The sequence below is a fragment of the Oncorhynchus masou genome, chromosome 11, assembly GCF_036934945.1.
Source record: "Oncorhynchus masou masou isolate Uvic2021 chromosome 11, UVic_Omas_1.1, whole genome shotgun sequence".
NCBI lineage: Eukaryota > Metazoa > Chordata > Actinopteri > Salmoniformes > Salmonidae > Oncorhynchus > Oncorhynchus masou.
Window position 1 is genome coordinate 59,395,825 of NC_088222.1, and position 144,179 is coordinate 59,540,003.

The 144,179-nt window shown below is 42.1% G+C and overlaps 4 protein-coding genes and 1 long non-coding RNA gene across 9 annotated transcripts in view; 4 read left to right on the forward strand and 1 right to left on the reverse strand.

Annotated features, from left to right (window-relative positions):
- Positions 1-4,219: 4,219 nt before the first annotated feature.
- Positions 4,220-10,231, reverse strand: LOC135548897 (homeobox protein otx5-like). Of its 2 annotated transcripts, none has more exons than XM_064978969.1 (3): positions 10,150-10,231; positions 7,519-7,670; positions 4,220-4,864 (listed from the first exon to the last, which is right to left on the reverse strand). In XM_064978969.1, the coding sequence occupies exons 1-3, from the start codon at positions 10,229-10,231 to the stop codon at positions 4,220-4,222; spliced, it is 879 nt and encodes a 292-aa protein (XP_064835041.1). The 2 variants fall into 2 exon arrangements, with proteins under 2 accessions (XP_064835041.1, XP_064835039.1); XM_064978967.1 differs by having other exon boundaries at positions 7,519-7,694.
- A 12,346-nt stretch (positions 10,232-22,577) lies between these two features.
- LOC135548906 (uncharacterized) lies at positions 22,578-26,352 on the forward strand. Of its 3 annotated transcripts, none has more exons than XR_010456902.1 (5): positions 22,578-23,066; positions 23,282-23,397; positions 23,672-23,728; positions 24,097-24,361; positions 25,333-26,352. It is a non-coding gene; the product is annotated as an uncharacterized LOC135548906 (long non-coding RNA). The 3 variants fall into 3 exon arrangements; XR_010456903.1 differs by having other exon boundaries at positions 23,282-23,391; XR_010456904.1 differs by having other exon boundaries at positions 22,578-22,896.
- A 16,925-nt stretch (positions 26,353-43,277) lies between these two features.
- Positions 43,278-112,261, forward strand: LOC135548896 (RNA-binding protein Nova-1-like). Of its 2 annotated transcripts, none has more exons than XM_064978965.1 (4): positions 43,278-43,776; positions 78,872-79,015; positions 98,078-98,244; positions 103,136-112,261. In XM_064978965.1, the coding sequence occupies exons 1-4, from the start codon at positions 43,629-43,631 to the stop codon at positions 104,153-104,155; spliced, it is 1,479 nt and encodes a 492-aa protein (XP_064835037.1). In that variant the 5' UTR covers positions 43,278-43,628; the 3' UTR covers positions 104,156-112,261. The 2 variants fall into 2 exon arrangements, with proteins under 2 accessions (XP_064835037.1, XP_064835038.1); XM_064978966.1 differs by lacking the exon at positions 43,278-43,776 and adding an exon at positions 75,468-75,917.
- An 8,861-nt stretch (positions 112,262-121,122) lies between these two features.
- Positions 121,123-132,531, forward strand: alkbh6 (alkB homolog 6). The gene is made up of 6 exons (XM_064978975.1): positions 121,123-121,424; positions 122,797-122,865; positions 122,972-123,032; positions 123,127-123,278; positions 126,594-126,692; positions 131,691-132,531. Exons 1-6 carry the CDS (start codon positions 121,371-121,373, stop codon positions 131,961-131,963), a joined length of 708 nt encoding a protein of 235 aa, XP_064835047.1. The 5' UTR covers positions 121,123-121,370; the 3' UTR covers positions 131,964-132,531.
- A 5,977-nt stretch (positions 132,532-138,508) lies between these two features.
- capns1a (calpain, small subunit 1 a) overlaps positions 138,509-144,179 on the forward strand; it is a 9,001-nt gene continuing 3,330 nt past the window's right edge. The window contains exons 1-5 of the mRNA XM_064978976.1: positions 138,509-138,613; positions 139,307-139,378; positions 143,596-143,632; positions 143,746-143,838; positions 144,101-144,158. Of these exons, the coding sequence (XP_064835048.1) occupies positions 139,332-139,378; positions 143,596-143,632; positions 143,746-143,838; positions 144,101-144,158 (235 nt within the window). The 5' untranslated portion in view covers positions 138,509-138,613; positions 139,307-139,331. The remainder of the gene's footprint in view (positions 138,614-139,306; positions 139,379-143,595; positions 143,633-143,745; positions 143,839-144,100; positions 144,159-144,179) is intronic.

A 144,179-nucleotide genomic window follows, 5' to 3' on the forward strand; every position in this document is an offset into this window, starting at 1 on the left:
TCTGAATCAGGGTTAGTTTGGCAGCTGGGGAAGGTAGTAGGACATGGGTAGGATGGTCATCTGAATCAGGGTTAGTTTGGCAGCTGGGGAAGGTAGTAGGACATATGGGTAGGATGGTCATCTGAATCAGGGTTAGTTTGGCAGCTGGGGAAGGTAGTAGGACATGGGTAGTATGGTCATCTGAATCAGGGTTAGTTTGGCAGCTGGGGAAGGTAGTAGGAAGGTAGTAGGACATATGGGTAGGATGGTCATCTGAATCAGGGTTAGTTTGGCAGCTGGGGAAGGTAGTAGGACATATGGGTTGGATGGTCATCTGAATCAGGGTTAGTTTGGCAGCTGAGGAAGGTAGTAGGACATGGGTAGGATGGTCATCTGAATCAGGGTTAGTTTGGCAGCTGGGGAAGGTAGTAGGACATATGGGTAGGATGGTCATCTGAATCAGGGTTAGTTTGGCAGCTGGGGAAGGTAGTAGGACTTGCCCTAGCTGTGTGTGAAATGTGGTGCCTCTATCACAAAAGGCACAAATTCTCTCAAATTTGATACTAATGAATATCAACCTGGTCCTGCAGAAGTACGGTGGTGTGCAGGGCTTTTCTCCGGCCAACACAGCACCAAAACACCTGGGGTGTATTCATGACGGAAACCATTTACAGTTTAAGAACCAAACGGAGGCAAACAGAGCAAAATTAGAGTTGATTTTGAACACATTCAGGTATGTCCCTCCCCGTTTCATTCCATTTGCTCCCGTTTAAGAAATGTTTTGCAACAGAATCGGTGGAATGTATGCCATCCTGATACAGCTAATCAACTCAAGGTCTCGATAAACTCAGATGAATGAAGTAGTTTTGTGCTGGGCTGGAGGTAAAACCTCCACGTCCAGTAGCTCTCCAATGATCACCAGGGTTGGTGACTATTGCTTTACAATTGTTTGTTTTTTTAAACCGGTTTATACAGGTTTATGTTGTATACATATACCACTTGACCCACTCTTTATTTTGTGAATAGCGTTTATTGTGTGAATAAGTGTTTCTTTGCGTTAGGGTATGCACATCTCGTCTGAACTAAGTTCTCCATCATTGATTTAGAGTAGTCATTGGACACAAAAGTTTAAACTGATGTGGTTGAGTGTTTGTGTTCCTTATTCCCTAAAGAGAAAGGAAATGCTATATTTTAAGGGGTCATGATTTGGTGATTTAGGTCTTATGTGTTAAGGGTTTACAGTTTGTGAGTATACTTCAGAGAGAAGGGCACACAATGGGCAACATTTTAAAACTCTTTGCAATGGAAAACAAGAAATCAGGGTTAGTTTTGTAGCTGAGGTATGTAGTAGGATGTTGTTGTTTGTGATGTTGTTTGTGATTGGACAACTCCAGCTAGTCCCTCCCTGTGTGTCTGTTTGGTGGTTAATGAACACGACCCACATTGGGAATGCTGTGTCTCTATATTCACCTTCCCCAAGGTCTGCTGAGTGCTGCTGTCCTTGCTCCATCCCCCACCACATCTGCTCCTTTCAGAGATTACCGGCAACATGTCTGTCTGTCTAAAACTCTCTGTGCTGATGACGGGCAGATTACAACCGCACTGCACCCTCTGAGAGAGATTAACCAATCAGGACCCAGACAGAGAGGGTAGGGATTAACCAATCAGATCACAGAGAGGGAGGGCAGAGGGATTAAAGTGGTGCAGAGTGGGATTAACCCAGCGAGTTGAGTGCGTATGTGGTGTGCGTATTGAGTGCACTATTGAAAACTCTCCAGTTTCCCTTTTACGTCTCAATGCTATACTCTATTATGTTTGTGTTCAAATGAACTCTTCATCAATTCATCACCCTCATATGTTATTCACTCGCAACATTGTTAGATAAATATACCTTTGTTCCACTCTGAAAAACAACTGTTCTACAAATTAATAGGTTTTTCATTTTTAGAGTTCATATTTGTCCAAGTTTAAAGTAACAAATTGTTACTCTGTCACCTAATGAGGAATCTAGTCATCTTCAGATACTGTAAAATATGTTATGGAATCCATCATTTGCAATGTTTAGATTCCAACACACATTTGTAATGAAGATGCCGTATTGACAAAGATAGGAACATTGCTGCAGAGTAACTCAGTGCCCATCTATTTTATAACACACACACACACACATCGCATACACATTGAATACACATATTGTACTCACAAACAAGTATACACCCGCACACAAATGTCCACTTGTGGTCAAATTGCATGGCATGTAACCAGGTCAACTAGGGATTACTGAGTTGTCAGAAGAGGGGGTGAGGTGGAGTAGTGGGGGTGGGGAGGGAGGCAAAGGGGATAAGAAGCTGGCAGAGATGAAGGAGATGGGTTTGAGGGGAGGGGTGGTATACGGTAGGAAGTAAATGTTCTTTGTGTTACCCTGAGGGACGATAGACAATACTTTATGTCACAGATGACAGCCTTGATTGTTCTTTGGACATTGAACAATTTTTGGAAGGAAATAAATAAAGAGGAAGTGATGACATCTCTGAGTCACTCATTTTCCTCTATAGCAGAGTTTGAGTTGATCTGAAATATGTTTGAACCATGGCCTGTGTGTTTAAATCAGTTTCTAGTTAAGTCTTTCCCATATAGTATTATCATCAAGGGTGTCCTTCGTTCTTTTTATAGGGCATACTTAGCTTTTTTCAAGGAGAAAGGGAACAGAGGAGATTGAGAGACATGTAGATGACCGACAAACAGGGAAAGAGACCGCGAGAGAGAAGGAAGAGGAAAAGAGGGGGAGAGATAGAGGTAGAGAGAAAAGAGAGAGAGATGGGGAGGGAATGAAGGAGGGAGAGAGATAGAGGTAGAGAGAAAAGAGAGAGAGATGGGGAGGGAATGAAGGAGGGAGAGAGATAGAGGTAGAGAGAAAAGAGAGAGATGGGGAGGGAATGAAGGAGGGAGAGAGATAGAGGTAGAGAGAAAAGAGAGAGAGATGGGGAGGGAATGAAGGAGGGAGAGAGATAGAGGTAGAGAGAAAAGAGAGAGAGATGGGGAGGGAATGAAGGAGGGAGAGAGATAGAGGTAGAGAGAAAAGAGAGAGAGATGGGGAGGGAATGAAGGAGGGAGAGAGATAGAGGTAGAGAGAAAAGAGAGAGATGGGGAGGGAATGAAGGAGGGAGAGAGATAGAGGAGTAATCCTGACTAATTCACTTAGGACATTGGGGGGGTAAGAGGATTGGGCCACTCCAGAATCAGATCAGCAAAAATACCTGACAGCAAGACGCACTCGTGGGCCAAGGGGGCAACACAACAGAAACTACACGCACATAATATAACCCATAACAACATGGCCACTTGTTAAGTTCTGGGTCAGTTTTGTACTTCAACCAATTTAAAATCCAAATAGGGAATACCAATACATGATGTACAGTACATTTGAATGCAAACAAAACTGAACCCCTTCATATAAATTGTGGAATGAAAATGTCACTCAAACTTGTAATCACAATGACATTCATTGGGCATAAATGTAGATTCAAAGTTAGCTTTAATATTTCACACAAAAAAACATAGAAGCCATTTTATTTTCTCCCATCAAAATGTAATAGCAACGATGCTAGCCTAACACCATAGTAACATGTTAGCTCCAATAGCCTAAAAGTAACCAAATTAAGATTTAAATTGTAGCATATATAACAACAACTAAACTCAAATTAACACTGATAGTCTTTCAGAACAAAAAAGAGAGAGACTAAGAGAATATTAAAGCCCTGTGAATATGATCTATTGATATGTTTCTTGAAAACAGCAGAAAAAAGAACAGAGGAATGATTGAGTATTGCGTGGTTGTATCAATAGAATTCTCTTGAGGATGTCTTTCCATGACAGACCAATCAATGTGTGTTTAAGTCAGTTTCTAGTTGAGTGTCTTTCCATATAGTATGATCCTCAGGGGCATCCTTCCCTTCTACTGTATGAGAAAGTAACTGGACCTGATCTCCTGCATTCACAGTCAGGAGGTATCAATTATATCCCTGCGTCTATCTTCTCCTCTCTCGCCTGAATGGAAAACACATTCTACAGGGGTTGTAAAAACCAAGATTACAAACGAGAAACAAAACTTACAAACAAGAAATAACCAAAACAAAGTAATCTGTCAGTATAATTTGATCGTATTTGATCGTGTATCTGGTGAGGGCCTCATTCATTCACAACTCCTCCCACTTGTTCTTGTTCTTGTTCTTGTTCTTCTCTACAGCACCTGGAACTTCCACGAATTCTGGTCTTTGTGGTCCAGGCAGTCCATGGTGCTGAAGCCCAGCTTCCACGCCTGCTGGTCTTTGTAGTCCAGGCAGTCGACGGAGGTGAAGCCCAGCGAAGCGGCCGTGCCGTAACCCTGGGAGGAGAGCGAGGCGGGTGACTGGCTCAGCGAGCCCCCCATGGAGGGCACGGTGATGGGGCTGAGGGCGCCGTTTGCCGACAGCTGTGAGTGCATGGGCGAAAGGTAGGCGCCACAGTCCAAGCCTGTGAAATAGGAGGAGGTGCCGGCGTAGCCCTGGGCGTAGGCCTGAGGTTGGCCGTAGCTCATGGGGTAGGCAGAGGGCCGCTGCATGCAGGGCGCCGAGGAGGCCAGAGGGTCAGGGAGTGGCGAGATGGCTGGGCTCCAGATGGAGATGGGTGCATTGCCAGGGTTGTTGCCGCTCGTGGGCAGGGAGGGGCCTGATGGGTCGGGGGAGGGGCTGTAGGAGCCAGAGGGGTTGTTGGATGAGGGGTCGGGGCCATTGCTGGGCTGGTCCTGGGCAGGTGACGCCTTCTTCTTGGGTGGGCGGGGCTTGGACTGGCCGCTGCTCTGCTGCTGCTGCTGGCGACACTTGGCCCGTCGATTTTTGAACCACACCTGCAGAGACCGAGACAGACAAAACACTTAGAATAGAGAAAGACAATATGTAGAAATTCTGTGATTGTGAAAGTAAGTTGTTTGGTGGAGGGAAAAGGACACCATGTTACTACATAATTGTTGATATATCTGTCACTATGCCAATGTGCACCTACAGATGTAGGATCTTAATTTGATCACCCTGTTGCAAGATAACTTTCTTGAAATGAAAAAAACGTGTAGTGTATTTGAGGTTTAAAGAAGGCTTTACAACTTTAAAACTTGTTGTATATTTGAGGTATAAAAATGGTTCTGAAGTTGATTTTCCCTTATGAAAATGTATCAATCCCTACAAAAATGTACATTAATTACCATCGAGAGTTCTAAAGGTACTCGCACTCAAATCATGAAAAGGAAGAATCAAAGGAGGCTGATATGCTAAAATAATATACTTTATTTAATCCATGCTTAAATGAAATAAATCAGCCTCCTTGGGTTATTCCTTTGTATGGTTTGAGTGCGAGTACCTTTTTGAACTCTCGATTGTAACGAATGGACATTTTTCTCAGGGTTGATTCATTTTTTGTAAGGGAAAAACCTTTTGAACTTGATTTTTTTCTCCTACGCACAACCCACCTTTCTTACTAGCTTGAGAGCAAACCCTCATGCTGGCTGTCTACATTAATTATAATCCACATAATAAAACTGGCTCTACTTAAGATCCCACATCTGTATACTCTGTGATAGTATTTGTGTGTCAAAACCGTACCAGACAGAACTGTGAGCTAAACTGTCACGAGTGTGGGATGTGTATGTACAGAGCATTTAGTAGGCTACATGTCCTTCTACAGTCTTTACCACAATACTGGTGAATTGTACTCTGAGAGCATATGCCACTATCTCTTCTTTATATTTTCATATTATAAATATACTTTATCTACAGGCCTTCAGAAAGTATTCATACTCTGACTTATTCCACATGTTGTTGTGCTACAGCTTGAATTCAAAATGGATTAAATATATTTTCTGCACACAATAACACATGATGATGAAGTGAAAACTTGTCAATTTTAATGTGAATTAAATTCAGACATATCTAATTTACATAAGTATTCATGCCCCTGAGTCAATACATGTTAGAATAATCTTTGGCAGCGATTACAGCTGTGAGTCTTTCTGTGTATGTCTTTAAGAGCTTGGCACACCTGGATTGTCTAATATTTGCACATTATTCTTAAAAAAATTATTCGGTTAAGGGTGCTGTACTGCAGCACCAGCTACGCCACCAGAGACTCTGGATTCGCGCCCAGGCTCTGTCGTAACCGGCCGCGACCGGGAGGTCCGTGGGGCGACACACAATTGGCCTAGCCTCGTCCGGGTTAGGGAGGGTTTGGCCGGTAGGGATATCCTTGTCTCATCGCGCACCAGCGACTCCTGTGGCGGGCCGGGCGCAGTGCGCGTTAACCAAGGTTGCCAGGTGCACAGTGTTTCCTCCGACACATTGGTGCGGCTGGCTTTCGGGTTGGATGGCGCTGTGTTAAGAAGCAGTGCGGCTTGGTTGGGCTTTGTATCGGAGGACGCATGACTTTCAACCTTCGTCTCTCCCGAGCCTATATAGGAGTTGTAGCGATGAGACAAGATAGTAGCTACTAAACAATTGGATACCACGAAATTGGGGAGAAAAAGGGGTCAAATAAAAAATATAAAAAATAAAAAAATCTTCAAGCTCTGTCAATTTGGTTGTTGATCATTGATAGACAGACAATTGCAAGTCTTCCCATAGATTTTCAAGCTGATTTAAGTATAAATTGTAACTAGGCCACTCGGGAACACTCAATTTGTCGTGGTAAGCAACTCCAGTGTATATTTGGCCTTGTGTTTTAGGTTATTGTCATGCTGAAAGGTGATTTTGTCTCTTGAAAAGCAAACTGAACCAGGTTTTCGTCTAGGATTTTGCCTGTGTTTAGCTCTAGTCTGTTTCATTTTAACCTATCGAACTCCCTAGTCCTTGCCGACGACAAGCACACTGATAACATGATGTGTTCACAAAAATGCTTGAAAATATGAAGAGTGGTACTCAATGTTGTGTTGTATTTGCCTCAAACATAACACTTAGTATTCAGGACATAAAGTTAATTTCTTTGCCACATGTTTTGCAGTTTTACTTTAGTGCCTTATTGCAAACAGGATGCATGTGATGAAATAGTCTCATTCTGTACAGGCTTCCTTCTTTCACTCTGTCATTTAGGTTAGTATTGTGGAGTAACTAACTCTGTTTTTTCCTATCACAGCCATGTAACTTTTTTTACAGTCACCATTGGCCTCAAGGTAAAATCCCTGAGCAGTTTCTTTCCTCTCGGGCAGCTGAGTTAGGATGGATGCCTGTATCTATATAGTGACTGGGTGTATTGATACACCATCCAAAGTGTAATAAATAACTTCACCATGCTCAAAGGGATATTCAATGTCTGCTTATTTTATTTGTATCCATCTACCAATAGGTGCCCTTCTTTGCGATGCATTGGAAAACCTCCCTGGTCTTTGTGGTTGAATCTGTGTTTGTAATTCACTGCTCGACTGAGGGACCTTACAGATAATCGTATGTGTGGGGTACAGAGATGAGGTAGTCATGAAAAAATCACGTTAAACATAATTCCATCATCATTAGACCGTACCTGTACGCGCGACTCGGGGAGGTTGATCTTGAGGGCCACCTCCTCCCTCATGAAGATGTCGGGGTAGCGGGTCTTGGAGAACATGGCCTCCAGGATATCCAGCTGGTTGCGTGTGAAGGTGGTGCGCTCCCGACGCTGCTTCCGCGGGGTGGCTGAGAAATCCAGAGACACAGAGACTGTGTGACAATAATGGTATGATGGAATGGCATTAATGGACAGTAGCACTCCTCAGTGCTCAAAGTGATTGACATTCACATTGCATTTCATTAGGCTGGCAAGTCATACAGTTCATTGGTAAAGGGATCTAGCTATATCTGTTGATAACAGTGGTATTGGTTTCAATATCAATCATGACCACTCTCTATGGTAAAACAAGTCATTGGGCAATGTCATAGCCTATATCTATTATCTTTATGGTATTTTGAGATATTCAAATGAATCATAGCAGGTATTAGCCTAGTAATAAAAAAAAGAAAGACACCTATGCTAATGTTGGCTATGTTAAAACTATTAGTTTCCTGACTAGTCTTTCCCCGTATATGGGAAGATATGGGTTAGTCTAAATGGTGATTGTGTGCTAGTTGAACTGGTGATGATGGTAATGGCAGAAACAAAAATAGAAATTTTGACACAGAAATGTCGAATGTAAAGGACTACTCTGACATTTATCCAACCTGGACTATCGACATTGTTTTTGTTTTATTCTCTATTCTTTTCAATTCTCACAATGATTTTTAATAGGATTGATATTCTTATTGATATTATCATTGATGTTCTTATTCTTATTGTTGTTGTAGATATTATTATTATTATGTTATGTTGTTATACATTATTAAAATCTCTACAGGATCGGTGAACCCCTGTGGGACGGTTGAGCTAACGTGCGCTAACGTGATTAATATGAGATTGCAAGTAACAAAGAAAATGTCCCAGGACATAGACATATCTGATATGGGCAGAAAGCTTAAATTCTTGTTAATCTAACTGCACTGTCCAATTTACAGTAGCCATTACTGTGAAATAATGCCATGCAATCGTTTAAGGAGAGTGCACTGTTATGAACTTGAAAATGTATTAATAAACCAATTAGGCAAATTTGGGCAGTCTTGATATCAAATGTTGAACAGAAATGCAACTGTTCATTGGATCAGTCTAAAACTTTGCACATACACTGCCATCTAGTGGCCAAAATCTAAATTGTGCCTAAACTGGAATAATACATTGTGGCCTTTCTCTTGCTTTTCAAAGATGATGGGGAGACCAGAGCTAATGTGTTATATTCTCCTACATTAATTTCACATTTCCACAAACTTCAAAGTGTTTCCTTTCAAATGGTATCAAGAATATGCATATCCTTGATTCAGGTCGTGAGCAACAGGCAGTTAGATTTGGGCATGTCATTTATGGTGAAAATTGAAAAAAAAGGGTCCAATCCTTAGGGGTGAAAGATCCATGGTGCATGTACATAATGCATACACACTGTTTTACGCAAGAGCAGCGTCAAGCTTTGGCCAATGTATCCTGAGAAAAAATATAAACGTAACATGTAAAGTGTTGGTCCCATATATCATCAGCTGAAATAAAATATCCCAGAAATGTTCCATACGCACATTTTTTTTTATTTCCCTCAAAATGTTTGCACAAATTTGTTTACATGCCTGTTAATGAGCATTTGCCAATATAATATAATCTATCCACCTGACAGGTGTGGAATATCAAGAAGCTGATTAAACAGCATGATCATTACACAGGTGCACCTTGTGCTGGGCACAATAAAAGGCCACTTTAAAATGTGCAGTTTTGTCACACAACACAATGCCACAGAAGTCTCAAGTTTTGAGGGAGCGTGCGATTGGCATGCTGACTGCAGGAATGTCCACCAGAGCTGTTGCTAAAGAATTGAATGTTCATTTCTCTACCATAAGCCGCCTCCAACACCATTTTTTGGCAGTACAGGCCTCACAACCTCAGACCACATGTAACCACGCCAGCCCAGGACCCCACATCCGGCTTCCTCACCTGCGGGATCGTCTGAGACCAGCCACCCTGAGGAGTATTTCTGTCTGTAATAAAGCCCTTTTGTGGGGAAAAACTCCTTCTGATTGGCTGGGCCTGGATCCCCAGTGGGCGGGCCTGGCTCCCAAGTGGGTGGGCCTATGACCTCCCAGGTCCACCTGTGGCTGCGCCCCTGCCCAGTCATGTGAAATCCATAGATTAGGGCCTAATGAATTTATTTGATTAACTGATTTCCTTATATGAATAGTAACTCAATAAAATCGTTTAAATTGTTGCATGTTGCATTTATATTTTTGTTTTAGTGTATATATATATATATATATATGAAAAAATTAAAAAAACATTGGTAAATTGAAAAAAATGTGGTAAATGCATTATTATCTAAATGTTGAAAATGCGTGGGCAATGGAAACACAATGGTACAGTTTGAGGCCATGTGGCGGAGAATGATATGTGCGCTGGAGATGGGGGTATGAGCAGGTGGGTCTGGGCAGGGGTGATGTTATCGTCGTTTTATGTGTATGTTTTGTGTTGTATTTTAAAAAAATCAATTCTGACAAAATACATTACAAAGGGAGGGAAGACAATAAAAAAAGGTAATATTATTTGACTCACATGGGTATCCAGCGGTGGTGTGTAGCAGGTCCATCCCAGACATGTTCATGGCGTAATGGGGTTGCTTAATGTAGGACATCATCCTCGCACCGGGTTTTTATGCCTTCTCCCTCACTTGGTCGTCTCTCTGAACAGGCACACACGACGGACTTACTTGGCGATTTCCCACTAGTCCCTCTCCGTCGGTAATGTATTGAAGTTTAGGTCCCGCTCCAAATCGACCTCGCCAAGTGACAAAGGTATCTTGAGATATCTCAAAGTTATTTGCCTTTCTTTATTTTCCCTCTTACTCTTTCTCACTTGACTTGTCGAAAACACAAATAAATGTAAAGTGCAACCCTCGTGACAATTGCGCACCGCAGTTTAGGACATAGAAGAGTGCGCGGACACTTATATTTTGGCGCGCCAGGAGCAGGTAAAGAGGTGCGTGCTGCCGGTGAGCGGGGTGAAGCCACGACACTGACTTATTTTACAGACACGGTGAGCTAATTAAAGGTACCAAGTGGACGCACAGAACCCCCCCCCCCTCTCTCTCTCTTTCTCGCTCTCTTTTGTCTCTGCCCATCCCACTACACTTCATCGCATCATCTATTAAACTTTTATTCCCAGAAACATTTACAAACAATTTTGCAGATAGGTCTACTTTTTCGTAGTAGAAAACGAAATGTGTCATATTAAGATTTTCGCATTCATCACATTTCCATGGAACAAAATAAGCATTTGCTGATGTATACGCCCTGGGCTGATTTATCTTTGCTTAGTAATGGGTAACGTTTTTTGTTTTTGTTGAACATATGTATATTTCAAACTATACATACAGGGCTGTAGCAAAAAATAATATTTAGTAGTCTACTTTTTCAAATGCGAGGATTTATTAACGACAACTGTTAAACACTCGTCCTCTAAACATTTGAAATCAATACATAATATTATAAATTATACAGCCGAGGACATATTTGGCCTAGACCTATATTAATATAGTAATTAAAATGACTGAATTGAGTCCATGGTTAATATATTGCATGACTCAAAAAGTATATTCCCATTAAATTCTCAAATAAGCCTATAATTTTACGTTTCAATTTGTAATTATAATTTGAAAATCAATGAGAAATTAGTTAATGTTGGTCCAGAGTCATTTCGATTAGCCTACTTGGAATCCAATTAAAACGTTGATGTAATCAACTATCCTCTGAACCAACATTTTATTCATAATTTCTTTTGACTTTCAATTTTTTGTGATACACCGAAAAATATTTCATATTCGTTTAATTTGATCATTAAAAACATGTGTTTTTGCGAGGTTTTCACGGGATTTGTTTTGTAGAGTTATGTTGGCCCAACTAAACTTCATTTTTATTTTGAATATGGTGGACAATAAACATGTTGCCAATAATTTGACAAATGAAGCAAATTAATCCCTGATTTGCAGTTTTTTTTCAGTTGCTTTGGTGCAATTTTCACAAGTATGTGGTAAATGTTCACAACTCGTACTACAAAAAATAAAAACAGATCATCTAAAAGGCAGTTGTTTCAACAGCACATGTTAAATTGACTAAGTACAACACACAAAATCATACGGTGACTTTTCACTAAACTGAATCAGTGCTTCATCTCGAAATAGGCCTACATGTTTCACATTGCAATACATGTTCATATAAAATAATTAAATTAAATATTTTACAGTATTGTATTGTACTTATGTATTGTAGTGCTCCTGTACGGGACTCAGTTCGTAAGAGCATGGCACTAGCAACAGCAGAGTTGTCGGGTTTGATTCCCACTGGGGTCACATATGAACATTTGTGGACTCTGTTGTCACTTTGGGTAAAAGTGGCTCGTACGTAAATGGCAAATTTTACGGTGTAACAGTATTGCATTGGCCAATGCAAATTTAGTAACGCAGTGTTACCTAACTCCCCATCAAAAAAACTTTATTTTGGATAGGGGATGCATTTGTTACATACAGTACAGTACATATCTGATCTTGTCAATATCAGATTTACATTTTGTAAGTGATTATCAATTAAGAGCAGTCATATTAAGCAATAGTAAAATGTATTTTAACAAATGAGTCATATCAAAAGTAATGTAAGCATTGCGTTGTGAAAGGCAATTACTTTATATTAACATGTACTGCAATGTGAAACGTGTATTTCTAGACGAAACACTAATGACATTTGATGAAAAAGTGTCTGCATGGTTTTGTGTGTTGTACTTAGTCAATTGAAAATGTGCTTATAGTTTTGAAACAACAGCTTTTTTGATGAAATGTTTTGAATGTTGTACTAAGATTTGGGAAAATGTACCACATACTTGTGGAAATTGCACCAAAGTGATTGAAAAAAAACCTGGGAATATGAAACTTGCTCTGTTATAAGTGTTACCAGTTTGGAGTTTTGTAGTAAGAGTTTTGAATATGAAACTTCTCTGTTATAAGTGTTACCAGTTTGGAGTTTTGTAGTAAGAGTTTTGAATATGAAACTTGCTCTGTTATAAGTGTTACCAGTTTGGTGTTTTGTAGTAAGAGTTTTGAAAATTCCCCAGAATCTTGTAAAAATAGCACCAAAACGATTGAACACAACTGTAAACAGCATGGTGATTGTTGCACAATCTTCAATATTTTCTTCTGTTTAATGGTAATTTCAATCATATAACCATTCTCTAAGAATATAACTTATGGTTAATTAGCATATTACAACTTGTAGCCTAAATGTCCTAAATGTATATTTTGGTTTTTAGCCTGGCTGAAACTCAGGAATGTGGCTTCAACTTTGATTCTAAATTGCAACTCAAGGTTTTCAATCAGTTATTGAACAGGTGCATCACACATTAAATTGCTTTTCGTCAAATCAAGCCTTTCACACATTCATTGACACATCATCAAAAGATTACAGCGAGCTGTAATAAACCAATGTAAAAACAAACACACGCTCACAGATTCACAAACATCCACAAAGCTCATTCGATTTAGCTATAATAATATACTTTATCTGAAAAGTAAGTATCTTATCTCCAAATAAAGTCAGGCAAGAGAGAGCAATCCATTCAGTGGCAGAGGGAGAGAACAAGGATAGAGAGAATGAGCTATCAGCTGGTAGAATAAAGAGATGTACAGACAACTTGGACAGACAGACAAGAAGACAGAATGGCATGTAGGTATAAAGACAAACAGACAGAGAGGTGTTGAGATGTACAGACAGCTGGCAGACAGACAAGAAGACAGAATGGCATGTAGGTATAAAGACAAACAGACAGAGAGGTGTTGAGATGTACAGACAGCTGGCAGACAGACAAGAAGACAGAATGGCATGTAGGAGGTGTTGAGATGTACAGACAGCTGGCAGACAGACAAGAAGACAGAATGGCATGTAGGTATAAAGACAAACAGACAGAGAGGTGTTGAGATGTACAGACAGCTGGCAGACAGATAGAAATGAAGAAAATATAGATATCTTCTACACATGCAACTCAAAACAATAAAAGTTACAACAACAAAAATACTTTACATAGACAGAAAAGACAAGTCACTAAACTCATGAAACGAGCAAGATGCAACAGTTCAAGCTAAGAGAAAATTAACTACGTGGTTGTGGCTTTCGTTAGCTGTCTTTTTGGAGATCAATGTTGACTAATATTTGGACAAAACAATAATTTTCAGGCTGGATATTTTCCTCAGGTTTTTTGTTGTTGTTGTCAAATAAATATTTGGTAAAATCAAATAGTTAACCACTTTTGTTCTAAACTTTTTTGATATTTCATTTTTATTGACAGTCAGCAACTATTCAGTGTCTACATACTGTCGCAATACAGATGATTCAGACAGGCAGCCAGGCTAGATTGTGGAACAGCTGCAGGAGCAATTAGGGAAGTAGAGGAAGAGGACTGAGCCGTAATCCTCGGCCACATGCTGCCACGTGCCGCACCCTACATGCACGCACGCACGCACACACACACACACCAAATTATGCTACGGGAGAGCTTTGGGACCGAATTGTTGAAGATGGTGCAGTTAGAGAGAGGGAGATGGAAACAGATTGAGGACAGAGTGAATCAGGTGAGAGAGAAACTGAGAGAGAGAGAGGGAGGGAGAGAGGAGAGAGAGAGAGGGAGGGGGACAGGTAGACAGAAGTGATTACAGAGAATCGGCTAAGGCGGTCAAGGAGGAGGATAGGAAAGAGGAGGGGAGGAAAAACACAGGTAAACTCCGAGAGATTGAGAGGAGGGAGAGTTGGAGGGAGGAGGAACAAGGTGGCAGAGGCAAGATGGGGGTGGGGTGGATGGAGGGAGGGAGGGATGGAGAGGGGGAAGCAGGTGAAGGAATAAAGAGGGTGAAGGAGGGTGCGGGCCGTGTCCCCACTGACACACTGCAGTTGTTAATCCAGATTAGAGTGTCTAAAATGGGTCGGCTAAATCTGCTGGCCAGCCAGTAATACAGACTGCTGTCAGTCCCAATCACACACACACACACACACACACACACACACACACACACACACACACACACACACACACACACACACACACACACACACACACACACACACACACACACACACACACACACACACACACACACACACACACACACACACACACACACACATCCCCAACCCAGTTGCAATTATATTGCATAGATTTTTTGGTAGAGATGGAGACGTTAATCCAACATGTCAATTTCTAATTTGTAGACAAACTGAAATTAAAACCAGACTAAGTCATTGGCAGAGATGGAACTATTCAAGCAGAAGATTCATCTCCTTCAAATGTTTATATTTGGTTGTGTTGACAATTGAATATACAGTTTGTCTACAAATGAGTCATTGATATTGTCAGATTCATGTCTCCATTTTAACCAAAAATCTAAATGAAAGAATAGGCCTAATTCTAATCTAATCAAACTTTAAATCCACTTTAAATGAAGTTTGATTTTATTTAGCCCTATTCTTTAACTTCGAGTTTTGGTTGAGATGGAGACTTGAATCCAACATAAAAAATCCTTAATTAACAGAATACAAAAAAGTCCCCATCAAAATCCATCAGTTTAATGATTAACTTGAAGATATATATGAAATCAACCAAAGCTTGAAGTCCTAGGCTTATATCTATTGTCTATTTATTTAATTTTAATCCTGGGTTGAATTGAAACAATAGCTGTTGATGACTTTGCAAATGATAGGCCTAAATAGTATTATTGATGATACATTACTTATAAAGTATGGTTACATTTCATTTGCTCTTTTTAACCTACCCTGATTTCAATAGCAACAGTGATTATATTTAGTTATTAAGTGATCTCTTAATAATCATTCTCATGATAGCACATTGGTAGTGGTCAGTGATCAAAGCGAAGCAGGCTGGGCTTGGTTAAAACCCTGGTAGTGTTGGTATTTGTTATTTATTAGGATCCCCATTAGCCGACACCAATGGCAACAGGTAGTCTTATTTGGATCCGACATATAACGAAAAATACATTACAGACAAAAGACTCAATTTACGTACATTTAAAAACATTATCATGTAGTGTGTGTGTGTGTGTGTGTGAGTGTGCATCTATCAGTTACACATACACGTCAGTATATACACACAACAAGTAGGTCACATGGGGGAGAGGCGTTGTGCCATGAGGTGTTGCTTTATTTGTTTTTTATAAACCAGGTTTGCTGTTCTCTTGCACTATATAACGTGCATTCGGAAAGTATTCAGACCGCTTTACTTTTTCCACATTTTGTTACGTTACAGCCTTATTCTAAAATTGATTAAATTGTTTTTCCCCCAATCAATCTACACACAATACCCATAATGGCAAATCAAAAACAGGTTTTTACATGAGTATTAACAGCATTGTACGAGATCTCCAATTTCTCGCATGGAATGGCCTTCATTTCTCAGAACAAAAATAGACTGACGAGTTTCAGAAGAAAGTACTTTGTTTTCTGGCCATTTTGAGCCTGTAATCATACCCACAAATGCTGATGCTCCAGATACTCAACTAGTCTACAGAAGGCCAGTTTCATTACTTATTTAATCAGAACAACAGTTCTCAGCTGTACTAACATAATTGCAAAAGGGTTTTCTAATGATCAATTCGCCTTTTAAAATTATAAACTTGGATTAGCTAACACAACGTGCCATTGAAACACAGGAGTGATGGTTGCTTATAATGGGCCTCTGTACGCCTATGTAGATGTTCCATTAAAAAACTGCCGTTTCCAGCTACAATAGTAATTTACAACATTACCAATGTCTACACTGTATTTCTGATCAATTTAATGTTATTTTAATGGACAAAAAAATTTGCATTTCTTTCAAAAACAAGGACATTTCTAAGTGACCCCAAACTTTTGAACGTTAGTGTATATTTCATTTTTTGCAATACGTTGACAAATTACATTCAAACAACATTGATTCAACCAGCTTGTGCCCAGTGGCTCTGTCCCTGCATTTGAACCTCAGTTCCCCTTGAATGGTAATGTGTGTAATCAATCATTCAATTGTGCACTGTCCCTGTAAAAATAAAAATAAACTCAACTCAATTAATACACTTGAACTACTTTTTATCATTTGATACAGAATAATTAAAGGCACAATCCAGACATTCTCCTTGCCTCAACAAGACGAAGAACAAACACAATCGACTTGAGACAAAGTAAAGGAAAACAAAACATGGTGTGTGTTTCTGTGACAGAGTGAGATGAGTAAGATAGTAATGTGCATACATGTGTGTGTGCATGCCTGCGTGCATTTGTGTGTAAGGTGCATGTGTGTGCATGCTTGTGTGTGTGTGTGTCTCTGCAGAGCACACCCTAGCCACTCAACTTACTTTTGAGAGTTAGAATAGTAGAACACATAAGGTGCAATTCTGGAATTTGGTTGTGCATCAGCAGTTTTTCTCTTTTTATGTCAGTCACTGACAATCACTCAATTAGCCCATGTCAGCTAATTTTTTTAGATTGGTATGTTAGCTGACTGGACTATCTAAACTTGTACTAATCATGGTCGAATTTGCCCAGAGGCCCTGACCTCCAGGGGGCCCCCATTGATTTTATTCGTCACTCTCACTCAAATATCATATTAACATGACATAACTCAGGGCAAGATTATTAGAATATCAGTCAATTAGCTTCAAAACCTGCAAATACTGTCTCTTCACCCCATGGAAAAGGTGCAGAATTACAAGAAATTAGCTGTAAAACTGCACATTTGTCTCTCCACCCCATCGCAAAATGAGTAATGAATTGCATGAAAATAAGTTATACAACTGAAACATCTTCTCTCTGCTAACATGGGAAAATGTGTTGAATTGCAGTAAACTTGCTTAAAAACTGCATCACTTTCTGTACGCCCCATGCCAAAATGTGTAGAATTGCAGGAAATTTACTTTTTTCTGTTTTGCTTAGGCCCCCAAAAGGCTAGGGCCGTCTCTCTCTCTCTCTCTGTGTGTTTAGTCAGAGGATGCTATCTTAGGTGACAATGTGGTTGATTGATTACAGTGGACAGTAATCCTGCCTGGAGATTATCCAGGTGGTATTAGGGCAACTGGGAGTGTGGCACAAGCTATTCCTGAACTGGAGAACATAGTCCAGCAGGAGATCTCACTGTCTCTACATACAACACACTGTTGTATGGAAACACTTAAACAGGGACATTCAAAGTCAATCTTAAATGAATCATTGTTTATTGTCAGCGCGTTGGAGAGGTTCCAACCAACTTGATGCACCATAGTGAACATCTGTCAGGAGCACTAACGGGGCAGTCCCGTTAGTTTTCTTATGTACTGACAAGTCGTATTTACATGACTTAGCTTATTCATCATTCATGTTAGCTTCATTCCTGTGAAAAACCAATAATGGGTCATGCATGTGACAGACCAATACCTCACAAGGCTTCTTCTCTCTAAGTTGATACCTTGAAACTGTGATATGGTTCTCAAAACAAGGGTCTGGGCGTACTGCCAAATGACCAAAACCCGGAACAACCCTGGCCAAAACCTGACAGATACCTTGAAACTGTGATATGGTTCTCAAAACAAGGGTCTGGGCGTACTGCCAAATTGCAGATACTGATAGTGAGGATTCGTTCAATAAGTCACTTACATTAACACGGAAATTGGTTTATAGAAAAGCGCAAACATTGAACATAGAAATGTATAATATAGAAATGCACCAACATAAAATTTTGCATCACATTCCGTCCTCTTATCACTTGTGTGATAATAGACATTACATTTTAATGTAGGCATTTAGATTTTCGCTTCTATATCAAAATATTCTATACTCCTATTAAAGTAAGGGAAATCAACACAGAAAATAAACAGACACTTCATAATTCCAAACCCTTCATTCTCAGTTCTCCAAGTCAATTAGTATAGTAATTGTCACGCCCTGACCATAGATTGCTTTGTATGTTTCTATTTTTGTTTGGTCAGGGTGTGATTTGGGTGGGCATTCTATGTTTGTATATCTAGGTTTTTGTATTTCTATGTTTTGGCCGGGTATGGTTCTCAATCAGGGACAGCTGTCTTTCGTTGTCTCTGATTGGGAATCATACTTAGCTAGCCTGTGTTGCCAGCTTAGTTTGTGGGTAGTTCATTTCTGTTTAGTGTTTTTCACCTTGCAGGACTGTTTCGGTTTTCCTTTTGTTGTTTTGTTTATTCAGTGTAATTATTAAAGATGAACGTGTACCCTGCAGCATTGTGGTCCGATGATTCCTCTTCTTCCGATGAAAGCCGTTACACTCCAACATAAGTGTATGTAAACTTCCGAGTTCAACTATTTGTAAATTATAAATTACACCAGTATTTTTATATCAGATAAAGATACCCCAAAACGTATAGTCATATTGAAGTTGATAGACAACTGGTTCAAAGCAAATAAGTTGTCAAAAATGCGCATATGTGATTTCTTACCTAAAATAAAACATTTCCATGAGGATATCTGCATGTCCAATATGCCATATACAATCTTCCAAGTTCCTAGTTCCACAACTGGAAAGATCACATGTCATTTGTCTCTAATAAAATTGTGAAGGGTATTGGTGTGATCAGAATAATTCAGCATCTCATCTCCAGAAAAAAACATTTTGAATCTGTATTACACCATGACACAGTATATCCATTCATTTCCTAGTGCAATTTAAGTAGCCTAACCTCAACAATACATACAAAAATGTATCTGCTCCTAGTTTCTCTCCATATTCTTCTTCAATTCAATACTCAAGTTCATTATTACTCCGCAAGAACTGCCAATGATCTCACTGACTAATACAGGACAAGACAAAGTCAGTTTTTCATTAAAAACAGACTTCCTTTTTTCTGTAACTGTCTCCCTGCTTGAACGACCCTCGAGCACCTATTGGTTCCTGCTTGAACGGCCCCCCTCGAGCACCTATTGGTTCCTGCATGAACGGCCCCCCTCGAGCACCTATTGGTTCCTGCTTGAACGGCCCCCTCGAGCACCTATTGGTTCCTGCATGAACGGCCCCCCTCGAGCACCTATTGGTTCCTGCTTGAACGGCCCCCTCGAGCACCTATTGGTTCCTGCTTGAACGAGCACCTATTGGTTCCTCGAGCCCCCTCCCGAGCACCTATTGGTTCCTGCATGAACGGCCCCCCTCGAGCACCTATTGGTTCCTGCTTGAACGGCCCCCTCGAGCACCTATTGGTTCCTGCATGAACGGCCCCCCTCGAGCACCTATTGGTTCCTGCTTGAACGGCCCCCCTCGAGCACCTATTGGTTCCTGCTTGAACGGCCCCCTCGAGCACCTATTGGTTCCTGCTTGAACGGCCCTCTCGAGCACCTATTGGTTCCTGCTTGAAATGACTTAAATGAGCACCTATTGGTTCCTGCTTGAACGGCCCCCCTCGAGCACCTATTGGTTCCTGCTTGAACGGCCCCTCGAGCACCTATTGGTTCCTGCATGAACGGCCCCCCTCGAGCACCTATTGGTTCCTGCATGAACGCCTCACCGTCGTTAACAGAACTGTTGGAAAATAGTACCCGTCTGGCAGGGGCAAAGGGCACTGTCGACCAGTCGCCCTGCCACACGCTAGCACAGAAGGCGAGAGGCTGAAGGCGAGAGGCTAGTTAGCTAGCACACAGTGTGGCCCCCGCCTCCTGCCTTCTGTCTACCGGTCGCTAGCTCAGCAGGCGGGAGGCTGGGGCACACTGTGTGTTGCCTCACTATCTAGCTTGCTAGTTAGGGACACGATGTGCTTGCTATCACACAGTGTTGCCCCCGCCTGCTTTGTACCAGACTAGCTGGCTAAGCTAGCACACAGTGTTGTTTGCTAGCTAGCTATCATTGTCGCCCCCTCCCCTTCTTCGGTGAAGTTTATAGGCGGCTGGCATCCAACGTCATTGTGCATTAACGCAACCTACTGTAATGGTGCTCCCCCACCTGTTCTAGCTTATAAACTGACCAATAGAAGTATAAAGAGGGGTTCCAGCAGATGCAGGAATGCCTAAATGTAGGAATGCCCCAAATTGCAGGCAGCAATTACACCCTTTTCATTTTTTTTCACCCAATTTTAACCTAAGCCAAGGTCATGGTGAATTTTTTTGTTGATTTCACGTTAATTCATTATGGATGAGGCGACAGTCATCAGGTCTCAGAGCACAAAGTGATTCCACCCTATCGTTTCAGTCAGACCTGGATTCAACCTAGAAACCCTCCTGTTCCTTAGGGCCTTACAACATGGGCGCCAACTACAGGCCAATTGCCAAATGCTTTTGGGAATTTGGGCAGAAAATGTTAACATTGATCAACTGAGGAAAAAAGGACTATGTCCGAGTTTAATTCAATAAGAGAAAATCTGCAAAATGGAGAGTAGAAAATAAAGAGTAGGGAGGGCCAGAACAGTACCCTAATGTTTGGGAAATATGTTATGTGTGATGATTGTGAGGCACAATACAAATTCGACAGTCATTAGACGGGGACTTCAAATATGGCATGTCAAGGGAACTAGGCTAGGCTATTGTTCAGATGGGTTAAATGGAACAGTAAATAAAATCTGGACACTGACTCTAGGTCTATAACCTCTCACATAGCCTCATAAAATATGAACAAAATGAAGCAGTTCTTCGAAAAATTCTACATCATATGTACATTTTGGGAACAGGGGTGGAGAAATGTGCTAGGGCCTATCTTTATCAACATCATAACAGCTAGTAGGCTATTTCATCCAAATAAAATATGCATCGTTTTCACAGCTTTTAGTTCCCTTAAAACTGGTCAAAATGATCTCATTTGGAAATTTGGAATGGAATATATTTCCTGTTTTTGTTGTTGTTGAGCTATTGCATGTTCTCCCTGGGCTGTAAATGTCTTTGCTGCTCAAGAGAAGCAGATATGAAAGATAACTTTACCAATATCACTTAGATTAAAGCATTCTATCGATGTATGACACATTTTCTGGTGAGCAAGGGTTTAGGCTCTTTATCAATCCATCCATCAATCAAATGTATTTATAAAGCCCTTTTTTTTTTTACATCAGCCGATGTCACAAAGTGCTGTACAGAAACTCAGCCTATTTAGTATTCTCGGGAAACAAGTAAAGACAGAAGAGCTGAATGTATAGACAAGTTGTCTAACATAGCCTACCAAATTGTCAGAAATATTAAGCAGGAACATAGGTCTATCTAAATAAGGCTTTAAAAAAGATCCTGCACCCCCTGGCAAAAAATGTATGAATGTAAAGCGCATTTTATATTTTTGTGGGTTAGGGTCGGGTCAGGTCTCAGATTTTCACTTAATCACATATAGTCGGGCCCGTTGTGGATGGGTTATGAACAACTGACCCGCACATCACTAACACACACATTGATAACCATATTCTAAATGGTTTAAGCCTGCTGTCTGATATGGGGTCTTCAAAAAACTCATCATTCATCTCACCTCCACAATATAACAATTGTTTTAATTAGAGATGCTTGACTCACAGAGATATATGTAGAAATGTGTCAGGGACTGACTGGTGAACTTGGTTGTGACAGTGAGGTGTGCTCTCTGTAAGAAAGACAGTGATTTATTTTATTTTTTATAAACGCCTGCTCTAGAGGAGAGCCCACATCCGATCAGAAGTAATAGGTACTAAACCTGTCTTAAAGCCACAAATGAAAACCGTTTGAGGACACTGAGTCAAATAAGTCAATATATAAACTGAATAAAGCAACAGATGACTTCTATTTATATACAACGCCAAGAAATTTGTATGCTTTTTCTTTCGGTGCTTTGGAACATCCACAGACAGATCATATACTTTTTTATTGAGATTTTGCTGACAGCTAGTGGTTGATTTAACAAATTGCTTTGCAGTGACTGAACTGTGAAGTGAAGTGATTGGTTGAAGAACTCCACGCTGATTTGCTAGAAGTCGTTGACCATTTTACTCGTGGTTCCTCCCACACCCGGATGTTGTGCTTTTCGATTGCTCCTATGCCGGTTTTGGGAAGTTGTGATTATTTACATGAGATGGTGTTTTGCACTAGTTTTGGCAAATAAATATGAAATAAATGGTATTTACTAGGTTAAGAGCATGCTGCGTGAGGGGAAAGAAGTGTGTCCCTTCGCAGAGGATAGTTTCGCTCTTTCTGTCCCAGAATAACACATGTACGGACTCTGCTGGCTGGAGAGCAAGAGCTGACGTTACTCACCGCTACTCTGAAAGGAAAGGCAAAGCTGTCTCAGGTACCAATACCTCCAACAGAAAATCAGACCTGTTGCTAAAGAAGTACATCTACATACCAGGTGAAGATGAGATCGCTCCGTAATGTATCCTGCTACTGTTACATTATTGCGACACTGGTGAACTTGGTTGTGACAGTGAGGTGTGCTCTCTGTAAGAAAGACAGTGATTTATTTTATTTTTTATAAACGCCTGCCCAAGAGGAGAGCCCACATCCGATCAGAAGTAATAGGTACTAAACCTGTCTTAAAGCCATAAAAGTTAATCGACTCATACAAGTTCAAAATGTGCGTGCGTGTGTACAAAATGTGTAACGTCAGTCAACATGCTAATTAATGTATGTCTGTCAACATCTACTGTGACTACAAGCCATGCTAATTAACGTATGTCTGTCAACATCTACTGTGACTACAAGCCATGCTAATTAATGTATGTCTGTCTCTTCAGTTGATGCAGAGATTGTATCAACTGATGCTATCAACAAATCCCCACCAAACGGGGCTGGTCGTAGGCATAACGTCCATCAAGACATTCTTAAATGCCCTACCCTTCTCCTAGTGAGTGTGAGTGGATTTGTACCCATATCCAACCCATACACATATCCTCCATGGGTCATGTTCATTTGGCAACACTGTAGGATAACTGGGAAAAAGCTTTTCTAATGGGCAAGTTCAGACAGTGCCTCCATGTTTCTATCTGTTTTGGGACATTTTCTTATATTTCTTGACTACTGAACATAATATGACCCTGATCACTTCTCTCTCTCTCTTTGGTAGATGAAAGTGTATTCATCCAGCACTGTATCCATAACACTTGTCTTCACTTGTTTCCCCCCAGGACTCTGGTGACAAAGCCACTCTGTTTTCTCAACATCTACTGTGACTACAAGCCATGGTCAGAGTTTAACCTGGAGTTCATTGCACATAAGTTCTGTCACCCGCTGCAGTTGAATCACATAGAAGTTAACACACAATTCCCTTCTGGATTTTGCGTAGTTCTGCAGGGTTGTGTTAATTAAGAACACCATAGTAAAGTGTTTCAAAATGTTATATGATGGAAAACAAGAGTTTCTTATTGGACAGTTCAGATAGTACCTTTCACTTTGTTATGAATAATTTTCTTCTGTTTAGTGTCTAGTGAACATGATTATAGCCTATTGCTTTGTCCTCTTAGAGAGCTTTCCCTTTCACTTTGTTATGAATAATTTTCTTCTGTTTAGTGTCTAGTGAACATGATTATAGCCTATTGCTTTGTCTTCTTAGAGAGCTGTCTGAACCTGGAGCTGCCGTTCACCCCCTTCCAGCTTTACCACAAAGAGTAGTATTGTACACACTACCGTGACGCAATCTCAATCGCACTCCACACTGCCCTTTTCCACTATGTGAGAATGCTGTTCATTGACTACAGCTCAGCGTTCAACACCATAGTACCCTCAAAGATCATCACTAAGCTAAGGACCCTGGGACTAAACACCTCCTTCTGCAACTGGATCCTGGACTTCCTGACAGGCCGCCCCAGGTGGTAAAGGTAGGCAACAACATGTCTGCCACGCTGATCCCCAACACTGGGGCCCCTCAGGGGTGTGTACTTAGTACCCTCCTGTACACCCTGTTCACCCATGATTTCAAGGTTTTACTGCTAACCTACAAAGCATTACATGGGCTTGCTCCTCCCTATCTCTCTGATTTGGTCCTGCCGTACATACCTACACCTACGCCTCGGTCACAAGACGTAGGCCTCCTAATTGTCCCTAGAATTTCTAAGCAAACAGCTGGAGGCAGGGCTTTCTCCCATAGAGCTCCATTTTTATGGAACGGTCTGCCTACCCATGTCAGAGACGCAAACTCGGTCTCAACCTTTAAGTCTTTACTGAAGACTCATCTCTTCAGTGGGTCATATGATTGAGTGTAGTCTGGCCCAGGAGTCGGAAGGTGAATGGAAAGGCTCTGGAGCAACGAACCGCCCTTGCTGTCTCTGCCTGGCCGGTTCCCCTCTTTCCACTGGGATTCTCTGCCTCTAACCCTATTACAGGGGCTGAGTCACTGGCTTACTGGGGCTCTCTCATGCCGTCCCTGGAAGGGGTGCGTCACCTGAGTGGGTTGATTCACTGATGTGGTCATCCTGTCTGGGTTGGCGCCCCCCTTGGGTTGTGCCGTGGCGGAGATCTTTGTGGGCTATACTCAGCCTTGTCTCAGGATGGTAAGTTGGTGGTTGAAGATATCCCTCTAGTGGTGTGGGGGCTGTGCTTTGGCAAAGTGGGTGGGGTTATATCCTTCCTGTTTGGCCCTGTCCGGGGGTGTCATCGGATGGTGCCACAGTGTCTCCTGACCCCTCCTGTCTCAGCCTCCAGTATTTATGCTGCAGTAGTTTATGTGTCGGGGGGCTGGGGTCAGTTTGTTATATCTGGAGTACTTCTCCTGTCCTATTCGGTGTCCTGTGTGAATCTAAGTGTGCGTTCTCTAATTCTCTCCTTCTCTCTTTCTTTCTCTCTCTTGGAGGACCTGAGCCCAAGGACCATGCCCCAGGACTACCTGACATGATGACTCCTTGCTGTCCCCAGTCCACCTGGCCGTGCTGCTGCTCCAGTTTCAACTGTTCTGCCTTATTATTACTCCACCATGCTGAACATCTTGGCCATGTTCTGTTATAATCTCCACCCGGCACAGCCAGAAGAGGACTGGCCACCCCACAGAGCCCGGTTCCTCTATAGGTTTCTTCCTAGGTTTTGGCCTTTCTAGGGAGTTTTTCCTAGCCACCGTGCTTCTACACCTGCATTGCTTGCTGTTTGGGGTTTTAGGCTGGGTTACTGTACAGCACTTTGAGATATCAGCTGATGTACGAAGGGCTATATAAATAAATTTGATTTGATTTGGTGCCAGGACAAGAACCTCTCCCTCAATGTGAGCAAGACAAAGGAGCTGATCGTGGACTACAGGAAAAGGCGGGCCGAACAGGCCCCCGTTAACATCGACGGGGCTGAAGTGGAGCTGTTCCTTGCTGTTTCAAGTTCCTTGGTGTCCACATCACTAACAAACTTTCATGGTCTATACACACCAAGACAGTCGTGAAGAGGGCATGACAAAACCTTTTCCACCACAGGAGACTAAAAAGATTTGGCATGGATCCCCAGATCCTCAAAAGGTTCTACAGCTGCACCGTCGAGAGCATCCTGACCGATTGCATTACCGCCTGGTATGGCATCTGACCATAAGGCGCTACAGAGGGTAGTGCGTACGGCCCAGTACATCACCGGGGCCAAGCTTCCTGCCATCCAGGACCTACATAATAGGCGGTGTCAGAGGAAAGCCCGTAAAATTGTCAGACCCAAGTCATAGACTATTTTCTCTGCTACTGCACGGCAAGCGATACCGGAGTGCCAAGTCTCGGACCAAAAGACTCCTTAACGGCTTCTACCCCCAAGCCATAAGCCACAAGACTGCTGAACAGCTTCTACCCCCAAGCCATCAGACTGCTGAACAGCTTCTACCCCCAAGCCATCAGACTGCTGAACAGCTTCTACCCCCCCATAAGCCATCAGACTGCTGAACAGCTTCTACCCCCAAGCCATCAGACTGCTGAACAGCTTCTACCCCCAAGCCATCAGACTGCTGAACAGCTTCTACCCCTCCAAGCCATCAGACTGCTGAACAGCTTCTACCCCCAAGCCATCAGACTGCTGAACAGCTTCTACCCCCAAGCCATAAGCCATAAGACTGCTGAACGGCTTCTACCTCCAAGCCATCAGACTGCTGAACAGCTTCTACCCCAAGCCATCAGACTGCTGAACAGCTTCTACCCCCAAGCCATAAGCCATAAGACTGCTGAACAGCTTCTACCCCCAAGCCATAAGCCATAAGACTGCTGAACGGCTTCTACCCCCAAGCCATCAGACTGCTGAACAGCTTCTACCTCCAAGCCATCAGACTGCTGAACAGCTTCTACCCCAAGCCATCAGACTGCTGAACAGCTTCTACCCCCAAGCCATAAGCCATAAGACTGCTGAACAGCTTCTACCCCCAAGCCATAAGCCATAAGACTGCTGAACGGCTTCTACCCCCAAGCCATCAGACTGCTGAACAGCTTCTACCCCCAAGCCATAAGCCATAAGACTGCTGAACGGCTTCTACCCCCAAGCCATCAGACTGCTGAACAGCTTCTACCTCCAAGCCATCAGACTGCTGAACAGCTTCTACCCCCAAGCCATCAGACTGCTGAACAGCTTCTACCCCCAAGCCATCAGACTGCTGAACAGCTTCTACCTCCAAGCCATCAGACTGCTGAACAGCTTCTACCTCCAAGCCATCAGACTGCTGAACAGCTTCTACCCCCAAGCCATAAGCCATCAGACTGCTGAACAGCTTCTACCTCCAAGCCATCAGACTGCTGAACAGCTTCTACCTCCAAGCCATCAGACTGCTGAACAGCTTCTACCCCCAAGCCATCAGACTGCTGAACAGCTTCTACCCCCAAACCATCAGACTGCTGAACAGCTTCTACCCCCAAGCCATAAGCCATAAGACTGCTGAACAGCTTCTATCCCCAAGCCATAAGCCATAAGACTGCTGAACAGCTTCTACCCCCAAACCATAAGACTGCTGAACAGCTTCTACCCCCAAGCCATAAGCCATAAGACTGCTGAACAGCTTCTATCCCCAAGCCATAAGCCATAAGACTGCTGAACAGCTTCTACCCCCAAGCCATCAGACTGCTGAACAGCTTCTACCCCCAAGCCATAAGCCATAAGACTGCTGAACAGCTTCTACCCCCAAGCCATCAGACTGCTGAACAGCTTCTACCCCCAAGCCATCAGACTGCTGAACAGCTTCTACCCCCAAGCCATCAGACTGCTGAACAGCTTCTACCCCCAAGCCATAAGACTGCTGAACAGCTTCTACCCCCAAGCCATAAGCCATTAGACTGCTGAACAGCTTCTATCCCCAAGCCATCAGACTGCTGAACAGCTTCTACCCCCAAGCCATCAGACTGCTGAACAGCTTCTACCCCCAAGCCATAAGCCATAAGACTGCTGAACAGCTTCTACCCCCAAGCCATAAGCCATAAGACTGCTGAACGGCTTCTACCCCAAGCCATCAGACTGCTGAACAGCTTCTACCCCAAGCCATAAGCCATAAGACTGCTGAACGGCTTCTACCCCCAAGCCATCAGACTGCTGAACAGCTTCTACCTCCAAGCCATCAGACTGCTGAACAGCTTCTACCCCCAAGCCATCAGACTGCTGAACAGCTTCTACCCCCAAGCCATCAGACTGCTGAACAGCTTCTACCACCAAGCCATCAGACTGCTGAACAGCTTCTACCTCCAAGCCATCAGACTGCTGAACAGCTTCTACCCCCAAGCCATAAGCCATCAGACTGCTGAACAGCTTCTACCTCCAAGCCATCAGACTGCTGAACAGCTTCTACCTCCAAGCCATCAGACTGCTGAACAGCTTCTACCCCCAAGCCATCAGACTGCTGAACAGCTTCTACCCCCAAACCATCAGACTGCTGAACAGCTTCTACCCCCAAGCCATAAGCCATAAGACTGCTGAACAGCTTCTACCCCCAAGCCATCAGACTGCTGAACAGCTTCTACCCCCAAGCCATCAGACTGCTGAACAGCTTCTACCCCCAAGCCATCAGACTGCTGAACAGCTTCTACCCCCAAGCCATAAGACTGCTGAACAGCTTCTACCCCCAAGCCATAAGCCATAAGACTGCTGAACAGCTTCTATCCCCAAGCCATAAGCCATAAGACTGCTGAACAGCTTCTACCCCAAGCCATCAGACTGCTGAACAGCTTCTACCCCCAAGCCATAAGCCATAAGACTGCTGAACAGCTTCTACCCCCAAGCCATCAGACTGCTGAACAGCTTCTACCCCCAAGCCATCAGACTGCTGAACAGCTTCTACCCCCAAGCCATCAGACTGCTGAACAGCTTCTACCCCCAAGCCATAAGACTGCTGAACAGCTTCTACCCCAAGCCATAAGCCATTAGACTGCTGAACAGCTTCTATCCCCAAGCCATCAGACTGCTGAACAGCTTCTACCCCCAAGCCATCAGACTGCTGAACAGCTTCTACCCCCAAGCCATAAGCCATAAGACTGCTGAACAGCTTCTACCCCCAAGCCATCAGACTGCTGAACAGCTTCTACCCCCAGGCCATCAGACTGCTGAACAGCTTCTACCCCCAAGCCATAAGCCATCAGACTGCTGAACAGCTTCTACCTCCAAGCCATCAGACTGCTGAACAGCTTCTACCTCCAAGCCATCAGACTGTTGAACAGCTTCTATCCCCAAGCCATCAGACTGCTGAACAGCTTCTACCCCCAAGTCATTAGACTGCTGAACAGCTTCTACCCCCAAGCCATCAGACTGCTGAACAGCTTCTACCTCCAAGCCATCAGACTGCTGAACAGCTTCTACCTCCAAGCCATCAGACTGCTGAACAGCTTCTACCTCCAAGCCATCAGACTGCTGAACAGCTTCTACCTCCAAGCCATCAGACTGCTGAACAGCTTCTACCTCCAAGCCATCAGACTGCTGAACAGCTTCTACCTCCAAGCCATCAGACTGCTGAACAGCTTCTACCCCCAAGCCATCAGACTGCTGAACAGCTTCTACCTCCAAGCCATCAGACTGCTGAACAGCTTCTACCCCCAAGCCATCAGACTGCTGAACAGCTTCTATCCCCAAGCCATCAGACTCCATCAGACTGCTGAACAATTAATCAAATGGCCACTGAACTATTTACATAAAATGTATAAAAAAGCCTGGCATGATGATACCATGTTTATCACTTCCTTACATTGTTTATTGACATGAATAACAACTCTGCCAGAGTGCAGTGTGGAGATGGATGCAGTGAGACAGTGTTTCTGCTCAGTGGTCATGACCAGTGGATTCATCTTTACAAGGAGGTAAGCCTATGTGCCTGTGTGTGTGTACAGTGAGTTTTGTAATGTTTGGTGTGGGAGACGAGTAAACATATTTTCTCTCCAATAGAACTATTCCTTTCACCAGTGGAGACTCATCCCTGAGCTGCCGAGCAAGTTAGTTTGTGTTCCCTCTGTCTGCTGTGGCCTCTCAGTTGTGTGTATTCACTGTTCCCTCATTCTGCAGTGTGTTGTGGCTGGATGTGCTGAGTATCCCCGGAGGTCGTCGTCTCTCGGCCAGCTGTCAGAACAGCTGCGTGGGCCTGGCTCTGGTGGACCAGACTGTACCTGGTGAGGATGGCCTATACACAACCTACAAACTACCCCATCAAAAATTACGCCCCAATTGGTACTTTATTCCTTATTTAGTGCTCTACTTTTGACCAGCGTCCATAGGGCTTTGGTTAAAAGTAGTGCACTGTATAGGGTTAAGGGTGCCATTTGAGATCTAACCTAACAGTGGCCACCTTGCTCACTCTCTCTTACTATGACTATACATAGCTAGCAAGGTAACAAAGGGGGTACTTTGAGTGGACTATCCCTTTCACCAAAAAAAGCCAGGCTGGATGTTTAGCTACATCACTTTGGAATGCATTGAATTCCCGTGTTTGTTTTTTTTCCATTGTGGTCACCCATCCATCTTGTGTCTGTTTTTACATGCGTCCGCACGGATTAGAGGTTGTGTCGAGTTGGTGGGTGTAGCAGGACATTCCCATCTCCACTGTGCTGCTCATTCCTCTGCATTCCAGGGCAGGGTCGGAGAGGCGGGAGTGTACTGTATTTTTGAGCAGCACTGCTATGACCTTTGACATCTGGGTATGGTTGCGCCCAAATGGCAAGGAATAGGGTGCCATTTGGGACACAACCTATGATTTGCTGATGCATTTCCTTACAAAACCCTGGACATGTTCGAGAGCATCACATCGCTACTGCAATCAATCTCAAACTTGGTTAAATCCCCCCGTCTGAAATGATTAGATGGGAGGAGAGCACATTTGGTCAGAACCTAACATTGGGCTAGGTGGAGCTATTGGTATATTCAGGGATGCTAACTAGTCACCTGTCTGCGAAATCCGCTGTTTTGAATCCAAAATAGGTGACCTAACAAAGAGGTAGATGAGAAGCCTGACCATGGGGGCGAAAGTCATGAACATTAGCCAACTTCACTGATCAAATAATTGAGTTGATGGTGTTAAAATTTGATGGCTAATGAAGTCAGCTAGCTAACGTTACAACATCAGGTGAGCGAACGTTACAAACCTAACCAATTCGCTCCAGTATTAACTGGTATACGGATCCTTGCCGTTCCTCAAGTTATAACGTGTTAGTAGCTTTCTGGACCCTGGCAATCCGTGAAATGTTAAATAGCCAACGAACTAACTATTATCTGTGAACTAATGTTTTCCCTCTACAGTATGTGGTCAATTTTCAGAATAAGAGAAGTAGGTGAAAATGAGTCGTTACTTGTTAAATGAGTGGATTCAGGGATCAAGTGTAGCTGGAGCCTGGCTTAAACTGGATGCCACTAGAGTTGAAAGGAACACTACAAACTTTCCCTCTTTCTTACTTTTTGAATACAGTGGATAAAAAGGGGTATGCCAGGTGTACTCTGCCTAAAAGAGATCAATTATGCCAACAAAGGGTATCATGCTCTGCTGGCACATTGTAGAACAGATGTCCACAGGAATCTGTAATAATGTGCAGTGTAGCCCAAATATATTGTTTTTGTTGTTTTGAACTTGACAGTTACACGTGTGAGTGAGGGGTGATTATTACATTTATTACTCGGTGAACATTATTTTTGTACACATGTAGCCTTGTGCACTTGATCGATGTCTACTACAGTGGCCACTATAATAGAGAAAAAATAGAAAGCCTGTTTGTTTCATTCTAGTTCTACTTAGTTTTTTTCACAAGTGCAATATTTAGATGTGTGTGGTCACAAGCGTTCTATTATAAAGGCTGTCATGGCTAACTGCAATATTAGTGGGGTTTTTTTTCTTCTCAAGACTTAGTGTCATTTGTGGTAAATTCTGGCCCACAAATAACATTGGATTGCTTTCTTTACATTTTTTAGCTGTGAGTTAGGTTCACAAGACTGATCATGTAGATCATATTCTTTGTTAATTAATTCATTAATTCAGTGCAAAAAAAGTTAAACCTTTTTGGCTCCAGTTTGCATCCCTGTATATTGAACATTCTATGTAGAGGTGGGAGAGAGGGAATGTTTGGTTACACTGACAATCGTTGTGAAAAATCACACAAAAATTCAATGTAATAATAGGATTAATTGAGAACAGCGACATAAATACTTTTTTCAGAAGTTGAGGTCGTTGGTTACAACCTCCTGGTGACCAACACTATACAGATGGCTGTTGTTTACAGGTCAGTATCACAGGCCTATTACAGACCTGCCAACATGCACGCATTTTGCGTACCGACTACGCAATTCTCTGTCCATGTACTCAGGTACGAGAGCCGAGTTAAAAGTATGTATGAATGAATAGAGCCTGATTTGATTTTTATTTTTTTATTTTTTTATTTTTACAAATAACTTTTAATAAAAAATAAATCCACTGAGTAAATCTAACATCCCGATTCTCGAGCTGCTACACACAGACATGTGTCAACGGACATGGAGATAAGAGGAGGCATGAGGACTGCAGATGTGGACAGGGCAATAAATTGCAATGCCCGTACTGTGAGACGCCTAAGCAGCGCTACAGGGAGACAGGATGGACAACTGATCGTCCTCGCAGTGGCAGACCACGAGTAACAACACCTGCACAGGATCGGCATATCCGAACATCACACCTGCGGGACAGGTACAGCATGGCAACAACAACTGCCCGAGTTACACCTGGAACGCACAATCCCTCCATCTGTGCTCAGACTGTCTGCAATAGGCTGAGAGGCTGGACTGGGGGCTTGTAGGCCTGTTGTAAGGCAGGTCCTCACCAGACATCACCGGCAACAACGCCACCTATGGGCACAAACCCACCGTTGCTGGACCAGACAGGAATGGCAAAAAGTGCTCTTCACTGACGAGTCACGGTTTTGCCTCACCAGGGGTGATGGCCGGATTCGCGGTTATCATCGAAGGAATGAGCGTTACACCGAGGCCTGTACTCTTTAGCGGGATTGATTTGGAGGTGGAGGTTCCGTTATGGTCTGGGGCGGTGTGTCACAGCATCATCAGACTGAGCTTGTTGTCATTGCAGGCAATCTCAACGCTGTGCGTTACAGGGAAGACATCCTCCTCCCTCGTGGTACCCTTCCTGCAGGCTCATCCTGACATGACCCTCCAGCATGAGAATGCCATCAGCCATACTGCTCGTTCTGTGTGTCATTTCCTGCAAGTCAGGAATGTCAGTGTTCTGCCATGGCCAGCGCCCGGATCTCAATCCCATTGAACATGTCTGGGACCTGTTGGATCGGAGGATGAGGACTAGGGCCATTCCCCCCAGAAATGTCTGGGACCTGTTGGATCGGAGGATGAGGACTAGGGCCATTCCCCCCAGAAATGTCTGGGACCTGTTGGATCGGAGGATGAGGGCTAGGGCCATTCCCCCCAGAAATGTCCGGGAACTTGCAGGTGCCTTGGTGGAAGAGTGGGGTAACATCTCACAGCAAGAACTGGCAAATCTGGTGCAGTCCATGAGGAGGAGATGCACTGCAGTACTTAATGCAGCTGGTGGCCACACCAGATACTGACTGTTACTGTTGATTTTGACCCCCCTTTGTTCAGGGACACATTATTCCATTTATGTTAGTCACTTGCCTGTGGAACTTGTTCAGTTCATGTCTCAGTTGTTGAATCTTGTTATGTTCATACAAATATTTACACATGTTAGGTTTGCTGAAAATAAATGCAGTTGACAGTGGACTTTTCTTTTTTTGCTGAGTTTACAATTAATTCTGCTTCCAATTAGTTGTATTTTCCACGTAACATTACGAGGATCACGCAACCTGATAGGCTGTAACTGTACGTCACAAAAAGTATAATCAAAAATAAATATAAACATCTTGGTATTAAATGGAGTCGGGAGTTTAGAAGACTGCACGATTGAGAATGAATGAGTGTCTGGTATTGGTTATAGAGGCAATGCTTCTAAAATGTCTTTGCATTAGATTTGAGATTTTATCAATTTAGAAAATCTGAAATTATGTATGCCCTACAAAGGCATTATCAAACAAAGGCTATTAGATACTAAGAGTATGTTAATATAGAACGCCAACCATTTGAGAGAGGCTAACTAACAGAACATTACCTCAGACATCGAATTAGATGAAAGGCGCACACCCATATCTTATTGCAGTGGTAGAATTCCAGTCATTTGTTGAAGAAAGCTTTTTCATTTAATTTTTCATTTTTCATTTAGTAAGGATATTCTATTTTGTTCGGGTCAGTGTTTTGTGTTCTCTCGGTGGTCCAGGCACTTTCTAGTCTATGGTCACTGTGTGGCCAGTTTTGTTTCTATGGTTAGAATGGTCAGTACATTGTGTTCTCAGGGATGTCCAGGAGTATAGTGTGAGTCACCTATGTACCTCTGTGTGACCAGAGGGATGCAGTGTGCTGGTCACAGACCTGGACTTTGATAGGGCTCACAACCGCAGACTACGTGTAACCACGCCAGCTCAGGATCTCCCCGTCTAACTTCTTCACCTGCGGGATCGTCTCAGACCAGCTGATGAAAGTATTTCAGCTCATGGACGTATTTCAGTCTGTAATAAATCCCTTTTGTGGGTAAAAACTAATTCTTATTGGCTAGGCCTGTTAACCCATTGGGTGGGCCTTTTTCCCAAGAGGCTTGGCCTATGCCCTCCCAGACCCATCCATGGCTGCTCCCTTGCCCACTTGTGTGGAATCCATAGATTAGGGCCTAATTAATTTATTTCAATTGACTGATTTCCTTATATGAACTGTAACTCAATGAACTTGTTGAAATTGTTGCATGTTGCATTTATACTTTTGTTCAGTATATATAATACTGACTGAGACTATGTCCATGTTAAAACCAGGCCTTCAGTGTCCGGTCTGGACGGAGTAAAACCTCTAGCTTACATAAAATTGTTTCATAGGTAAATATTCCAAGCAGTACATCTCTCCATTATAGCGTAAATCTGCATAAATGTGTTCAATTAAAAATCTACTAATGTCTTACAAGATTCCTTACATGAATACAATGCCGAAAAAGATGCAACACCGTTTGTGTGGTCATTACAAAAAGTACAATTTTAATATATGTTGTTCTTAAACTTCTTCATATAGTGGTTTGCAGGATAATAGTTATGAATAATTTAAAAATAAACTTCCTTAATTTTGTTAATAAGTAGGTACGGTCTGGGGCAAAAAAGTATTTAGTCAGCCACCAATTGTGCAAGTTCTCCCACTTAAAAAGATGAGAGGCCTGTAATTTTCATCATAGGTACACTTCAACATTCTAGAGAGGCCCTCAGTCTTGGTTATTAGGACTTTTCCTTTTAAAGATAAGTCCATTGATTTAGCTTCGACTGGGGTTTTTATTAATAAGAGGGTTAAAATTTAGCAAGCCTCTGGAGTTCTAATCCTTAGTAATGGTTATGCCTAAATATGTAAGCTCTTCTTTCACTGGAATAGCATCATATGAGGGTGTCACACAATCTTTGACAGCCATGAGTTCGCATTTATTAATGTTAAGACATAGACCAGATGCTTTAGAAAAGGACTGTATCACATTGATCGATATGGGAATCTGGTCTTTCAGAAAAAGTATCATCAGCCAGCTGGTTTATAATAATTTATTTACCAGCTGTGGAAATACTTTGTAAAAGACTATAATTGAAAGAATTTGTAAGAAGTTGGGTGATTAATAAAAACAGACACGGAGAGATAGTACAACCTTGCCAAATTCCTCTGTTTAACTCAAATCTAGGTGAAGAGCCATGTTTCAGTTTGATGGAGCTGTTACCAATCGTATAGACAGGCTCCTTCTGCTTTTAATCTACAGTTGAAGTCTGAAGTTAACATACACTTAGGTTGGAGTCATTAAAATTTGTTTTTCAACCACTCAAGAAATTTGTTAACAAACTATAATTTTGGCAAGTCGGTTAGGACATCTACTTTGTGCAGGACACAAGTCATTTTTCCAACAATTGTTTACAGACAGATTATTTCACATATAATTCACTATATCACAATTTCAGTGGGTCAGAAGTTTACATACACTGTGCCTTTGTTGACTGTGCCTTTAAACAGCTTGGAGAATTCCTTAAAAGGATCTCATGGCTTTAGAAGCTTCTGATAGGCTAATTGACATAATTTGAGTCAATTGGAGGTGTACCTGTGGATGTATTTCAAGGCCTACCTTCAAACTCAGTGCCTCATTGCTTGACATCATGGGAAAATCAAAAGAAATCAGCCAAGACCCCAGAAAAATAATTTAGACTTCCACAAGTCTGGTTCATCCTTGGGAGCAATTTCCAAACACCTGAAGGTACCACGTGCAACTGCACATGGGGACAAAGATCATACTTTTTGGAGAAATGTTCTCTGGTCTGATGAAACAAGAATAGAACTGTGTGTGTGGCCATAATGACCATTGTTATGTTTGGAGGAAAAAGGAGAAGCTTGCAAGCCAAAGATCACCATCCCAACTGTGAAGCACGGGGGTGGCAGCATCATGTTGTGGGAGTGCTTTGCTGAAGGAAGGACTGGTGCACTTCACAAAATAGATGGCATCATGAGGAATGGAAAATGGTGTTAACATCTCTGTCAGGAGGAATGGGCCAAAATTCACCCAACTTATTGTGGGAAGCTTGTGGAAGGCTAAACAAAATGTTTGACACAAGTTAAAACCTTTTTGGAATAGGGGGTAGCATTTTCACTTTTGGATGAATAGCATGCCCAGAGTGAACTGCCTCCTATTCTGTCCCAGATGCTAATATAAGCATATTATTATTAGTATTGGATAGAAAACACTCTGAAGTTTCTAAAACTGTTTGAATTATGTCTGTGAGTATGACATAACTCATATGGCACGTGAAAACCTGAGAAAAATCCAACCAGGAAGTGAGAAATCTGAGGTTTGTAGTTTTTCAAAGCTTGGCCTACGGAATACACAGTGTCTATGGAGTCAAGTTGCACTTCCTACGGCTTCCACTAGATGTCAACCGTCTTTAGAAACTTGTTTCAGGCTTCTGCTATAAAGGAGGGGCTCATGAGACCTGTTTGAGTCAGTAGTCTGGCAGAGTGTCTCAGGCTCGTGGCGCGTGCTCCCGACAGAGTTGCCTCTCGTTCCAGTGCTTTTCTTCAGACATAGGAATTCTCCGGTTGGAACATTATTGATGTTTTATGTTAAAAACATCCTAAAGATTGATTCCATACATCGTTTGACTTGTTTCTACGACCTGTAACAGAACTTAGTCTGTAATGGAGTTTTTGTCTGGACGAAGTGCTCACGCCTCATGAAGATGGATTACTGGGCTAACAACAAGTGGCTGTTTGGACATAAATTATGGACTTTATGGAACAAATCAGTCATTTATTGTTGAACTGGGATTCCTGGGAGTGCCTTCTGATGAAGATCATCAAAGGTAAGTGAATATTTATAGTGTTATTTCTAACTTCTGTTGACTCCAAAATGGCGGATATTTCTCTGGCTGGATTGGGCTCTGAGCGCCGTTCATTTTTTATCAATTTTTATTATGATTATTTCTGCAAAATCACCGAATGTTTTGGAATCAAAACATTACTGCACATAACGCGCCAATGTAAACTGAGATTGTTTTCTATAAATATGTACATTATCAAACAAAACATAATGTAAACTGATGTCCTATTGTTTTCTAGTTAGGATGCTCTATCTTTGGCCAAGGTTCGCATTTTATCATGGGGTAAATATTTTGATATCAATGTAAATGGCCCTATGGTCTGTGAGAACGGGAAAGGTTAAACAATTTAAAGACAAGTACAAATAATTTGTAGTAACACACTCACTATCTGACATTTACATTTGGATAACTGAGCCCAGGGAAAAATATATTCTGGATTGTCTGGAGCCTGTTTTGTTACTCCAAGTGAATGTTTATTTAATCTTTCAGTTTATTTAATCTATATCTATTATCCAATTGCAATTGATTTAATCGGAAACCTCCATTATCAGTTTATTTAATCTCCATATATCAGTAAGATCAAACAATTGATTTTTTTAAAATTTTCCATAAATAGTATTGGTTGGCCTACCTGGGGGCCATCTATCAGTTGAATTATCTATTATCAGTTGAATTATCCTTGTAATGTTAAAGTCCCCCAATAAGATGCCCTTTCCCAAAAGTGTCCGCTTTAACTTCCTATCAATAATAACGAATTGTGAAATTTAGATAACCAATGAAGTATATGTTTCTCTATAGATTCAAGCAACTCATCATTCTCATGTTTGGTGTTGTACCCGTAGAAGTTTACTGTCATTGTAACTGATCACAAGACAAATAAAGTGACCAAAGGGGTCACAGTCCGAATGTAGAATATTACCACCAAAGGTATTTTTCATTGTAATTGTCTTGTTTTGCACACTTTGTACAAAATAATAAAATGCAGTACTACAGGATATTTCTTAACGTAGCTCTTTATTAGCTAGCTATAACTGGCATGTTCACCTATCGCCAACCAGGATCAAACTGCCCATGACCACCATTTGGGTGGTCTTAACCAATCATAGCACAGTATGATATGGCAGTAAAATGCATCCAATTACAATTCAGTATGTTTACACATATGAATATTACATCCCCCTTCTTTTAAAACAGTAGAAAATGTTTACATATTCTAAGTGTTTCTTTTGAATACATGCTCTGTAGTTTGAACTCAAGGTAAGTAACCATTTATATTGCATACTACACCAACTGAATCAACATAGACTCTGAAACAATAATCCAACATACTGTTACTTTTCGGACAAGGGATTCTCAGCAACTCAGCTTTCACTGTAGAAATAACATCTTAACATTTCAAACAAATACAATACCAAAGCATTTCAAGTAAACTTTCAATAACAAGTTTACAGTCTGGAACTCTTTTAGGGCAGCGATCCTCCTACACCCTTTGACATTTCACAGGTCTAGGACAGCTCTGGGCTCACTTTTGTTGTTGTTGTCTCTGTGCACGTTTTTCATGCATTTCCTTGCAGCTGACGACCTCAGGTTGTAGCTGCTGGTTGGTGCTGGGAAGGATTGAGCGAAGTGTGCTGCTCATTGATAGCTGGACTGGGGATTTGAAGTTGTCAACTGGAGTGTTGCGTTATTCAAGGAGACTGAGGTAGGGGTCTCTCTTGCCTGCTTTTGCTTTGTCCATGAGTGATTTAGCAATCTGCACAGATTTTTCAGCAAGGCCATTACTTTGAGGGTAATGTGGGCTTGTGGTGACGTGTGAACTCCCATGCTTTTGTGAAGGATTCAAACTCATTTGATTTGTAACAGGGCCCATTGTCAGATATTAAAGTCTCTACAATGCCATGCCTGGCAAAGGCTGCTTTCAGCTTGTGTATCACAGCTGCAGATGTGGTGCTGTGAAGCTTGTAGAGTTAGAAGTATCTGCTGTAGTAGTCCACTGTTACGATGTAGTCCTCGTTGTTCCAGGTGAACAGATCGGTTGCCACAACCTGCCAGGGTCGGTCTGGGATAGTGAGGTAACACATGGCTCTTTGGTGTTTGAGGGGCGTCGTTCAAGACATATGGCGCATTTACCAACCATGTCCTCTATTTGTTTGTACATTCCGGGCCAAAACAAAATGTCCCGTGCTCTCTGTTTGCACTTTTCCATGCCCATGTGTCCAGCATGGATCTTTGTCAAAATCTCTTCTCTGAGACTGGTAGGAATTATGACTTTCTCTCCTTTTGAAAATTATTCTGTTGATCTGTGATAGTTCATCGCGATGGTTCCAGAATCCTGAGACGCTGTGAGGGCATTTTCTCCTCAGGCCATCCATCCATCCTGTATGACTTTCCTCAGCTGTGCGAGTTGTGAGTCCTTTTCTCTTTCTGCTTGGATCTTCTTCAGTTTTGTGTCACTAACTGGTAAGTTGCTGTACACAGTGTGCACTTGCATGTCCATGCCTTCACTGAGGCTGCTGTCCTTATAGGTAAGAAACTTCCCGGAGAGTGTGTCTGACAGGGATGTCTTTGCCTGCACGGTGAGTGATTGTGAAGTCATATTTTTGTCGTTGAAGGATCATTCTCTGTAGCCTTGGCGGGGCTGCGGCTAGTGGTTTCCTCATGATTGACTCAAGGGGCTTGTGGTCAGATTCCACAATGACTTGTCGTCCATATGTGTACTGATGGAAACGTTTACATCTGAACAGAATGGCGTAGAACTCCTTTTTGATTTGAGCATAGTTGATTTCACAGTCTGTGAGAGATTTGGAAGTGTAGCCGATGGGCTTTCCTTCTTGCAGTAGCACTGCACCTAGTCCATACTTCGACGTGTCCACTTGGAGTCTGAGCTCTTTGTCGGGGTCGTAGTAGGCAAGGATTGGTCCTGGTTCTCTCGTGATCAAGTCTTTCACACTCTGGAAAGCAATGTCGTGTTGCTTGTCCCAGAGAAACTCACTGAACTGCTTTAGCAGTTGGCGCAGGAGTGCATTAGCATTGGAGAGGCTGGGTGCAAACTTGGCTAAGTAGTTGACCATGCCAAGCACTGTTACCAGCTCTGCACGGTTCTTTGGTGGCTCCATTTCTTTTATGGCTGAGCTCTTCTGTGGATCTGGCTTGATTCCAGTCGCTGTGAGAAGATGTCCGAAGCAGCTGACCTCTATAGCGCCGACTGTGCTCTTCTCGGGGTTGAGCCGGACTCCACTCTTGCGGGACCTTTGCAGCATCGCGCAGAGGTTTTGGTCGTGCTCCTCTATGGTTGGACCATAGACAAGGATGTCATCCACAATTGCCACAACTCCATCGAGGCCTTCGTACACTTCGTCAATCTTTTGCTGAAACTCGTCTTGGGCTGAGATAATCCCAAAAGGCAGGCGACGGGACCTGTAGCGTCCAAACGGTGTGTTGAATGTTGTGAGCTTGATAGCCCAGTAGCCTGATCTAGCGTCCATGACACTGAAGTAGTGTGCTCTCGCTGGTTTGTGTGTGATGCCATCTAGAGTCAGTAAAGGATAATGGGGGTGTTTGATAGCCTTGGTCAAGTCTCTTGGGTTGAGACATACTCGGAGCTTGCCTGTGCATGGTTTCTCCACCACCACTAACGCGTCCACCCAGTCAGTCGGTTCTGTAACCTTGGTGACTATGTCAGATTGCTCCATGCTCTCCAACTCTTTCTTCAGACGGGCACAGAGAGCAAGGAGAATCTTTCTCGGTGGGTAGACCACAGGGGTTGTGCCTGGGTCAAGGTGAATGGTACATTCTCCTGGTAATAATCCTATTCCTGTAAAAACATCAGCAAACTCCTCCAGTACATTTTCTGTCTCTACTGGTGCTGTCACTGATAAAACTAGCTTGATGAGGTCCATGTCTAAACATGCTTTAAGACCTAGCACTGCAGGTGCTCTAGTATCAACAACATAAAAGTCCAACATCATGTCACTTTCCTTGTATTTGCATTTATAAGTTCATGTGCCTTTAACTGGGAGCTGTTCACCACCATAACTAGTCAGTCTGCACGTGGTGGGCTGTAGCTCGCACTCAGATGTCAAGCTGTGGTACTTATTCAGAGGAATAATGTTTACTTGTGCACCAGTGTCTATTTTGAACTTAAGCTCTGTGCCTTGTGTTCCTATCTCAATGTCAGCAAAGGCTTGCTCTGTCTCTGATATTTGACTTTTCTGTGTCACAGAATCAATAAACAGTTCATCAGCGTTTGACTCTTTGATTGACATTTCATCTTCACTCACTGTGTGTAGTGTTTTTCCATGGTAAGCTCGGCACACTTTTGCAAAGTGATTCCATTTTCCACATTTTGTACACTGTTTACCTTTATCTGGGCAATTTCCTTGTTCGCCATGCACTTTGTATCCACATTATCCACATGTTTCGGGGTGTTTTGAGTCTGTGTCGCTCTGTTTTGGAGTTATGTCCGTTCTAAAACACGCTCTCTGTGCACCGGAGGTGTGCTTTGATTTCTGTCTGACTGCATGCACTGCTTGTTCACCTGATGCGCTCATGCTGCCGCATGGTTTTCATCTGAGCCTGTGCTAGCTCGTGAGATCTGGCTGTGTCGATAGCTTTGTCCAGCGTTACCTCAGACCCAACATTCAAAAGTTTCTCTCTCACTCCGGTGAGTGTATTCCAAATACAATACAGTCCCTGGCCATCTCATCCTTGTTTGCATAACCACAGTCTTTCACAAGCAGACGCAGCTCTGTCACAAACTGTTCAAAAGACTCTCTAGCTCCCTGTACTTTCTCATGGAATTTGTACCTAGCGAAAATCGTATTGGTCTTCGGCACAACATATGCTTCAAACCAATTGTAGTATGTTTTCAGTACCTTTGATTCAGCCTCGGTAAGTGTCCATGTGTTGTAAATATCTCTCCCTTTTTCAGCGATCCAGAAGAGCAGGTAGCTGTATTTTTCCTCTTCTCCTCTGTCCTTCAGAGGACCCCTATGAACATTAGCTCCACATGCTGTTTGTACTTACGCCATGTATCGGGTAAGTTTGTAGACTCTCAGTCCATTCGAGGTGAAGGAACTCCAGAAAAATCCATCTTGTAAGACCTCTGACACCAAGTCTTGTGGCATCAGCAGAAATCACTGGCATGTGCAGGATCAAACTGACCACCTGAAAAACACACAAATCGGTACAATTCAGTATGTTTACACATATGAATATTGTTTAGCAAATAAAAATAAGGCATTGCACATTGTTTCGTAACCCCCTAGCATTAAGATAAACTACAGACAAAGACAAAACAACACAGATAATATAAAAGTATCAACTTTCAGATGAGTCAAAAACGTAGGAGCAGTGAATATAAGCTATAAGGAACCGAGATCTTCACCATTTAAGTCAACTTAAAGTGAAAATAGCTGATGCATATGAAAAGTGATCATAAAAAATCTAAAGTACAAATAAAATAATATATATATATATATATACACATTCCTTTCTCACTTGGAAATAAGGATTAATAAATAAATAGAACAATAACAGTGTAAAGTAAGTCAGAGCAGACCTGTATGTCCCTTTAAAACAGTATCATACTGTATGCATAAATAAAAGAAGATGCCCTAGCCTGGTGGGTCGTTTTGCTAAATCTCTCACCTGTCCGCGGCAGTGTCGTCTTGGCCTACTTGCAGCTTTGAAACAATATTTCCCTCCTCTTGCACTTCAAAGACAACAATAACAACAGCTGCACTTACAGCGACCAAACTGCCGTGGACTTACTGTAGGCTATGTTTATCCTAGAAGATGGCGTGAAGATTACTTAAAAATATATATTTTCAAATGGTTACCTTTTTGATAGGATCGTTCATCAGTGTCACTACTGACTTAAAGGCATTATTTAAAGTCACCTTGACTACTGCGTGTAAATCACGGGCAAGATGACAATTCCTCAACACAAAGGTTTTGAAGTGACAGGAGCGCGCTAATGGATGCAGTTCACTCAATGGATTTATATATTTAGCTTTCTGTGACGCTCTATCAGCCAACTGCAAGCAGATTCGTGAAGAACAAGCAAGACCGAATGCGCTGTATTGCCTGTTTATTTTGGTGTTCTCAAACAGGAACACGTAAACACATTTTAAGTCAAAACTGAAAGATTTGGATATTTTTTTAACAACTCTCTTCCATTCATGTGGTGCCAGCGCGGTGGAATAACGAAATTTTCCAACAAACTGGTCGGAATAACGAAATTTTCCAACAAACTGGTCGGTTAATGATGGCAGTTGAACATAACGGGATATTCTTGAAATCTCATTATCACAGTCAACAGTATCCCATGGAGTCGGTTCCCCCAGACTCTCGTAAACGACCACTAACTCCGACCGAGGAAGACTGTTGTACCAAGCGCACAAACACGGGAGGTAAGACCTAGTGCCTCATGCACACCCTCCATAGGCTACATTGTCTGGAGCGTGTGTCAAGCAGTAGGCTAACTCATTACAGGGCCTCTGTAAATGTAACTTGTCAACCAGATATATTTGACAGACAGATAACTTAGAAACTTCTTATCTATGACTAATATTTCAGATGTCATAACCATGTAGTTACGGTAGTCTGATGTTTCAATGCATAAGATTCGGCATATACAACTTTTGTTACAAGCATACTTAAATTTCAAAGCACATTGCATCAATGTATCTAAAATTCCTATTGCCTACCAGATTGGCAAAACCTGGTTGAAAATACATCAGTATGATGTCTTTTTATGATTTATTCTGGTAGCAAACTGGTTGAAAAATAAGAGTTTTTACATATTTTTACTGACCAGAGGAGTGTTTCATACCACCACATGACAAATTGGCAGGATTTGGGAGTAACGGATTACATGTAAGGGATTACAAAAAACAAAAGCTGTAATCCGTTAAATTATCAGCAAAAATATTGTAATCAGATTATGATACTTTTGAAAAACGAGATAATTACTTCAAGCATTACTTTTAAATTCAGAAGGGATATTTGCGTAAAAAAAATATTTGACACTTCTCTGTTTTCTCAATGACATTCAAATCAGCATTGAAAAAAGGCGCAAATTTAAGTTTGTTCCACCTGAGCGATTGCGAGTCTGACCACAAGTCAGAGACCACAATGATGTCAGAGACCATTATGATGACACACCAAATGTGTTTGATCGATCGCGGGAAAAGCGGAGGAATAAGCTTTTGTAGGCTACAGACTAAGGTATGCCTTCCAATGGTGTGACTGCTGTCAGCATCCAAAGACTATACAATTTAAATAAACTCTTGGGGGTAAGGATGACAGCAGTGGTGTAGTCTACGGCGATACAGATATCACTTATTATTGATATCTACATAGCGCATTGATGTGAATCACACTGCTGCTCTCTCATTTACCTATTTGCGCCTTACGGATATGGCTGTTCACAAATCCAAATGTGTATTTGAATCCAATAATTCAAGAAGTTTAAGCTGCCTATAAATCTTTGTTTTTGAAACCAGTGGACAGCCAGTGGAAAATGCACTCTTGCAACAGCTGCATAGTGCGGATCCCAGCCTATGGAATACAAGTTAGGCTTTTATTGCTCAATTTAATTCATGGTGATAAAAAAATCCATAGGCCTAATGGACACATGCTCAAACTCGCACAGTTTTGATAGACTGAAAGGGGCAATCTGTAGTTGCTACATCCATTTTTGGGATAATAATATATTCATTAATTATTGAAGAATATAACTTATAAATAAATGCCTCATGAGCTTAGTTCAACTGGCAAACTCGATGAGAACCCAAAATATAAGCTTGCTTTTCTCCAATGTTTGTAAACATTGTAAATGTTAACAAACACTGTATAGCCTCATAACATGGTTACAACAATCATTTTGATGTCATGGATGGTCAGTCCTTGCATACATAGCTCTGTCTGTTCCATCCATGTATGTTTGATTCCATAAGCACCTATCTAAGTTTCAATCTTCAACATACAGTGCCTTCAGAAACTATTCAGACCAATTTACTTTTTCCACATTCTGTAAAAATATATATCCTCAGCAATATACACAGTATACCCCATAATGAAAAAGCAAAAACAGGTTTAAGAATTAACATAAAAACATAAATACCTTATTTATGTAAGTATTCAGACTTTAAAAATGCAGAATACATTTTTTTATGGTTGAGATGGATGAGACAAAATGTATGGCAATTAAGTCTGGCAGCCCAACTGATTGGCAAACGTACTGCAAATTAAGAAATCATGTGATGAAACTAAAGAAAAAGAAACTACACTATGAAACAAAGATACATTATATAAAGAATGATTTGGGGCACCTTAAACGAAATCTTGGGGAAAAAAGCCAACTCGGCTCCTTCATTAATTTAATCAGATGGCTCATTCATCACAAAGCCCACTGATATTGCAAACTACTTTAATAACTTTTTACCATTGGCAAGATAAGCAAACTTAGGGATGACATGCCAGCAACAAACGCTGACACTACACATCCAATAATATCGGACCAAATTATGAAAGACAAGAATTGTACTTTTGAATTCCGTAAAGTCTGTGTGGAAGAGGTGAAAAAAACATTGTCTATCAACAATGACAAGCCACCAGGGTCTGACAATCTAGATGGAAAATTACTGAAGATCATAGCAGACAATATTGCCACTCCTATTTTCCACATCTTCAATTTAAGCTGGCAGGGTAGCCTAGTGGCTAGAGCGTTGGACTAATAACCGGAAGGTTGCAAGTTCGAATCCCCGAGCTGACAAGGTACAAATCTGTCGTTCTGCCCCTGAACAGGCAGTTAACCCACTGTTCCTAGGCCGTCATTGAAAATAAGAATTTGTTCTTAACTGACTTGCCTAGTAAAATAAAGGTAAAATAAAATTTAAAAAAGCCTACCAGAGAGCATGTGCCTTCAGGCATGGAGGGAAGCTAAAGGCATTCCACTACCTAAGAATAGTAAAGCCCCCTTTACTGGCTCAAGTAGCCAACCAATCAGCCTGTTACCAACCTTTAGTAAACTTCTGGAAAAAAATGTGTTTGACCAGATAAAATGGTATTTCACAGCAAACAAATTGCATGCTTGTAGGGAAAGACACTCAACAAGCACAGCACCTACACAAATTACTGATGATTGGCTGAGAGAAACTGATGATACAATTATTGTGGGGGCCTCTCAAATATAATCCAGTTCGAATCAGGAATTCCCCAGGGTGGCTGTTTAGGCCCCTTGCTTTTTTCAACTTTTACTAACGACATGCCACTGACTTTGAGTAAAGCCAGAGTGTCTATGTATGTGGATGACTCAACACTATATATGTCAGCTACTACAGTGACTGAAATGACTGCAACACTCAACAAAGAGCTGCAGTTCATTTCAAAGTAGGTGGCAAGGACCCCTACTGGAATTGTGATACAGTGAAATAATGTGTCTGTAAACAATTGTTGGAAAAATTACTTGTGTCATGCACAAAGTGGATGTCCCAACCGACTTGTCAAACTATAGTTTGTTAATAACAAGAAATTTGTGGAGTGGTTGAAAAACGAGTTTTAATGACTCCAACCTAAGTGTATGTAAACTTCTGACTTTAACTGTAGGTAGCCCTCTCTCTCTCTCGTTTCTCCTTAATTTTTTGAAGACATTCATTTTGTTCAAAACTATTCAACTATTGTCTTTCTCTCTCTTTTTTTAAAAACTCTGTTTATTAAGTTTCACACACACACACACACACACACACACACACACACACACACACACACACACACACACACACACACACACACACACACACACACACACACACACACACACACACACACAGACAAGACAAAGCAATATAAATAATATACTCAACTAGAAAAAAAAATAGAAAAAAAAATAAATACAAATAAATAAATTGCTTTAAAGATACCACACTTTAGACAAGTTAAACACACCAGGCAGAAGGCTACAAAGGTTAAAGAGCAATATATAGTACAGGGACAGAGCAAACACCTCACCATTGTTCCTGTAAACAGTCAAGGGCTAAGGGTGGAGAAATGCAACCACTCACAGACAGTCATGGCCACAGACCGACCATCCACTGGACCAAAAATAAAGTTTACAATGCTTTAAAATAAAACAAATAGAATGATTATTCATGTAGGCTTGAAAAAAATGTAAAAAATAACTGGGGAAAACAAGCTCACACTTCAGTCTCTGCCCGGGCAAGATGAACAAGGCATCCACGGGTCACAATCAATAAGCACATGGACCTTAATGCCCCCCCCCCCCAGCAAAAACACAGAGAGAAGCTCCTCCAACCCGTAAGTCACAGGGGGGTCAAATACAGACTTATTTCAGTTTTAATTGGAATGACATCAGAGGATGGACTGTTTAAAGTAAAACCGGAATGGAGCCCAAGCCTCAGTAAACAGTTTGGGGTTCCCACGTGAATTGAATTCATTTTTTTCTAGTTTCAGAGAGCACAACACATCTCTCACCAATATTTATAAGATGGGGGAGCTGCCATCTTCCAATTCTGTAGTATTAGCCGTCTAGCTAAAATAGTTGTATAAGCAACAGTGTCCCAACTGGATTCTTGACAGGGGGGTACCCATGGGCAGTACTCCAAAAAGGGCTGTGAGGGTAGACGGATCTATAACAGTGTCATATATATCAGAGAAACATTTAAATATGAATTCCCAGAAACCTGACAGTTTATGACAGCCCCAAAACATATGCAACAGTGTGGCTGGTTCCACTTTACATCTGACACAGGTAGGCTCAAAATCAGAGAATATTCTTCCAAGTTTGGCCCCCGACCAGTGGATACGGTGAACCACCTTGAATTGAATGAGGCTGTGTCAAGTGCTAAAATAGGACGAGTGCACCCTGTGCAGCACAGATTCCCAGGTGTCTTCGCCAAGTTCCCATCGAGTCTTTAAAGGCACCAAAGAAGGGTTCTGTAAGTCATGAATGATTGCATGTACATCTGAAATTGCGCCCCTAGGAAGCTTGTTCAACTCCAAGATGCTCTCTATAGCTGTATTCGCAGGCCTATGGGGAAATCCAGGTGTGTTAGCTCTGACTAAGTTTCTAGTCTGGGGATAGTGGAAAAAGTGGGATTGGGGGAGATTGAACTTCTCCTGCAGCTGAGAAAAAGAGGCAAATGTATCATCAAAGAATAATTGGGCTGGCGAGGAGAGGCCTCGTGAGTGCCAAATGCCAAAAGCCCCATCATTCAAAGATGGAGGAAATAAAATGTTCTGATTGATTGGGCCTGATAGAGAAAAGCCTCGGAGGCTAAAGGCTAAATGGAACTGATTCCAAATTTTAAGAGACTGCTTTACAATTGGGTTGACACACCTTTGCAGCCCAGTAGTATGTCTGAACATTTGGTAGAACTAAACGCCCCAATGACCTAGGCTTGTCTTTCTCTCTCTTTGAGTCAACTACTTACCACATTTTATACACTGTTGTGCTAGCTAGCTGTAGCTTATACTTTCAGTCTTGATTCATTCCCTGATCCTTTGATTGGGTGGACAACATGTCAGTTCATGCTGTAAGAGCGATGATAGGTTGGCGGATGTCCTCCGGAAGTTGTCATAATTACTGTGTAAGTCTATAGAAAGGGGTGAGAACCATGAGCCTCCTAGGTTTTGTATGTACCCAAAGGAGGACGGAAGCTAGCTGTTCCCGGCTACACCATAGTGTTACCTTACAGTAGACATTTATTGCAAAACAGTGTGTTTTAATAAATTATTTGGAGATATATGAATATATTAAGAATACTTTTATCTAAAAAGGATTACATTTTTTGTTTCACAATTTTTTTTTTATGGTCCTCCCCTTCCTCCTCTGAGGAGCCTCCACTGGTATTATAGTGCTATTTGTATTGTTGTTTTTATTGACCATTTTAACTATTTTATTTCACTTAGTCCTGCATGTTGGGGCTCAAAGCCTAAGATTTTTGCTGTACCCTGCAATCACACCTGCAACCCTGTACATGTGACTGAATCTGAATTAGTCTGGACTTGAATGAGAACTGCCATCTATGGATTACATGTCTATTGTTGGTTGCGACTGTCAGTTTGCCTTTGGGAAATTTCAAAATCCAATCACTCGAAAAACTTATAGTTTGGGAAGAAAGTGCTGTCCTTACTAAATGTGTAATGTGCTGGGTATGTTGTCCCTACTTCCCCAGAGTCAGATGAACTTGTGGATACCATTTGTATTTCTGCGTGCAGTTTGAAGGAATTTGCTAACTAGTGTTAGCGCAATGACTGGAAGTCTATGGTAATTGCTATCATGCTAGTAGATACCATTTACACCCAGTCATTGCAGTAACGCTAGTTAGCATTGACTCACGAAACTACCTCTAACTTCATTCATACTGGATGCAGAGATATACTAATGGTATTCATGAGTTCGTCTGGGGAAGTAGACATTGCTAAAATACTGAAGTATCCATTTAAAATACCCATCCACTCTATTGTGCCTTGTTGTGCCTCTACCTATTTCTTCCCCTTTTTTGCTTTTCTTTTTTGGTGTCCGCTCCTGAAAGGGGTTTCATTCGACTCCATTGAACAACAAGGCAGATTGTATAAAGTCTTACCCTCCAGCAGTCTCTAATAATGGTAACATTGTTGGACCATACATTACTGTTAAACAGTCTGCTACATTAGCTTGTAACACTGTTCAATACATTAGACTAATATCAAAGGGGCTGAAGTCTACATTATCCCATATTACAGTATACTCCATTAGGCCCCATTAACTTCCATTAGCCCGCTGTGTGTGTGTGTGTGTGTTGCACCTGGAACTGAGGTGAGTCAGTGAGTATGCCTGGTCTGTGGATGTTCTTCCACCAGTGCAGTTTGTCCTTCTGATTGATGGCCATGGGAGTGTTGTGGAGCTCATTACACACAGCCTTCACACTGGGAGAGAGAAGGAGAGGGGGAGAGAGAAAGATAGAAAGGGGAGGGAGAGAGAAGCGGAATGAGAGATCAGGGCATGACAGAAATTATCATTGAGAGATGAGATAAAGAAACACCAGCCATATCCACACACACCCTCCTAGTAACAGTCTGACTTCAGGTGTAGCCTACCTCGCATTGTTGGTGACGTCCATTGTGGATCATTGCTGATCTTCTTCCTGATTGGTCGAAGTAAAAATATATATCTATTCCACTCATCTAGGCATTTTAAAATAGGAAGTCAACTCTGCTGTTTACAGCTAGCATTAGACAACTAGCTAGGAATCGTAGCTAAGACCTGAATGTCTCTCTGGTTGATCATGTTAACTAGTTGGTCAAAGCAATGTATAGCCAGATATGAGTATTTCTGGCATAGTCATACATAGCTATATAATTAAATAACTGGCCAAGTTGTTAACATCACAACTTTTAAAATCTAGATGTGTTCGCTGATAGGAAAAACTACTATTGGCAATGTCAGCTAACAGGATAGCCTCCGGGAGACTTGGGGTGTTATCATTAAGCTGATTCTGTTGCAAAATGTGTCATCTGTTGCAAAATGTCTTGCAACAGAAACCGTTTACTACAAACGCAAATGAGAGTTTCTATGCGAAAAATTCAGGTAGGTCCCTCCCCGTTTTGTTGTGTTTCTTGTTTGCTTCCGTTTGGTTCTAAAGCGGTAAATGGTTTCTCTAATGAATACACCCCTGTCTCTCGAAGCAAAGAGACTACTAACAGGAGGAATGTAATGCTAACGAGCAAGCCTGTAACTAGTTGGTAACGGTTTTGTGTTGCCGAAGGTTGCAAGTTTGTGGCTAGCCAGCTAAATAACTTGGCTGGTTTGTTCTCTGTGGCTTAATGTTAGCTAGCTAGATAGTTAGATAATTTGCTAGCTAATTTTATCTAACGGATCTGTCCACTAATAAGTGATACAATGGAACTGTTTGCTAACTTAACAAACAATATCAAGCTAAAAATGTATGTACTCAAAATTAAATCCAACTAATTGCAGCATTACTGCAAAAATGGAAGAGGCAAGTAGAAGGGGAAGAAAGTAAGGAACGGCCCTGAATTCAAGAGAAACAGACTCCTCACAAGTCCCCAACTGGCAGTTTCATTAAATAGTACCCGCAAAACACCAGTCTCAACGTCAACAGTGAAGAGGCGACTCCGGGATGCTGGCCTTCTAGCCAGAGTTCCTCTGTCCAGTGTCTGTGTTATTTTGCCCATCTTAATCTTTTATTTTTATTGGCCAGTCTGAGATATGGCTTTTTCTTTGTAACTCTGCCAAGGTCAGCAACCCAGGGGTGCCTCTTCACTGCCTCGCATGACCTCTATACCAGGTGGTGTCAGAGGAAGGCCTTTGTCAAAGACTCCATCCACCCTAGTCATAGACTGTTCTCTCTGCTACCGCGCAGCAAGCTGTACCCGGAGCGCCAAGTCTAGGCCCAAAAGACTTCTTAACAGCTTCTACAGCTAATCAAAGGGCTACCCAGACCCCTCTTTTACGCTGCTGCTACTCTCCGTTTGACCTCTGTCATTGCCAACAAAGGGTATATAACAAAGTATTGAGATAAACTTTGTTATTGACCAAATACTTATTTTCCACCATAATTTGCAAATAAATTCATTAAAAATCCTACAATGTGATTTTCAGGATTTATTTTCTCATTTTGTCTGTCATAGTTGAAAAGTACCTATGATGACAATTACAGGCCTCTCTCATCTTTTTAAGTGGGAGAACTTGCACAATTGGTGGCTGACTAAATACTTTTTTGACCCACTGTGTCTTTGTGCTCGTCTCCACACCCCATCAGGTGTCTCCCATCTCCCCTCGTTACCCCATGTGTATTTATACCTGTGTTCTCAGTCTGTTGCCAGTTTGTTTTGTTTGTCAAGCCTACCAGTGGTTTTCCCCTAGCTCCTATCTGTTTCTAGTTCCTGTTTTCTAGTTTTGACCACTCTACCTGCCCTGAGCCTGCCTGCTGTCCTGTACCATGTCCCAACACATTGGATTATTGACCTCTGCCTGCCCTGACCCTGAGACTGCCTGCCGTTCTGTACCTTTTGGACTCTGATCTGGATTACTGCCCTTGACCTGTTGTTTGCCGGCCCCCTGTTCCAGTAATAAACTTTTGTTACTTCGACACTGTCTGCATCTGGGTCTTCCCTAAAATGTGATACCACCAACTGTTTTGACCTCTTGCAGAAGATTTACTAGTGCTGCACGTCTCCTGGAGACGTGGTTGAGTTGTTATAGACATGGTTGAGTTGTTATAGACATGGTTGAGTTGTTATAGACATGGTTGAGTTGTTATAGACATGGTTGAGTTGTTATAGACATGGTTGAGTTGTTATAGACATGGTTGAGTTGTTATAGACATGGTTGAGTTGTTATAGACATGGTTGAGTTGTTATAGACATGGTTGAGTTGTTATAGACATGGTTGAGTTGTTATAGACATGGTTGAGTTGTTATAGACATGGTTGAGTTGTTATAGACATGGTTGAGTTGTTATAGACACGGTTGAGTTGTTATAGACATGTCATAGACATTGAGTTGTTATAGACATAGTTGACATGGTTATGAGTTGTTATAGACATGGTTGAGTTGTTATAGACATGGTTGAGTTGTTATAGACACGGTTGAGTTGTTATAGACACGGTTGAGTTGTTATAGACATGGTTGAGTTGTTATAGACACGGTTGAGTTGTTATACTTTTTGTGGAAGGGACGAACATCATCATGTTGGTAAAGATGTCAACTGATTGGGAGCTAAGTGTTTAGAGACAGACTAGTGTATTGTTAAGGGACAATGATGGACATTGGGAGCTGCTTTTGAGAAGATCAGTCAACAAAGTGAATGGGCTGGGGGGCTGCAGAAGGCGTGAAAGTCTTTGGAGGGCAGTTCTTACACAGTATGTATTGTTGTGTATGGTAGATAGAGGAGAAATGGTACCTTTTAATTGTTCTCATACACAACAATACATTTACTGTCTCTAAGCATAACCAAAACACCACAACAATCTGCAAAGATAATGAGGTGGTTGTGTCATTACTGTTGTAGTCTTGATTTTATACCTTTTCAGTGTCCCTTGCTCATTTTTGTCCCAAAATCTTGTTGTGCCCCATAACAGCTGAGAATCAACAAACCAACCATAGACAATTTATACAAACACACAGAGAGTGAGTTAACTATATTGACAATTCTATTTTTAGTAACAGAGTGTTTTCCAGAAAAGGGTGAAATAGATTGCTACCTGATTGAGTTACTATTATTTGCTAACATTAGTCAAAGATAGAACGAACAGACAAGCACGTTTACTCTGCTGAAGGTAGCTGAAGGGGCAAAATGTATTAAAAGTGTATATCCAAAAGATAGCTAGCTATATGATTTAGCTGATGGCTTTCAGAGTTTGTAAAGTGGCTGTTCCACTGATGTCAGAAGATGAATTCACCAATTTGTAAGTCGCTCTGGATAAGAGCGTCTGCTAAATGACTTAAATGTAAAATGTAAATGTAATACAGAACTGTAATTTTTGCTATCTAATTTTCCTCGACCAGCTAATGTTATGTTACCAATAATGGACAAGCTTCCGTTTTGTTGTGAGAAAACGATGGTATCACAGCACTTGTCAGCTGTTGTCTAAATGGATTCCATTCAGTAGGAAGATTCACCGTAAGCATCATTCTTGATATCTGCAAACCACTGGCAACATCGGGGTAAATCTCTGCTAGGTAGAACGGTGAAAGATAACGTTTCAAATCAACTTGATAATATTTGGTCACCGTAAGCATCATTCTTGATATCTGCAAACCACTGGCAACATCGGGGTAAATCTCTGCTAGGTAGAACGGTGAAAGATAACGTTTCAAATCAACTTGATAATATTTGGTCACCGTAAGCATCATTCTTGATATCTGCAAACCACTGGCAACATCGGGGTAAATCTCTGCTAGGTAGAACGGTGAAAGATAACGTTTCAAATCAACTTGATAATATTTGGTCACCGTAAGCATCATTCTTGATATCTGCAAACCACTGGCAACATCGGGGTAAATCTCTGCTAGGTAGAACGGTGAAAGATAACGTTTCAAATCAACTTGATAATATTTGGTCACCGTAAGCATCATTCTTGATATCTGCAAACCACTGGCAACATCGGGGTAAATCTCTGCTAGGTAGAACGGTGAAAGATAACGTTTCAAATCAACTTGATAATATTTGGTCACCGTAAGCATCATTCTTGATATCTGCAAACCACTGGCAACATCGGGGTAAATCTCTGCTAGGTAGAACGGTGAAAGATAACGTTTCAAATCAACTTGATAATATTTGGTCACCGTAAGCATCATTCTTGATATCTGCAAACCACTGGCAACATCGGGGTAAATCTCTGCTAGGTAGAACGGTGAAAGATAACGTTTCAAATCAACTTGATAATATTTGGTCACCGTAAGCATCATTCTTGATATCTGCAAACCACTGGCAACATCGGGTAAATCTCTGCTAGGTAGAACGGTGAAAGATAACGTTTCAAATCAACTTGATAATATTTGGTCACCGTAAGCATCATTCTTGATATCTGCAAACCACTGGCAACATCAGGGTAAATCTCTGCTAGGTAGAACGGTGAAAGATAACGTTTCAAATCAACTTGATAATATTTGGTCACCGTAAGCATCATTCTTGATATCTGCAAACCACTGGCAACATCAGGGTAAATCTCTGCTAGGTAGAACGGTGAAAGATAACGTTTCAAATCAACTTGATAATATTTGGTCACCGTAAGCATCATTCTTGATATCTGCAAACCACTGGCAACATCAGGGTAAATCTCTGCTAGGTAGAACGGTGAAAGATAACGTTTCAAATCAACTTGATAATATTTGGTCACCGTAAGCATCATTCTTGATATCTGCAAACCACTGGCAACATCAGGGTAAATCTCTGCTAGGTAGAACGGTGAAAGATAACGTTTCAAATCAACTTGATAATATTTGGTCACCGTAAGCATCATTCTTGATATCTGCAAACCACTGGCAACATCAGGGTAAATCTCTGCTAGGTAGAACGGTGAAAGATAACGTTTCAAATCAACTTGATAATATTTGGTCACCGTAAGCATCATTCTTGATATCTGCAAACCACTGGCAACATCAGGGTAAATCTCTGCTAGGTAGAACGGTGAAAGATAACGTTTCAAATCAACTTGATAATATTTGGTCACCGTAAGCATCATTCTTGATATCTGCAAACCACTGGCAACATCAGGGTAAATCTCTGCTAGGTAGAACGGTGAAAGATAACGTTTCAAATCAACTTGATAATATTTGGTCACCGTAAGCATCATTCTTGATATCTGCAAACCACTGGCAACATCAGGGTAAATCTCTGCTAGGTAGAACGGTGAAAGATAACGTTTCAAATCAACTTGATAATATTTGGTCACCGTAAGCATCATTCTTGATATCTGCAAACCACTGGCAACATCAGGGTAAATCTCTGCTAGGTAGAACGGTGAAAGATAACGTTTCAAATCAACTTGATAATATTTGGTCACCGTAAGCATCATTCTTGATATCTGCAAACCACTGGCAACATCAGGGTAAATCTCTGCTAGGTAGAACGGTGAAAGATAACGTTTCAAATCAACTTGATAATATTTGGTCACCGTAAGCATCATTCTTGATATCTGCAAACCACTGGCAACATCAGGGTAAATCTCTGCTAGGTAGAACGGTGAAAGATAACGTTTCAAATCAACTTGATAATATTTGGTCACCGTAAGCATCATTCTTGATATCTGCAAACCACTGGCAACATCAGGGTAAATCTCTGCTAGGTAGAACGGTGAAAGATAACGTTTCAAATCAACTTGATAATATTTGGTCACCGTAAGCATCATTCTTGATATCTGCAAACCACTGGCAACATCAGGGTAAATCTCTGCTAGGTAGAACGGTGAAAGATAACGTTTCAAATCAACTTGATAATATTTGGTCACCGTAAGCATCATTCTTGATATCTGCAAACCACTGGCAACATCAGGGTAAATCTCTGCTAGGTAGAACGGTGAAAGATAACGTTTCAAATCAACTTGATAATATTTGGTCACCGTAAGCATCATTCTTGATATCTGCAAACCACTGGCAACATCAGGGTAAATCTCTGCTAGGTAGAACGGTGAAAGATAACGTTTCAAATCAACTTGATAATATTTGGTCACCGTAAGCATCATTCTTGATATCTGCAAACCACTGGCAACATCAGGGTAAATCTCTGCTAGGTAGAACGGTGAAAGATAACGTTTCAAATCAACTTGATAATATTTGGTCACCGTAAGCATCATTCTTGATATCTGCAAACCACTGGCAACATCAGGGTAAATCTCTGCTAGGTAGAACGGTGAAAGATAACGTTTCAAATCAACTTGATAATATTTGGTCACCGTAAGCATCATTCTTGATATCTGCAAACCACTGGCAACATCAGGGTAAATCTCTGCTAGGTAGAACGGTGAAAGATAACGTTTCAAATCAACTTGATAATATTTGGTCACCGTAAGCATCATTCTTGATATCTGCAAACCACTGGCAACATCGGGGTAAATCTCTGCTAGGTAGAACGGTGAAAGATAACGTTTCAAATCAACTTGATAATATTTGGTCACCGTAAGCATCATTCTTGATATCTGCAAACCACTGGCAACATCAGGGTAAATCTCTGCTAGGTAGAACGGTGAAAGATAACGTTTCAAATCAACTTGATAATATTTGGACACCGTAAGCATCATTCTTGATATCTGCAAACCACTGGCAACATCAGGGTAAATCTCTGCTAGGTAGAACGGTGAAAGATAACGCTTTCAAATCAACTTGATAATATTTGGTCACCGTAAGCATCATTCTTGATATCTGCAAACCACTGGCAACATCGGGGTAAATCTCTGCTAGGTAGAACGGTGAAAGATAACGTTTCAAATCAACTTGATAATATTTGGTCACCGTAAGCATCATTCTTGATATCTGCAAACCACTGGCAACATCGGGGTAAATCTCTGCTAGGTAGAACGGTGAAAGATAACGTTTCAAATCAACTTGATAATATTTGGTCACCGTAAGCATCATTCTTGATATCTGCAAACCACTGGCAACATCGGGTAAATCTCTGCTAGGTAGAACGGTGAAAGATAACGTTTCAAATCAACTTGATAATATTTGGTCACCGTAAGCATCATTCTTGATATCTGCAAACCACTGGCAACATCGGGTAAATCTCTGCTAGGTAGAACGGTGAAAGATAACGTTTCAAATCAACTTGATAATATTTGGTCACCGTAAGCATCATTCTTGATATCTGCAAACCACTGGCAACATCAGGGTAAATCTCTGCTAGGTAGAACGGTGAAAGATAACGTTTCAAATCAACTTGATAATATTTGGTCACCGTAAGCATCATTCTTGATATCTGCAAACCACTGGCAACATCAGGGTAAATCTCTGCTAGGTAGAACGGTGAAAGATAACGTTTCAAATCAACTTGGTAATATTTGGTCACCGTAAGCATCATTCTTGATATCTGCAAACCACTGGCAACATCAGGGTAAATCTCTGCTAGGTAGAACGGTGAAAGATAACGTTTCAAATCAACTTGATAATATTTGGTCACCGTAAGCATCATTCTTGATATCTGCAAACCACTGGCAACATCAGGTAAATCTCTGCTAGGTAGAACGGTGAAAGATAACGTTTCAAATCAACTTGATAATATTTGGTCACCGTAAGCATCATTCTTGATATCTGCAAACCACTGGCAACATCGGGTAAATCTCTGCTAGGTAGAACGGTGAAAGATAACGTTTCAAATCAACTTGATAATATTTGGTCACCGTAAGCATCATTCTTGATATCTGCAAACCACTGGCAACATCGGGTAAATCTCTGCTAGGTAGAACGGTGAAAGATAACGTTTCAAATCAACTTGATAATATTTGGTCACCGTAAGCATCATTCTTGATATCTGCAAACCACTGGCAACATCGGGGTAAATCTCTGCTAGGTAGAACGGTGAAAGATAACGTTTCAAATCAACTTGATAATATTTGGTCACCGTAAGCATCATTCTTGATATCTGCAAACCACTGGCAACATCAGGGTAAATCTCTGCTAGGTAGAACGGTGAAAGATAACGTTTCAAATCAACTTGATAATATTTGGTCACCGTAAGCATCATTCTTGATATCTGCAAACCACTGGCAACATCGGGTAAATCTCTGCTAGGTAGAACGGTGAAAGATAACGTTTCAAATCAACTTGATAATATTTGGTCACCGTAAGCATCATTCTTGATATCTGCAAACCACTGGCAACATCGGGTAAATCTCTGCTAGGTAGAACGGTGAAAGATAACGTTTCAAATCAACTTGATAATATTTGGTCACCGTAAGCATCATTCTTGATATCTGCAAACCACTGGCAACATCGGGTAAATCTCTGCTAGGTAGAACGGTGAAAGATAACGTTTCAAATCAACTTGATAATATTTGGTCACCGTAAGCATCATTCTTGATATCTGCAAACCACTGGCAACATCGGGTAAATCTCTGCTAGGTAGAACGGTGAAAGATAACGTTTCAAATCAACTTGATAATATTTGGTCACCGTAAGCATCATTCTTGATATCTGCAAACCACTGGCAACATCAGGGTAAATCTCTGCTAGGTAGAGCGGTGAAAGATAACGTTTCAAATCAACTTGATAATATTTGGTCACCGTAAGCATCATTCTTGATATCTGCAAACCACTGGCAACATCAGGTAAATCTCTGCTAGGTAGAACGGTGAAAGATAACGTTTCAAATCAACTTGATAATATTTGGACACCGTAAGCATCATTCTTGATATCTGCAAACCACTGGCAACATCAGGGTAAATCTCTGCTAGGTAGAACGGTGAAAGATAACGTTTCAAATCAACTTGATAATATTTGGTCACCGTAAGCATCATTCTTGATATCTGCAAACCACTGGCAACATCGGGGTAAATCTCTGCTAGGTAGAACGGTGAAAGATAACGTTTCAAATCAACTTGATAATATTTGGTCACCGTAAGCATCATTCTTGATATCTGCAAACCACTGGCAACATCGGGTAAATCTCTGCTAGGTAGAACGGTGAAAGATAACGTTTCAAATCAACTTGATAATATTTGGTCACCGTAAGCATCATTCTTGATATCTGCAAACCACTGGCAACATCGGGGTAAATCTCTGCTAGGTAGAACGGTGAAAGATAACGTTTCAAATCAACTTGATAATATTTGGTCACCGTAAGCATCATTCTTGATATCTGCAAACCACTGGCAACATCGGGTAAATCTCTGCTAGGTAGAACGGTGAAAGATAACGTTTCAAATCAACTTGATAATATTTGGTCACCGTAAGCATCATTCTTGATATCTGCAAACCACTGGCAACATCAGGGTAAATCTCTGCTAGGTAGAACGGTGAAAGATAACGTTTCAAATCAACTTGATAATATTTGGTCACCGTAAGCATCATTCTTGATATCTGCAAACCACTGGCAACATCAGGGTAAATCTCTGCTAGGTAGAACGGTGAAAGATAACGTTTCAAATCAACTTGATAATATTTGGTCACCGTAAGCATCATTCTTGATATCTGCAAACCACTGGCAACATCGGGTAAATCTCTGCTAGGTAGAACGGTGAAAGATAACGTTTCAAATCAACTTGATAATATTTGGTCACCGTAAGCATCATTCTTGATATCTGCAAACCACTGGCAACATCAGGGTAAATCTCTGCTAGGTAGAACGGTGAAAGATAACGTTTCAAATCAACTTGATAATATTTGGACACCGTAAGCATCATTCTTGATATCTGCAAACCACTGGCAACATCAGGGTAAATCTCTGCTAGGTAGAAGCGGTGAAAGATAACGTTTCAAATCAACTTGATAATATTTGGTCACCGTAAGCATCATTCTTGATATCTGCAAACCACTGGCAACATCGGGGTAAATCTCTGCTAGGTAGAACGGTGAAAGATAACGTTTCAAATCAACTTGATAATATTTGGTCACCGTAAGCATCATTCTTGATATCTGCAAACCACTGGCAACATCGGGTAAATCTCTGCTAGGTAGAACGGTGAAAGATAACGTTTCAAATCAACTTGATAATATTTGGTCACCGTAAGCATCATTCTTGATATCTGCAAACCACTGGCAACATCGGGGTAAATCTCTGCTAGGTAGAACGGTGAAAGATAACGTTTCAAATCAACTTGATAATATTTGGTCACCGTAAGCATCATTCTTGATATCTGCAAACCACTGGCAACATCGGGTAAATCTCTGCTAGGTAGAACGGTGAAAGATAACGTTTCAAATCAACTTGATAATATTTGGTCACCGTAAGCATCATTCTTGATATCTGCAAACCACTGGCAACATCAGGGTAAATCTCTGCTAGGTAGAGCGGTGAAAGATAACGTTTCAAATCAACTTGATAATATTTGGTCACCGTAAGCATCATTCTTGATATCTGCAAACCACTGGCAACATCAGGGTAAATCTCTGCTAGGTAGAACGGTGAAAGATAACGTTTCAAATCAACTTGATAATATTTGGTCACCGTAAGCATCATTCTTGATATCTGCAAACCACTGGCAACATCAGGGTAAATCTCTGCTAGGTAGAGCGGTGAAAGATAACGTTTCAAATCAACTTGATAATATTTGGTCACCGTAAGCATCATTCTTGATATCTGCAAACCACTGGCAACATCAGGGTAAATCTCTGCTAGGTAGAACGGTGAAAGATAACGTTTCAAATCAACTTGATAATATTTGGTCACCGTAAGCATCATTCTTGATATCTGCAAACCACTGGCAACATCCGGGGTAAATCTCTGCTAGGTAGAACGGTGAAAGATAACGTTTCAAATCAACTTGATAATATTTGGTCACCGTAAGCATCATTCTTGATATCTGCAAACCACTGGCAACATCGGGTAAATCTCTGCTAGGTAGAACGGTGAAAGATAACGTTTCAAATCAACTTGATAATATTTGGTCACCGTAAGCATCATTCTTGATATCTGCAAACCACTGGCAACATCGGGTAAATCTCTGCTAGGTAGAACGGTGAAAGATAACGTTTCAAATCAACTTGATAATATTTGGTCACCGTAAGCATCATTCTTGATATCTGCAAACCACTGGCAACATCAGGGTAAATCTCTGCTAGGTAGAACGGTGAAAGATAACGTTTCAAATCAACTTGATAATATTTGGTCACCGTAAGCATCATTCTTGATATCTGCAAACCACTGGCAACATCGGGTAAATCTCTGCTAGGTAGAACGGTGAAAGATAACGTTTCAAATCAACTTGATAATATTTGGTCACCGTAAGCATCATTCTTGATATCTGCAAACCACTGGCAACATCAGGGTAAATCTCTGCTAGGTAGAACGGTGAAAGATAACGTTTCAAATCAACTTGATAATATTTGGTCACCGTAAGCATCATTCTTGATATCTGCAAACCACTGGCAACATCAGGGTAAATCTCTGCTAGGTAGAACGGTGAAAGATAACGTTTCAAATCAACTTGATAATATTTGGTCACCGTAAGCATCATTCTTGATATCTGCAAACCACTGGCAACATCAGGGTAAATCTCTGCTAGGTAGAACGGTGAAAGATAACGTTTCAAATCAACTTGATAATATTTGGACACCGTAAGCATCATTCTTGATATCTGCAAACCACTGGCAACATCAGGGTAAATCTCTGCTAGGTAGAACGGTGAAAGATAACGTTTCAAATCAACTTGATAATATTTGGTCACCGTAAGCATCATTCTTGATATCTGCAAACCACTGGCAACATCGGGTAAATCTCTGCTAGGTAGAGCGGTGAAAGATAACGTTTCAAATCAACTTGATAATATTTGGTCACCGTAAGCATCATTCTTGATATCTGCAAACCACTGGCAACATCGGGTAAATCTCTGCTAGGTAGAACGGTGAAAGATAACGTTTCAAATCAACTTGATAATATTTGGTCACCGTAAGCATCATTCTTGATATCTGCAAACCACTGGCAACATCGGGTAAATCTCTGCTAGGTAGAACGGTGAAAGATAACGTTTCAAATCAACTTGATAATATTTGGTCACCGTAAGCATCATTCTTGATATCTGCAAACCACTGGCAACATCGGGTAAATCTCTGCTAGGTAGAACGGTGAAAGATAACGTTTCAAATCAACTTGATAATATTTGGTCACCGTAAGCATCATTCTTGATATCTGCAAACCACTGGCAACATCAGGGTAAATCTCTGCTAGGTAGAACGGTGAAAGATAACGTTTCAAATCAACTTGATAATATTTGGTCACCGTAAGCATCATTCTTGATATCTGCAAACCACTGGCAACATCAGGGTAAATCTCTGCTAGGTAGAACGGTGAAAGATAACGTTTCAAATCAACTTGATAATATTTGGTCACCGTAAGCATCATTCTTGATATCTGCAAACCACTGGCAACATCAGGGTAAATCTCTGCTAGGTAGAACGGTGAAAGATAACGTTTCAAATCAACTTGATAATATTTGGTCACCGTAAGCATCATTCTTGATATCTGCAAACCACTGGCAACATCAGGGTAAATCTCTGCTAGGTAGAACGGTGAAAGATAACGTTTCAAATCAACTTGATAATATTTGGTCACCGTAAGCATCATTCTTGATATCTGCAAACCACTGGCAACATCGGGTAAATCTCTGCTAGGTAGAACGGTGAAAGATAACGTTTCAAATCAACTTGATAATATTTGGTCACCGTAAGCATCATTCTTGATATCTGCAAACCACTGGCAACATCGGGTAAATCTCTGCTAGGTAGAACGGTGAAAGATAACGTTTCAAATCAACTTGATAATATTTGGTCACCGTAAGCATCATTCTTGATATCTGCAAACCACTGGCAACATCGGGTAAATCTCTGCTAGGTAGAACGGTGAAAGATAACGTTTCAAATCAACTTGATAATATTTGGTCACCGTAAGCATCATTCTTGATATCTGCAAACCACTGGCAACATCAGGGTAAATCTCTGCTAGGTAGAACGGTGAAAGATAACGTTTCAAATCAACTTGATAATATTTGGTCACCGTAAGCATCATTCTTGATATCTGCAAACCACTGGCAACATCGGGTAAATCTCTGCTAGGTAGAACGGTGAAAGATAACGTTTCAAATCAACTTGATAATATTTGGTCACCGTAAGCATCATTCTTGATATCTGCAAACCACTGGCAACATCGGGGTAAATCTCTGCTAGGTAGAACGGTGAAAGATAACGTTTCAAATCAACTTGATAATATTTGGTCACCGTAAGCATCATTCTTGATATCTGCAAACCACTGGCAACATCGGGTAAATCTCTGCTAGGTAGAACGGTGAAAGATAACGTTTCAAATCAACTTGATAATATTTGGTCACCGTAAGCATCATTCTTGATATCTGCAAACCACTGGCAACATCGGGTAAATCTCTGCTAGGTAGAACGGTGAAAGATAACGTTTCAAATCAACTTGATAATATTTGGTCACCGTAAGCATCATTCTTGATATCTGCAAACCACTGGCAACATCAGGGTAAATCTCTGCTAGGTAGAACGGTGAAAGATAACGTTTCAAATCAACCTGATAATATTTGGTCACCGTAAGCATCATTCTTGATATCTGCAAACCACTGGCAACATCGGGGTAAATCTCTGCTAGGTAGAACGGTGAAAGATAACGCTTCAAATCAACTTGATAATATTTGGTCACCGTAAGCATCATTCTTGATATCTGCAAACCACTGGCAACATCAGGGTAAATCTCTGCTAGGTAGAACGGTGAAAGATAACGTTTCAAATCAACTTGATAATATTTGGTCACCGTAAGCATCATTCTTGATATCTGCAAACCACTGGCAACATCGGGGTAAATCTCTGCTAGGTAGAACGGTGAAAGATAACGTTTCAAATCAACTTGATAATATTTGGTCACCGTAAGCATCATTCTTGATATCTGCAAACCACTGGCAACATCAGGGTAAATCTCTGCTAGGTAGAACGGTGAAAGATAACGTTTCAAATCAACTTGATAATATTTGGTCACCGTAAGCATCATTCTTGATATCTGCAAACCACTGGCAACATCGGGTAAATCTCTGCTAGGTAGAACGGTGAAAGATAACGTTTCAAATCAACTTGATAATATTTGGTCACCGTAAGCATCATTCTTGATATCTGCAAACCACTGGCAACATCAGGGTAAATCTCTGCTAGGTAGAACGGTGAAAGATAACGTTTCAAATCAACTTGATAATATTTGGTCACCGTAAGCATCATTCTTGATATCTGCAAACCACTGGCAACATCGGGTAAATCTCTGCTAGGTAGAACGGTGAAAGATAACGTTTCAAATCAACTTGATAATATTTGGTCACCGTAAGCATCATTCTTGATATCTGCAAACCACTGGCAACATCGGGTAAATCTCTGCTAGGTAGAACGGTGAAAGATAACGTTTCAAATCAACTTGATAATATTTGGTCACCGTAAGCATCATTCTTGATATCTGCAAACCACTGGCAACATCAGGGTAAATCTCTGCTAGGTAGAACGGTGAAAGATAACGTTTCAAATCAACTTGATAATATTTGGTCACCGTAAGCATCATTCTTGATATCTGCAAACCACTGGCAACATCAGGGTAAATCTCTGCTAGGTAGAACGGTGAAAGATAACGTTTCAAATCAACTTGATAATATTTGGTCACCGTAAGCATCATTCTTGATATCTGCAAACCACTGGCAACATCAGGGTAAATCTCTGCTAGGTAGAACGGTGAAAGATAACGTTTCAAATCAACTTGATAATATTTGGTCACCGTAAGCATCATTCTTGATATCTGCAAACCACTGGCAACATCAGGGTAAATCTCTGCTAGGTAGAACGGTGAAAGATAACGTTTCAAATCAACTTGATAATATTTGGTCACCGTAAGCATCATTCTTGATATCTGCAAACCACTGGCAACATCAGGGTAAATCTCTGCTAGGTAGAACGGTGAAAGATAACGTTTCAAATCAACTTGATAATATTTGGTCACCGTAAGCATCATTCTTGATATCTGCAAACCACTGGCAACATCAGGGTAAATCTCTGCTAGGTAGAACGGTGAAAGATAACGTTTCAAATCAACTTGATAATATTTGGTCACCGTAAGCATCATTCTTGATATCTGCAAACCACTGGCAACATCAGGGTAAATCTCTGCTAGGTAGAACGGTGAAAGATAACGTTTCAAATCAACTTGATAATATTTGGTCACCGTAAGCATCATTCTTGATATCTGCAAACCACTGGCAACATCAGGGTAAATCTCTGCTAGGTAGAACGGTGAAAGATAACGTTTCAAATCAACTTGATAATATTTGGTCACCGTAAGCATCATTCTTGATATCTGCAAACCACTGGCAACATCAGGGTAAATCTCTGCTAGGTAGAACGGTGAAAGATAACGTTTCAAATCAACTTGATAATATTTGGTCACCGTAAGCATCATTCTTGATATCTGCAAACCACTGGCAACATCAGGGTAAATCTCTGCTAGGTAGAACGGTGAAAGATAACGTTTCAAATCAACTTGATAATATTTGGTCACCGTAAGCATCATTCTTGATATCTGCAAACCACTGGCAACATCAGGGTAAATCTCTGCTAGGTAGAACGGTGAAAGATAACGTTTCAAATCAACTTGATAATATTTGGTCACCGTAAGCATCATTCTTGATATCTGCAAACCACTGGCAACATCAGGGTAAATCTCTGCTAGGTAGAACGGTGAAAGATAACGTTTCAAATCAACTTGATAATATTTGGTCACCGTAAGCATCATTCTTGATATCTGCAAACCACTGGCAACATCAGGGTAAATCTCTGCTAGGTAGAACGGTGAAAGATAACGTTTCAAATCAACTTGATAATATTTGGTCACCGTAAGCATCATTCTTGATATCTGCAAACCAACTGGCAACATCAGGGTAAATCTCTGGAATAGAGTCAATGGGCACCGTGTGAAAGATAACGTTATTCAAATCAACTTGATCAATAATTTGGTAAGCAGCAGCAGATTCTTGATATCTGCAAACCACTGGCAACATCAGGGTAAATCTCTGCTAGGACCATGTTAGTTCTTTGGTGATGTGGACAAAGGAATAAGCTCTCAAATCAACAGTTGATAATATGCTTGGTCCTCCTTTTCCTGTAGTCCACAATCATCTCTTTGTCTTGATCACGTTGAAAGGTTGTTGTCACTTTCAACATCACGGTCAGGTCTCTGACCTCCTCCCTATACAGTGAAATGCTAATCAATTTATAACATTTTTGACATGCGTTTTTCTGCATCATTCTTGATATTCTGTCAAACTCACTGTTCAAATAAATTCAAATTCATTCAAATTATAGACTGAACATTTCTTTGTCAGTGAAAGATAACGTTCAAATCAAGGGGATCAAATATTTCCCCCTTCCCACTGCTGTGTCATCATTGTCTGTATCAGGCAAACCACTGTTGTGTCATCAGCTAACTTAATGATGGTGTTAAGTCATGCCTGGCTAGGTACCACTGAGGGACCCCATGTTGAGGAAGATGGCGGGTGTGTTCAAATCTACCTTTACCATCTGGTGCCGGCCCGTCAGGAAGTCCAGGATCCAGTTGCAGAGGGAGGTGTTTCGTCCCAGGGTCCTTAGCTTCGTGATGAGCTTTGAGTACACTATAGTGTTGAAGGCTGAGCTGTAGTCAATGAAAAGCATTCTCACATAGGTGTTCCTTTTGTCCAGGTGGGAAAGGGCAGTGTGGTGTGCAATAGAGATGTTGTCATCTGTGGATCTGTTGGTGCGGGATGGAAATTGTGGTCTAGGGTTTCTGGAATAATGGTGTTAATGTGAGAGATGACCAGCCTTTCAAAGCATTTCATGGCTACAGACGTGAGTGCTATGGGTCGGTAGTCATTTAGGCAGGTTACCTTAGTGTTCTTGAGCACAGGGACTATGGTGGTCTGTTTGAAACATATTGGTATTACAGACTCAGACAGGGAGAGGTTGAAAATGTCTGTGAAGACACTTGCCAGTTGGTCAGCGCATGCTCGGAGTTCACGTCCTGGTAATCCATCTGGCCTTGTGGATGTTGACCTGTTTAAAGGTCTTAGTCACATCGGCTGTGGAGAGCGGGATCACACAGTCGTCTGGAACAGCTGATGCTCTCATGCATGTTTCAGTGTTACTTGCCTCGAAGCGAGCATAGTTATTTAGCTCGTCTGGTAGGCGCGTGTCACTGGGCAGCTCTCAGCTATGCTTTCCTTTGTAGTCTGTAAATAGTTTTCAAGCCCTGACACATCCAACGAGCGTTGGAGCCAGTGTAGGACGATTCGATCTTAGACCTGTATTGATGTTTTGGCTGTTTGATGGTTTGTTGGAATCTATGGGGGCGCTATTTCATTTTTGGATAAAAAGACGTGCCCGTTTTAAGCACAATATTTTGTCACAAAAAGATGCTTGACTATGCATATAATTGATAGCTTTGGAAAGAAAACACTCTGACGTTTCCAGAACTGCAAAGATATTGTCTGTGAGTGCCCCAGAACAGATGCTACAGGCAAAACCAAGATGAAACTTCAACCAGGAAATGAGCAGGATTTTTGAGGCTCTGTTTTTCATTGTCTCCTTATATGGCTGTGAATGCGCAAGGAATGAGCCTGCCCTATCTATCGTTTCCCCAAGGTGTCTGCAGCATTGTGACGTATTTGTAGGCATATCATTGGAAGATTGACCATAAGAGACTACATTTGCCAGGTGTCCGCCCGGTGTCCTGCGTGGAAATTGGTGCGCAAAACTCAGCTGCTGGTATTTTTCCATGGGATTCTGAGACGAAAGCAGGCTTCCACGAACGGCATATCAATGAAGAGATATGTGAAAAAACACCTTGAGGATTGATTCTAAACAACGTTTGCCATGTTTCGGTCGATATTATGGAGTTAATTTTGAAAAAAGTTTGACGTTTTGGTGACTGAATTTTCGGTTCGTTTCAGTAGCCAAATGTGATGTACAAAACGGAGCGATTTCTCCTACACAAAGAATCTTTCAGGAAAAACTGAACATTTGCTATGTAACTGAGAGTCTCCTCATTGAAAACATCCGAAGTTCTTCAAAGGTAAATGATTTTATTTGATTGGTTTTCTGGTTTTTGTGAAAATGTTGCGTGCTAAATGCTACGCTAAATGCTACGCTAGCTATCAAAACTCTTACACAAATGCTTGATTTGCTATGGTTCAAAAGCATATTTTGAAAATCTGAGATGACAGTGTTGTTAAGAAAAGGCTAAGCTTGAGAGCAGGCATATTTATTTCATTTCATTTGCGATTTTTAGAAATCGTTAACATTGCGTTATGGTAATGAGCCTGAGGCTGTATTCACGATCCCGGATACGGGATGGGTAAGTTCAAGATGTTAAAGGTCTTACTCACATCGGCTGTGGAGAGCGGGATCACACAGTCGTCCGGAACAGCTGATGCTCTCATGCATGTTTCAGTGTTACTTGCCTCGAAGCGAGCATAGTTATTTAGCTCGTCTGGTAGGCGCGTGTCACTGGGCAGCTCTCAGCTATGCTTTCCTTTGTAGTCTGTAAATAGTTTTCAAGCCCTGCCGCATCAGACGAGCGTTGGAGCCAGTGTAGGACGATTCGATCTTAGACCTGTATTGATGCTTTGGCTGTTTGATGGTTTGCTGGAGGGCATAGCAGGATTTCTTATAAGCTCCCAGGTTAGAGTCCAACTCCTTGAAAGCAGCAGCTCTACCCTTTAGCTCAGTGTGAATGTTGCCTGTAATCCATGGCTTCTGGTTGGGGTATGTACAGTCACTGTGGGGATGACGTTCTCAATGCACTTATTGATAAAGCCCGTGACTGATGTGGTGTACTCCTCAATGCCATCGGAAGAATCCCGGAACATATTCCAGTCTGTGCTAGCAAAAGAGTCCTGTAGTTTAGCATCTGCTTCATTTGATCACTTTTTATAGACCGAGTCATTGGTGCTTCCTGCTTAAATTTTTGCTTGTAAGCAGGAATCAGAAGGATATAATTATGATCAGATTTGCCAAATGGAGGGCGAGGGAGAGCTTTGTATGTGTCACTGTGTGTGGAGTAATGGTGGTGTAGATTTTATTTCCCTCTGGTTGCACATTTAAAATACTGATAGAAATTTGGTAAGATGGATTTGAGTTTTCCCTGCATGAAAGTCCCCGGCCACTAGGAGCGCTGCCTCTGCATGAGTGTTTTTCTTTTTGCTTATGGCGGAATACAACTCATTGAGTGTGGTTTTAGTGCCAGCATCGGTCTGTGATGCTATGTAGACAGCTACGAAAAATACAGATGATAAACTCTCTAAGTCGATAATGTGGTCTACAGTTTATCATGAGATACACAGGCAAGCAAAACCTTGAGACTTCCTTAGATATCGTGCACCAGCTGTTGTTTCCATATATGCATAGGCCCCCGCCCCATGTCTTACCAGAGGCTGTTGTTCTGTCCTGCCGAGAGAGTGTATAACCCGCCAGCTGTATGTTCTTAATGTTGTCATTCAGCCACAACTCGGTGAAACACATTTTCACACTTGTTTGTAAATATAGTGCTGAGCGATTAACTCAAATGTTGGTTATTTTTTGTTTTTAAACAACTAATTGACTGATGTTGGTTCAATTATTTGAATTCCATTTCGGGTTTTTTTCTTCTTCTGTGAGCTCAATGTGCAGGTTCAGTAGAGATAAATCAGATCAAGCCTTAACTGTGCGACGTAGTAGGGAGTTGTAGTTTCCAACAGGCCAATATTCTACATAGTTTAGTACAGAAACTGGGGTAAATAACTACAATGACCATAATCGATTGTGCGCTTGCTTAAACTTGTCCGGTCTGTATGGAGCAGACATAGAGAGAAGAGAGAAGATGCACATCGAGAGGGATGAGAAACAGTTTCTTTGCGAGCCTGAAATTACATAATCTAAGTGATTGATAGTTGGTATTCAGTAGTTATAAAAGTAATTTACTTTGAAGAACTACTAAAATAGTGATTTTGTCAGACAGCTCAGTAGAAATGAGGTGATGACTTGGAATGAAGTAAAAGTAATAAAATAAAACAAATATTGTATTAAATTAAAGTAAATTGAATAAATTAAGTGATAAGCAGTAATGGGCAGTAACTACCATCATGGGACTTTTATTAATTGTTTTATGCAGTGTTACAGCATTAAACCCACATAATGCATAGTGCATTTAATGTAGATAAGTCATACTTTTATGAATACTGAATACCAACTATCAATCACTTAGATTATATATTTTCAGGCTCGCGAAGCAACTGCTTTCTAATCCCTCTCGATGTGCGTGTTCTCTCTTCTCTCCATGTCTGCTCCGTACAGAATAAAATGTGTAACAACACAGTGGCTCTTAAATGTATTTGTGTCACAGAAATGTAACACAAGCAAAATCACACACAATTACTAATGACATTTCTATATTGTTTTGTCTTTCTAAGGTCCTGTGGAAAACATAATAATCTACTTAAAGAAGACGAGTGCTGTTGCTCGTAGGAGCGTATCAAGACTGGTAAGACCAGAGACAGATGAGCTGGGGTACTTGTTGACCTGGATCATTGATAGCCAGCAAATGGGGGGACCGTTCTAATCCTCACAAATCATGTTAAACACTACTTGTTGACCTGGATCATTGATAGCCAGCAACCCCTGGAAGGTGTCCCCCATGATGACCATTTGGACTGTTCAGATGGGGGACCATTCCAATCCTCATTTGGTTGGACAAATTTATTAATGTGCCATCCCGGACTGCAGGGAATATATAATGTTGTCAATCATCTCTTGCACTCCCATAATAAAAAGTATGTGATTAAACTCAACTTGAAGAAATAATGTTCTCTAATACAGCAATGTAATAATTTTCTAGAGGTAGATGATAGCTTGGAGGGAAGTTGTCTTAACAGGATGAACTTTGTGTCACAAACCATGTCCTGTCCTTTCCTTTCATCCAATATGCTTGAAAATATGAAGAGTGGTACTCAGTGATGTGTTGTGTTGGATTTGCCCCAAATAACTATTTGTATTCAGGACATAGTTCATTTGTTTGCGGTTTTACTTTTGTCTCTTATTGCAAACAGGATTCAAATTTAGGAATATTTGTATTCTGTACAGGCTTCCTTCTTTTCACTCTGTTATTTAGGTTAGTATGGTGGAGTAACTACAATGTTGTATCCATCCTCTGTTTCCTCCTATCACAGCCATTAAAGTTTGTAACTCTTTTAAAGTCACCATTGGTCTCATGGTGAAATCCCTGAGTTGTTTCGTTACTCTACGGCAACTGAGTTAGTAATGGGAAGGAAAGGGGGATACCTCGTCAGTTGTACAACTGAATGCATTCAACTGAAATGTGTCTTCCACATTTAAGGATGCCTGTATCATTGCAGTGATTGGGTGTATTGATACACCATCCAAAGTGTCATTATTAATTACACCAAGCTCAAAGGGAACACAGGTGGGAACACAGGTGGGAACACAGGTGGGAACACAGGTGGGAACACAGGTGGGAAAAGGCTACCTAAGTATGATTCTCAGAGATAACGAACGACACCTGCCTCTGATTGAGAACCATACTTAGGCCAAACACAGAGAAAATATAACATAGAAAAAAGAACATAGACAATCCACCCCAACTCACGCCCTGACCAACCTAACACAAAGACATAAAAAAGAAACTAAGGTCAGAACGTGACAGTACCCCCCCAAAAGGTGAGGACTCCGGCCGCAAAACCTGAACCTATAGGGGAGGGTCTGGGTGGGCGTCTGTCCGCGGTGGTGGCTCTGCCGTGGGACGTGGACCCCACTCCATCATAGTCTTTGCCCGCTTAAGTGGCGCCTTTGGAGCGGCGACCCTCGCCGCCCACCTCGGACTGGGACCCTTGCAGCGAATGGATGGGAGATTCCAGCAGCACCGGACAGGCGGGAGACTCCGGCGGCGCCGGCGTGAAGGGCCGTTCGTCGTTCGTGACGTCAGCTCCTGACTGACGGGCGGCTCTGGCAGCTCAGGACAGACGGACGGCTCTGGCAGCTCAGGACAGACGGACGGCTCTGGCTGCTCCTGACTGACGGGCGGCTCTGGAAGCTCAGGACAGACGGGCGGCTCTGGAAGCTCAGGACAGACGGGCGGCTCTGGCAGCTCAGGACAGACTGGCGGCTCTGGCAGCTCAGGACAGACATGCGGCTCTGGCAGCTCAGGACAGACGGGCGGCTCTGGCAGCTCAGGACAGACGGGCGGCTCTGGCAGCTCAGGACAGACGGACGGCTCTGGCAGCTCTAGACAGGAGGGAGACTCTGGAAGCGCTGGACAGGCGGGAGCACCTGGAAGCGCTAGACATGAGGGAGCACCTGGAGGGAGGAGACAGAGAGACAGCCTGGTGCGTGGAGGAGGCACCGGATGGACCGGACCGTGAAGGCGCACTGGAGGTCTCGAGCACCGAGCCTGTACAACCTGTCCTGGCTGGATACTCCCCGTAGCCCGGCCAGTGCGGCGAGGTGGAACAGACCGCACTGGGCTGGCGAACCGGGGACACCGTACGTAGGGCTGGTGCCATATACCCCGGGCCGAGGAGACGCACTGGAGACCAGATGCGCTGAGCGCAGAGCCGGCTTCATAGCACCTGGCTCGATGCCCACTCTAGCCCGGCCGATACGAGGATCTGCGATGTAGCGCACCGGGCTATGCCTGCGCACCAGGGACACTGTGCGCCTCACGGCATAACATAGTGCCTGCCCGGTCCACCTCTCTCCATGGTAAGCACGAGGAGTTGGCTCAGGTCTCCTACCTGACTTAGCCACACTCCCCGTATGCCTCCCCCAATAAGTTTTGGGGGCTGCCTCTCGTCCCTGTTGCTGTGCTAGCTCCTCATAATGCCGCCTCTCGGCTTTGGCTGCCTCCAGCTCTTCCCGGGGGCGGCAATATTCCCCAGCTTGTGCCCAGGGTCCCTTTCCGTCCAAAATCTTCTCCCATGTCCAGGAGTCCAGAACCCTCTGCTCCTGGTTACCACTCTGCTTGGTCCGGTTGGGGTGGGTAATTCTGTAACGGTTGTCTTCGTCGTCTGACAAGTATGAAATATCGGACGTTTTCATGATGTTTTATTTACCGAAGACTGAAATACAAAATAACAATGTGAAAAAAATGAAACACTCCTTTAAGGTGCATAAAACACTAAACAGACTATAAGCACCCACAAAACACAGGTGGGAAAAGGCTACCGAAATATGATTCTCAATCAGAGACAACGAACGACACCTGCCTCTGATTGAGAACCATACTAGGCCAAACATATAGAAAAAAGAACATAGACAACCCACCCCAACTCACGCCCTGACCAACCTAACATAAAGACAGAACGTGACAGCCTAGGAGCAGTGGGTTAACTGCCTTGTTCAGGGGCAGAACAACAGATTTCTACCTTTACCTTGTCAGCTCGGGGATTTGATCTAGCAACCTTTCGGTTACTGGCCCAACACTAACCACTAGGCCACCTGCTGGTTGAATACTTATTAACTGAAGACAGCTTTTCCATTTTTTATTCATTTGTACAAATCTCTAAAAACATAATTCTACCTTGACGTTATGGGGTAGCCAGTGTGTAGCCAGTGACACAAAATCTGAATGTAATCCATTTGAATCCCACTTTGTAACAACAACATGTGGAAAAACTAAAGGGGTGTGAATACTTTCTGAGGGCACCGTATATAATACATATGGAATAAGTATTTCACTGCTTGATGATCCTCAGCCATTGTGGTCATTACATTACAAATTGTGTCTGATATTGATTACATCATTCCTGTTGATCATTAACATGACTGGCAGTTACCATAACAAAGGAGTAAGGCTCTGCTGTTTTTTTTACTGCCGTGTGCCTATTGTGCATTTAGGTTTGCTGGCGAATTACTGCCCAACTCGAGGAAGAGGTAGCCTATTGCTTCTTTTATCAGCAACACCCCTCTCCTTTTTCATTCATCGCTCATGCTAATTTAGCCTGTAATTTCCCATGTCCCGAGCCCCTTTTACTGGCTCGGGTGCCTTTCCTAAGCCTGTGTAGTTGAAGGATTATGTATGATATGGTAATGTTGCTAATGGAAAGGTTGGCACAGGAATGTGAGCTGGTGTTTTTTTGTGAGAAGGACACAGGTGCCCTTGCAGAGAGATGTGACGTGAGCGGACTATGAATTTGCCAGGTGGCAGAGGAAGAGAGGAGGAGGGAGAGACAGAGAGACAATGTACACCAGTGAGTCCGGGTGACACAAGGAACGGTTCATCGGTAGAATTTACAGTAAGACGTTTGCCAGATGCCTCAGTTATTACTTCAGTTTGCTCTGTGATTTAAATACATTGGAAATGAATCTAGAAAAGGAACAAAGAGACTATGCAAATGGTACTAGTGTTTCTAGAGGTTCCCTGGAAATGACTATTGAGCGGAGCCAAACCCCTCCCCTCACACACACACACAGACTCTCTCTCACATAGATACACAAAGACACACACACACACACACACACACACACACACACGTAGGATACCTCGCTCTATAGTCTACAAGATGTATAGACGTAGTGATTGGCTTCGTTGCCCCCCACCCCTTCCCCCCTCCACCATTCTGCGGCACTGCCATTTGCAGTGGTTGATGAGGGCCCCCTCCCACTCAAACATGGCCGTTTGAGGGAAAAGGGGTGGATGAGATGGGGTGTACGGCACACGCTATCAGATCAGTCCTCTCCTCCTCCACACACCTTTTCAGCCATCGCTCAAGGTCACCCCACGTTCTCTCCAATGAAATGCACAAACCAGTTTGTAATTTTTCACGGAAAAAGAAAGTGAATGGGTCGCTATGCTTTATAGTGCTGCGTCAAAAGAGGCGGAGTGTGGAAGAAAATTTTTTTTTTTCGGGGACAGGCATTGTGGGGGGTGGTTGTGGAATGACGTGCTCGGGAGGAGACTGCCGATTGGCCAGGGCAGGTGTCAGTCGCCACGCTGCTGCAGACGGACAGGCCACTCGATGAATATGGATGAGAGCAGTGGGTGATGCGGCAGGGAAGACCCCCCCCTTCAAACCGGTGCAGGCTTGAACAATGCGTGGCGTCTTTCACTGAAAATACTGAGAGCCTGCATTAGCATTTTCTCATACAATTGAGGCTCTGGCCAGCTGCAGGCATGGCTTGGATGTTGCGGTGAAATCTTTTTTTTGCACCCACTGATGTATTAGACCTCTGTGAAAAAGGTTGACTGGCCGCATTCCTCAACGCCACCATTGCACCTATGACTAGCCTAACGTTAAGGTACCCTTACAAGATTGTCCCCCGGTATTGATGGCGATCTGACAGAGGATTTTACCAGCAGATCTCAGAATGGGTAAGAGCCAAACTGTTTTTGTCATGACTTGTTGAATTCATTTATCACACTCAACTCTTAATACTTGACTACGTGAAATATATTCTGCTCATTATTGCCCATTTTGATCCATCGTTCTTGCTGCCTGTCAGCGCCAGGTTGGTCCATTGACATGCAGAGTGGGTATTTGGAGGGAGTGGGGGGTGGTCACAAGGCATTTCCTTCTGACCCACCCCCCTTGAGTGACTTCACTAAACACGTTTGGCTGAGTGTCCGTGTCTCTCCTTCAAGCCATCCCTCCAGTATTGGATGCATGGGGTTTGAACTCAACAGCCCCGACTGGCTTAGCTTCCCAACCTGCCCCATACTGCTCCCATTCCCCTGACGGATTGCAGCAACAGATTGCCATGTTTACTCTACTACATGACGCCATTGAAACCTGTTAGTGTGATTTTTCAGACGCTAGGACGAAATTAATTATTGACTAATGACTGCAAACGCTGCCTGTGAGGGCAATGGAGTGAATCTCAATGGCATGCTCTCCCCTGCTGGGTTCACCCTGGTTTTAAGACACATAGAAACGGGAACTCCCCTGCCAACACAGGTCTAATAGAGGACATTTCCATTCCTATTGTTCAGTTTATCCTGTGTGGAGAGTTGTAATAACATGTGTCCTCTGACTGACAGTAGAAAAGTCTGTACTTCCATGAAGACAATGTCATTGTCTAAGCCATGGTTTTTACTTTTTCATCAAGGTCATCTATTATTATTTTTTTCCTGGAAAGGAAAACTTTTTTTCTCTGAAAGGGGAAGATTAATGGAGTAGAAAGCAGAAGTCCAAGCAGAAAAAGTGCCTTGGCTAAAGGAGTTTTGTGTCAGATTGTCATAATGGTTTCTCTCCGATTGATAGATGACTAATGGATGTTTTCAGAAAGGCTCTATCATTCATCAGTGTGATTTACAATATAAATGTGTTGACAGACTAGACATGTGAAGATGGTGTGTATTTTCATATGAATGTTGGTTCTAGTAGTCTAAAGTCTGACCAGTAAGGAAGGTCCTTTAGTCTGAGTTAACAGAATTGACTTTGGATTTTAGATATCAACGTGTCATGACTTTATTGAGAGACCTATCAAAATCCAAATGGAACATGAGGGGCATGTTAAAAGAATCAGTAGAGAGGTGACACGTAGAGTGACTGAAATCCCTAGATGTCACAGTGCCACATTCATTGTGATCAGGATCTAATGAGCCCATTTAAGAGGCAAACAGAAGGTCAGTCTTAGAACAGTGACATCGATGTGTGCAGAGCTCCATCCATCCGTCTTCCCTGGACGAGCCTGCAGATCCATCCCCCTGCAAGAAGCTATACAACGACGACACAGGCAAACACGCATCACCATTAAAATCACCATTAAAACGAACAACTACGGTTTGATTTCGTCATTATCTTTTTTTGTGCTGGTCTGTATTAAAGAAAATGTTTGTGTACTGATATAAACTTTGAATGTACGTACTTGACAGAGTGACGTCACTGATGAAGCGTTGAAGAAGTCCCAAAGTGAAGTCATTCATTGAAAAGGAATGTTAAAACTAGTCGTTGATATCTGAAAAACATACTAGATACTTTTTGGGTCATACCAGCACAGATGTTTGAAGAATTATTTAGGCTATTATTATCTAATTGATTTCTGGGGTGACATTGAGTAGGAATTTTTCTCACAGGTTCATATATTGATCGCATGTCTGTCTCTCATGTTGATTACTTATGTCTGGAATAGCACAACCGGTGTTGGTTGGTACAGAGACGGAAGAGGAAGTGAGACATCCCAGTTGCAATTTTTTTCTGGTTAATCTACAGTTAATGAACTAAGCTGACCAGACCCAGCGTCTATTGCATTGGTATCTATGGGACAGCCACCCCTTAAGCAGGCCTGTACATTGACCAATCCACCATCTTTGGGTTGGTATTCGCAGTCCAATCCCAACATTGGGTTGATTGCTCTACCCAATTGCTACCCAATCTGGATTCGTTTGGAGTGACACACACTGCTCACCTGGGTGATGATTAAATCTTCTTGATTAGCCAGTATGTGGAGTGGAACATTCTCGATTAAAAGGATGACGAACAGAAGGTTTGATCAGTGAATTCTTTGAGCTGACATGATATCAATCACTGACCGATACAAGACAGTGTTGTAAGCCACTCCCCCCTTTTAAACGGGGGGGAGATTGAGTCTGTCTTTTTGGCAGGGATTTTGTTTCCTTATGCTAGCATCTCCAACAGTTATTACTCTGGATCATAATGGGTTGGATTTCATGCACTGCAAGCATATGATTAATATGTTTTGACATAGTCCTGTGTGAGTAATATTCTGAGTAATGTTAATAGATCCTATAATTTTCACCATTCCGATGATGTTTATGCTCCCCTTTGTCTCGGGTTTGAGATAAAAAATACAAAAAAGTTTACATTGTAGGTCTTGGCTTGGTTTGAACCATGAATTAGATATTTTGTCAGAAGATTCTGATAAAGGATACTAAAACTCCTTGAAAACAGTTAAAATTAGACCTCTGCACACTGGAAAGGAGGTCAGCATTTACTCCACAGGAAATCTGGGACAGAACACAGAACGTGTCACCAAACTCTGATGAAATATGGGACTAGAGGCTACAAAAGAATCACACTCCGAAATGAAAAATACCTCTAGATACCTTCCTACCAAAGTGTCAGTCTGACAAGAATATATGTGGCTAGCTACCTATTCAACTGTTTGCATCTGATCTGACACTTACATGTTCCTATTGAGAATGATTGAATGGTGCCAGAGTGAATGGAGCCAGAGGCATGTATCAGCTGAGGTGGCTGGGTTACTTGCAGTATGGTGTATATGTGTGTAGACTACAGCTTCCTTACTAGCTCTGACCCTCTCCTGTCTGTTCGTCTCTCTCTCTCTCTCTCTATGTCCTTCCAGAGGAGGGTGAGTACTTCCTGAAGGTGCTGATCCCCAGCTATGCGGCCGGCTCCATAATTGGCAAGGGCGGCCAGACCATCGTACAGCTGCAGAAAGAGACGGGCGCCACCATCAAGCTGTCCAAATCCAAAGACTTCTACCCAGGTAATTGGATCCCACTTTGTCCCTGATCAAATTATCCAAATATAAAGGCCTAGTAAGAGCCCCCAAAATCATCGGACTCTCAATTCAAGTTCAGTACAAGATGTTATTTGTTGGTTACCCTGGAATTTGACTTCCAGCCCAATGAGTTTGATCCAGCCTTCCAAATGCACAGTATTTTTACCCAGACAAAAGACCTATTCAGATGCTACAGCTGCTTCTGACTCAGGAATAGCATTTATAGATACAAGCAATTGCTCTTTCAATTTGGCTGTGCTCTTAGCAGGGAGCTGATCCAATTTCTGTAGTCCCCAGAAGTTCTATCATTCTTCATTCTGCTACAATGCAAAGATTTAATCAATTCCCCGCTTAGCTGCCTGGCTGCCATTTTACTCCAAGATGGAGAGAGCACATTATCCAATGTCGAGGACATGTAAGGTACACTGGAAGCAGTCGTCGCCCATAAGGGCCTTGTTCTTAAAAACATGTCAACATGGAAAAATATGCTCATGTTTTCCCAATAACCCCACACTGATGGAGGTCACTGCACTCTCTGGTTGGTGCTGAAACATCTTGACTTCGGAGCAGGAAATGCGAGAGCCGCAGTAAAGTGTATGCGTTTGTCCTTCATGGCTGAGGAAGCTTCCGGAAAATAACAGGTGTCGGGCGGCTCACTGTTGATTAAGATTAAGATGACTTTATTAGCCAATTGCACACAAATTTGACTTCCGCTTTTAACCCAACCCATCCGAAAGACACACATACAGGTTTTTGGAGAGGTGCAGGGGGCTGCCACTCTGGGCACCTGTTGTTGTGGGGGGCTATGTGCCTTGCTCAAGGGCACAACAGCAGGTAATGGCATCTAGGAATAGTTTAGAATAAGGGTTAGGGTTAAGTTTAGGGTTAGGTTAAGGTTAGTGTTAGTAGATAGTTAAATGAAATGTTACTGATAGTCTGTAGAGCATCTACACATTGACCATCCATATATAAAGTGTTACCAATAATTATTGACCCGTGGCAAAGAATAGATGTACAATAATATTTCCTTTTTAGGGTATCTCCTGTTCCCACTACTGCACTATCTGAAAAACTGGATTCATCGATCATCACCATGACACGCTGAAAATTAACTATAGTAATGGCTTACTTTTGCATACAATGTAGCAGCGCTCCTTTGTAGTGTTGTCACGATATCAGAATTTTGACTTTGATATCGATACCAGGGTCAGCATCACAATGCTCGATACCAAAACTATAGCAAAACGATACCAAGGGAAAAAATAAGGCGTATTAGCCAGTCACAGAATGGCACTCGATCCAGACAGTTCTTTTGAGTTCAATATTATTACATTTGAAATTGTAGATGTTTGAATGGATGCATTAAGAAAACAATTATACAAGCATGCAAATGATTTGAATGGTCAATCTCAAGTCTATTGATAAACTGGCTGAATCAAGATGTAGCCTAGGCCTATTTACTATACAGGTGAATACATATTCAATAGGAGTGTGTGCATGCAATGAGTTATTGAGCTTGTTTTGGCTGAATTCATGGGGCTACAGATGAAAAACAATGTTTACCTTCCAATCTATTCTTTTGTAAAAGTGTGTGCTGTCTCTTTAAGACCCATGACGTCATGTAAAAGTGCGTGCTGTCTCTTTAAGACCCATGACGTCATGTAAAAGTGTGTGCTGTCTCTTTAAGACCATGACATCATGTAAAAGTGCGTGCTGTCTCTTTAAGACCCATGACGTCATGTAAAAGTGCGTGCTGTCTCTTTAAGACCCATGACGTCATGTAAAAGTGTGTGCTGTCTCTTTAAGACCCATGACGTCATATACACACTTAAGTTCTAGGCTTGAGCAAATATGATCTTGGGAGAGATGTGAGGCAGGGGAGATGAAGTGAATGAATAAAGTTTTTGGGTGACAATCATCAGCATTTTGGTTTGCATATGATTACAAACTAAGTACTAGGGTAGTCAATTGATGTTAGCTTCTGCTGTAAGCTTTCTTTTGTGAACAGAAATGATTCAATAGCAACGGTCATCGAAATTGTTAAAATGTTTTAAAAACAATTCTAATAAATGCACATTTTGAACAATGAATTACGATACTCCAGGAACAAGGCTGCAACCACCAAACACTTTCTCTGTCTACTGCAGTCACATAAACATACTTTACAATGTGTGCGAGATCATACATAATATCACTGTAATCCGAGAGCTCATTTTCAAAAGTTGCTTTCATTTCAGCTCATCTAATTTATAAACATTTCAACTGTTTAGATTATTACTTTTTTTTCAAGTACACAAAAAATGAACACCCATCAAAATAAAGTTTTTTTTTTCTTCTCTTTCTTGTGATGTGTCGAGACGGTGAGTTCAATCTCTGATGAAGCGTTGACAGGTCATTACAAGCATTTCAGCGGTCGTAACGTTCATGGAAAGAAAATTGACAGACACAAGCAAAGGCGTGAAATGAGTCAATCCAGCGAGATTTAAGTAACAAGCGGATTTAGCCCCCCTCAAACACAGGGAATAGATGGCTGAAAGACAGATCCTCAGCTGGGCGGGGCACGCGCGTTGCTAGTTTCAAAATTGCAACCAGCCATGTTGCATTATTCAAGTGTGTTAATAACTTCTGTGCAGCACAAGTGGTGGTGCAGCCCAGACTCGCAGTGAGAGTAGTGGTTCTTCAGGACAGGCTAGAGCTAGTAATGAGTAAGTGCAACAGGCACTTTGTGCTGATAGACAGACTTGATCCTCTCTCAACCAATAGATGACGTGAGACACATTTGACAGAAGTACCGGAAGTGAAGAAAAAAAGAAGCGGTATACCATGCAATACTACGACTTTGTTTGTCTACATTGAAAACACACTTTGATGCAGTTGTGCTCTTGTATCCTCTTGCTCTCGCTGGGTGGTGAATGTGTCGATAGAGCACCACCTGCTCTGCTCCTCCCCATCGTGTTGTGAGGAGTTCAGGGAGAGGGTGCTGGCAGCGATGTCATTGGGTACTGCTAGGGTCCCCAAAGTAAAATTAAACTAGTCTTCCAGAAAGTCTGCGTGTTTTCAGTGTACACTTATATGACCAAATATACGAGGCTTTTGCACCTGTTTAAAGTTTGCAGACGTTATTTTTTACTGAGGAATTCAAAGACAAGAAACAAAGCTAATCAATTACATTTTATTTTGACTACCTTGTTCCTCACCGCAAGTCTGTAACCTTTCATTTTCGTTCTACCTTTCGTGATTTATTCCCTACTGAACTTAGCGCAAACATGTTGTAAATTCTGCTGCAGTATTTTATCAAACTTGTTTTTAATGACAAACAGGTAGGCTATACCATAGCAATGACTTTTCAAAACAAATCAGACCTTACTTCAAATCTAATTTTATTTGTCACATACACATGGTTAGCAGATGTTAATGCGAGTGTAGCGAAATGCTTGTGCTTCTAGTTCCGACAATGCAGTAATAACCGACGAGTAATCTAACCTAACAATTCCACAGCTACTACCTTATACACACAGGTGTAAAGGGATAAAGAATATGTACATAAAGATATATGAATGAGTGATGGTACAGAACGGCATAGGCAAGATGCAGTAGATGGTTTCGAATACAGTATATACATATGAGATGAGTATTGTAGGGTATGTAAACAAAGTGGCATAGTTTAAAGTGGCTAGTGATACAATTTTTACATACATTTCCATAAATTTCCATTATTAAAGTGAGCTGGAGTCAGTATGTTGGCAGCATCCACTCAATGTTAGTGGTGGCTGTTTAACAGTCTGATGGCCTTGAGATAGAAGCTGTTTTTCAGTCTTTCGGTCCCTGCTTTGATGCACCTGTACTGACCTCGCCTTCTGGATGATAGCGGGGTGCACAGGCAGTGGCTGAGTTGGTTGATGTCTTTGATGATCTTTATGGCCTTCCTGTGACATCGGGTGGTGTAGGTGTCCTGGAGGGCAGGTAGTTTGCCCCCGGTGATGCGTTGTGCAGACCTCACGACCCTCTGGAGAGCCTTACGGTTGTGGGCGGAGCAGTTGCCGTATCAGGCAGTGATACAGCCCGACAGGATGCTCTCGATTGTGCATCTGTAGAAGTTTGTGAGTGCTTTTGGTGACAAGCCAAATTTCTTCAGCATCCTGAGGTTGAAGAGGCGCTGCTGCGCCTTCTTCACAACGCTGTCTGTGTGGGTGGACCAATTCAGTTTGTCCGTGATGTGTACGCCGAAGAACTTAAAACATACTACCCTCTCCACTACTGTCCCGTCGATGTGGATAGGGGGGTGCTCCCTCTGCTGTTTCCTGAAGTCCACAATCATCTCCTTTGTTTGGTTGACGTTGAGTGTGAGGTTATTTTCCTGACACCACACTCCGAGGGCCCTCACCTCCTCCCTGTAGGCCGTCTCGTCGTTGTTGGTAATGAAGCCTACCACTGTAGTGTTGTCCGCAAAGTTGATGATTGAGTTAGAGGCGTGCATGGCCACGCAGTCGTGGGTGAACAGGGAGTACAGGAGAGGGCTCAGAACGCACCCTTGTGGGGCCCCAGTGTTGAGGATCAGCGGGGTGGAGATGTTGTTACCTACCCTCACCACCTGGGGGTGGCCCGTCAGGAAGTCCAGTACCCAGTTGCACAGGGCGGGGTCGAGACCCAGGGTCTCGAGCTTGATGACGAGCTTGGAGGGTACTATGGTGTTAAATGCCGAGCTGTAGTCGATGAACAGCATTCTCACATAGGTATTCCTCTTGTCCAGATGGGTTAGGGCAGTGTGCAGTGTGGTTGAGATTGCATCGTCTGTAGACCTATTTGGGCGGTAAGCAAATTGGAGTGGGTCTAGAGTGTCAGGTAGGGTGGAGGTGATATGGTCCTTGACTAGTCTCTCAAAGCACTTCATGATGAAGGAAGTGAGTGCTACGGGGCGGTAGTCGTTTAACTCAGTTACATTAGCTTTCTTGGGAACAGGAACAATGGTGGCCCTCTTGAAGCATGTGGGAACAGCAGACTGGGATAAGGATTGATTGTACTTACTTACAAGTACAGTTCAAGAAGAGTTAAGAAAATATTTACCAAATAGACTAAAGTAAAAAATAACAATAAAAAATAAGTAAATAAATAAAAAATAAAAAGTAACACAATAAGAACAACAATAACAAGGCTATATACAGGGGGGTACCGGTACCCAGTCAGTGTACAGGTTAGTTGAGGTTTTTTGTACATGTAGGTAGGGGTGAAGTGACTCTGCATAGATAATAAACAGCGAGAAGCAGCAGTGTACAAAGGGGGGGGGGGGGTCAATGTAAGTAGTCTAGTGGCGATTTTATTAATTGTTCAGCAGTCTTATGGCTTGGGGGTAGAAGCTGTTGAGGAGCCTTTTGGTCCTAGACTTGGCTCTCTGGTACCGCTTGCCGTGCGGTTGCAGAGAGAACAGTCTATAACTTGGGTGACTGGAGTCTCTGACAATCATATGAGCTTTCCTCTGACACCGCCTATTATATAGGTCCTGGATGGCAGGAAGCTTGGCCCCAGTGATGTACCGGGCCGTTCTCACTACCGTCTGTAGCGCATTACGGTCAGATACTGAGCAGTTGCCATATCAGACGGTGATGCAACCAGTCATGATGCTCTCGATGGTGCAGCTGTAGAACCTTTTGAGGATCTGGGGTCCCATGCCAAATCTTTTCAGTCTCCTGAGGGGGAATAGGCTTTGTCGTGGCACATGGTCAGGTCTCTGACCTCCTCCCTATAGGCCGTCTCATTGTTGTCGGTGATCAGGCCTAGCACTGTTGTGTCGTCAGCAAACTTAATGATGGTGTTGGAGTCAGGTTTGGCCACGCAGTCGTGGGTGAACAGGAAGTACAGGAGCGGACACAACCCTGTGGGGCCCCAGTGTTGAGGATCAGCGTGGCAGACATGTATTTGCCTACTCTTACCACCTGGGGAGGGCCCGTCAGGAAGTCCAGGATCCAGTTGCAGAGGGAGGTGTTTAATCCCAGGTTCCTTAGCTTAGTGATGAGCTTTGTGGGCACTATGGTGTTGACTACAGCTCAGCGTTCAATGAACAGCAATCTCACATAGGTGTTCCTTTTGTCCAGGTGAGAAAGGGCAGTGTGGAGTGCGATTGAGATTGCGTCGTCTGTGGATCTGTTGGGGCGGTATGTGAATTGGAGTGGGTCTAGGGTGTCCGGGAGGATGCTGTTGATGTGAACCATGACCAGCCTTTCAAAGCACTTCATGGCTACTGACGTGAGTGCTACGGGGCGGTAATCATTTAGGCAGGTTACCTTCGCTTCCTTGGGCACAGGGACTGTAGTGGTCTGCTTGAAACATGTAGGTATTACAGATATTACAGACTCCGTCAGGGAGAGTTTGAAAATGTCAGTGAAGAGACTTGACAGTTGGTCTGTCTCCATTCTGTGTTGAGCTATGAGAGGCCTATGTTGTCATGTTCATACCAATATGCACAGATCACCCCTTAATCTGTAACACTTATTCTAAAATTGATTAAATATTTTTTCCCTCATCAGCCTACACACAATACCCTATAATAACAAAGCAAAAAACAGGTTTTTAGAAATCTTTGCAAATTTATTAAAAATAAAAACAGAAATACCTTATTTACATAAGTATTCAGAACCTTTGCTATGAGACTCTAAATTGATCTCAGGTGCATAATGCTCGCATTGAACATCCTTGAGAGTCCACCTGCAGTCAATTCAATTGATTGGACATGATTTGGAAAGGCACATACACTTGTCTATAAAAGGTCCTACAGCTGCACCCTGACAGTGCATGTCAGAGCAAAAACCAAGCCATGAGGTCGAAGGAATTGTCCGTAGAGCTCCGGGACAGGGATGGTGTCGAGGCACAGATCTGGGGAGGGTGCCAAAAAATGTCAGGATTGAGGGAGGGTTCAGATCATTAATGAAAGCCTCCTCCAGAGCGCTCAGGACCTCAGACTTGGGCGAAGGTTCACCTTCCAATAGGACACTGACCCTAAGCACAGAGCCAAGACAACCAGGAGTGGATTCTGAATGTCCTTGAATGGCCCAGCCAGAGCCTGGACTTGAACCCGATCGAACATCATTGGAGATACCTGAAAATAGCTGTGCAGCAACACTCCCCATCCAACCTGACAGAGCTTGAGAGTATCTCCAGAAAAGAATGAGAGAAACTCCCCAAATACAGGTGTGCCAAGCTTGTAGCGTCATACCCAAGAAGACTTGAGGCTGTAATCACTGCCAAAGGTGCTTCAACAAAGTACTGAGTAAAGGGTCTGAATACTTATGTAAGTGTGATCAGTTATTTTTTTTTCATATATACATTTACAAAAAATAAAATAATAATACGTTTTTGCTTTGTCATTATGGGGTGTAGATTGATGTGGGGTGGGGATAATCAATTTTAGGATGTAACATAAGAACATTTTCAAAAAGTCATGGGGTCTGAATACTTTCCAAATGCACTGTAAGACATGAAACCATGAATGGGGGAAGGCCTTGATGGGAATGGGAACTGTCCTACTGGGCCCTGCTGTGGTGGCCTGACATAGATGACTGGAGATAGTGAAGGGTGTGAATGATGCGTGATTGTTTGTGAGGGGAGGGGAAAGGGGGGCAGTCCCAGAAATAGCCTGTCTCAATCTCTCTCTCCTTGGAAGCGACCGAGTCCCAGCTGTACTCAAACTGCTCTCTCACTACGCCAATTTTCCTCTTCCCCTCTCTCTCTTCCTCCTGAGCCTGGTTTTTCATAGCACTTGTTCTTAATAGTTTGGAAGTTTTATCCAGATTAGATGGCCTTGTGCCGTATCTACAGAGGTGTGTTTGCATGTTTGCCTAGTAACGAACAGTCCCTGCCCTCTTTTTGTCATTCAATCGCATCCTTACTTCAACCATAACTGACAGAATTACACACACCCCAGTATTTGAACAACATAATGTTCACTCATACTGTACACATGTGCACGCATTAATGTATATAAGCACACACACACACACACACACACACACACACACACACACACACACACACACACACACACACACACACACACACACACACACACACACACACACACACACACACACACACACACACACACAAATTTCACAGCAGCTGCAAATTAAGCTGAGAGTTCTTGGTAAGGGCGCAAAGAACCAACAATCCAGTCTCCCTGCTTTGTGCAGCTAGCCGTCAGTTCAGCTAGCCTATAAAGTTACACAATGTGCTTCACTAACAGATAAAATAGTGATGTCATAGGAATATGGTGCGGATGTTTTCGATTGGCCGAAAAACAGAAAGACTGACCTCACCCTGAAAAACAACACCATGTCCATTTTGAGTGACGTAGTTTGATCAAAAAGCATGTTACATGGTTAAGTAACCTCATTGAAATGCTTTGAAGACAGCCTTTTAGTATTCAGAGTGAAACGCAGATAGTTGTTATTGCTTTATAGCCCTCTGCAGTTAAAAAATTGCAGGCTTTTACTGAAGCTACTGGACTCCAGATTCAAGGTCCTAATTCATTCTGCCGTTGGAACTGCTGCCCTGTGTGCCAGACCTCCCTCTAAGATTAAACATACTGTTACTCAAATTTTTATTACACACATACCAGAACCTATATTATAACTGCTCCTAATAACGCCGTCAAGTAAACCAAGCTCCCAGAGAACCTCAATCCCACCCAAACGACTTGGAAAGAAACCATTGCGGTTCTTAACCAGTCTCAGTCAATGTATGACAGCACTTTGAGGCACAGGCACAAGTATATGTAAACCCATGATGCAACCGACAGTAGTAGCCCCATAGGGACTATACTCTGTCCATGCCACACAGCATAACTACTGAAAGACAATATGGTTGAATGTCTTTACTTCGGACTCTAAAATGGGAACAGTAGCAACCAGCCAGAGTTGGATCGAGTTTGAGTGAGATCCTGTCCCGTCACCAGACTGTGTGGGCTGTGTGTTTTGATAACTTTGACGGACATTTCCTAAATGTTGACAAGTTCTTCTAAGGGCAGATGTGTGTCACCCAATTCTGTAAGGGGAGATGAACTTACGTTAAAAGGAAAGGAACACAAATGGCCCGGACTGGCTAGAGTAGAGTGGTGTCAACCCTCAAAAGTAACAGGCCAGTTTCAACCAGCCGGTCTTCCTGATAGGAGAAAACTCCCCTGAGTTAGAAGGTTAGGATGACTCTCGTCGCTAACAGAGACCCCCCCCTCCCCAGATAAAAGGTATTGTCACTAGTATTGAATACATTTTTCACTTATTGGATTGTGGTATTTGATCAGATTTCTGTTAACCAGCAAGTCATTTCAACAGTCGATTAATTTATTTGTATTTTGATAGATGTAGTGCTTATTGTAAAGCTGGTGGTGTGAGATTGAATGAATGATGTGGGTGTAGAAGTATATCTAATCATATTTTATTTGTCACATGCGCTGAATACAACCTTACCATGAAATGCTTAGCTATAAGCCCTTAACCAACATTGCAGTTCAAGAAATGAAGTTAATTAAGAATAATTAAGAAAATATTTACTAAATAAAGTAAAAAAATTGTATCTAAAAGTAATACAAGAAAATTACATAACAATAATGAGGCAATATACAGGAGGTACCAGTACCGAGTCAATGTGCGGGGGTACAGTTTAGTCAAGGTAATTTGAAGAGTGACTATGCATAGACAATAAACAGCAAGTCGCAGCAGTGTAAAAACAAAGTAAGTAGTCCGGGTGGCCATTTGATTAATGGTTCAGCATTCTTATGGCTTGGGTGTAGAAGCTGTTAAGGAACCTTTAGGACCTAGACTTGATGCTCCGGTACTGCTTGCCGTGTGGTAGCAGAGAGAACAGTCTATGACTAGGGTGACTGATGTCTTTGACAATTTTTGGGGCCTTCCTCTGAAACCACCTAGTATCTCTATCTATCAATCATTCAATCAATCAAATGTATGTATAAAGCCCTTTTTACATACATTTACATTTACATTTAAGTCATTTAGCAGACGCTCTTATCCAGAGCGACTTACAAATTGGTGAATTCACCTTCTGACATCCAGTGGAACAGCCACTTTACAATAGTGCATCTAAACATCAGCCGATGTCACAAAGTGCTGTTCAGAAACCCAGCCTAAAACCCCAAACAGCAAGCAATGCAGATGTAGAAGCACGGTGGCTAGGAAAAACTCCCTAGAAAGGCAGGAACCTAGGAAGAAACCCTGAGAGGAACCAGGCTCTGAGGGGTGGCCAGTCCTCTTCTGGCTGTGCCAGGTGGAGATTATAACAGTACATGGCCAAGATATTCAATCATTCATAGATGACCAGCAGGGTCAAATAATAATAATCACAGTGGTTGTGGAGGGTTCAACAGGTCATTACCTCAGGAGTAAATGTCAGTTGGCTTTTCATAGCCGATCATTCAGAGTTAGAGACAACAGGTGTGGTAGAGAGAGAGAGTCAAAAACAGCAGGACCGGAACAAGGTTGCACGTCGGTGAACAGTGAACAGGTCAGGGGTCCATAGCCACATGCAGAATAGTTGAAACTGGAGCAGCAGCACTGCCAGGTGGACTGGGGACAGCATGTAGTCATCAGGCCAGGTAGTCCTGAGGCATGGTCCTAGGGCTCAGGTCCTCCAAGAGAAGAGAGAAAGAAAGAGAGAGTTAGCGAGAGCATTATTAAATTCACACAGGACACCGGAGAAATACTCCAGATATAACAAACTGACCCTAGCCCCCCAACACATAAACTATTGCAGCATAAATACTGGAAGCTGAGACAGGAGGGGTTGGGAGACACTGTGGCCCTGTCCGACGATACCCCCAGACAGGGCTAACCAGGCAGGATATAACCCCACCCACTTTGCCAAACCACAGCCCCCACACCACTAGAGGGATATCTTCAAACCACCAACTTACTACCCTGAGACAAGGCTGAGTACAGCCCACAAAGATCTCCCCGAATGCACGAACCCGAGGGGGGCGCCAAGCCAGACAGGAAGATCACGTCAGTGTCTCAACCCACTCAAGTGACGCACCCCTCCTAGGGACGGCATGGAAGAGGACCAGTAAGCCAGTGACTCAGCCCCCGTAATAGGGTTAGAGGCAGAGAATCCCAGTGGAGAGAAGGGAACCGGCCAGGCAGAGACAGCAAGGGTCACTCCAGTGCCTTTCTGTTCACCTTCAAACCCCTGGGCCAGACTACACTCAATCATATGACCTACTGAAGAGATGAGTCTTCAATAAAGACTTAAAGGTCAAGACCGAGTCTGCGTCTGTCACATGGGTAGGCAGACCATTCCATAAAAATTGAGGTCTATAGGAGAAAGCCCTACCTCCAGCTGTTAGAAATTCTAGGGACAATATATAGGTCAATCCAAGATAGCAGCATGTCAAGTCGTTTGTCTGTGACTAGTAGTTTTTACCCGACTAATAACCTATTCATTTATGGTGGAGCAAATCTACATTTCCCTTGTTGTGTAGTGCAAACTATTTTGTTTTGCTAGTGCAAAGATCGCGGGTCTCCCTCAACTTTGATAATTTTTTTTTAGCTATTTGCACTTATTTACTTGAAGTTTACCAAAGTAACTCTCTCTATGGCTGGCTTGGGTTCTATCTTCAGCTTTCCCTCTGCGGAGTGTCTCGTCCAAGCTGCTCCTCTTCGCTCTCCGCCTGGCTATCAGAGGCAGCTCAACAATCCCCAGCCCGTTCTCTCAATCAACCCCCACACCCAATCAACCCCCACACCCAATCTACTCAACAGTAATCTACTCACACACCCAATCCCCCACACCCAATCAACCCCCACACCCAATCAACCCCCACACCCAATCGACCCACACACCCAATCGACCCCCACACCCAATCAACCCCCACACCCAATCAACCCCCACACCCAATCAACCCCCACACCCAATCTACTCACACACCCAATCAACCCCCACACCCAATCAACCCCCACACCCAATCAACCCCCACACCCAATCTACTCACACACCCAATCAACCCCCACACCCAATCAACCCCCACACCCAATCTACTCACACACCCAATCATTTTTTACACCCAATCTACTCACACACCCAATCAACCCCCACACCCAATCAACCCCCACACCCAATCTACGGAACACACCCAATTGTCCCCCACACCCAATCAACCCCCACACCCAATCTACTCACACACTCACATACATACTCATACGTACACACAGTCCCTCTCTCCCCTTACCTTTCCTTGGCCTCTATTTTTTACATATCTCAGAGAAAATGACAATTTTCGTGGTATTGCTTTGTGTACTGACTTTACGGAACTCTGGAGAAAACATACATTGTCACTGGGTGAGGACATCTGACAATGTGCTCTCCCGTCCATTAGACATTGTGTCTGCAGGAACTCGCTCTTTTTCACTCGGTCCACTCGTCCAAGTGCCGATGTATTTGTGGCCTGATGCGAACAGTACGAACTTGTGTCACTACCAAAGTCTAATGGTTTTAAATTACTGTTTTGTATTGTCTGGAAACTCACTTGTAGAATTCGCTTGCAGTAGGTCTCTTAAAAAAGAGAAGCCGTGGTTATTAAACCGAGGTGCCTAGTTATTCTTCTGTTGTTGATATCAGGTTATTAAACCGAGGTGCCTAGTTATTCTTCTGTTGTTGATATGACTAGTTATCTAGTTATTCTTCTGTTGTTGGTTATTAAACAGAGGTGCCTAGTTATTCTTCTGTTGTTGATATCAGGTTATTAAACAGAGGTGCCTAGTTATTCTTCTGTTGTTGATATCAGGTTATTAAACCGAGGTGCCTAGTTATTCTTCTGTTGTTGATATCAGGTTATTAAACCGAGGTGCCTAGTTATTCTTCTGTTGTTGATATCAGGTTATTAAACAGTTAGGTGCCTAGTTATTCTTCTGTTGTTGATATCAGGTTATTAAACAGAGGTGCCTAGTTATTCTTCTGTTGTTGATATCAGGTTATTAAACAGAGGTGCCTAGTTATTCTTCTGTTGTTGATATCAGGTTATTAAACAGAGGTGCCTAGTTATTCTTCTGTTGTTGATATCAGGTTATTAAACCGAGGTGCCTAGTTATTCTTCTGTTGTTGATATCAGGTTATTAAACAGAGGTGCCTAGTTATTCTTCTGTTGTTGATATCAGGTTATTAAACAGAGGTGCCTAGTTATTCTTCTGTTGTTGATATCAGGTTATTAAACCGAGGTGCCTAGTTATTCTTCTGTTGTTGATATCAGGTTATTAAACAGAGGTGCCTAGTTATTCTTCTGTTGTTGATATCAGGTTATTAAACCGAGGTGCCTAGTTATTCTTCTGTTGTTGATATCAGGTTATTAAAACAGTTATTCTTCTGTTGTTGTTCTTCTGTTGTTGATATCAGGTTATTCTTCTGTTATTCTTTGTTGATATCAGGTTATTAAATTCTTCTGTTGTTGATATCAGGTTATTAAACAGAGGTGCCTAGTTATTCTTCTGTTGTTGATATCAGGTTATTAAACAGAGGTGCCTAGTTATTCTTCTGTTGTTGATATCAGGTTATTAAACAGAGGTGCCTAGTTATTCTTCTGTTGTTGATATCAGGTTATTAAACAGAGGTGCCTAGTTATTCTTCTGTTGTTGATATCAGGTTATTAAACAGAGGTGCCTAGTTATTCTTCTGTTGTTGATATCAGGTTATTAAACAGAGGTGCCTAGTTATTCTTCTGTTGTTGATATCAGGTTATTAAACAGAGGTGCCTAGTTATTCTTCTGTTGTTGATATCAGGTTATTAAACCGAGGTGCCTAGTTATTCTTCTGTTGTTGATATCAGGTTATTAAACAGAGGTGCCTAGTTATTCTTCTGTTGTTGATATCAGGTTATTAAACCGAGGTGCCTAGTTATTCTTCTGTTGTTGATAGTTATTCTTCTGTTGTTGATATCAGGTTATTAAACAGAGGTGTGTTATTATTCTGTTGTTGATATCTAGTTATTCTTCTGTTGTTGATATCAGGTTATTAAACCGAGGTGCCTAGTTATTCTTCTGTTGTTGATATCAGGTTATTAAACCGAGGTGCCTAGTTATTCTTCTGTTGTTGATATCAGGTTATTAAACAGAGGTGCCTAGTTATTATTCTGTTGTTGATATCAGGTTATTAAACAGAGGTGCCTAGTTATTCTTCTGTTGTTGATATCAGGTTATTAAACAGAGGTGCCTAGTTATTATTCTGTTGTTGACATCAGGTAACGTGCATCCTAAACCTGGCCCTGATATGCAATGTCTCCAAACTCCCTCTGATTTTAAATCTAGATCTGGTTTTGGTATTTTTCATTTAAATGTACGCAGCCTGTTGTCAAAAATGGATGGGGTTAGGATTTGGGCTAAATCAACTGATGCTGATGTAATTGTGTTTTCTGAAACCTGGCTCAAAAAGTCTTTACTTGTAAAGGATACTTGTATAAATGGTTAAAATGTGTATTGCACTGATCAAGTTAAGAAAGGTGGTGGAGGGGGGCTATATATGTAATGACTAAATTCCCTGTAAGTGTGGCAAAGTCTGAAACTATTTGTAAACAGTTGGAATTTCTTGCTTTGAATCTTGAGGTTTCAAAGGGTCTCTCTATAACTTTGATTGGCTGTTATAGACCCCCCTCTGCTCTCTATAACTTTGATTGGCTGTTATAGACCCCCCTCTGCTCTCGGTGATGTATTTTCTTCTCTGATGCACCGTATGTCTAAACTTCTTTACAGTGAATTGATCTTGATTGGTTGATCTCAACTGGTGTTGGTTAAAGCCTGATGATTATAAAATATATTGTAATTCTATGAATCTTACCAGTTGATTAACTCACCAACATCTCAAATGTCCAGAGAAATCTACCCTGATTGATTTGATATTGACAAATGTTCCACATAAATATTCTGCGGTTGGTGTTTTCTGTAATGATTTAAGTGACCATTGTGCTGTTGTTGCTGTTAGAAATACGAAGGTTCCTAAAACAAACCCACGCTTTATTCCTGATGTGGAAACTGCCTGGAAATTCTGTCAGGATGTCCTTTTTAATCCAAATAGTAAAAAAACATGCCCCATTCCACAGGTTCAGGGTTAAAGGGCGGGATAATCCAGAGTTTTCTTCTGAGCTGTCTTGTATTATTCACAAACGTAATCTAGCCTGGGCTAAAGCAAGGAAATCATGTTCTGATGCTGATTGGCTTCTTTTCAGGCAGCTACGAAACAAGTGTTCTTTTCTTCTCAGGAAGACCAAGTCTGAATATTTTATGTCTGTTACCACTGATAACCTGAATGACCCTAGAAAGTTTTGGAAGGCTATTAAGTCTATGTGTATTGAAGGACTGAAATGCTGAATTGTTTCAATGAGCACTTTGTATCATCTGGTAGGCTGTTTGATTCAGTATCCTCTGTCTCTGTACAACCCTGTGTGGATGAACCAGTGAGAGCTGGTCAAACTTTTAGCTTTTTGCCATTCTCAGTGCAGGAGGTACATAACGCCCTGAAATCCTTAGACCAGAGAAAGCCTGCAGGTCCTGATCTTTTGGATCCCTGCTTTTTAAATCTGGCAGCTGATTTCATAGCTGAACCACTTGCATATCTGTTCAATCTAACTTTGGGATGTAATGAAATTCCAAAGATCTGGAAATCAGCATTTGTCCTACCACTTTTAAAAGGGGGAGATCCAACACTTTTAAATAATTATAGGCCAATCTAAAAGCTGTCACCCCTGGCGAAAATATTTGAAACCTTTTTATATACTAACTCTATTTTATCAATGTACCAATCGGGCTTCAGGAAGAAGCATAAGAAAATTACAGCAGCCATTAAGGTTTTAAATGATATCACTGAAGTCCTTGACTTCTCTAAGGCTTTTGATACAGTTGATCATGCTATACTGAGTCAGAGATTGTCGAGCCTAGGTCTTTCAGAGCATTCAGTTGCATTGTTTGCTGACTATCTCTGATAGAACTCAGTGCACTAAATTTGATGGACTCATGTCTGTTAAATTGTCTGTCTGTAATGGTGTGTCCCAGGGCTTTGTACTTGGTCCCCTCTTATTCACTATTTATATAAATAATTTAGACAAATGTGCAAAATGCGCAACTTCACTTTTATGCTGATGATACTGTTATTTATAGTTGTCACTCGTCTCTCACAAAAGCTTTCCAGAACTTGCAAACTGCTTTTTATACTGTTCAACATACCTTGTGTCAATTGAAGCTTATCCTCAATATTGACAAAACTAAACTGTGGTATTATCTAAAGCAAGAAATAGACCTCTGAACCTTTCACCTATTACTACCTGTCAGGGCAATGAGATTGAGACTGTAACCTCATATAAATATCTTAGAATTTGAATTGATGATGGCCTCTCTTTTAAATTGCATACTCAACAACTAACAAAAAAAGGCATTTTTATATTGTTCAGAAATGTTGCGGGTACTCTCTTTGTTCGCAGGACTTTATCCTGCTAACTGTTCCAAATGTCCGAACTGAATTTGGTAAAATGGCTTTTATGTACTCTGCGCCATCGTCTTGGAGCGCCTTACAAAATAGTTTTCAACTGGAAGAACCGATTAGTGTTTTTAAATCATTGATGAAGGATTTTGAGGCAGATTCCCTGACCTGTCAATGTTTTTAATTTGCTGATTTTTATCCTCTTGTGAATTCTCTGTTTTTTTACTAGATTACTTGTAGTTTTTCATGTTGTCTCTCTGTAATTGTGTAATAACTTGGTGCTGCCTATCTTGACCAGGAAGCTGTTGAAAAAGAGATTTCAAATCTCAATGAGCCCTTCCTGGTTAAATAAAGCTTAAATAAAAATGTTAAATATATAGGTCCTGGATGGCAGGAAGCTTAATCCCCAGTGATGGGACATATGCACTACCCTATATTGTACTTTATGTTCAGATGCTGAGCAGTTGCCATACCAGGCGGTGATGCAACCGGTCAGGATGCTCTCGATAGTGGAGCTGTAGAACTTTTTAAGGATCTGGGGACCCATGCCAAATCTTTTCAGTCTCCTGAGGGGGGAAAAGGTGTTGTGAAGAGGGCACAACTGTCTTGGTGTGTTTGGACCGTGATAGTTCGTTGGTATTATGAACACCAAGGAGCTTGAAACTCTCAACCCGCTACATTACTGCCTTGCTTGCTCACATTGAGGGAGAAGTTGTTGTCCTGGCACCACACTGCCAGGACGGTGACCTCCTCCCTATAGGCTATATCATTGTTGTCGGACTGTGTGCCGTCAGAAAACTTTATGATGGTGTTGGATTCATGCTTGGCCACGCAGTCATGGGTGAACAGGGAGTACAAGAGGGGACTAAGCACGCACCCCTGAGGGGGGTGTTGAGGATCAGCGTGTCAGATGTGTTGTTGCCTACTCTTACCACCTGGGGGCGGCCTGTCAGGAAGTCCAGGATCCAGTTGCAGAGGGAGTTGTTAAGTCCCAGGGTCCTTAGCTGAGTGATGAGCTTTGATGGTGTTAATGTGAGCCATGACCAGCCTCTCAAAGCACTTCATGGCTACCAACGTGATTGCTACAGGGCGGTAATCGGCAGGTTAACATCGCTTTCCTGGGCACAGGGACTATGGTGGTCTGTTTGAAACATGTGGGTGTATTACAGACTCGGTCAGGGAGAGGTTGAAAATGTTTGAAGACACTTGCCAGTTGGTCCGCACATGCTTTGAGTACACATCCTGGTAATCCGTCTGGCCCTGCGGCTTTGTGAATGTTGGCCTGTTTAAAGGTCTTGCTCACATTGGCTACGGAAGAGCGTGATTGCACAGTCATCCAGAACAGCTGGTGCTCTCATGCATGCTTCAGTTTTGCTTGCCTCGAAGCGAGCATAAAAGGCATTTAGTTCGTCTGGTAGGAGCACGCCACAGGGCAGCTCGTGGCTGGGTTTCCCTTTGTAGTCCGTAATAGTTTTCAAGACCTGCCACATCCGACGAGCGTCAGAGCCGGTGTAGTAGGATTCAATCTTAGTCGTGTATTGATGCGTTGCCTGTTTGATGGTTCATCTGAAGGCGTAGCGGGATTTATTGTAAGCGTCTGGATCCAGCTCCTTGAAAGCGACAGCGCTAGCCTTTAGCTCGGTGCGGATGTTGCCTGTAATCCATGGCTTCTGGTTGGGATATGTATGAGTCAGTGGTACTTCCTGCTTTAGTTTTAGCTTGTAAGCAGGAATCAGGAGGATATAATTATGGTCATATTTGCCAAATGGAGGGCTTTTTATGCGTCTGTGGAGTGTGTGTGTGGAGTAAGGTGGTCTCCCCTCTGGTTCCACATGTGACATGCTGGTAGAAATGAGGTAAAACGTATTTATGTTTGCCTTGAATGTGAATCTGTGTGAAGGAAGGAGAGAAATAAAGCAAGGCAGACGAGGGGAGTAAAAGAGGGAGAGAAAGAGAAGGAGTCAAAGGAAGAGAAGCAGGCTGTAGAAAGGACATGCTGTTACATCACCTGTTTCCACAGCGCAGCTCCTTAACCATGGCAACGGAATTCCGGTAGGCCCGACAACGGGGGTGTAGAAAGAAACTTGCAAGAGGGAAGGGTGTGTGGAGACTATTGACGGGGCAGTGGGGAAAGGAAAGGCCTTGCATTCCAGGGCCCTGGAAGAGTTACATAATTTAGGAGGAATCGTACTCTTTTAGCTGCTCTATTTTTGAGCACCTACTTGGGGGGTGGAATATTATGGGATAGGTTAGCAATTAGCACTACTGCATAAAGAAACTGTGATATCAAACCTTGAGCATCCATTTCTTTCTGCAAATAGTCACTGCATAAGTAGCTATTAAGTTATAAATGAGGTTGCTTTGCAACACTAAGTACTAGTTTTAGTAAAACAGGTACTTGATAAAAACATGTTTTATCCAAGAAATCCTGTTCCTTAAATTCAACAAGGAAGTCTCTTGCAAGTGATATACTTCAGCGATAGCAGACACTGACCCCAAGGCACAAGAATCTATGTTCTCATAAGACTGCGATCCCAAAGCAAGTAGTATTGATACACCGAGATGTATATGTTTTCTGTTCTCTCCACACAGGAACCACAGAGCGTGTATGTCTGATACAGGGTACAGTCGAGGCGCTGAATAGCGTCCACAGCTTCATCGCGGAGAAAGTCCGTGAGATGCCTCAGAGCGCCCAGAAAACAGAGCCAGTCAGCATACTGCAACCACAGACCACTGTCAACCCCGACCGCGTCAAACAGGTGAGGCCCGGTCCACTCAGTCAGCCAGCCCTGATCAACCATCATACTTGACAGATCAAAGCTCCTTCCCTGATGATCTGTCTGATTGTCTACAATATTGACATGTCATAAGCAGGGTTTCCAGGTCTAACCCAGTGATCACTCAAAACCCGTACAGAAGGCCTGAAAAGTAGCTGACATTTTTTCTGCAACGAGAGGAGTTGACACATTTATGCAATAAACCCTTTTTCCATAACGTTATCGGGCCAATTAAGAAGAAATGGCGACTTAACTTGTAATGACATTAGAAGCTGCATCTGGTTTTCATCAAAATAATAAATGCGAGCTATGACGTGATGTAATAAAGGGATTTGAATATATTACAATAATGTCTGGACACAGCCATTAGCCGTGTATTGGCCATATACCACAAACCCCCGAGGTGCCTTATTGCGATTATAAACTGGTTATCAATGTAATTAGAGCAGTAAAAATAAATATTTTGACATATCCGTGGTATACGGTCTGATTTACCACGGCTGTCAGCCAATCAGCATTCAGGGCTCTAACCACCCAGTCTATAATTGTAAATAAATCCCTTTTGCGCATGTGCATAACTATAAATATATCAGACAGGAGAGTTTGAGTGATGAAAGTTGGACAGAGGATTTCAAAGTCTCTGTGCAAAAAACACTTTAAAAAACTGGCAATTATGTTGTTATTATGTTAGATGTTAAGACTACAAACCGTTATAAATGGCCCATTTGTGAGATTGTCTTGTCATTTCAATAGGCATAGGCTACAGACTAAAATCTGGGTTTATGATTGCAATTCAACTTTGCCTTGGTTTTATTTGTCACGTGCGCCGAATACAACAGGTGTAGATCTTAGTGAGATGCTTACTTACAGGCTCCAAACAATAGTGCAATAAAGGTATTAGGTGAACAACAGGTAAGTAAAGAAATAAAACAACAGTAAAAAAGACAGTGAAAAACAGTAGCGAGGCTATATACAGTAGTGAGGCTATATACAGTAGTGAGGCTATATACAGTAGAGAGGCTGTATACAGACACCGGTTAGTCAGGCTGATTGAGGTAGTATGTACATGTAGATATGGTTAAAGTGACTATGCATATATGAAGAACAGAGTAACAGTAGCGTAAAGAGGGGTTGGTGGGTGACGGGACACAATGCAGATGTCCCGGTTATCTAATGTGCGGGAGCACTGGTTGGTCGGGCCAATTGAGGTAGTATGTACATGAATGTATGGTTAAAGCGACTGTCCATATATGATAAACAGAGAGTAGCAGCAGCGTAAAAGAGGGGGGTTGGCGGGGGGGGACAATGCAAATAGTCCAGGTAGTCATTTGATTACCTGTTAAGGAGTCTTTTGCCTTGGGGGTAAAAACTGTTGAAGACTTTTTGTCCTAGACTTGGCACTCCGGCACCGCTTGTCATGTGGTAGTAGAGAGAACAGGTGACTAGGGTGGCAATTTGACCCTTTTTAGGGCCTTCCTCTGATAGCGCCTGGTGTAGAGGTCCTGGATGGCAGGCAGCTTAGCCCCAGTGAAGTACTGAGCCTTATGCACTACTCTCTGTTGTGCCTTGCGGTGGGAGGCCGAGCGATTGCCGTACCAGGCAGTGATGCAACCAGTCAGGATTTTCTCGATGTTGCAGCTGTAGAACCTTTTGAGGATCTCAGGACCCATGCCAAATCTTTTTAGTTTCCTGAGGGTGAATCGGCTTTCTCGTGCCCTCTTCACGACTGTCTTGGTGTGTTTGGACCATACTAGTTTGTTGGTGATGTGGACACCAAGGAACTTGAAGCTTTCAACCTGCTCCTCTACAGCCCCGTCGATGAGAATAGGTGCGTACTCGGTCCTCCTTTTCATCTTCTTAGTCTTGGTTACGTTGAGGGATAGGTTGTTATTCTGGCACCACCCGACCAGGTCTCTGACCTCCTCCCTATAGGCTGACTCGTCGTTGTCGGTGATCAGGCACTGTTGTGTCTTCAGCAAACTTAATTATGGTGTTGGAGTCGTGCCTGGCCATGCAGTCGTGGGTGAACAGGGGTACATGAGGGGACTGAGCACGCACACCAGGGGGGCTCCAAGGTTGATGAAAAGCGTGGCAGATGTGTTGCTACCTACCCTCACCACCTTGGGGCAGCCCGTCAGGAAGTCCAGGATCCAGTTGCAGATGGAGGTGTTTAGTCCCAGGATCCTTAGCTTGGTGATGAGCTTTGAGGGTACTATGGTGTTGAACTCTGAGCTGTAGCCAATGAACAGAATTCTCACATAGGTGTTCCACATCCGACGAGTGTCGGAGCCGTCGGATTTGATCATATGAAACAGTTCATATTTGCTAGATTGAGTAATTTGGTGCAATAGGGATTGCATCATCTGTGGATCTGTTTGGGCGGTATGCAAATTGGAGTGGATCTAGGGTTTCTGGGATAATGGTGTTGATGTGAGCCATGACCAGCCTTTCAAACACTTCATGGATACGGATGTGAGTAAGTCATTTAGGCAGGTTGCCTTTCTGTTCTTGGGCACAGGGACCATGGTGGTCTGCTTGAAACATGTTGCTATTACAGGCTCAATCAGGGTCATGTTGAAAATGTGAAGACACCTGCCAGTTGGTCAATGCCCGGAGTACACGTCCTGGTAATTTGTCTGGCCCCGCAGCCTTGTGTCTAAAGTTCTTACTCACGTTGGCTACGGAGAGCGTGATCACACAGTCGTCTGGAACAGCTGATGCTCTCATGCATGCCTCAGTGTTGCTTGCCTCGAAGCGAGCATAGAAGTGATTTTGCTCATCTGGTAGGCTCATGTCAATGGGAAGCTCGCAGCTGTGCTTCCCTTTGGAATCTTTAATAGGACGAGCGTCCGAGCTGGTGTAGTATGATTCAATCTTAGCCCTGTATTGACGCTTTGCCTGTTTGATGGTTCGTCGCAGGGCATAGCAGGATTTCTTGTAAGCTTCTGGGTTAGAGTCCAACACCTTGAAAGTAGCCCTTTAGCTCAGTGCAAATTTTACGTGTAATCCATGGCTTATGGTTGGGCTATGCACGTACAGTAACTGTGGGGACGACATCCTCGATGCACTTATTGATAAAGCCAGTGACTGATGTGATGTACTCAAGTCCATCGGAAGAATCCCAGAACATGTTCCAGTCTGTGATAGCAAAACAGTCCTGTAGTTTAGCATCTGCTTCATCTGACCACTTTTTTATAGACCAAGTCACTGGTGCTTCCTGCTTTAATTTTTGCTTGTAAGCAGGAATCAGGAGGATCTTAGCTATATGCAGGTAGCCTATAGGCCTACATCTAATTTCAGATAGCCTACAGTAGCCTAGCCAAGATGTAAGCAGAATGATTTAGCGGCTTGCTTCGTTCAAATTGACAGACTCATTTATATAAGAAGTGCTTGTGTTGCCCAATAGCCTGCTGGAATAGGCTACTGAGGATGGAGTCATACTTTCAATCACTGAACCTAATGTTAAGAATATGGATATGACCTGAATATGCTTGTCAACAACAGACAGTGTTTTTTTCTCTTTAGCCTAATATGACTACTGTTACTGTCAATCAAATGCATTCTAACTACTAATAATCAATAGAGCTTTGATAACTTCCAATTTAATGAATTAATAACTGCATAATAACACAAGGCTACAACAACAATAAACTGAAGATATGTATTACATTGGTTTGCCAGCTCCAGGTAGGCTACACAAGTGGCACTAATTGATTTGTAATGACTCCAGTGATATCGACATTTTAACATATTTATTGTATCAAATGGTAGACTACAGTAGCCTACAATGGCAGATACATTAATAGGCTACTCGATGGCCAACAGATATCATTCTCCACATTTAAATGTCATTGAGGACTTCCCCATTAAAGAAGCCCACGAGGAGGATCCATAACTTCCATTTCAGATTTCCATTCGCTCAGCCTTCGAGACCCAAGAACTGAACATGCATAAAACACTTCGTTTGATATGGTTTTCCATAAGCAAAGTTGACATTTAGAATGGACTTTAAACCACCTCCAAGCTAATTTTGTATCTAATTTTCCAGTGCTATGACACCGTTATTTCTTGATGCGCATCAGATCTAGCATATTAAAGTTTTATGGAAAAAAGGTTGAAAATAAATAGTTGTCTCCATAATGACAATCTAAATAACCTACAAAAAAGTTGTCATGACATGCGCGTCTGCTGCTGTATCCTCTCACTCATGTAAACACAGCCAATAGTGGACAGCTGCCTGCTGCTGCGCTCGCTCAACAAACACCCCTCCGGCCCTCCCCACCACTCACTCACTCACTCAGCAACAGCCTGCCTCACTGCCTCATAGTCATTAGGTCATAGTGAAATACATTTTTGTTTATAAAGAGAAATGCAATGGCGGTCGCAGTGCAACTTAGAAGTAGCCCAAAAACCCGCAGCCACCAAAACATTTTTACCCACAACATCGTTTTCAAAGTAGCCCAATTTGGATGGAAAACCTTGGACATGGCAAACCAGGTCATAAGGACACATGGTCAGCACATGGCAAGAACACAGTCACACTTGCCGCACACTTTGTCTGACAGGGGCGAGCCTTCTTACCGGTTACCTGCCCCACAACCCGAGTCCTGACAGGGACAGGGATATGTGAAGGCAATGGGTTATTTTTAACGGCCAACCGCCCGCTAGGTGCTCCACACTGCCACAGAGCTGGACGACAGCTGTAGCCTTAACCCCTGGGATTAACACATTGCTGAGTAAAGCAGGGGGGCTGGGATAGTAGAATGACTCTGTGAGAGATATATTTATCTACCTCTCTTTCCTACTTAACAATCACTCACTCTCTCTCTTGCTTCCTCCCCTCCTCCCTCTGGCTCCCAACATTCCTCTGCAGGCTAAATTGATTGTGCCCAACAGCACGGCTGGGCTGATCATCGGTAAGGGCGGGGCCACGGTCAAGGCAGTGATGGAGCAGTCGGGTGCCTGGGTGCAGCTGTCCCAGAAGCCTGAAGGCATCAACCTGCAGGAGCGTGTGGTCACCATCAGCGGGGAACCCGAGCAGAACTGCAAAGCCGTGGAGATCATCGTGCAGAAGATCCAGGAGGACCCTCAGAGCAGCAGCTGCCTCAACATCAGCTACTCCAACATCTCAGGCCCCGTGGCCAACTCCAACCCCACCGGTTCCCCCTACGCCAACTCAGCCGAGGTCCTCCCCAACGCAGCCGCGGCTGCCGCCACTGCCTCCAGCCTTCTGGGCCAGGCCGGCCTGGCAGGAATGGGCGGCTTCCCGGGCACCATGTCCAGCTTCTCTGGCAATGACCTGCTGGCCATCACCTCGGCCCTCAACACTCTGGCCAGCTATGGCTACAACACCAACACCCTGGGTCTGGGCCTCAACCCCGCTGCCGCCTCTGGGGTCCTGGCCGCCGTGGCTGCTAGCGCTAACCCAGCCGCTGCTGCCGCTGCTAACCTCCTGGCCTCCTATGCCAGCGACGCCTCCGGCGGCTCCGGCCACCCCGCTATCGGCCTGGGCGGCTTCTCCCTGGGCTCGCTGGCTGCCGCCACAGGGGCCTCCAACGGTTACCTGAACGCCTCATCCCCACTGATGGCCTCTTCCCTGCTGGCCACAGAGAAGCTGGGAGACGGGGCCAAGGACGTGGTGGAGATTGCCGTGCCCGAGAATCTGGTGGGCGCCATCCTGGGGAAAGGTGGTAAAACGCTGGTGGAGTACCAGGAGCTGACAGGCGCCCGCATCCAGATCTCCAAAAAGGGAGAGTTCATCCCCGGCACGCGAAACCGTAAAGTTACCATAACAGGGTCGCCCGCGGCAACACAAGCCGCCCAGTATCTGATCAGCCAGCGGATCACGTATGAGCAGGGTGTGCGTGCCACCAACCCACAGAAGGTGGGCTAAATGGGAGAACATGGGAAAATAAAGGAAGGATGGAGACAGAGAAAATAAAAGGGAATCGAGGGTCACGGCGAGGGGAAGAAAATGTCCAAATATCCGTTCAATATTTCAGTATTAAAAAGAGAAGATCACAAAGGAGGAAGAGGTGGGGATAAAACCAAGATAAGTTTGTGTGATATGTGATTGTGTTTTTAGGACCGAGGTCCTGATGTTTTTAAAAAGTTGTGAGGAGTCCTTTTGATGATGGCGATTAGAGTAAAGCTGAACTGGTCCACTGCCAAGCTGCAGATCCAGGGGTGAGCACATGAGTTCACCCCCATTCAGAAACCTCATAGCTGGGTTTGTTTTGGGTTTCGTTCTCTTCCGTTTCACTCTTCTATCATTGTGTGGGTTTTTCAGCTTCAGTTGCAGACCTCCGCTCCAGGTGAGTTGAGAGTCAGTTGAGGTTCCAGACAAGCTAAAAGAGCAGAGATGGATGTTTGCTCATGCCTTTTTCCTTTGATGTTAACCTTGCTCCATGTGAACAAAGCAAAAAAGTCCTTGTCTACATGAGAGAGGTTAAATGATGCTCACCAGAGGTCGTCCAAAACCATTAAGCATCCATTTTATTCTAAATTCTTAACGGATATCACATTGTTAATGACATGCCACTGTATGATTCATATCAAAATTTAGATTTTAACACTTTGGTTGTTATAATTTTTATTTTCATCAATTATTTATTGAAATATGGTCTCATTCAAACACGTATAGATTATTTTAACCTGTGAATTCGGGTTGATATGAATGTAAAGACAGTATTATTGTTATTTTGTTACTAACGAGGATCACATTTTGAGTTGCAGTGACGGATATGTATAGTTTTAACCCAGAACTGCACAGTAACTATATATGAGTGTAGATCAGGGGTCAAATGTTCAATGTGAGAGGATAGATGAGACACACAGGAATGTACACACACACATACACAGGAACACACATAGACAATCATTCATACATGTAGACCGCCACCCACATACACACCACTTTTGGTGCTACGAAAACATAACTACAGATAGGCTTATATCTCCAGTATTACCTAAATTGAAAATCCCTTTTAACCGTTGTCCACTCATCTGTAGTGTACGGGATTTAGTTCTGCCTTTATGTGAGTAAAGTAAGACTGGATTTCATGCTACGATTGCCAGTCTTAATATTTTACCCCAGTAAATCAGTCCTTTAGTTGCCATGGCAAACTGTTTCTTGTACCATCATGGGCAGTTTAGATCCAAATAACGTAGTTACTGGTTTAAAACCAATCATTTTATACTATTGTCATAAATTGGCCGTATACTTTGAGTTTGCCAGCCGATATTGCTCCTTGCGACATACTCCGACAGTAAGTAGAAATATGATTAAACCCCAATGGGAAGGAGCATTGTATCTGAAAGGGAAGACGCACTATACACAGCTTGAGGTATGTTACATTATCTTTTCAATTGAAGAAACATCTAACCAGAAGAGTCCCCCAAGGGAACGAAGCACTACAAAGCAGTTTTGTTAAGAAAAGCAGTTTGAACCTTATCTGTGAACAAGAAGACGATTGCTTTAGATTTAGGGTGGCTGGTAGTCAAGAGAGACACGAATGAGAAAGAAATGGAGTCACCATGAAACACATTTGGACTGAAACCATTTGGAGTCTGTTGTGAACCATTCTTCCCAATCAGAGTAAATACCAATATGGAGTCAAACAGTTTATGCAGTTGGTCAGTCGAACTTGTTATCTTGCCTAAAGCAGACATTGACACTAGCTTATATTGACAGTAGTGCATAATGCATTGCTGAAACATTTTGCTGACATTCTGTAAGGATAATTGCAGGGGGGGGTAACTGTCTCCTAGAACATTCTCAAACAAACAAAGTTTACCCTTGCTTGCTTCTGCGCTGCTATACATTGGTTTTCATCCGAGTACACTGGGTCTATTTTGACTGCACTGTGAGACACAACGAAGACACAACGCAGTGTGCCTGTCCCTTCTTGAGCCAAGTGTTCAAATTTTGATGTACATATCCAAGAAATAGGCCTACAGCTGACACACACGCATTGCATGTTCTAGAGCAAAACCAGCCGAGCAGTGAGATAAGGAACATCTCCACAAGAACATCCCATAATGTCTTGGAGATGTTTTGGTTTACCAATAATATTGCACAGCAGAGAGCTGCTACACATTCATATTAATGGAAGTCTCTTCTACTGATGAGTCCAGAGTCATCAGTCAACCATATTGTCTTTTATTAACCCAAATGACTCCTAATACATTTATTTTCCTGCACAGCAGTCCCTGAATCTTATTCTGACCCTCTTTTCCATTTCCCACATTATCCTTATGTAACCAGAGCTCTGTGATTGGCTTTCAGTAATACAGGACTGGAACGGATAACGGCAGAGAATCAAAGAAAAAGCAACACTCCCTTTTTATGAGTGAAATGACAACGCCCCACCTACTCCATAGTCATTCTAAGGAATGTTTGCTCGAGAAAGCAGTTACCTTTACCTCATCTTACTATCAACTATGTGTTGGAGCACTCCGCATGGCATGGCACTAGCCACGAGCCCCATTACCCTGACTCACTGAATACACGTTTCCCTTTCATTGTATTTCTGAAGGTATGTGCTGTGACTTATAACAGTACTCAATGGTGAAATGGCACTCCAGTTAAAATATCTGTAACTCCCACCCGTGGGGTTCAGAAACCTTCATATTTTAGCCCCTAACCTCACAAAATGTTTACGTGATTTAAAATACAAGCACAAATCAAGGTGAATTTAGTAATATAAGCAATGCAACTAGACTTGGTTTAGAGGACTACTCTAGAGCTGTCTGATCTATACATTGTCCTCTTTTTACGTTCATTACATTACTTACTTCGACATTTCTCCCACCCTTCATATGGTATTTTTAGTATATTTTAGAACGCTCCTATATCCAGATTCCCTTCTCTCTCTCCTCCACTCTGCTCGACCTCTCTCTCCTTTTTTCTGTCTACTCATAGGCGCTGATGTCTGGGGTTGCAGGGAGTGCCGAAGTGATCGATAGCAGTTATGCACTATAGGTCATAAGGGTATGCAAATATTTTCACAGCCCATAGAGTTCACCAGGCAAAAATGCACAGATAACAACTGCCTCCAAACTGTGACACCCCACAAGACCAACAAGCAACATTGGTTCAAACTATGGTATCAAATTCCCTACTAAAAGAGGAACAAGTAGGATTTAGACAGGCTTATATTGTAATATATGACCTTTTAGGGGAACAGGAGAGGTTATGTATTTTTTTCTACTGGAAAGCAAAATAAGTAAGCAAATCTTTGTTCAATGAGCAAATGTCTGTTGGTTGACCAAACACAACTTATCTTTCAGCCTTTTAACAGCAGTTTATTTTTAAAAAAAGTTCATGATAGAGCGCAAGAGAAAGATGGGAACTCGTTCGTGACCTCATGCTGAAACAGTGACATCCTTTATGCATATCCTCTTATCTGAAAAATGACTAGAAATTCATTTCTGTGGAATATGTCATGTCAACATGATGTATATGTATGTTATTGTAGCTATTCTAGTTTGTAGTCCAAATGCAGTCCAGCGTCTCGTCAATGCAATGTGAAACTCTATGTTATCTTTGTGTGGATGATGAAGAGTGCCAACTAAGCCTGAGTAAGATTAGCTTCGCTATTTGTTTGTGCATTACGATGACTCATCATATGGCGTCCATATTTCTGTCATTTAGTTTGACCGTAAGAAAAATGTAAAGAATATTGGAAGCAATATAGTAGCATGTTGTCCTGTTTTGTGTTTTGGTTATGTTTGTCGTATGAACATTTGAAATTACTAAGATTTTGAATTAATAGGTTTACATGTACTTTTTGTAAATTATGAAAATGCTGCTATTTGATAAGTAAAATATACAAAACATTTTAGTTGAAAAGATGTCTGGTCTGTTGATTAGAAACATGCTCTAAAAGACAGGGCATACAATTAGGTGTATAGAATACTATACAGTATTGGTAAGATAGTAACAGTAATAATAGACTCTATAGTACAACCTGTGCCAAACTAGACTTCTGCAGCTTTTGAAATTGTAGATGTGCAATCAAATGTTAGATATTAATAACTTGTTTAGAAGTGCTGATCAGGTGCCAATCAAACAATGTTTTTAAGTTAAAAGATAATCAAATACATTACTTAAGAAAACAAAGGATGGATAACTGTTTTGTGCATTGTTTTACCCCATAGCTACATAGAGTAAGAGCTAAAGATTGTGATTTTTATGGATCCATGTTGTTTTACACTCCATGCATCCCCTGTGTGTTCGTTTGACCTGTAGCTTAAGCACTGCTGTTTTTCACAAATGTCTCTATAGGCCAGCATGGACTTAGCATAACATGTTATAAGCATTCATAACATAGCCAGCCATTATCAGACAAAATGTGTTTCGTGGAGTTAGGTGTTATCTTTTTGCACGTCTTCTATTGCATGGTATCAAAGTGAAATATGGAGGGGGGAAAAAATGAATGCAAAAAAAATGGAGGTGTTCTCGCAACATTCAAAGACATAACGTTGCATGCAATCAGTTGTAGAGCACTTACGTTAAAACCGCCTCATATTTAAAAAATGGTTTATTGTCGTAAGTTGGGAGGGGTTCTATTATTGTCATGCTGGTCCAAATACAACATATTTCAGATCAAATTCTCATACAGTCCATCTCTTTATATTATTACAGATATGATTTTGTTTTCTTAAGGTACCATGAGGAGTATTACAAATGCGAAAAATGTTAGTCAGTGTTATTCTTGTGTTTTGCTTTCTATAATACCAGGCATGCATTTTTTAGGATCAGGTTAAACATCACAAAACCTGCGTAATATTTTTTACGATTTTTTATACTACAGCTTGAATTCCCAGATCTAATCTATGAATGTACTACCATTTGCTCATTATTTCTGTTGAATGTTTATCAGTCTTTAAATGTGAATTCAAGGCTGGAATGTCAACTACATGTAGCGTTAACATATTATGTCAAGAACCAATTTCAGCTATAGTCAGGTAGGCCTGACATGGCCACAGTCATAATCCAGATATGTTTCAACAACACTTCAGATTTGCTGTAAACATTATCCTGTATGTTTGGTGTTGCATAAATGCACTTTACTTTTTACAAATTACATCTCCTATTATTGGATGTGAAACAAAGCAAACAATATTCATTTTCTGCCGTTTTTGTCATTCTTTGCTGTTGCTCTGATGTTATTGTTTTAGTAAAAAAACAAACAAACAAACAAAAAAAGAAACTTTGTGAATAATGAGAGTGTTTTGTGTATCAGACCTCTCTGAAAAGGTGGCATGCGAGACCTCACAATATCGATTCTCCTTTTAGCAAAGATTTGTGTTAATCGCAATGAGCAAATCTCTCTTTGAAGATAGAATCCTTTGTTGCTACATACATTTTTTTAACTTAGAAATGAATAATATATACCCATTGATCCTTGAAGAATATAACTTATACATGCCTCATAAGCTTAGTTCAACTGTCGTATCACAGCAGAACCCCAAATATACGCGTGTTTTACTCCATCTACATTTGCTAACAATGTAGATGTAAACAAACGCTTTATGGCCTCAAAACATGGTTAAAACTAAAATGTTAATATCATGCATGGTCAGTCCTTGCATCCATTGCTCTGTCCATGAATTTGAGTTGTTACATTTCTCCAGGCCCATCCCTCAGCGTTGTCATTTTTTTCAATGAAGGATTCTAGATTTAAAAGAGGGAGAGGGAACTTAAGAGTGGAACTGTTCCACCTTGTCATGTTGCATTCTGCTGCCTTGAAATCTAGCGGTGGGAGTATTTTTATGAACAAATTGGCATTGAAAGCATGGTAAACCTCATACAATGTCTCTATGTTCTGTTATCAGAGTCCATGCTTGTTCCGTTACAGAATGCTATCCCAAGGTCTCGCTGATATAATATTAGATCAGAGACAAATACAGCACCGGGAAAATGTGATCGCTTCGGTCATACCGCTGTCAGTGTTGGTGTATTTGACGACAACAACATTTTAGAACCCTATGTAACCTAAAATGGCCTAACTAATTTACCACATGCATGATTTGAGTGTCTGTCTCATTCTTCTGTCATACACTGCTACTAACCCCCACCAATGTTCTAACCTCTCCACTACTGAGTGATTTGAGTGTCTGTCTCGTTCTTCTGTCATACACTGCTACTAACCCCCACCAATGTTCTAACCTCTCCACTACTGAGTGATTTGAGTGTCTGTCTCATTCTTCTGTCATACACTGCTACTAACCCCCACCAATGTTCTAACCTCTCCACTACTGAGTGATTTGAGTGTCTGTCTCGTTCTTCTGTCATACACTGCTACTAACCCCCACCAATGTTCTAACCTCTCCACTACTGAGTGATTTGAGTGTCTGTCTCGTTCTTCTGTCATACACTGCTACTAACCCCACCAATGTTCTAACCTCTCCACTACTGAGTGATTTGAGTGTCTGTCTCATTCTTCTGTCATACACTGCTACTAACCCCCACCAATGTTCTAACCTCTCCACTACTGAGTGATTTGAGTGTCTGTCTCATTCTTCTGTCATACACTGCTACTAACCCCCACCAATGTTCTAACCTCTCCACTACTGAGTGATTTGAGTGTCTGTCTCATTCTTCTGTCATACACTGCTACTAACCCCCACCAATGTTCTAACCTCTCCACTACTGAGTGATTTGAGTGTCTGTCTCATTCTTCTGTCATACACTGCTACTAACCCCCACCAATGTTCTAACCTCTCCACTACTGAGTGCCAAACTAAATCAACACCATTCCAAACATTTAAAAAAAAGAATCATCTGGATATTCACCTAACCCCCCCATGCTCCTCCTCGGGGGGGATTCCTTTGAACTACCAGACACAGGACAAAGGCGGTTCAGGCTGCTTTGCCCCCGCTTCTCCTCAACACTCTTCATCTTTTCAGCCTACATGACATTACGATTATGTGTGGTGTTGTCTGGCACCTTATCTTTGACCCACCCATGAACTTAGTTGACCTTATCCACCCTTTGTGTGTGTTTATTATTTTGACCCCAGGTTTACTGCCAAACTTTGCTGAGACTACAACTGTATGAACGCTCATTTTGTTTGTTTGTTTTCTTGTCATCCGGATAGTTCTGAAGGGTTGAAACTAAAATGTTGATTGAAAAAAGCATGACAATGCCTTGCACACCTCTTTGGCTCCATTGCAAATATTATTTTGGGTTAGGTTTTTAATTTTGTAAAACTTTTTGTTTTTCCATTTCAAGAAATGGACTGTCAGCATAAGTTAAATGTTAGTCAAAACTAAAAAGAGTTTTGTCAATCTGAATGACTAGTGTCTCTATATTAAGACAGAGAAGATACCATTTGAAAGTTTAGGCCTCACTTGTCCTTTGACTTAAGCATTTTCTTGGATGCCTTTACACACACACAGTCTCAATCTGAAAGATACTGTCTTTCCCTGAGCCATTTCAGTGAAGTACGGATGGGAGCTTTTTAATCGAGATATTTGCCAAAGGAAATCTCCATTAAGCCAAAAGCCAGCCAGCCTACACACTGAAGCTGTGGTAGCACTGGGATGGTTCACTTCCCATTTCTCCCAGAAAACACTTCATTGTTTGACATTTGACATGCCACTATTTTTATATGCTGCCAGTCTATTTACTGCTTTCTCAGTGAGACAGCTCAGAAGCAGGTCCTTTTATAACGATACACTGTTGATTAATGACAACAGCAACTATGAAAAGGGAATGAAAGGATTTTTAAAGTGTCATTTTTGTGAACTTTTTTTAATTATTATTATAAATTATCTGAACATCATTCATTAATAGATTTAAGGGTAAAGACTATATAATGTAACTGTAGTATTGTGTTTGTAAAAAAGATCTGTGAGTTGTGTTTTATGACTCGTGGACTACCAGTGAAGTCAGCATTTCAGTGTTAATATATTGAATTGTTTTTTAAAGATTATTTTTGCGACGGCAACAGCAACAAAGAGTCATTATAAATGTTCATCTTAGCATCACTTGTCTTCTGTTCCTTTATTCTCCTCCACCTCTACTCTCTGCCTCATTGGAGTGAAAGGTCTTGAGTTGATAAAACTGCATGCAATATGCTCACCGACATGTTTGTTTTCTAAATGGAGTGCTGAAGCTTCGCTTATGAAGTAGATCATGCAAAATTGACATATTTCTATTTAACCTTTTATTTAACTAGGCAAGTCAGTTAGGAAACAAATTCTTATTTACAATGACGGCCTACCCCAAGCAAACCCTAACCCGGACGACATTGGGCCAATTGCGCTCCGCCCTATGGGACTCCCAATCACGGCTGTTGTGAAATAGCCTGGAATCTAACCAGGGTCTGTAGTGACGACTCTGGCACTGTGATGCAGTGCCTTTAAACGCTGAGCCACTCTATATCTCCAAATCATAACTGTAGTTTTATTGTGCATGTTCCTAATCGTTGTTCAAGGTCTTGGTGAAAGCCAAAGTGAGCGTATAAGCTAATTAGTGTCTACCTGGCACAGACATCTATTCCACGTCTATTTCAATGAAATTATGTGGAAACAATGTTGATTCAACCATTGTGTGCCCAGTGGGTAGTTCTAGTACAGTGGTGTGTGGGCAGAATGTTGGAGCATTACAGATATAGCTGAGATCTTAATTTGATCACCCTGTTGCTGCAGGAAATTCCCTGCACAGCAGGAAATGCACACTTGTAGTGTATTCAAGGTTTGAAAAGACTTCTAAAGTTAGTCATTTCCACTTCAAAATGTCAGACTTGATTTGCCCTAACTAAACATCTCCATTAATTATAATCCACACAATAATTCACATTTTCTATTGATGCAGGATTCTTTTCCTGCTGTGAGAAACTGGTCAAATGTATATCCTACACCTGTATCTGTTTTGTGAACCTGTGAAGTTCTTCAAATAGGCCAGAACCTGTTGAAGTTACCTTGATCTACATTTAGAATGTATTCACACCCCTTTACTTTTTCCACATTTTGTTGTGTTACAGTTACATTTAGATGTTGTGTCACTGGCCTACACACAATACCCTATAATGTCAAAGTGGAATTATGTTTTAGAAATGTTACATAATTAATTAAAGAGGAAACTCTGAAATGTCTTGAGTCAATAAGTTTTAAATCCCTTTGTTGTGGCCTAAATAAGTTCAGGAGTAAACATTTGCTTAACAAGTCACATAAATTGCATGGACTAACTCTGTGTGCAATAATAGTGTTGAACATTATTATTGAATGACTTCCTGATCTTTGTACCCACACAATTACCTGTAAGGTCCATCAGTCGAGCAGTGAATTTCAAAAACAGATTCAACCATAAAGACAAGGGAGGTTTATCAATGCCTTGCAAAGAAGGGCACCTATTGGTAATTGGGTTAAAAAAAAGAAGCACACAGTGAATATCCCTTTGAGCATGGTGAAGTTAGTTTTATGGTGTATCAATACACCCAGTCATGACAAAGATACAGGTGTCATTCCTAACTCAGTTGCCAGAGAGGAAAGAAACTGCTCAGGGATTTCACCATGAGGCCAATGGTGACTTTAAAACAGTTACGGAGCTTAATGGCTGTGATAGGAGGAAACTGAGGATGGATCAACAACATTGTAGTTACTCCACAATAATAATCTAATTGACAGAGTGAAAAGAAGGAAGCCTGGACAGAATAAAAAATATTCCAAAACATGCATCCTGTTTGCAACAAAGCAATAAAGTAATACTGCAAAAAAAATTAGCCAAAGCAATTCACTTTTTGTTCTGAATAGAAAGTGATATTTTGGGGGCAAATCCAATACAACACATTACCGAGTACCACTCTCCATATTTCAAGCATAGTGGTGGCTGCATTATATTATAGGTATGCTTGTAATCATTAAGGACTGGGGAGTTTTTCAGGATAAAAAAAGAAACCTATTGGAGCTAAGCACAGACAAAATCCTACAGGAAAACCTGGTTCAGTCTGCTTCCCAATAGACACTGGGAGATTAATTCACATTTCAGCAGGACAATAATCTAATACACAAGGCCAAATCTACACTGGAGTTGCTTACCAAGAAGACAAATGTTCCTGAGTGGCCGAGTTATAGTTCTGACTTAAATCTACTTGAAATTCTATGGCATGACCTGAAAATGGTTGTCTAGCAATGATCAACAACCAATTTGACACAGTTTGAAGAATTTTGAAAACAATAATGGGCAAATCTTGCACAATCCAGGTGTGGAAAGCTTTTAGAGACTTACCCAGAAGGACTCTGTAATCACTGCCAAAGGTGATTGGGGATTATGGCTCAACATTTTCAAGTCTTGCCATAGATTTTCAACTCAAAAATCAAAATTGGCCACTCAGGAACGTTCACTGTCTTATTGGTAAGCAACTCCAGTGTAGATTTGGCCTTGTGTTGTAGGTTGTTGTTGTCCCATTCAAAGGTGAATTCCTCTCCCAGTTTCTGGTGTAAAGCAGACTGAAGCAGGTTTTCCTCTAGGATTTTTGCCATATGTTTTTATCCTGAAAAACTCCCTAGTATTTGTCGATGTCAAACTGCCTCCTTATTTTCAAGCATGGTGTTGAATGCATCATATCTGTGTTTACTCATTTAGGCCAAAAAGTGTATCCCTTTGCAGTATTACTTTAGTGCCTTGTTGCATACAAGATACAAGTTTTGGAATATTTTTATTATGTATATTGTATTCTTCTTTTCACTGTCATTTAGGTCATTATTGTGGAGTCACTACAAGGCTGTTGATCCATCCTCAGTTTTCAACCATCACGGACACTGAACTCTGTCACTGTTTTAAAATCACCAAAAACCCCCCAAGGAAGTTTAATTTCTTTCCTGCAGCTCAGTTCACAAGGACGACTGTATCTTTGATGTTAACAAAATCACCCCTATTATTTCACACAGAGTGAGCCCATATAACTTATTATGTAATTTGTTAAGCCACATTTTTATCCTGAACTTATTTAGGCTTGCCTAAACAAAGGGGTTGAATATATAGGCAATGATTATATTTGAGTTATTTCAATATATATTTTAAAGAATTTTCCTTCCGCTGACATTAGAGTATTTTGTGTAGATTGTTGACAGAAAATGACAACTAAATCCATTTTAATCCCACTTTACGACACAATGAAAGGTGAAGAAATCCACTGGGGCTTGAATACTTTTGCAAGGCACTTTAGGTGCGTTTTGAGGCCAGATTTGATAGAGCCTGGAGTCTGAGGTGCCTTGAACTAGATGGTGGGCAGTACATTCCAGAGGTGAGGATATGGGATGCTGCTCAACCATGTCTCCGCCACTGCGAAATATATGAATCTCAGGAAGTTATAATATATATGTTTCATATTTCTGTGGAATGAGAGAGGTTAAAACAGTGTAAGGGCTCTCAACACTGCAATACACCCACAGTAGCCCTACCATGTGAAGCTGCTTGGTTTCTCCTACCCTTTGAATGTTCTCATTTAGAGACCCAATGAGTGCAGACAGGTGGCTGAGCAACCTCATGAATGAAAGATATTGGCTGTTCCGGGACTTTGGATGACACACAGAAACGTTACAATCTCTGACGTTACATTATTAACAGATATGGGTTTCCCTGAGTAAATTAAGCATTTGTTTAGGGTGTTATTGGAAAGTAATTCAGTAACATGGGATGGTAGTGATAACAGAAAACACTGAAACAGACGCGCCAACAGATGGGTTCACCATGTGTGAAGACTAGCAAATAGCCGGCAAAACCAATACAGCAATATCTGGCTGAGCGTATACATTCAACAATAAATGTAATCTATTCTCATCTGTGCTTTGTGCATAATATCAAGGATAAGGTCTCACCAACTCCCCACCCTACACAATGGTAAAGGAAGACGGGGTTTTTTCTTCATAGAAAAGTCTTGGGCAGGCCGTTTAAGTGTTTTTTCGGGCCGCCTATGTCCAAACAGTAAAATATATATACAGTGGGGCAAAAAAGTATTTAGTCAGCCACCAATTGTGCAAGTTCTCCCACTTAAAAAGATGAGAGAGGCCTGTAATTTTCATCATAGGTACACTTCAACTATGACAGACACAATGAGAAAAAAAATGCAGAAAATCACATTGTAGAATTCTTAAAGAAGAAGTTACAGGTCTGTGAGAGCCAGAAATCTTGCTTGTTCGTAGGTGACCAAATAGTTATTTTCCACCATAATTTGCAAATAAATTCATTAAAAATCCTACAATGTGATTTTGTGTTTTTTTTTTCTCATTTTGTCTGTCATAGTTGAAGTGTACCTATGATGAAAATTACAGGCCTCTCATCTTTTTAAGTGGGAGAACTTGCACAATTGGTGGCTGACTAAATACTTTTTTGCTCCACTGTATATATATACAGTACCATTCAAAACTTCGGACACCTACTCATTCCAGGGTTTTTCTTTATGTTTACTATTTTCTACATTGTAGAATAATAGTGAAGACATCAAAACTATGAAATAACACATGGAATCATGTAATAACCAAAAACATGTTAAACAAATTAAAATATGTTGTATTTGAGAATGTTCAAAGTAGTCAACCTTTGCCTTGACGACAGCTTTGCACACTCTTGGAATTCTCTCAACCAGCTTCATGAGGTAGTCATCTGGAATGCATTTCAATGAACAGGTGTGCCTTCTAAATGCATTTGAACCAATCAGTTGTGTTGTGACAAAGTAGGGGTGGTATACAAAAGATAGCCCTATTTGGTAAAAGATCAAGTGCATATTATGGCAAGAACAGCTCAAATAAGCAAAGAAAAATGACTGTCCATCATTACATTAAGACATGAATCTGTAAAATTACATTAAGGTCAGTCAATCTGTAAAATTTCAAGAACTTTGAAAGTTTCTTCAAGTGCAGTCGCAAAAACCATCAAGCGCTGTGATGAAACTGGCTCTAATGAGGACCTCCACAGGAAAGGAAGACCCAGAGTTACCTCTGCTGCAGAGGATAGGTTCATTACAGTTAACTGCACCTCAGATTGCAGCCGAAATAACTGCTTCACAGAGTTCAACTAACAGACACATCTCAACATCAACTGTTCAGAGGACACTGCGTGAATCAGGCCTTCATGGACAAATTGCTGCAAAGAAACCACTACTAAAGGACCAATAAGAAGAAGAGACTTGCTTGGGCCAAGAAAAACGAGCAATGGACATTAGACCGGTGGAAATCTGTCCTTTGGTCTGATGAGTCCAAATGTGCGATTTTTGGATCCAACCGCCGTGTCTTTGTGAGATGCAGAGTAGGTGAACGGATGATCTCAGCAGGTGTGGTTCCCACCATAAAGCATGGAAGAGGAGGTGTGATGGGTGGGGATGCTTTGCTTGTGACGCTGTCAGTGATTTATTTAGAATTCAAGGCACACTTAACCAGCATGGCTTAGGAAGAGTTCAGAAATCAATATTTGGTGGAAGAACCCTGATTTTCAATCACAGCTTTCATGCGTCTTGGCATGCTCTCCACCAGTCATTCACATTGATGTTTGGTGACTTTATGCACGCCTGGTGTAAAAATTCAAGTATCTTGGCTTTATTTTATGGCTTGTGACCATCCATCTGCCTCTTGATCACATTCCAGAGGTTTTCAATGGGGTTTAGGTCACGAGATTGGGCCAAGCAATCGATGGCCGATCCTCCACCAAATTTCACAGTGAGTGCAAGACCTGGAGAGACCAACAAGCCACAGTGTCTCGCACCCACTGTGGAATTTGGTGGAGGATCGGTGATGATCTGGGGATGCTTCAGTAAGCCTGGAATCGGGCAGATTTGTCTTGTGAAGGACACACGAATCAAGCCATGAACAAGGTTGTCCTGGAAGAAAACTTGCTTCCTTCTGCTCTGACAATGTTCTCCAACTCTGAGGATTGTTTTTTCCAGCAGCGCAATGTTCCATGCCACACGGCCAGGTCAATCAAGGTATGTATGGAGGACCACCAGATCAAGACCCTGTCATGGCCAGCCCAATCTCCAGACCTGAACCAGGTGAATCCAGGTGAAAGCTATGACCCCTTATTGATGGCACTTCTTAAATCCACTTCAATCAGTGTAGATGAAGGGAAGGAGAAGGGAAGTATGTGTGCCATTTATAAGGTAATTGGACAAGACAAAATCTGTAAGTGCCTTTGAATGAGGTGCTAGGCTCACTGTTTTGAGTGTGTCAAGAACTGCAATGCTGCTGAGTTTTTCTCGCTTAACAGTTTCCTGTGTGTCTCAAGAATGGTCCACCACCCAAAGGACATCCAGCCAACTTGACACAACTGCAGGAAGCATTGGAGTCAACCCTGATGAATTGAGGCTGTTCTGAGGGCAAAAGGTGGTGCAACTCAATATTAGGAAGATGTTCCTAATGTGTTGTACACTCAGTGTGTGTATATATACATACATAAACTTTAAGAAAATATAAAAAGTATGCAGAAAAGAGAACAAAAAAACACCTAAATAAAAAGTCTATTATGCATTCAGGAGTATTTTTGCCATGGGCCTCCATTGATTTCTTATAATATTTCAGTCTCAGATAGCATAAGCCATGGCAAAATATTAAGAATAGCAGGAAATTCACTTTAAAACAGCTAAATCCTGTCACTGTGGCCAACAAGGTTGCCTCTACAATTTGCAGTTAGCGACACACCACTGGGCAAGCCTCCGCCACGCCCACCGCCTAAGCCCCATTTTGACCCAGAAAAAACCCTGGAAGCAAGTGTGGTGGTACCATATATTTCAAGACATTCCCGGCAAACCTCAGTCTTATCCGGCTTTGTGAAAGCATTTGATCCCCTTTGTGGGAAAAGGTAGTGGTGGACTGTTGTCAAGGTAACAGGTTGTACTGAGAACAATATGTCACACTGGGGATGCTCTTGCAAGGATTAAATCTGTAGCCCTGGCAACTCCTGAACAACTCCGGATCTGCAATGCACCCCCATCAGGGTGACCAGGTAAGTGCGAGCTGTGCTGATATTTTTTGATTCAATAAATCACAACGTTTGAAACCCACAGCAAGGTGACTCAGGTCAATGCTGTTGCAAAAAATACTTAGTTCCCCGATTGGTGTGATTTCAAACACTAGAACTGCAGCAAAGCCCTATTCCTAAAATGGCACTGTCTTGCAACATGGTGAATGAAAAATAAAGGTGGAGACTACTGCAGAATCAAGAGGCATTGAGGCACCCCTTAACATAGCTCCTAATGTAACCATGGAAACCTATATTTCATGGAGTGAATCTCGCTGGAGTGGGATTGAATGAGTAGATATCTCTGCAGAGCCTTTGTAATACATTTACATGGTTCTTCATAATATAATAATATACCAAGTCTTATAAAAATTATTAAAACATGAACTACTGTATAGATACCGTAAAGTTTCATACTATGATCCCTAAATGTCTTTATACATCCAAACTAGTCTTGAATTTATTCAATCATTTGGATTGTTTAATATGAACAAGTTATGTAAGATTCTCAATATATGATGTGTGTGTGTTGCACATTATGTTAGTTTGGTCAGTTTCAGACAAATCAATAATGATATTTTTAAAAACACTGTAGTCTCGTTCTAGGTAGGTAACAGCCTAAAGCAGACTACAGTATTACACGGAACCACTAGTTTGGGTACCAGCAGAGCGAGGCCCAACACGGCTGAAAACATTTCTCCCTCCAGCAGGTGGCATTGTTTCACCCAAAAGCAAGGAGTTTTTGTATGGAGGTCATTGAGAGAGTGTCGAATTTGTTCAACAAAAAAAACGAATGTGAGGTTTCTTTGATAAAATATAATTTTCGTACTGATAAGTAGGACACATGACAGCCCGGAAATTTTGAGATAAAAACACATATTGAAGTTGTCTCGAGATGGCTCTGCATATTCAGGATTTGAGGCTATTAGCATATCATCTCTCTCCATTGAATACAAACGGTTGACGTCAATATTCAAAAAAGGGTTACAATAATTAAGCAATAAGGCCTGAGGAGGTGTGGTATATGGCCAATATACCACGGCTATGGGCTGTTCTTAAGGGCAATGCGGAGTGCCTGGACACAGCCCTTTGCCGTGCTATATTGTCAATATACAACAAACCCCTGTGCTTTATTGCTATTATAAACTATGAACTGGTTACCAACGTAATTAGAGCAGTAAAAATAAATGTTTTGTTGTACCTGTGGTATACGATCTGATATACCATGGCTGTCAGGCAACAAAAATTCAGGGTTTGAACCACCCAGTTTATAATGAGAGTTGTACGAAGAGTGGGTCTAATCCTGAATGCTGATTGGTTAAAACCGTGTTTCAGACAGTGTCTATTCCACAAATTACCACCGGCTAAATCTATGACAGAACTGGGTTTCGTCCATTGATACAGAACAAAAAGACTGACAGGGACGCGTCACTTGGCAACCAAACCGATAGAAGGAACGACCAAGCGTCTCGTGAAACAACTCTAGATTTGTGTCGGGACTATATCTTGTGGAAGTATGAAATAGAATGAATAAAATCAACAACAAAAATGTGAAAAAAATGTCAATCATGCGTTGGTAATCCGTTGAATAAAAGTGATAATGCTCTCGAAGCCAGTGTTTGGAGGATATACTGGCACGGTTTGCCGGCCCTCGACTTCGTTTTAGGCCTAACAACACCCGTTCCATAATATAACCTCCAAACACTGGCTTCTCGGGCTTTATCGTTTAAGTATCCACCAATCAAAAGAAAAGATAGGCGGGAGCTAGACAGAAATGACCGCATCTCTGAGTGAACCAATGATCACATATCTGATTGAACCAAGGGCCCTCTGCTTTGCGATATCCTCCAGTGCAGTAGGTGGCAGTATTGCACTACATATTGATTCTAGTCAACTGTTCAAGGTTTAGAAGAAGAATAAACGTATCAGGAGAAGAAGTGCTTCGATAACAATTAGCTATCGATGAATCGTGTTTGTCATATCACATGACTTTGTTTTGTGTTCATAGTAGCTACGGTTAAGTATTTTTATATTCAGGGCAAAGGCTGGTATAGGTGCACGTTTGGCTACTAGCTAGCAAGCTGCTAATTTAGCGCCTTCCAACTACGTTTAGCAGGCATTCCATGTCAACTTTCACGAGTAGATATGGAACACCCATGCAGTATTTTTGAGGATTTGGAACAATATGTCGTGAAAGACGTAAGAAAAGCTTTTACCACCCCTCTCGTGTACTTCTGGTGTCAGTGTTTGTAAGCTAGTTGTGGGTTAGCCCTTGCGCATGACTCCATCACATTAACGTTACACAAGTCGTTGGGAGAAGGCGTGTTCTTTACCGGGAGTTTAATAAGACCAACGCTCAATCTGAACATTAAGACGCGTCGCTTGCGATAAGGTGCTTACGCTTCCAGAAACCTTATCTTTCGTATCACCGAGAAATAACAATACAATTGTTTTACGTTGATACACACCTTGATGTAGTGTTCCCACACGCCATATCCATGTTACTGCGCTTGTTTACGGAAGACAAGAAGCTACCTACCACCTGTGCTAATTAGCTATTATCTAGCATGCTCTGAACACCTGTGTGTGAGCATAACTCGAAATGTAGTTTCGTCAGATTGAGGCACCCATAGAGCTGTATAGATCTGTGCAAAAGTATATATTTTTCATTTTGAATGATTCTTTGTCGCTGATGAAAGATCAGTTTCTAAAGCCATATCACAAGCGGTGAATATTGACGTTTCTAAACGTTAAAACAGAGGGTAGGGATTGTGGGCAAAGCTAATGGCTGACAACGGTTGTGTTTTGAGAGAAAGTCGAGGTTGAGCTTCTCTGAATTTAAACATACTGAACAAAAATAAACACAATTTCAAATATTTCGAGTTATTGTTCATATGGCTGGCGTGGTTACACGCGGTCTGTGGTTGTGAGGCCAGGTGGACATACTGCCGAATTCCATAAAATGACGGAGGCAGTTTATGATAGAGAAATTCACATCCAGTTCTCTCTGGCACCAGCTCTGGTGGACATTCCTGCAATCACCATGCAAATTGCATGCTCCCTCAACTTGACATCTGTGGCATTGTGTCATGTGACGAAACTGCACAGTTTAAAGTGACCTCTCATTGTCCCCAGGACAAGGTGCACCTGTGTAATAATCATGCTGTTTAATCATCTTGATATGCCACACCTCTCAGGTGGACGGATTATCTTGGCATTGGAAAAAGGCTAACTAATAGGGATGTAAACAAATGTATGCACAAAGTTTGAGAGAAATATGCTTTTGTGGGTATTGAAAATTCCAGGGATTTTTATTTCAGCTCATGAAACATTTAACATGTGTTTTAAAAATTGTTCAGTGTAAAAAATGCTATCTAGCTAGATAGGATGCTAATAGATTGAGCTACTTGGCCATTATTTTACTAGCTTGCATCTTATGCTAGCACAGATGAAAGGGAAACATTATCATATCTTTGCTACTAACTAGTCTAGCTCTAGGTAGGCATACATCATATGAAAAGGTTAAATGTGCAATGGATATTAATCTGAGTATGGATATTTGCATTTTTAGGCTCCACCAACGGTTTACTACATTCCAGATTTCATAACAGAGGATGAGGAGTCTCAACTATTACAACAGGTAATGGAATACAAGGGAAGGGGGTGACAGATGCACTACACATGTTTCGGTATAACATCAACTAGACATGACATCATGAAATGCCTTTATTCTAATGCTGTTCCAGGTGTATAAGGCACCAAAAACTAAATGGACACAGTTATCCAACAGAAGGCTCCAGAACTGGGGTATGTCAGTGATTTATAACTGAATGTGAGGTGAACTGGGTATGATATGACTGCTGGGTGAAATGCTGTTCTTACGCCTATGTACTTAATACAGGTGGGCTGCCTCGTCCGAAAGGGATGCTTGGAGAGAAGCTTCCTGATTGGCTCCTGAAGTACTGCGAGAGAATATCTGCTCTTGGTGCATTTGCTGGGAAGACTGCCAATCATGTGCTGGTGAATGAATACAAGCCAGGCGAGGGAATAATGGTATGGTCCTCACATCAGCTTCAGTCATTAGCACTGTGTGATAACACCAATATTCTTGTGCACTTTTGTGTGTGTGTGTGAAAATAAGCGTTCAATACATTCCATCGGGTGTGGTACTTCTCTGCTTTTGTGTCATTGTTAATTTTGCACAGTACCCGTCAAAAGTTTGGATACCTACTTTATTTTTACTATTTTATACATTGTAGAATAATAGTGAAGACTTCAAACTATGAAATAACACATATGGAATCATGTAGTGACCAAAAAAGTGTTAAACAAATCAAAATATATCTTAGATTCTTCAAAGTAGCTACCCTTTGCCTTGATGACAGCTTTGAACACTCTTGACATTCAATGCTTTTCCAAAAGTCTTAAAGGAGTTCTCACATATGCTGAGCGCTTGTTGCCTGCTTTTCCTTCACTCAGCGGTCCTACTCATCCCAAACCATAACCATCTCAATTGGGTTGATGTCAGGTGATTGTGGAGGCCAGGTCATATGATGCAGCACTACATCACTCTCCTTGGTCAAATTGCCCTTTCACAGTCTGGTGGTGTGTTTTAGGTCATTGTCCTGTTGAAAAACAAATGTTAGTCCCACTAAGCACAAACCAGATGGGATGGTGTATCACTGCATTATGCTGTGGTAGCTGTGCTGGTTAACTGTGCCTTGAATTCTAAATAAATCCATGTCACCAGAAAAGCACCATCACACCACCTCCCCCATGCGTCACGGTGGGAACCACACATGCGGAGAGCATCCGTTCACCTACTCTCACAAAGACACAGCGGTTGGAACCAAAAATCTCAAATTTAGACAGATCAAAGGACAGATTTCCACCTTCTAATGTCTATTGCTCGTCTTTCTTGGCCCAAGCAAGTCTCTTCTTCTTGTTGGTGTCCTTTAGTCGTTGTTTCTTAGCAGCAATTCAACCATCAAGGCCTGATTCACGCAGTCTCCTCTGAACAGTTGATGTTGAGATGTGTCTTTCATCAGAATCCATAAATATATTTTATATTTTTAACCTCAATTTCAACATACTCTCCTCACCCAATACCAATGTGGTATGGATCTGTAATGTTCTATGCTTTAGAACCGGAACCCCCAACAGAAGCTAACTAGCTAGTAGTCAGTTAGCCACTGCTAGCGGTTATCAGCTAACCTCAGCCCGGTCAACTCCTGCCAGTCTGCAAAGCGCTATTCAACCCAGAGCATATCGGACTGCTTTTTCTCTACCACATCTCCGGATTCCTACCGTAAGCTCTGAACCTTTTCACCTGGCTCATCGCAGCTAGCAAGCTGCTATCCGAGAGGCTACTCCTGGCTAACGTCTCTGTCCCAAAGCAAGCACCAGTTAGCTAGCCTCGTGCTAGGCCCATCTCCCAGCTAGCGGAAGAGGTCCATCAGCAACTTCTTGGGCTACAATACCTTTTTTGCCAATTGGCCTGGAACCCTTTTACTGCCGACACGGAGCCCCGCCGATCCACCAAGATCCTACTGACATAATCCGCCCGAGGGGGTTTCAACAGGCTCCTCAGTCGCGACGTCCCCTGAAGCCCCACCTGCTAGCCCCGGCCCGCTAGCTGTCTGAATTGCTGTGTCTCCTGCTCGCCTAGCTATTCACTGGACCCTATGATCACTCGGCTACGCATGCCTCTCCCTAAGGGTCAATATGCCTTGTCCATTGCTGTTTTGGTTAGTGATTGTCTTATTTCACTGTAGAGCCTCCAGCCCTGCTCAATATGCTTTAGCTAGCCTTTTTGTTCCACCTCCCACACGTGGTGACCTCATTTGGTTTAAATGATGTCTCTAGAGACAAAACCCCTCTCGTCACTCAATGCCTAGGTTTACCTCTACTGTATTCACATGCCACCATACCCTTGTCTTAACAATATGCCTTGAATCAATTCTTCCGCTCCCAGAAACCTGCTCCTTTTACTCTCTGTTCTGAACGTACTAGACGACCAGTTCTAATAGCCTTTAGCTGTACCCCTATCCTACTCCTCCTCTGTTCCTCTGGTGATGTAGAGGTTAATCCAGGCCTTGCAGAGCCGAGCTCCACTCCCATTCCCCAGGTGCTCTCATTTGTTGACTTCTGTAACCATAAAAGCCTTGGTTTCATGCATGTTAACATTAGAAGCCTCCTCGATACGTTTGTTTTATTCCCTGCTCTAGCACACTGCCAACCCTGTCCTAGCCGTGTCTGAATCCTGGTTTAGGAAGGCCACCAAAAATTCTGACATTTCCATCCCCAAGTACAACATTTTCTGAGAAGATAGAACTGCCAAAGGGGGCGGAGTTGCAATCTACTGCAGAGAGAGCCTGCAGAGTTTTGTCATACTATCCATGTCTGTGCCCAAACAATTTTTTGTTTCTACTTTTAAAAATCCACCTTTCCAGAAACAACTCTCTCACTGTTGCCGTTTGTTAAAGACCACCTTCAGCCCCGAGCTGTGCCTTGGACACCATATGTGAATTGATTGCCCCGCATCTATCTTCAGAGCTTGTACTCTTCGGTGACCTAAACTGGGACATGCTTAACACCCTGGCCATCCTACAGTCTAAGCTAGATGCCCTGCATCTCACACAAATTATCAAGGAACCTACCAGGTACAACTCGAAATCCATAAACACGAGCACCATCATAGATATCATCCTGACCATCCTGCCCTCTAAATATACCTCTGATTTTTCTCAGGGTTTCGCCTGCAACATCAGTTATGTTATACTCACAGACAATATTTTGACAGTTTTGGAAACTTTAGTGTTTTCTATCCTAATCTGTCATTTATATGCATATTCTAGCCTCTGGTCCTGAGAAATAGGCCGTTTTACTTTGGGAACATTATTTTTCCAAACAAAAAATAGTGCCCCCTAGCTTCAAGAGGTTAACAACTGATTTGCTCAAACGCAGTAAGAAGGAAAGAAATTCCACAAATGAACTTTTAACAAGGCACACCTGTTAATTGAAATGCATTCCAGGTGACTACCTCGTGAAGCTGGTTGAGAGAATGCCAAGAGTGTGCAAGGCTGTCAAGGCAAAGGGTGACTACTTTGACAAATCTCAACTATAAAATACATTTAGTTTTGTTTAACACTTTTTTTGGTTACTACATGATTCCATGTGTTAGTTCATAGTTTTGATGTCTTCACTATTATTTTACAATGTAGAAAATAGTGAAAATAAATCAAACCCTTTGAGTGAGTAGGTGTTTCCAAACTTTTCACTGGTACTGTATATGACCAGCACCTGGTAGGTGGTGATTTGGCTACTGCTTACTGCAGGGGGGTTGGTTGTGTGTGTGTGTTGTCACAGCCCCATGAGGACGGGCCTCTGTACCATCCCACAGTGACGACCATTAGCCTGGGCTCCCACACATTGCTGGACTTCTACAGGCCCATCAGCGCCCAGGCGGTAAGCTCCTAACACAGCACTGTGTCTGCTCTCATTAATAAATATGTGAATAGATGCTAACATGTAATAATAATTAATCTATTTCACACGCGCAATATACAGATGCAGTGCATTCGGAAAGTATTTGGACCCCTTGACTTTTTCCACATTTTGTTACGTTACAGCCTTATTCTAAAATGGATTAAATACAAATAATCAGCTCAGGTGCATCCTGTTTCCATTGGTCATCCTTGAGATGTTTCTGCAACTTGATTGGAGTCCACCTGTGATAAATTAAATTCATTGGACATGATTTGGAAAGGCACACACCTGTCTATATAAGGTCTAGAGGTCGAACGATTATGCTTTTTCAACGCCGATACCAATTATCGGAGTACCAAAAAATAGCCGATACTGATTAATCAGCTTTTTAAATTTATTTAAAAAAAAAACATTTTAATTAAAAAAATATATATGTGTGTAATAATGACAATTACAACAATACTGAATGAACAATGAACACTTTTTATTTTAACTTAATATAATACATCAATAAATTCAATTTAGTTTCAAATAAATAATGAAACCTGTTCAATTTGGTTTAAATAATGCAAAAACAAAGTGTTGGAGAAGAAAGTAGAAGTGCAATATGTGCCATGTAAAAAAACTAATGCTTATGTTCCTTGTTCAGAACATGAGAACATGAAAGCTGGTGGTTCCTTTTAACATGAGTCTTCAATATCCCCAGCTAAGAAGTTTTAGGTTGTAGTTATTATAGGACTATTTCTCTCTCTACCATTTGCATTTCATATTAGACTATTGGATGTTCTATTAGGTACTTTAGTATTGCCAGCCTAATCTCGGGAGTTGATCGGCGTGAAGTCATAAACAGCACAATGCTTGAAGCACAGCGAAGAGCTGCTGGCAAATGCAGGAAAGTGCTGTTTGAATCAATGCTTAGGAGTCTGCTGCTGCTACCTACCACCGCTCAGTCAGACTATTAAATCATAGACTTAATTATAATATAATAACTCACAGAAATACGAGCCTTGGTTCATTAATATGGTCAAATCTGGAAACTATCATTTTGAAAACAAGACGTTTATTCTTTCAGTGAAATATGGAACCGTTCCGTACTTTATTGACGGGTTGCATCCATCAGTCTAAATATTGCTGTTACATTGCATAACCTTCGATGCTATGTCATAATTACGTAAAATTCTGGCAAATTGGTTTGCAACGAGCCTGGCGGCCCAAACTGTTGCATATAGCCTGACAGCTTGCACAGAACGCAAGAAAAGTGACACAATTTCCCTTGTTAAAATAAATTCATGTTAGCAGGTAATATTAACTAAATATGCATGTTTAAAAATATATACTTGTGAATTGATTTTAAGAAAGGCGTTGATGTTTATGGTTAGGTACACATTGGTGCAACGACAGGGGAAGGGTACAAAAAAAATGTCTGCATCATTCAAGAGTGGAGTCCATCATTCTCAAATGGAAGATGTTTGGAACCACCAAGACTCTTATTAGAGCTGGCCGCCTGGCCAAACTGAGCAATCGGAGGAAAAGGGAGGTGACCAAGAACCCAATGTTCACTCAGACAGAGCTCTAGAGTTCCTCTGTGGAGATGGGAGAACCTTTCAGAAGGACAACCATCTCTGCAGCATTCCACCACTCAGGCCTTTATGGTAGAGTGGCCAGACGGAAGCCACTCTTCAGTAAAAGGCACATGACGGCCTGCATGGAGTTAGCTTCTCTGGTCAGACCAGCTTCTCTGGATGAAACCAAGATTGAACTTTTTGGTCTCACGTCTGGAGGAAACCTGGCACCAATCCTACGGTGAAGCATGGTGGTGCCAACATCATGCTGTGGGGATATTTTTCAGTGGCAGGGACTGGGAGACTAGGCAGGATTGAGGGTTGCCCGGACTTGAACCAGATCGAACATCTCTTGAGAGACCTGAACATAGCTGTGCAGCGCCGCTCCCCATCCAACCTGACAGAGCATGAGAGGATCTGAAGAGAAGGGGAGACACTTCCCAATACAGGTCTGCCAAGCTTGTTGTGTTATACCCAAGACTTGAGGCTGTAATCGCTGCCAAAGGAGTTTCAACAAGGTACTGAATCAAGGGTCTGAATACTTACGTAAATGTCATATTTCAGTTACATTTTAAATACATTTACAAAAAAAATAATTTCTGTCATGTTGTATTGTTTGTAGATTGAGGGGAAAAAATTTGATTTTAGAATAATGCTTTAATGTAGAAAAAGTCAATGTGTCTGAATACTATGTTTATGTTTACTATGTTTACTATGCACTGTTTATACAGACACTAGATGACATGCAGACCTATAGTATGACACAACAGTATTACTGGGTCATTCCACGACAAGAGTGCCTGTTGCGTCCTTTATATATTTTAAGAAGAAATTGTGCACCAATAGAGCTTGCCAGTTTGTAGTCCTAAAATACATTTAAACGTTACCTGTGGTTCGTTCCTTATGGGAAAAAATGAATGGGGAAAGAATTTGGAATAAGTGCAGCAAATGTCTGAGATTAACACAGGTTTAGGAGATCTTATAAAAAAAAATCTGAGATGATAGCAGTCAGTTAACATGACCTTTTATGAATTATGAAGCGTTTTTGTGATTTAAAGATATATATATTATTACTAAAAATGATTCGATTCACAAAGTTAGCTGATGAAGATGATCTTATAGAACAAAACATGTAAGATCTCCTCAGCCTGTGTCTACAACAGACCTTTATATCTAAAACCCTACAAAAATGCTATATATGATGAACAGAGTAGTAGTAGCGTAAAAGAGGGGTTGTTGGGTGGTGGGACACAATGCAGATCGCCCGGTTATCTAATGTGCGGGAGCACTGGTTGGTCGGGCCAATTGAGGTAGTATGTACATGAATGTATAGTTAAAGTGACTATGCATATATGATAAGCAGAGAGTCGCATCAGCTTAAAAGAGGGATTGGGGGGAACACACATTACAAATACACCGGGTAGCAATTTGAATTCGGTGATCAGGCCTACCACTGTAGTGTCATCAGCAAACTTAATGCTGGTGTTGGAGTCTTGCCTGGCCATGCAGTCGTGGGTGAACAGGGAGTACAGGAGAGGACTGAGCACACACCCCTGGGGGTTCCAGTGTTGAGGGCCAGCATGGCCTATGTGCTGCTACCTACCCTCAACACCTGGGGGTGACCCGTCAGGAAGTCCAGGATCCAGTTGCAGAGGGAGGTGTTTAGCCCCAGGATCCTTAGCTTAGTGATGATCTTTGAGGGTACTATGGTGTTGAACGCTGAGTTGTAGTCAATGAATAGCATTCTCACATAAGTGTTCCTTTTGTCCAGGTGGAAAAGGGCAGTATGGAGTACAATAGAGATTGCATCATCTGTGGATCTGTTTGTGCGGTATGCAAATTGGAGTGGGTCTAAGGTTTCTGGGATAATGGTGTTGTGAGCCATTACCAGCCTTTCAATGCACTTCATGGCTACGGACGTGGGTGCTATGGGATTGTAGTCATTTAGGCAGGTTGCCTTCGTGTTCTTGGGCACAGGGACTATGGTGGTCTGCTTGAAACATGTTGGTATTACAGACTCAATTAGGGACATGTTGAAAATGTCAGTGAAGACACCTGCCAGTTGGTCAGCACACGTACTGGTAATCCGTCTGGCCCCGCAGCCATGTGTATGTTGACCTGTTTAAAGGTCTTATTCTAGTCGGCTACGGAGAGCGTGATCACACAGTCGCCCGGGAACAGCTGATGCTTTCATGCATGCCTCAGTGTTGCTTGCCTCGAAGCAAACATAGAAGTGAATAAGCTCGTGTCACTGGGCAGCTCGTGACTGTGCTTCCCTTTTGTAGTCTGTAATAGTTTGCAAGCCCTGCCACATAAGACGAGCGTCGGAGCCGGTGTAGTATTTAATCTTAGCCCTGTATTGACGCTTTGCCTGTTTGATGGTTCGTCACAGGGCATGGTAGGATTTCTTGTAAGCTTCCGGGTTAGAGTACCGCACCTTGAAAGCAGTAGCTCTACCCTTTAGCTCAGTGCTAATTTTGCCTATAAATCATGGCTTCTGGTTAGGGTATGTACGTACAGTCACTGTGGGGAGGACTTCATCGATGCACTTATTGATAAAGCCAGTGACATTTGTGGTGTACTCGCCATCGGAAGAATCCCGGAACATGTTCCAGTCTGTGGAAGCAAAACAGTCTTGTAGTTTAGCATCTGCTTCATCTGACCACTTTTTGTGGTCGGATTTACCAAATGGAGGGAGAGCTTTGTACGCTTCTCTGTGTGTGGAGTACAGGTGAACTAGAATTTTTTTGTTCCTCTGGTTGCACATTTAACATGTTGATAGAAATGAGGTTGAACTGATTTAAGTTTCCATGCATTAGTCTCCGGCCACTAGGAGCGCCGCCTCTAGTTGAGTGGTTTCCTGTTTGCTTATTTCCAAGGCAGTTAACCCACTGTTCCTTCATTGAAAATAATATTTTTTTCTTAACTGACTTGCCTAGTTAAATAAAGGCTAAATAAAAAATGGAGTAAAAGCAGGTGAGCTGGTTCTCTTTTTGGACAGTTTCTTGTGTTTTGTATTGGAAAACTGAGCGGTTCGAGCATAACACATCAACCCTGTTATCTATCCATGGATAGACAGGCTAGAAATGTTTTAACAATGACATTTTTGGGGGTGAAGAGCGCATTCAATTTCCACTCGCTGTTGCACACAACAAGATTCTAGTCTCCATGTCATAAAGGGATTAATGGATGATTTTTTAAAGAATAAATTGTCAACCCTGTTACTTACTATAGTTTATTTAACCTCTTAAAAAGGGAACTTGTTTTTATGAAGTTGAACATGTGCTCTTCTTGACAATGTTATGAGGTGATTTATTATAATAATTTACACTTCTCAAAATAAGTTACACTTCTGAAAAGGCACCGAATTGGTGGAACTTGTTTACTAACGTCTTGTCACTCACTTCATCCCCAGCTGGATGAGGTGCCACAGACTGAGGAGAGCCGCTACCTCCTGTCTCTGCTGGTGCGGCCGCGGAGCCTCCTCATCCTCCAGGACGACATGTACCAGCGCCTCCTCCACGGCATCCAGGGGACGCACCACGACTCCCTCACTGAAAGGGTGGCAAACCTGCTCACTGCCGGGGTCCTGCCAGGGGCCACATTAACCCGAGGCACCAGGGTGTCCCTCACCGTGCGTCACGTGCCCATAGTCATGAGGGCCAATCTGCTCCTGGGCAGGAAATGACAAGAGGAAGTGACATTTGAGAACTTGGGGAAAAAATTGACACCATGATACAGACTGACTTGATAATGTCATTCATTGTCTGCCAAGGAAAAGTTTAAATGGGATCCTTGGGATGTCCCAAATTTCAAACGGGTAGGGTTGTTGCAGTGGATATATTTCCACCACACCGGCAGTCATTAGTCATGGCTGCAGTAAAGTTCCACATGACAACGGCCACGGTAAACGCCTCTGTGTTCTGGACATGCGTTGGAAGCAGGGCCTTAAATGTGTAATTCACTAGCCACGTTGGCAAGTGGTAATACTCCAGGCTCTACAGTGTGAGCATTTCATAAAAATAGTCAAGTATGGGCACAAGTGCCAGTTGTGATTTATACCAAAATAAATGCCATTTTGTTTTATATCTGGTAATGCACAATGAAATCTGAATCCTGACGTTATAGCTATCCCACCTCGCAAAGCAATGCTGCCTGTCTAGGGGGCAATGAGCACCATGTGTGAAGTGCTAAAAGGTTTGTTTTTAGAAGCAATGCGCACAGGAATAAAAGTTGGTCTAATTTACTCAATTCGACTACAGTGAGACGGTCCCCGTTTTTCTTGGCTATTGAAATTGTTTTGTTCACAAACAAGGTTTCTTTTTAATGCTGGAGTTTACTTCCACTGCTAGCAAAAACAGACATTGTCGGATTCTACTAGTGAGATTCTCACAGGCACACATGACTTGAGTGGCCCTGTTACCAAGGTAACCTTAAATGGGCAGCATCATTTTTTTTCTTGTGTTGATCAATTTGAAGAAAGAATTTCAACAACAGGTTGAAACTGAGTGGAAAACATGGTCATCGTTTCAAAGCCCAACACAATGGACAGCACTTTCTAAGGTGATGATTAATTCAAAACATACATACACATATTCGAGCTTACGCATATGCAAGGCTAAAAAGGTTTAAAAAACAAATTAAAATGATTGTGCCGTTATACAATATATAGCCTACCACATTATGCATGGCAGAAAAACACAAAACAAAACTGATTTCAGATGTAATTGGTCTAGCCTACACTTCAAAATTAAACATTCTAGTAATTCCTTTTGAGTGTGGACTATATTATTATGCATACTGGATGGACTGGTTGCCTTGTGCTACACGCCAAACTTTGTCCACGAGTCTAGAAGAGAACGTATAGGCTTAGGCGATGCTGTTGGTTCATTGATTGTGCAGGGCGGCTTACGGAGTTAGCCTACAATTATAGTGATGTATTTTATTTTTGAAAAACCTAGTGCATTCTTTATATTTTCATTATTTATTAGGCTTACACATGACCTTTTAGCTATACGGAATGTCACGAACCGGCTCAAAGCCCGTAACAAAGGGAGACAACGTGGAGATAGGGAGTAACAAAATATATATTTATTAACCAAAGCAACTAAGGAAAATATACAATGGTGTGTGTAATCAGTAGTGTAAGTGAGTGTTTTGCATGCATGAATGTGATAATGCAAGGTGTTGAAAGGTGCCAATGCAACAAACAATAGGCCACCAAGAACCACAACACAATCTACAAAGGTGTCTGCATGGAGAGAGTCTCCTCCATAAATGTGGAAGAGGTCTATTTATCCTGGGACACACCTGGCCCAGGTGTATCCCATGTAGCTGACGACCCTCCCCAACTCCGCCCACCGGCATCCTAATAAGGAAACAAGAACAAAAACAGAATACGGCAGACAGAGTGGGAGGGTCGTCACAAGAATCTCACCACTACAGCTCTTCTCTCCTTCATTCCTTTCTCGGCCATGCAGAGAGAGGGACTGTCAACGGTTGAATTAAATGTTTTGTTGTGAAAACATGTTCGTATCGATGTTCCCCAACAGATTTTACTTGGCTTCCCAAATTAAGCAATGGGTTGCTGCAGGAACAGGGTTGGAGAGCCCATGGCATACAGTTTGGGCGGAATATCACCTGTCACACTGCGAGTGCATGCTCCTCAAACAGTGATTGATGCGTGGAGTGAAGTAAGTGTTCTTATAAGCCCAGACATTTCTATATGCAACCCCGTGTGAAAGCAAAGTTTTTGTGATTGCCACTAAAAAGAGGATCACTGCTGCTACTATATTTATTTCTTAGCTGCTCATATTAAGCACATGCTCCGCTAGAAAACTGAAGTAGCCTACCCAGCATCATTGGAGGAAAAAAAATATATTGATGGGAAAGTGGCCTCCATTTACTATTGGAGTACATACGGATGATCTGTTCTTTCCTCTGCCCCTGTTCTTGCGCATTTGATAACTGGCCCTTCTTAAATCAAAACTAGTTTTGCACATTAAAGATTAAATTGAGAAAAGTATGATTGGTGGAAATATGATCACTTGATGAGAGAACAGCTGTGCAGCCTAAGGCAAGGACCAGAGCGCAAGCTTTTTTTTGCGACTTTCTCATCAGTAGCCTGTAGTTGCATCATGCAGCCCATATATCTTTGATTTCTTGGACATTTTTATGGTTTGTGTCATTCACAATTGTTGCCAAATTACTCAATCTAGCAAATATGAACTGTTTCATATGATCACATCCGACGGCTCCGACACTCGTCGGATGTGGAACACCTATGTGAGAATTCTGTTCATTGACTACAGCTCAGCGTTCAACACCATAGTACCCTCAAAGCTCATCACCAAGCTAAGGATCCTGGGACTAAACACCTCCCTCTGCAACTGGATCCTGGACTTCCTGACAGGCCGCCCCCAGGTGGTGAGGGTAGGTAGCAACACATCTGCCACGCTGATCGTTAACACTGGAGCTCCCCAGGGGTGCGTGCTCAGTCCCCTCCTGTACTCCCTGTTCACCCATGACTGCATGGCCAGGCATGACTCCAACACCATCATTAAGTTTGCTGACGACACAACTGTGGTAGGCCTGATCAACGACGAGACAGCTTATAGAGAGGAGGTCAGAGACCTGGCCAGGTGGTGCCAGAATAACAACCTATCCCTCAACGTAACCAAGACTAAGTAGATGATAGTGGACTACAGGAAAAGGAGCACTGAGCATGTCCCCATTCTCATCGTCGGGGCTGTAGTGGAGCAGGTTGAGAGCTTCAATTTCCTTGGTATCCACATCAATAACAAACTAGATTGTCTTGGTATGTTTGGACCAATCATAAAGAGGGTACGACAAAGCCTATTCCCCCTCAGGAAACTAAAAAGATTTGGCATGGGTCCTGAGATCCTCAAAAGGTTCTACAGCTGCAACATCGAGAGCATCCTGACCGGTTGCATTACTGCCTGGTACGGCAACTGCTCAGCCTCCAACCGCAAGGCACTTCAGAGGGTAGTGCGTACGGCCCAGTCCATCACTGGGGCAAAAATGCCTGCCATCCAGGACCTCTACACCAGGCGGTGTCAGAGGAAGGCCCTAAAAATTGTCAAAGACCCCAGCCACCTCAGTCATAGACTGTTCTCTCTATTACCGCATGGCAAGCGGTAACGGAGTGCCAAGTCTAGGACAAAAAGGCTTCTCAACAGTTTTTACCCCCAAGCCATAAGACTCCTGAACAGGTAACCAAATGGTTACCCGGACTATTTGCGTTGTGTGCCCCCCCCAACCCATATTTTATGCTGCTGTTACTCTCTGTTTATCTTATATGCATAGTCACTTTAACTATACATTCATGTACATACTACCTCAATTGGCCCAACCAACCAGTGCTCCCGCACATTGGCTAACCGGGCTATCTGCATTGTGTCCCACCACCCGCCAACCCCTCTTTTTACTTTTCTGCTACTCTCTGTTCATCATATATGCATTAGTCACTTTAACGATACCTACATGTACATGCTACCTCAATAAGCCTGACTAACAGGTGTCTGTATATCGCTTTGCTACTCTTTTTTTCAAATATCTTTTTACGGTTGTTTTATTTCTTTACTTACCCACACACACACAACTTATTTTTTTCCCGCACCATTGGTTAGAGCCTGTAAGTAAGCATTTCACTGTAAGGTCTACATCTGTTGTATTCGGCGCACGTGACAAATAAACTTTGATTTGATTTTACGCTCAACTTAGCCACTTCATAATCGCACTCGCTCCCGAATGGGGAAAAATATCCTTATTCCACATTTGTTGTTTAACCTTTGAGTCAATACTTTGAAGCACAGTTGGCAGCAATTACAGCTGTGAGTCTTTCTGGTTAAGTATCTAATAGCTTTCAAAATCTGGATTGTGCAACATCTGTCCATTATTCTTTTAGCTCTGTCAAATTGGTTGTTGATCATTGCTAGACAACCATTTTCAGGTCATGCCATAGATTTTCAAGTAGATTTAAGTCTAGAACTATAACTCGGCCACTCAGGAACATTTGTCTTCTTGGTAAGCAACTCCAGTGTAGATTTGGCCTTGTGTATTAGATTATTGTCCTGCTGAAATGTGAATTAATCTCCCAGTGTCTGTTGGGAAGCAGACTGAACCAGGTTTTCCTGTAGGATTTTGTCTGTGCTTAGCTCCATTTACGTTTCTTTTTTTATCCTGAAAAACTCCCCCGTCCTTAACGATTACAAGCATACCCATAACATAATGCAGCCACCACTATGCTTGAAAATATGGAGAGTGGTACTCGGTAATGTGTTGTATTGGATTTACACCAAATATAACACTTATATTCAGAACAAAAAGTGAATTGCTTTGGCTCATTTGCATTATTACTTTAGTGCAGGATGCATGTTTTGGAATAGTTCTATTCTGTACAGGCTTCCTTCTTTTCACTCTGTTAATTAGGTTAGTATTGTGGAGTAACTACAATGTTGTTGATCCATCCTCAGTTTTCTCCTATCACAGCCATTAAACTCTGTAGCTGTTTTAAAGTCACCATTGGCTTCACAGTGAAATCCCTGAGCAGTTTTCTTTCTCTCTGGGCCGAGTTAGGAAGGACGCATGTATCTTTGTCGTGACTGGGTGTAAAGTGTATTTCAGTGCTCGACTGTGGGACCTTACAGATAATTGTATGTGTGGGGTACAGAGATGATGTCATTCAAAAATCATGTTAAACACTATTATTGCACACAGAGTGAGTCCATGAAACTACAGTATGTGACTTGTAGCAAATTTCTACCCATTGTATGTGCAGTATGTTTTGATACGGTTTGGACCAGGCAAGTTTTTATCGGAGGCTTTATGCTTGAAGCCTGTATGTAGAATACTCCCTCACTGTTTCACATTTGGAATAATGTGGCTAACAGCCTACACAAATAGGCTGCAATATTAAAAATAAATGAAATCAAATTTAATCCAATTTGAGACTCCTGAAGTCACCACGGCCTGTAGGTCCAGGGTGCGGGCCCGACTGTTTTCTATAGTGAGTATTGCCAACCCAGACAGTCTTTCCTGAGACATTGTGCATTATATGTCCATTCCACTCCGCACAATTTAAACTTAGTCTTGATTGACACATGCCAAGATATACCAGAGATAAGGGACTTGAACTCAAACACTGGTTCAGTGGTAGGAATGAAACGGCAAACCGCTTTTTGTTGTTGTCTGCTGTTTGTAGCTCAGTTGTTAGAACATGGTGCTTGTAATGTCAGGGTAGTGAGTTTGATATGTAGTATGTACGCATGCATGACTGTAATTCACGTTGGATAAAAGCGTCTGCTAAATGGGAAATATAAGAATTAGGCTCTCGTTCAAAAGCGTACATCAGACCACCGGAATAAGCTCCACTCATTGCACTGGTGTGGACATAGCCTTGACCATGGCATTTGTTCACCAATATACTTTCAATCAGTTACTTTCTTCCTGAGGAACTTTTTCAGTCATTCCTGAAGCCCAAGAAACAAGCACTTAGAATCTTAGTATTGAAATTATAAAGGTTTATTAATTGTAGCGTTGGTGAAAGTAGTGGTATGTGTTAATTGTAGGGCTACTCATGGGGCTGGGGATCAGAAATGGCCCGTGCGAGAGAGGCAGGTTGATGTTTTCATGGCTAGACTAGTGCAAAAGTTGTCATATGCTGAGACAGTGAAGAAAGTAGAGGAAGATGGGTCAAGGGGGAGGGATCCTGAGAGGAGGGGTGTGAGGTAGATATGTACCAGTACAGAGGGATAGGCCAAAAAGTGATATGTTAGAGTAAAATTGGATTTTTAGCATTTATAGCAATGGTTATCAACTGTACTGGAGGGATAGAACGTCACAGAAAATTGAGGTTGTGGTGGCAGCTGCAGAGAGGTAGTTGGGTGTGGGAGACATGATATTAGAAGATTTACAGGGTGTGTTAATTAAGTGGTGGTGTCTCATCCTTTCAGGTTGTTGGCCTGAGGTAGGACTAAATATATTTAAATTGTGGAGTAGGGTGGTGTTATTTTTTTGAGGGTAGTTTAAAAAAGTGTATATATAAAATAAAGAAAAATTCAAGCAAAGTATAAGGGAGTTAGTTCTACTCCAGTGTAGTAAATGGCTGTAATGCAACATTGGATGCTAACCGCTGTTACACCTCATCAAAGAAGCAGCAAGCCCTACGCAAATAACTTACGTTCACTTTAACTAAGCGGTCCCCAGTTTCAGACATGACATGTGCACGGCATCACTCCTCATTGGCTTACTAAAATAATGTGCGTGACAGCCTCCTTGCTTTTTTTTTTTACAATATCACTGGCACCTCCAAGTCTGGTAAGTAGCTACTACTAACACGTTGAATACTTTTGTCGATTAAACTATAGTGTTATTGGAACAGGAGCCTCGTTTGCCTACTACGTCAGCATTCTTAGCTAGCTAACGTTAACTAGTTAGTACAGTTTAACACCCTGCTAGCCATCCTCTTCCTGTTCGGGCAAGCTAGCTAGTAGCTAGCCTGTCTAGTAGTGGGTTTGTAGGCTTGCGAAAAAGGCCATACAGTTTTGGGTTGTACTCGTAACATTATTTAAACGTACTGACTGTTCAGCCTTCCCATTAAATATATTCGTAGCATTGATTAAGTTAACTTCGCTAGTCGATGTGGTCGGCAAATTAGCCCCCTAACTAGCTGTCGTGAGTTAAACATGAATTTATCATTCGCAGGGGTAATATTGATTAATTTTGTCCTTTTTAGCAGACCACTCTGAAAGGGGTGTTTTTTGTTGTTGCCAAAGGCGTCTTACATAGGGCGAAACATTTGCAGCGGGTGTGCCTCCCATGGCATGTGTCAACTTGAGTAATTAGCCTATCCCCATAGTCATTGGCCTATCCTAGCTGACTTAGTAGGCTTCCATTATTATTGTAATGGCCATATGATTTCCATGATGTATTTGACTCAGGTGTGTTTTTTAAAATATAAACTACGTTTAAAAACGACTAACGTTTTTAATGTTTTTTTCTTTCTCACAGGTTGACACATTTCAATTGATTAAACATGTTTCTGGCCAAAAGACTCATCGGTGGCATTCTTGATGTCGTAAGGTAGGGATCTTGTAAATCATCATCTCTTATGTTCACCACAGGAATTTAGTCTCTACATGTTTCTGGCTAAAAAACAAAAATGTTTCCTGGACTTTGCCCGATGGGAAGGTGGTTGAGGAGGCTGTATAGGTTGTGGGGGAGGAAGGGCAATGAAAGTAGTCTAATTTTAGGACACTGCCACTCCTAAAACTGATTGTACCATTGCAACAGCCAAGCTATGTCGGATAGGAGCATGATTCTTCAGATAGTAACCTCAGACCATAAATCAATCGCTCATCATACACTTTATTATCAAATGTATGTGGACACATGCTTGTTGAACATCTCATTCCAAAATCATGGGCATTAATATGGAATCTCTCCCCCTTCACTTCTATAACAGCCTCCTCTCTTCTGAGAAGGCTTTCCACTAGATGATGGAACATTGCTGTGGGGACTTGCTTCCATTCAGCCACAAGCATTAGTGAGGTCAGGCACTGATGTTGGGCAATTAAGCCTGGCTCACGGTCGGCGTTCCAATTCATCCCAAAGGTGTTCAATGTGGTTGAGGTCAGGGCTCTGTGCAGGCCAGTCAAGTTCTTCCACACCGATCTCAACAAATAATTTCTGTATGGACCTTGCTTTGTGCACGGGGGATTGTCATGCTGCAACAGGAAAGGGCCTTCCCCAAACTGTTGCCAAGAAGTTGTCTAGTATGTACGTATACAGTAGCGTTAAGATTTCCCTTCACTGGAACTAAGGGGCCTAGCCTGAACCATGAAAAACAGCCCCAGACCATTATTCCTCCTCCACCAAACTTTGCACACAGTGATCTTAGACTTGTGAGCTCAGCCATGGAAATCCAGTTCATGAAGCTCCCAACTAACAGTTCTTGTGCTGACTTTGCTTCCAGAGGCAGTTTGGAACTCGGTAGTGAGTGTTTCAACCGAGGACAGTTGATTTTTACGCTCTAGCACTTGGCGGTCCAGTTCTGTGAGCTTGTGTGGCTTACCATTTCGCGGCTGAGCTGTTGTTGCTCCTATTTATTTATTTATTTTCTCACCTTTATTTAACCAGGTAGGCCAGTTGAGAACAAGTTCTCATTTACAACTGCAACCTGGCCAAGATAAAGCAAAGCAGTGTGACAAAAACAACAGAGTTACACAAGGGATCAACAAACATACAGTAAATAATTTATCATTAAAACTGGAGTGATAGATGTGCAGATGATGATGTGCAAGTTGAGATACTTGGGTGAAAGAAAAAAAAAACAATATGGGGATGAGGTAGTTGGGTGGGTTATTTACAGATGGGCTGTGTACAGGTGCAGTGATCGGTAAGCTGCTCTGACAGCTGATGCTTAAAGTTAGTGAGGGAGATAAGTCTCTAGCTTAAGTGATTTTTGCAATTCGTTCCAGTCATTGACAGCGGAGAACTGGAAGGAAAGGCAGCCAAACGAGGTGTTGGCTTTGGGGATGACCAGTGAAATATACCTGCTGGACCGCGTGCTACGGGTGGGTGTTGCTATGGTGACCAGTGAGCTAAGGAGGGGCTTTACCTAGCAAAGACTTATAGATGACCTGGAGCCGATGGGTTTGGCGACGAATATGTAGTGATGGCCAGCATACAGGTTGCAGTGGTGGGTTGTATATGGGGCTTTGGTGATAAAATGGATGGCATTATGATAGACTACATCCAATTTGCTGAGTAGAGTGTTGAAGGCTAATTTGTAAATGACATCGCCGATGTTAAGGATCGGAAGGATTGTCAGTTTTACCAGGGTATGTTTGGCTTCATAAGTGGAGGTGGCTTTGTTGCGAAATAGGAAGCTGATTCTAGATTTGATTTTGGAATGCTTAATGTGAGTCAGGAGAGTTTACAGTCTAACCAGACACCTAGGTATTTGTAGTTGTCCACATATTCTAAGTCAGAACTGTCCAGAGTAGTGATGCTAGTCGGGCAGGTGCGGGCAGCAATCGGTTGAAGAGCATGCATTTAGTTTTACTGCTTCCATGGCCTCCAACTGCTTTTAAATGCTAGTGTTGTATGGTATTGAAGCTCATTTGGAGGTTTGTTAGCACAGTGTTGAACGAAGGGCCAGATGTATACAGAATGGTGTCGTCTGCGTAGAGGTGGATCAGAGAAGAGTCTGCCCGAGAATTGAACCCTGTGGCACCCCCATAGAGACTGCCAGAGGTCCGGACGACAGGCCCTCCGATTTGACACATTGAACTCTATCCGAGAAGTTGTTGGTGAACCAGGTGAGGCAGTCATTTGAGAAACCAAGGCTATCAAGTGTGCTGATGAGAATACAGTGATTGACAGAGTCGAATGGCGGTTATCGATGACGGTTATGATATTGTTTGGGACCTTGAGCGTGACTGAGGTACACCCATGACCAGCTCAGAAACCAGATTGCATAGTGGAGAAGGTACGGTGGGATTTGAAATGTTCGGTGATCTGTTTAACTTGATTTTAGAATGGCATGGCAGGATAAATATAGGTCTGTAAAAGTTTGGGTCTAGAATGTCTCCCCCTTTGAAGAGGGGGATGACCACAGCAGCTTTCCAATCTTTAGGGATCTCAGATGATACGAAAGAGAGGTTGAACAGGCTAGTAATAGGGGTTGCAACAATTTCGGCGGATAATTTTAGAAAGAGAGGGTCCAGATTGTCTGGCCCAGCTGATTTGTAGGTGTCCAGATTTTGCCGCTCTTTCAGAACATCAGCTATCTGGATTTGGGTGCAGGAGAAATGGGGGAGGCTTGGGCAAGTTGCTGTGGGGGGGTGTAAAGCATGGCCAGCTATAGAAAAATGCTTATTGAAACTCGATTATTGTAGATTTATCAGTGGTGACAGTGTTTCCTAGCCTCAGTGCAGTGGGCAGCTGGGAGGAGGTGGTCTTATTCTCCATGGACTTTAGTGTCCCAAACCCTTTTGCAATTAGTGCATCAGGATGCAAATTTCTGTTTGAAAAAGCTAGCCTTTGCTCTCCTGACTGTGTATATTGGTTCCTGACTTCCCTGAATAGTTGCATATCGAGGGGCCTGTTCGATGCCAATGCAGTACGCCACAGTATGTTTTTGTGCTGATCAAGGGTAGTCAAGTCTTTAGTGAACCAAGGGCTATATCTGTTCTTAGGTCTACATTTTTTTGTATGGGGCATGCTTATTTAAGATGGTGAGGAAAGCACTTTTAAACAACAGCATCTACTGACGGGATGAGGTCAATATCCTTCCAGGATACCTGGGCCAGGTCGATTAGAAAGGCCTGCTCACTGAAGTGTTTTAGGGAGCATTTGACAGTGATGAGGTGTGGTTGTTTGACTGCGGACCCATAGCAGAAGCAGGCAGTGATCGCTGAGATCCTGGTTGAAGACAGCAGAGGTATATTTAGAGGGCAGGTTGGTCAGGATGATATCTATGAGGGTGCCCTTGTTTATGGATTTCGAGTTGTACCTGGTAGGTTCCTTGATAATTTGTGTGAGATTGAGGACATCTAGCTTAGATTGTAGGACGGCTGGGGTGTTAAGCATATCCCAGTTTAGGTCACCTAAGAGTACGATCTCTGAAGATAGATGGGGGGCAATCAATTCACATGTGGTGTCCAGGACACAGCTGGGGGCTGAGGGGGGTCTATAACAAGCGGCAACAGTGAGAGTCATATTTTTGGAAAGGTGGGTTTTTAAAAGTAGAAGCCCGAACTGATTGGGCACAGACCTGGATAGTATGACAGAACTCTGCAGACTATCTCTGCAGTAGATTGCATCTCTTTGGCAGTTCTATCTTGACAGAACATTTTGTAGTCGGGGATGGAAACTTCAGAATTTTTGGTGGTCTTCCTAAGCCAGGATTCAGACACGGCTAGGACATCAGGGTTAGCGGAGTGTGCTAAAGCAGCGAATAGAACAAACTTAGGGAGGAGGCTTCTAATGTTAACATGCATGAAACCAAGGCTTTACAATAAACAGCACTTAGTTTAGCAGGGCATACATTTTACAAACTGACTTGTTGGAGAGGTGGCATCCAATGACAGTGCCACGTTCAAAGCTCTTCAGTAAGGTCATTCTACTGCCAATGTTTGTCTATGGCGATTCCATGGCTGCTTGACCGGGTGTGGCTTAAATAGCCAAGTACACTAATTTGAAAATTTGAAGGGGTGTCCACAAGTGTGTCCCCTATCTATCTCTTAGGAATGCTACCAAGTGACTAACCTGTTAATGTCCTGTGTCCTTTGCAGCAATATTGATCCAGCTGTGTTTGTGCCCTCTGACCCAGTGAGTGGCATCGCTATTTTATCATTGAAGTTATCACTAGAGCATACTGTTTTGCTGAAAATGTGCATTTGTTATGGATAATACTAACCTGAAGTGCAAATGTTATCGTGCAGCCCGCACCACGAAGGCCACTTGCGTACGCAGAGCAGAATGAGAGTGACGAGGAAAGACAGTTTCGCAAAGTCTTCCAGCAGTTGGCTGGAGATGTGAGTACGATAGGTCCCTGTCACTTCTCACACATTCCTATTCTAGTTTACCTTCATAATACCCCTGTAAAAGTAAACCCCTTGTGGCAATGCCATTAGAAAGGCACTGTGACTGCTGAAATTGATGCAACATAGCAGTTTGATCTTCATGTAATTATTTCTGCTTTTAAGTATGGCTCAAATTCACTATTGAATATTAAGACACTCTATACTTGGTATTCTTCGATGTTGGAGTAATGAAACGGAATAACTCTTCCCTAAGGACATGGAGGTGAGCCCAACTGAATTGATGAACATCTTGAACAGAATTATTTCCAAACGTAAGCTATGTTTCTGTCTCT

What these genes read in the sequence shown, in the direction of transcription:
- LOC135548897 (XM_064978967.1), bottom strand. Translation starts at nt 10,231, where the DNA reads ATGATGTCCTACATTAAGCAACCCCATTACGCCATGAACATGTCTGGG. An exon ending in CACCACCGCTGGATACCCAT is followed by an intron (nt 7,695 to 10,149) that starts GTGAGTCAAATA and finishes ATTGTCACACAG; the next exon opens with TCTCTGTGTCTCTGGATTTC. An exon ending in TCCCCGAGTCGCGCGTACAG is followed by an intron (nt 4,865 to 7,518) that starts GTACGGTCTAAT and finishes CGGTCTCTGCAG; the next exon opens with GTGTGGTTCAAAAATCGACG.
- LOC135548896 (XM_064978965.1), top strand. Translation starts at nt 43,629, where the DNA reads ATGATGGCAGTTGAACATAACGGGATATTCTTGAAATCTCATTATCAC. An exon ending in CAAGCGCACAAACACGGGAG is followed by an intron (nt 43,777 to 78,871) that starts GTAAGACCTAGT and finishes ATGTCCTTCCAG; the next exon opens with AGGAGGGTGAGTACTTCCTG. An exon ending in ATCCAAAGACTTCTACCCAG is followed by an intron (nt 79,016 to 98,077) that starts GTAATTGGATCC and finishes CTCTCCACACAG; the next exon opens with GAACCACAGAGCGTGTATGT.
- alkbh6 (XM_064978975.1), top strand. Translation starts at nt 121,371, where the DNA reads ATGGAACACCCATGCAGTATTTTTGAGGATTTGGAACAATATGTCGTG. An exon ending in AGCCAGGCGAGGGAATAATG is followed by an intron (nt 123,279 to 126,593) that starts GTATGGTCCTCA and finishes GTGTTGTCACAG; the next exon opens with CCCCATGAGGACGGGCCTCT. An exon ending in GGCCCATCAGCGCCCAGGCG is followed by an intron (nt 126,693 to 131,690) that starts GTAAGCTCCTAA and finishes CTTCATCCCCAG; the next exon opens with CTGGATGAGGTGCCACAGAC.